Source organism: Pavona decussata, unplaced genomic scaffold (assembly GCF_977016875.1).
Source record: "Pavona decussata unplaced genomic scaffold, jaPavDecu1.1 SCAFFOLD_8, whole genome shotgun sequence".
In the NCBI taxonomy this organism is placed as follows: domain Eukaryota; kingdom Metazoa; phylum Cnidaria; class Anthozoa; order Scleractinia; family Agariciidae; genus Pavona; species Pavona decussata.
In genome coordinates, this window is record NW_028145431.1 from 1,945,500 (window position 1) to 2,085,000 (window position 139,501).

Sequence of the window (139,501 nt, forward strand, 5' to 3'; positions counted from 1 at the left end):
AAAGAAAACAGGAAAAAGTACTGTACAAATAAGAATTAAGTTAAGCCCGACAAAGTAAACAAACAAACTCGAACAGAAGAACTCGCTTATTGGAATACCTTGGTGCTCAAACAGTCGAATGGTCCTTAATTAACTGATGAGCTTAAATCTGTCCAGTTTGAGCCTTGCAGAGTCTTAGCAAGGATCGTTATCTAGGCTATCGACAAAACTGAATGGGCAAACACGATGAAGAAGACCAATAATTTGTCTATTGCTCTGCTCAGCAAGAACCCCGCTGAGGAGAAATCGCTATGCAAAAAGTTGGACGAAATCGATAAGATGAAACATAAGATTCTTCGAGAATCAGCGGAAAAAATGACCAACTTCGCCATCCAGCATTTGTACATTGCGAAATACTACGATGCAAAAAACGGAGAGCAGTGCCGTCCGCGGCTGAAAAGCGCGCAAAGCAGTGTTTGTTCCTTGCCACGTCTGACTGGCGAGCGAAAACAACAGTCGTCCCACGTGTACAAGGAAAGTACTTCCTTGCCGAAGAATTTCGGACGAAGCGATTGCGCAACTGCACGGCCGAACTATCACCGGAGCTTGTCGGACAAGGTACTTATCCTCTCTGAAGAAAATTTAAGTGACGAGAAAGAAAGCGTCGCATCAGCTAGAGCTTCCAAACCAAAGAGAGGCCGCAGCAAATCTGAAAATGCGCCTCCAAAGAGTTTAACGCTGGATGGGAGCGCCAAGCCAGTGAGACCTGCAGGAATCTTCCATGCTTGGGCTGAGAAAGAAGAAGAAGGTAACCGCTCCAAGGCTAGCAACAGCGATCCAGCGGGCAAGCCAAAGTATTCTAGAAGCCTTTCACTGTGTTCCGCGTCCTCGAAGCTAGCGCTTTTCCAGCCACAAGAGAGGAAATTGCTAACACAAGATATAGACGAAGGCAGCGAAAAAGTCAGAGAAGGTACTGATGCTGGGAAATGGAGTGGAATTCATAACGAGGGAGATACAGGAAGAAGGCGCTTGCAAAGAAGGGTCACTGTAGCCGGTGAGGCACCCACTATCACAAGGGAATTTTGTCGGTGGCAAAAAACAGTCAAACTGGTCAAGGATTTGCCAAAAAGCGAACAAGCCGAAATCTTCCGTGGAGCCTGCTTCTTCAGGATGCCGTTGCCATCTCGCAGTGTACCGCCTCACAAACCCGACAAGGCGCCTATTGAGCGACAAAGGAAGGTGTCTACGGTTAGAGAACCGTGCAGGCACGAACTTTCACCAGCCACACTCACAGGCTGTTTCAACCCTATTTATTAGCAAGAACGGTGCAAAGAACTCAGTGGTATAAAGACTTCAGTTTGATCGTTTACTTTATGTGCGTGTTTAGTTGTTTAGCTTCCCTTCGTTTACTTTATATGTGCGTGTTCAGTTGTTTAGCTTCCCTTGATTAATTATTCTGATGAACATTGTTGAATATTGTAATTATAGTCATTAGTAACGTTGTCAAAAATTCGAACACGAAGGAAAGCCTATCACGATAGTTATGCTGCCAAAACAAATGCATGTTTCTGAAACCTAGCAGTGAGTTTTCTGTTGCCTGGCAACACGTTGAATCAAACTCCACTTGAAAAACCGGTTTGGTCGACGGCGGTAAACCACGCTCACGGAAGCTGGAAATTTGTAGAAAGTTCGGATCGTTTTCCAGGCTCGGTGAAAGTTTAACAGATGAGTTAGTGTAAAATATGGTGTCAATAATTAATTAATTCATCGAGTTTTTAAAAGAACCTAAGTGTTTAAGTGCACAAAAAGTAAAGTCATTTCCGTAAACTAATTCATACGCCTCTGACAACCTTAAATTAAACTTTACTAAGAATAGTTACTCAGTTTTTCTTTAAACAAGTGATACTTTTATGATTTAATGTAAATGAGAATGAATCTTGAAGAATCTTTAAAGTAGAGCAAAAGAAAAGAGAGGACTTCAACCTTTTCTGAGAATAGTATACTGTAGATACATATATTTATAAGTCAACTCAGCCTGGAGATACATAATGAAGTACGCCGCATATATGACGTGACTTGAGGGACCGTTCATTTTTTATGAGCATGGGGGGGCTGGTGGGATTTGGTTAATTGCCACTACGAAACTGTATGACCCCCCCCTAGCATGCAATTTTTTTCCACATGGCCCCCCCCCTAGCAGAACTATTTTTTTCTGATGACCCCCCCCCCCCTTCCGCCCAATCAGAAACAAATCATACTCCTAACTTTAACAAAACGCTTATGTACTGTTTATATCAAAGATAAACGTAATTGTTACTGTGATTTCTTTACAGTACTATTAACAAGTAACCGTTCTCTACTTAGGTAAAGATTTCTCTTGTTTAAAAAAACGTTTTATAGATAGCAACACGTTTACGGCAACGACAAACCCTAAATTTCCATTTAGATTCTCAAAGAAACTATAAAAATTAATCAAGCAAATGGTTAACGTGAAATTACTCCCCTTCGAGTAGAAACAATTAATACACGTACGGATCTGACTAACAAAATACGGATCGAAGCATACCAATCAACGATTACGAGTCATATTAAACAGAAAAAAACAGCGGACGCACAGATATCAGTCGCGTAGGTAAGGGTTAGATAGGGGTGTTCGTTGAGCCCCAAATCTTGCTTACTAGGGGGGTCCCTAGTCCCTAATTTTTGAAAATCTAGGTTCCCAGAAACCTCATTTCCTGCATTTTGAGACCCATTTTAGGCAAATCACCAATTTGTTTTACAGCAGCTTTTTGAGCTACATACATCATTCCTACGGCATAATTGTTTCAACTTAAACAAGAAAGTTCAATGTACATTCCGCGCCCTGTCGAGTTCTGATAGCTATTCGATCTACTGATAGTCATACACCAAGCTGGTAAACTGCATCATTCTCGGGTGTAGGCCTTCGAACAAATTGACTATCTCGTCAAAATTGACAGGCATATCATATTTGACATGCATTAGAACCAGGGCAGACATTCTACTCTCTCGCATGGTACACCTCATGTAATTGTTCAACCTCCTCATTAAGTGCTTTCTCTTCCGCCATTACTGATCTGTAAAGGGGGTTCGTTCGAACCCCTCGAACCCCCCCTCCTACGCGCCTAGATAATAAAGTACTGCTATTAAAAATGACAGTTACAAGCTTTTCTGAAGATGGCTTACGGCTCAGATTTACCGTCAACTGAAGTCACCAACAACAGTTCTATTATTAAAACTAATCTGGATGTTCACACTAGGCATACTACTGAGTCTACTGATACTCCTGGGTTCAAATAATTTACTAATCAACAGTCTTTATAAAAGTGAGTACTATTAAAAAGAACATTAAACAATCTATTGATATAGTTCAGAGTACAACCACTTTGTAGAAAACTACTCCCCCAAGGATGATTCAATAGTGAGACTGATACGTTTTTATATTAATTTGAACTTGTACAAACATAGGTGTCTACCTCAGTTTATATTCATCATTGCTTTTCCAACAGATATGCTTCATTTCCTCAGTTGTTGTTAATATAAAATGCAGATTTCGACCTCAGTATGTAAAACAAATTAAAAGTGGTTAGGAAAATCGCATTAAATAAAATTGAAATAATATTCAATTTCTTCATCTGTTTCTGTGTTGAGCCACTTTCAATTTCCCCTACTAGCCAATTATTTCTGGTGACCCCCCCCTCTTTCACTCATTTTTTTTTGGTAGCCCCCCCCTTTAGTGCCATTTTTTTTTTTCGTGGCCCCCCCCTAAATCCCACCAGCCCCCCCATGCTCATAAAAAATGAACGGTCCCTGAATTCTGGCAAAAGTACTTTTTAAACTTAACAAATTAAAAAATTAGGAGACAAGGACTTTAATAGAGCGCGCCTTCGGGAATTCAGCCTTACGGTCAGGTCTGAACACGGCATGCTAATTACGTTATTAAGCTAAGGAAACCTAGAAAAAGAATTTTCACACTATATCGAATACAAATACCAGGCATTGCATGACTGTTTCGAGAAGTTCGCATTGATCTCGTTGGTAATGATTGTACACAAGGAAATGTGTTGATTTATGCAAATAAAACTTGGCAAACGTTCAACTCTGGTTCTGAAGAAATTGCTACTCATTTAATTCCTTCTTTCCATTTATGAGTTCTCTTGTGTCAAGTTGACTGCACGCAATTTTTTTACACCTTTTAAAGAAGAATCAGACTTGTACAGTTTCATCATTTTGTTTTATTCTTTTAAAAGTTTCACAAGAACCGCATTTACAAAGTCCATTTAGCATGGTCGTTTTTTCACGGAATTTAATTCCCCAATAACTTACCAATAAATAAATATTCATTCTTTATTTACATGTGCTCTACACTGAACGTATAAGACATCGTGAAGTCAAGTTTAAATGACTGTAATGAAACCAAAACCGAAGTGGTCACATCTGGCCAATCATATAATAACGCGCTGTCCCAATCAGAACGTGAAGAAAAAAACCTGCATTGTCACGACTGGTACTAAACGCGGGAAAACAAGCACCGGAAAACATGACACCAATGCTAAACGCGGGAAAGCATGCACCGGGTGCCAAACATGAGAAAACTTGCAACCGGTGCAAAGCGCGGGAAAACAAAGCTTACGTAAAGAAGTCACGCTTGATTAGGGGTTTGTTCGCCATATATAGGCAGTAATAATATTATTGCTAGTATTAATTTCCAGTCAAGTAAAACCCGCTTTTAAAATACATAAACTACTATACCAAAGCACATAAAACAACTAATTTTAATAGTGATTTAACAAATAAAACGCGTTGCGTAGCATTTTTCCAAGCCCCACAAGGATGCGGAAAAATGCAAGCAATGCGTAAAATGTCCACAAACATCAGGAAGATTTATCTTCAACACCAAGGAGTATTGTTTCGTAAACGGATTTATTAATCCACTTCGTTTTATCTCTGTACACCAGCGATCTTCTCAACTAAGATTACAGCTGCATCCAGCTAGCTTTGTTTGTGCTCATTTGCTGGTCGCAAAAATGAAAACCCGTTTAGTGAAACCCCAGTGTTATGTTACAGGAGGCCATTGCAACAGCTCTGCCAATAACTGGTATAATTACATTTAACAATTATTCCGCGAGCGCGCAGTGGATATGAGTTGCCGTGAAAGGGGGTGTTTACATGGAGGGAGGAAGATCCTAGCACTAGGAAGGTCCTAGAGGAGGGATCATCCTAGCGCCATATGTTTTCTCTATTCAGTTTACATGCAAAAAGTTGAACTTGGCCCTAGCGCTAGGATCTTCCTAGAGATAGGAACTTCCTAGCTGAGAGATAAGATCCTAGCCCTATGTAAACTACTTTCGCTCGGAAGATCCTAGTACTAGGGACAGAAAGAACAAACATGGCGGCAGCTGGGCGTTCAGCTGCTCAAGGCCGACAGTTATTCTTCTTTTCCTTCTCCACTTGGTAACCACTTTAGCCGAAATTTCTGCATGTAAAACAAACGAAAAGTTTTTCCCCCTTCTCTTCTTCTTCTAACGAGGCGCATAGCGCCGAGTTGGCTATAATCATCTCATATCCAACAAGCGCTCGTGGAATAATTATTTCATTAAAAACAATCAAGAAATATTGCTAGATCTTGCTGATTTCGTTTTGCAAGAAAAAGCGAAAGACAATTTCATGGTCGCTATTTCTTGGCCATGGTATAATGGCTAATATACCATGGTCACTAGGCCAATCAAATCCGGCCCTGGAATATTGCATTATACAATGATCCAGTTTTTAATAATAGTCACCATAATATTACACAACGCATTGTAACACTGTCCAAATGTCGTCATGGTTTGCTCAATATTCGCCACCTGTACACAACAGATATTCTGCGGTATACATAGTTTTGTGTTCAGGGAGACGAATTTAACAAATAAAGACCATCTCCAGCTTTTCTACAATAAAACTTGCTTTGCTATCAATGTGTTGAATACAACAGTATCATTGTCCTGCCTAATCTTGTGGAATATCACATGATTTTAGCCAGCTCGGCCATAAGTACCAGGCCATATTCCACATTTCGCCGGATAATAATTATTTTATACCACTATGAATAAATTATATTGATCAGAGTCAATTAAATAGCTACTTTTAAAATAATAAAAAGTATTAAATATATCTATAAATTATATAATCTTATATTATTTTTTATCAAGATTGATTTTGAGAAACATTTTAAAAGAAAAATTAACGAAAAAACGTTACATGACGTTTCAATGACTTCATGTCATCATTATCAAATGCTGTACAGCATTTTGATAATGATGACATGAAGTCATCAAAACGTCATGTAATGTTTTTTCGTTAATTTTTCTTTTAAAATGTTTATATTATTTAAATAGTAAATTATACTATCTCAATACTTCCTTTATCATACTATATGCGGCATTTGTATGCACGATGTAGTCCTATCATTGCTTCGTTCCTCTTGGTTGGATCTCTGTGGCGCTAACTGGCCAGGGCCGAGCACAATGGACCAATCCTGGTTTAAGGCACACCATTTGCGCCAGTAAAATAAACATTTTGTCCACCAAAAATAGAGAAATGCGGAATCCAGAATTACCCCAAATCCATTTACTACATAAAAAATCACACATGCTGTGCTACTGCAAAGTTCCGAAGCATTTATGCCGATGGAGAACACATTGAGGAAGAGACCAAGAAGAAAAACTGTAAACCAGATCAGTGGTATAGGCTTGTCCTCTGGCTTACGCCACTAAAAGGCAACAATAAAATGTTGTAAGTTAGAGAAGCATTTAAAATAAAACATATTTCTAAGTTGTCTTTCACCGCTGTGTAAAACTGAGATCTGGGGTGCTAATTACCATTTATGCAAACCACCTGGATGGAAATTTTTGGCATAAATACGAAATGATTGAGCTTGTCTTAACAGAAGATGGATAACATGCAAAATGTAAGAACATCAACTGTAAATCCCAAAATGAGTAATTAAAATGCATCACTTTGACCAGTAGCCCATAATAATTATTTCAGAAGTACTCCAAATGGAATGATGCATACCATTTGATTTTCCCACTGGAATTTCTGGGTATCTATGTAAATGGTAAGCACCCCTAGTGTCAAAACTTTCCTTTCCTAATAATTTTGTTGGCGAAGATTTAATGCTTGGATGCACCAGCACCTTCTGCTATAAACACTGACTGAGAGTAAATAGAGATCATTATTATTGAATAAAATCATAGCAGGCTGAACCTTTAATCCAAGCTTTTCCTCCTCTAAAAAGAGATGTATGCACTGATCTTGCCAAGCAGACATGCCACAATTTTTCAACCACGCGCGAAACTTAAATCCCTTTCAGACAGTTGATAATAAACTAGTCTGAAACAATAATTATTTAACCTACCTAGGTGGAAAGATTCTTTAACAGTTACTGTTGAAACACAATGTAAAGTTGATCCAATTTTGACAGCTAAAAATTGTCCCTTAGAGGGTAGAGCAAGTCATTTGGCCATAGTTAATTAACATTTTTCTCTAGAAACTCTTGGGCTATCTTTTGTGATCTTTGGCAATCTGATGAATTTGACTCAAGAAAAGTACTGTGTGGGATTACTAGCTGAACTGAATGTTCGTACCTCTGAATATGGCTTCCCCTTTTTCTTGATAGCAACCTTGTGTCGACAGAGCTCACAGGTGTTCTTCACAGCTTTCTTAAACCATGTTAACAGGCATGTTGCATGCACATGCTTAGCAGAGCCAGAACAATGGCACGGTGTTATAAGAGGTTCGTCACCCAATGAATGGCATATGCGGCAAATGTTCTGAGACTCCTGCATATCGGTACTCTCGCGTTCACTTATTTCACCCTGCATCATTGTGGCTAAGTGCTTCTGCTGAAGATCTTTCATCATGTTGTAGACTCGCTGTTGTCGCTGTTGCCTACTGGCAGAACTGGTCTGTGGACCCTGGCAATAAAACAAATTCAACCAAATGTTATACTGTTGTTTATTTAAGAAGAAATGTTTTCGGTGCTTAGTTATCAATGAATGGTTGTTATCAACTGGCGACGTGGTCGAGTGGTTATTTTTCCTAAGATAGATTCATGTAATTATTCGTTATATTCAAATATGTTTCGTTAGTATTGGTAGTTATAGTCTTATTGTGATGCGCATTTGATAATGTATTAGTGTGTTAATTTGCGCAATATCAGGTAATAAAATTAATATTATTATTTGTACCCTGTTCAAATCCTCGGCCACGCTTTGTAAGCCTTCCTGCCAGTTGGGATTTTTAAAGAGTTTCTGTTCTGTTTAAAAAATTTGTTTGATTACATGGCCCCACAGGCTTCTAGCTTTAAATCTAATTGTGTATATTTAAAAGTTTACTTTACTGTAGCAATATTACATAGTAAGATTAGGAATGACAAAATGGTCTTAAATAATGACCCTGTAAGCACTAATATCAACACTTGTTCAACCCCTGAGGTCATGAAAATTAAGGATATGATCACCCAAGGTGAATTGTCTTGATATTTTAATAACTTCTCCACAGTAAATACTTTTATAAGAAAAGTATGGGGACAAGATAGGAGAATTTGGTCTTTGATATTACGGGTTAAAGGGTTAAATTGGAGCTACTGTCAGTACCAAATGAGTATTTGCCCTTAAACTCCTGACAACTTTCAATCAAAAAATGTTGGGTGAGTTAACCCCTATGGGACTACATGTACTACAGTTTACATCAAAGGAAAAAAAGACACCAACACTAAGAATTCATTGCAATTTGAGTCCACAAAATCCTCTCATAGCAGATGGCAACTTGTGAGTTGAGCAGATGGTATCACTGACATTTCTTTTTTTTTTTTTTGTATTTTATTTATTTATTTATTTTTTTAGTTTTTTAAAGACGTTTATAATACAAGACCATACAGAAAAATACGGACAGACATTACGATGCTTACACAAATCACCTTTAATTACAAACTACAGGGAAGCTACACTGTATTTCACAACACAACAACCAAGAATTATATAACTAATTTGAGTATAATGAACAGGAATATGAGAAAAGAAAAGAAGGTTAGGATAATGGCTACTTTTGTATTAAAGGGAGCAAGGGTTTGAATCCATTTTTTTGTCATGGAAATCGAGTTTATTATGTTTTTGTCACAACAAAACGTTCGGTTTGAAACGTTTTTCTAAATTTATAGACCAACAGTCTTAAGGATAGAGAGCCCTTATTTAACTTACAGTGGTAAATAAAGTATTTACTTTCAACGACAATATAGTTGACCAGGATGTTTATATTGCTTGTATCCAAAATCCTAAAAAGAACATCCTTGTTATCAAGGTGTTCCTTATGAATGACAGAAATGACACAGCATTTTACAACATCAATGACACAAAAGTTACTGCAGAGTAAATTTGGAGGCTTGGCAAAAGCAATATTTAACAATATTTAGCCAGGGTGGTACCAAGCTAACTCGCTCAAGAGTGAAATTTGAATTTGGAAGTGTTGGTTTTTTTGGAGGGAGGAAAACTGTAGAACTTGGGGAGAGAACCCTTGAAGCAGGAACTGAAACCAACAATATTATAAACTGAACCAACATATGGTGTCAAGGCTGGGAATCAAACCCAGGTCACACCACTGCACCACCCCTGCTCCCCCCCTGAGGAGGAATTAATGATAGAATGAATTACAACTCTAAGTTAAAAGTTCAATTTACAAATGAAGAACAGACTGGAAAAAACATCCAAAGCAACGTTTTTCATTGATAGTTTTTTTTTATATTTTGCTCAAAACCAGACAAAATTTTGCACGTGGCCTCCAGTTTGTCCACAGAAAATTGTTCTTAGTTTTTTTTCTGCTAGTTTGTGCTTGGCTTTGAGAAAAACAACACCAAAAAATTCTAGGCAACACCTTGAATGCAGTAGACAATTATACAAAAGAAACCAGCCAACCCAAACTTTCTTTGTGTATGACAGAGCAGATGCAGTCAGAGGTTTCTTGGTTGTCCAGTGTGCTGGCATGCAAACAAGAAACCTCTGCCTTTGCAGAAAACACTGTATTCCCAGTGGTTTTAATAGGATAAAAGCTACCACTGACTAGAGCTCGGTCTGATGTCTACAGTTTAATTTCAAGTAGTTTCCCCACCTTCATCAACATGATGGCAAATTGCACACAACAGTACTGATAATTCACCTACAGTATAATGTCCTTTTAGCTACAATGGTTAAGTTTTACAGCTTTACCAAAAGTTATTGATAGACACAGCCCTGCATTTACTAATCTAACCTGTTGCTCTTCCTCATCATGTGATGTTGTTGCCCCAGCATCAGAGATGAACGGCGATACAACTTTAACTTTGTGAATTGCTGCAGAAGATTTTGCAGCGCTCTCCTCCGCAGCTGTCATTTTCAATGATGATACAACAAACCTAAAACCACTAACATAAGAAAAATAAACATTAATTTTATTAACTCTTTCATTCCAAAGCTTGAGATTGATAGTGAACAACATTTTAAACTTGGGGTGCGTTCAATTGACACTATTCCGGAATAAAAATAATAGGAATAAACCCGAACAACCGTTTGATTGAAACGCTATTCCAATTCCGGAGTACATGGAATGTATTCCACACATTCTGCTCCAGAGAGCAGAATATTTGGAATAATCTGGAATAATGACGTCATGCTTCACGGTTTTTTTCAAATCAACAAACAAAATGGCTTCCGCTGCGTGCGAGCAAAACGAAATTTTACTCAAAAAAGGATACTCCTAGAGTCGGGAAGAGACCCTTCTCCGCATTTCTTTGTACGAAGAAAAGAAAGAGGTGTTTCAAAATGTTAACTACAAGAAGAAACAAGTCTGGGAAGTGATTGCGGCGATAATGCAAGCGGAGAGTGTCAAGAGTGGTCGAAATATTTCGCCGCGGGCTGACCAGTGCGAAGGCAAATGGAAAACTCTCACCCTTGCCTTTCGCAGATGCGAAGATCATAACAGTCAAACTGGCAACGAAAGCTGTTCAAATGTGTCCGCCGAAATGCGAAAATGGCTGCGAAACTCTGACAAATTATAATTGGGAACAACAGTTTCCGCATAACCTTTGATGCGAACCGCTTTACGCCACTCTGACAACAAGTTATTTGCATAAAACAGGGGCAGAAACTCTTCTAAGACATCTTCTTCCTCTTGTACAGATTCCTCCTCGAGAAATTCTTCAACAAAAGTTGCAAAACCTGCAACAATGACCTTCAATGTCGCCGCCATGTTGCTGTTCATGATGTTACGGAAATTTGTATTTTCCTTCGGAAAACCGCTGTCTGCGTGTTATGTCGCGGGCATTATTCCAGAAGCGGAATAATCGTTTTATTGACGAAAGGATGGAATGGCTATTCTGGAATAATCCGGAATGTATTCTTATTCCAGAATAAGGTCAATCGAACGCACCCCTGGTTTTATGGGCCAAATTGCATGAGCCAGGCTGGCCCAATTAGCCTGAAACCTCAAATGTTGGCCTAAGATGTTGTTTTAATAAAACATTTCTAATCCAGAGGGAGGGGGAGGGGGAGCGCTTATTAGAATGGGGGTGCTGACAGGAGGACCAGTTGCTAAATTGAATCACAGCATGTACAGTAACTAGGCCTGACCCTGATTCCTGTAATTGGCCCCTTATACATACCTCCTACTAACCGAGTTCAAGGTTGATATTGTAAGTTACAGACCAAGTTTTTTCCCATTGATTTTTGGCCCAAGCGTGAAGGGCATAAATCAATGGGAAAAAGCGAGGATCTATATCTTACCATATGGACTGAGAAAACGAGGTTAGTAAGATATTTATTATATCTCTGCGGTTAATCAGGCACTTGGGAAAGGAACAACTTTGTTAGGATATCAAATGGATGACGTGGCAACCTCTTTGAACATGTCTCTAAGCTTTGATCCAACAAATTGTTAACTGAAACAGCTGTATATGGAATGTAAAAGACAACATTTCTAATGTTCGTAATTTTTGGAAATTAATAGTCGAAATCACTAGAAAGTGGTTTCAAGACTATTTTGTTATCTAATGATGATAAAGATTACAATAAATTGTTTCCAAATGTTTCATTCAGACAAAATCCCTATTGCACTTTTCTAATACCCTCATTGGGCTGCTGGGAACATTTGTATATAGAGTCCTGAGGAGGGTATAATGCGTGGTTCAATTCTACCTGTTACCATCCCCCCCCCGGGCACACCCCCGGGAAAACCCAGCCCGTCTGGCCCGGGGGTCGGGAATTTCCTCAAGCGGTCTTGCCCGCGGGTAGGGGGCGGGGCAAATCGAAATAACTACTCGTGCAAGGACTTATGGGGTGACACAATGGCGGCTACTGGAACCACGCGGAAAAGGCAACGTTTTTCGTTTTTCACATGTCGTAAATTTGCAGTCAGAGAGCTGACGTAGACCTGATGAAAGAAAACAAAAAGTAACTAAGTTCAAAAGATAAAAGAGGAAAGGATTTCCTCCAGAAGAAAAATTAATAACGGTTTTGTTTTAATGGAATTCACCCGCTTCGGCTTGTTTCAGGCGCAGTTTTAATGTTGTAAATATACTGAGTTAAACATTTTGATCTTCTTGTAGAAAAGCAATATAATTTATTTATTTGCACTGAAAATACAAAAGACGTTATTCCATATTGTTTCTAGGAATTTAAGAGTTGTTTTGTAGAGATACATTTCAATTTTCGAGGCAGTTTGTTTGAAACGCCCTCCTGGTGTATTTGTGTGTGTGCGTGTGTGTGTGTGTGTCGAGTTTTATAATATTCGCTTTACTTCGGAAGGGAGTTAATTGTTCTAAAAGTTTAGGATTTTTCAGATTCCTGATTTTGTTTAAATAAAGAAATAAATCATCAAAACGAAGCAGCTTATTTTTAGTCCATGTCATGGGTCCCGGGGGTGGGGAATTGTCTCTTTCTGTGTGCCCGGGGGTGGGGAATAGGACGTCAAGTACACAAATGCCCGGGGGTGTGCCCGGGGGGGTGATGGTAACAGGTAGAATTGAACCACGCATAACTTTGCTAGTGAATAAAAAAACGTAAGCCTGTATATAGGTTAATAAGAACAATAGGAACCTCAAACACAGCGGGGATGAGAACAATAACACCTCGAAACAAAGGATTTAATGAGGAATACAATGGCTCTGCACAATTGTTAAAATTTAGCTCATTTCTTTCACGTCCCTTACGGAACAGCAACATGAAAATTCAAAGTTTTAGCGAGAACGTGCACGAACACATGGTGAATATTTTCGCTTTCTCAACTTGAATGCCGTTGTTAATAATTTGTTCCTTGATAATTTGTCCACATTGTAAATTAAGTTGAACAGGTTGAAACAATCAGAAAATAGATGGGAAACTTGAAGTGAGTATGTATTTCTCAGTAAAATTTTCGTTGGTGTTTTGCAGGTACTGTCCTATCCATAAAATTCCCTTAATCCGAGTCCGGATATTGTCATCAATTTTTTTAGGACATCTGCCACATTTACTGCTAAAATTTCAAACAATCCTTAAAATAATTTGGCCCTCTCAGGTATTAAACAGTGGCGTTTATCAGAGAAGTTTAACCGCTACGTTTTGTTAATATAAATGCTCAAGGACTCCAAGACGATTAATCAAACAAAGTTGTTTCCAAGTTCCATGCGAAATGAATTTAATTCGATCGCTTTCATGGATAATATTAATCCTTAAAAAGGAAATTTAAGTTCTACCTAAAGAGATCTTCGGCTTTTATAGTTAGACCTTGTACCAAATAAATAAAACAAAGATATTGCGAAGTAATGAGTCAAAAACGAAGCAAATTTTCCTTCTATGAAAATTATTACCGACCATGCAGTCGTGAACGTAAACTTTAGTCCGTTATTAATAATTTTTACAACCTTCGCACACAACTTAAAATTAGCTAACCAGCACTGGCCCAAGGTCCAACAAAAGGAGAAATGAGTTAAAAAAATAATATCTGTGCAACTAACCAGGAAAAAACGTTCGCCTCGTATTATCGACAATTTTTTTTTATGAAAAATGGCGAGTTCAGTTTATATATGCTTACGTATGAACGAACAAAGAGGCAACTCGCTCACTATATCAGCGCAGCGACAATGAAAATCATTCCATAGATGGCGCATCTTTTCCTTCTCGTTAAAATGACATTTAAACACCGTAATACTTTCTAAAAGTTCAGGCGATCTTTCCGGGCGTTAGTTCGGTTTTTCGCCGATAAAATGAGGAAGAAACTCATTGAAAAGGCTATGAAAAAGTAAATAAGACCTGTGCTGGTGAACGAGAACTTTGTTGACAGCTGCACTGGCCAGAACGGATGGAAATAGCCCACCTTAAGCAACCCGGAATATATTTCTCACCTTTTGGTTATAGCATCGAACGCGGATCTGCTAAAACTCTTACCGGGGAAACACAGTTCCTATCCAGAAACATTCTTGCTGCCGACAGCAAAGATGAATGAAAGAATCGATGGGCCGTCTCGTTATTTACATAGTCTTCGTACCCAGATCCAAACGGTGAGCGGGAGAGGGTGGTAATTAGGGATGAGCCCGGGCGGGGTATAGGGGGGGTCCTTTATTAAGCGGGGAAGTATCACGCGAATTTGATGTCATTTCAAAGCTCAAAAGTGTTTGTCTGTCAACAGGAACATAAAATATTTGTCTAGTTTTGTTATAAATTATCACCCTAGTAAAATAGCTCTGTCGATTAGTGCCTCTGGTTAGGCTAACGTTTTTCAAGTTCTCGCATTTTTGTTTTCAAAATGCGCTAGAACAGATCACGAGTTGTCCTTTTCAAGAATTGAGTTGATCTCTTTCCTCTCGTTGTTCTAAAATTGTTTTGTAGATATGTGAAGGTCTTATTTCACCATTTTTAACCAAACAGGTCAAAAACCCCATGAGACTTCCCCTTTAACAAACGTTTGATAAAATTTATACTAGAGAAAAACTTATAACAAAAAAAATTCATTTTGTCCATGCTTTTGTTGTGTCAGTAAGATTAGCTACTTTCAAAAAAATCGACCGATTCCCAGTCAAACCTTCTGGCCCACCCCCCCCCCCCCCCCCCCAATACCGTGTTAAAACCGGAAGGGAACAAACAGCTGTCCAGTCACGGACGTACGGCAAGAGCCCATAAGCTCCTGCGTAAGGCCAGTCACCTGTATGCCACGTGACGACTCCAGGTCATGACAGATTGACGGCAGGCCCGGGTTGACAGTATGCGCGTATACGTATGCCCGTGCAGCAGTCAAATAAAACCCTTGGTCGACAGTTCATTGGATGACGCAAAGCCCGTTTTTATACTAGACCCATACTAGAGGACGCATTATCCGTCTGGACGAACTTGGGCAAACATTTGTTGTTCGTCTGGTTATTCGTCTCCAGTATAAAGACGGGCACAAGACGCATTATCCGTCTGGACAAACTATTTTCCGTTGTGCGTCGTTCAAGACGAATAACGGAAGATAATTCGTCCAGACGGATAATGCGTCTTGTGCCCGTCTTTATACTAGGAACGAATAACCAGACGAACAACAAATGTTTGCCCAAGTTCGTCCAGACGGATAATGCGTCCTCTAGTATAAAAACGGCCATTTGATTGGCTTAGCGGCTATGAGATATCAGTCATTATTAAAACCTGGATCATTGTATAATGCAATTCGAGCGATTTGATTGGCTTAGCGGCCATGGTATAAGAGGCATTATACCATGCCCGAGAAACAGAGACCATTAAATTGTCTTCTAATTGTTCTTGCAAAGTGAAATCGGCAAAATCTAGCAATATTTCTTGATTGTTTTAATAAAACGACTATTCCACTCACGCTTGTCGGTTTTCACAAACTCAGAAATCATCGTCCTGTTGCCTTGCCTCGTGTAAAAACAAACAGAGCAAATAACTCGTTTGTTTACGCTATGACCCGCCAATACTCTAGAATAGATTTGTCAAGAGATCGATTGCTATTTTTTTTGTTGTTGTTTTTTTAATATACCTATGAATTTATAAGAAAAATGAAAAGTAACGCTGTTCGATGTTTCGATGTTCCAAACATCATTATCAAGAATGAAGAAAACGTTTGATGTCGGGGTTGCTAAAAGAGTTGAGTTTGAATAAATGAAACCTCATTCGATGGCATTCCTGCGTGCTTGATTTTTATGCAAATAAGTTAGCAGAACACCTTCGCACGAATAGACCCATTCGGCTAACGCAATGTTGTACCCAATTCAGATCCCCCGGGTTAAGATTCTTTGTTTATTGCATTTGCATTACAATGTAGCATTCACATTTAAATGATATGGAAATACTTAGAACAAAACATTTTATGCCCGAAGGATTTGAATTGGGTACAACATTAAGTTAGCCGAATGGGTCTATCGAATCTGATTGAACGTTTAACGATGGTTTGAGCTCTTGTATAAATAACATTTCATAAATAAGGTAGTCAAATTTATTCGGGCACTTTTTGAGGACCGAAAAATTGTCTGCGATGGTTGATTTCTCGACCCCATGTTGTTTCATGTGTTTCCCAATCGAAGATCTTGAGCTTGTATGTTCGTTAATGCCTTGATAGAGGTGTCGATTTGTAAAACCGACATAGTCCTTCTCAAAATCATTAATAATCCATCAAGAGAAAACAAAGAAAATCACTACCTTGACCGTGGTTTGGATATGTGATCCTAATTACCATAAAATTTTGCCAACTTTGGCCTTGAATTTCTCCAAGAATTATTGATCATTTGAGAAGCCATATCAAACACTCAAAAGTGTGTTTCATCAGATATCCAAACACCTCGAAGTTGTTTAAAAAAACTCGGCTGCGCCTCGTTTTTTCAACCTACTTCTCAGTGTAAATAAATAAATAACTTTAATAGTAACATCCTCGTGAGGTTTTTCAGGAACTATTTACAAACTATTTCCAATTTATAAAAGCAAAAATGACAATAAAAACTCGAAATCACAATTTATGCTGGTATTTTACTAAAATTTAAAGCTTATGAAGGAAATGTCTGCCTCAATAGTGTGTCTTTCAGGGTGCGTTTGAAAGATGCCAATGAGGCACTTTGCCTAAGTTCATTATGCAAGTTATTCCATATGTAGGCCCCTCTATAGGAAAATGTGCGCTGGCCTATAGCCGTTCTGTATAGCGGAATCTGCAAAGAGTTCCGTGTACGAGTGTTACGAGTATGTATATTTGAGCGCTTGGTAAACTTGCTCGTTAAGTATTGAGGCGCAAGATCGTTCTGACATTTAAAGGTCAAAACGGAGTCTCTATAGAATAATTGTTCTTTAACAGGAAGCCAGTTTAGCTCTCGAAGCAAAGGTGTTACGTGGTCAAACTTCCTAGAGTTTTTAGTGTTTGGATATCTGATGAAACACTCTTCCTCGTGTATGATATATTACATCTCACATAGACCACATTTGTAATGATATACCACGCATTGTTCGTCAACAATCTTCGGTTTTGACTCTCTAGTCTTGAGAATGTTGCAGACTTTCATCCGGAGTACTGAAAAGGGGTTGCAGGGCGACACCGATTTTGGAGCTAAGACTTTGTAACAGTCTCCTTGTGCTCTAGTTTTCTGGTCAACGAAAGGAAGGGAGACGGCATGACCTAAGAAAGGCTGTCGTTACTTTTGTGCATTGTCAATTTGTACATTGTCCGCTACACAACTGGTAACAAATTTGTTGATAGTGGCGTCAATTAACTTAGGAGGGGAACGAAGGTTTGAGAACGTCATCTTCAAGGCCTCGCATTCGTCAGTGAAAAAATTCCAGTTCGATGATAGCCTATAGGCCCTATTCAGCACAGTTTTTAGTAGGCCTTTTTTGTAGCATTGGTCGGCGGACATGAAGGCTGTCAAAATGAAGAAGAAACCCGGTATTAGTTGGCTTTTTTGTAGACGCTGGTTTCCTGTTTGATGATGTTCATGCCAAGGAAGGGTAGCTTGTTCTTAGTAGCCAATTGCCACAGTGAAGTTTAGGGCGGGATGTTTTGAGTTGAGAACATCAAGGAGAGCATACACCTGTGCGGTGCTTGGCATAATCGCGAAAGTGTCGTCGACGTAGCGTTTGTAGAAACTGGGAATTTCACCTTCCGCTTGGAGTTTTTCTTCTAGGGGTATCGAATGGTCTTTGCGAGCATTTGCGGGGAGTGTGTTTATTTTTGCGAGCACGAGCAGTTGACAAATTTTTCTTGCGAGCAGCGAGCACTTTAGAAAATACAGATGGCGAGCAGCGAACACTTCGAGTACTTCGTAAATTTTCCGCCAGCAGGAATCTCTTTTATTTAAAATAGTTTTATTTAAAATATTTTGCGCCAAGTAATAGCTAATAATCTGGCTGACACCTCTAAAACGGAACAATAGTTACAGGCAACTCAGTTGAAGAAAGACTGAAGCCAGAGGTAAGGATGTTTCAACCTTTTTGTTTTAACCCTATCATAACTGATTTATCGCTTATATATGTATAAAAAATAACCACAAAGGAGGATAAACGAAATTTCGAGCAATCGAGCACATGTTAACGAGAATTCAAGCATGCAAGCAGTTGCAAAAATTTTGCGAGCACGAGCAAGCGAGCACCCGTGTAATTTTGTGCGAGCAATTCGAGCAGAGGCCAAATTTTGCGAGCACTTTTAAATTGAATGAGACCATTCGATACCCCAGTTCTTCTAGTGAACACATAAAAGTGTTTGCAAGTAGAGGCCCGAGAGGGGAGCCCATGGCGACGCCATCGATTTGTTCGTATAATTCGCCGTCGAACTGAAAAAGTTGGCGTTTTACAGACACTTCTACTAGAGTAGCTTAACAAGGTCTTCTTTCTCGAGTTGGAGATCGTAAGTGTTGCTAAACCAATTGTTGTTGAAAGCTTTGTCGGCCAAGATCTGAATGGCGTCATCGACAGGGATATTTGAAAGTCTTAGCTCCAAAAAAAAAATCTCAACTCTAAACTCAAACTAAACTCAACTCTTTTAGCAACCCCGACATCAAACGTTTTCTTCATTCTTGATAATGACGTTCGAAACATCGAAAAGTCGAACAGCGTTACTTTTAATTTCTCTTATAAAATGCTTTAACAAGCAACTGACCATCCGATCACTTGTGAATTTGAAAACTTTTATTGTAAAATTGCTTAATTTAGCCCTTGGGCTGCAATGTGATTTTGAAATAAACCATCTACCCCCCTACCTATCTACCTGGATATGAGATGATTATAGCCAACTTGGCGCTACGCGCCTCGTTGGCTATTTATCATCTCATATCCAACGCGCGTTCGTGGAATAATTGTTAATTATACCCCCGGTATACCACGCCCGAGAAACAGTGGCCATTGCATCATCTTCTGGTCTTTCTCGCAAAATAGAAATTAGAAAATCTATCAATTTGTCCGTGTTGTTTTTTTTGGATGTGAGATAGCCAACTCTGTGCTTACTCGCCTCGTTGGCTATCCATCGCGCACTCGAGCAATGACTGTTTAAAAATAGCTCTTGCATCGTCATACCACAGGAAACTATGTTCCCTTGAAGGCAAAATAAGGTTTTGTATGGCATTTTATCGTGAGTTCAATAAATTCGTAAACATGCAAAAAAAAAAAAAAAAAAAAAACAGGCATTTAAATTTTACATACCTTATGAATGATGTCTTGGCGATGCTTTTTGACTGTTTTCTGCCATGCAAATCCTCTTATTTTATGTTTTGACTCCCTGAGTTTCCCTACAGGGACAGTACCTTCTAACAGTTATAATTAAGTATGACAAAAAGAACATAAACAGAGTCGTTTACTATGGAAAAACTCCCTTGCAGACGTCAACGCTTTTCATATGGTGACTAGGCAAAAATGTTCAATCAAAAGATGAACTCGTGACAGATGAGAGAATTGATATTTTGGGCAATCTGGCGGCCATCTTGAATTGCAATGCATTGTGGGCGCCCAGGCTGAAAATATCCAAAAACAAGGAATTTTTTTGGGGTGAGAAAGTGGAAACAACTCTAGCCTTTTCTGATAAGAAGTCAATAATAAACGTGTCGGGGAATCCGATAGTTCTAAAAATTCTTTCCTCGGGCCATTTCCGCGCTTTCACTCTCGCAGTTCAAGTAAAAATGTTCTGTAACTTTTCAGGAACGCAATCGAATTAAAAAAATCCCCAACACGTTTTTTTTTTTAGACTTTGGGACTCCATGACCTCGTGAAAACAAGCAAACAAACAAATTTCCAAAATATAAAAATCGCATTGATTTGGACCGCCGCTTTAGCTCGACGATCTGGACCTTGAAGTTTCGACTGTGCGGAAAATTCAGGAATTCATTTTCTTAAAAAAAAAAAAACGAAAAAAAAAATTAAATCTTTGAATAGCCAGTTCTATAAGCTTTAATCCGATATGGATTTTGGTTATCTGTGATATAACCGAGAGGCACTACATCTGTTAAACTGGAGGCACCCCTGAAGGTACGCGGTAACCTTAATTGTTTCTTTCAGTTCCGATGATAATGAGGTTGATACCGGTTACAAACGTAGTGCTTTCAAGCTGTGTGTCTCACTGTCTGAATTTGTAAATTCTTATGAATGGTTATAAGACGTCTTGACTCACTGCAAGACTATACACTCACATTCAGGACTGGAAGTAATTTTCGAGATGTCTAAACCGTTGTAAAAATTTAGAAAAAACTTCAAGAGGCTTGGTCTTGTAGAAACAGCTCATAAACCTCGTCTGAACTGAACTGAATTTATTACATGTTTATATACATGTACAATTTTCTGGCGCCCCACGTAGCAAAGCTAATCTGGGCGGTCCATGCAGGATAACAAAAAAGAAAGAATGACTTTTACTGCTAAGTAAGAAGGCAGAGCTATAATATCAAAGGTACAAGAACAAGGAAAGATTTTTGGGAGGACTAAAATAATGAAGAAGAACTTTTTTGAACTTCTTTAAAGGCAACACTACTGTACTGACGGGAGAAAAGATATAAGGAAAACATGAATAGGGTAGAAAGGAAAGGAGTGACATAACGGTAATATACTGACAGCTGCGTTGAAAAAATCACAAAGAAACGATAACGTAGGGAAAATTAAAGATTTGGCCAAATAGTGCTTTAGTCGATTTGGGGTGTCAAAGTTGATCTGTTTTATTTCAAATGCTACCCTAATTTTGTGATAATAGGTTCGCAAATAGGGAAATTAACCGGATCACTTCCCGGCACATCTTCCAGATTTTAAAATTTCATGATTTCATTTCGCAGTCCAAGATTATTTTCTGACACTGAATTTTCCTGTTAACAGCAAACTGAAAATGGGACAGTTGGCTGAAACTCTAAGGTTTAACAGGACCGAAAGTACACGAAACTCAAGTACAGTGATAGCAAAGAAACTCAAAGTTTTTATCAACCTTCACCTTACATCTAAGAACTAAGCAAATAATTAAAGTGATGAAACTATAGCTGTTCGTTACAGTTTTAGTAAGGCAGTCGTATATTAATGTCCTTAAAAAGAAAGCGCTATTGACACTTGTATGGTACAAATGAATGTTGTGCCGCTAACACTAAGGACACAAATGATTGATCAGAGAATTAACTCTGCGCGCAGTGTATGTTTAAGCCGGCTAAACTTCGACACAATATTCATTTGCACCCTTCAAATTCACATTGCCGCAATTACCACAATCACCCATGACTTGCTCCCATCTGACCTCATAGCTCAGCCGGTATGACAACGGACGATCAAATCCAGAGATCGTGGGTTGGATTCCCGCCGAGGTCGGAGTTTCTTTCTTTGCCTCGCGCAATCTCCCATTTCCTTATACCCTGTGAACAGGCCTTCAAGTGGGGTATAGGTGAATTGGTGAGATGAGCAAGCGGAGCACGGAGGTGGGGGCGAGAGCAGCGGCCTTAATTTTCCGACTCTTGTTTCACTCGCCGCTCCTTTCGCTCTTATAAAGTAGATCCTTCAGTTAATTAATCAATCAATCAATCAATCAATCAATCAATCAATCAACCAACCAACCAATCAAACTTTATTACAGAAGGTAGCACTAAGTAGTTTGTAGTGCTGATAAACTTATGGCCCACAAAATACGAACTAAAAGTTAAAAGATTAAAACTGCCCAACAGAAATATCGAGACTATTACAATTCAATCAATCATCCTTTATTTGAATACTATTGGTAATTATAAATTATAAAATTACGCTTGAGTGCTTGAGTATAGCAAATACTAACTAAAATTACTTAAAGGTACAAGACTGATGAGAACAAACTATTAAAAGAAAATTTTATTCTGGAAACAGAGATCATTAATAACATTTTGAAAAGAACAAATGGTAGACAAGATCGGTCTACTTTGAATTCAGGTAACTATGTGAAGCTTGTTTGATTGCGAGTACTTACAGCGCGACGCGCCTTTCCGTGGCAACCCAACAAACTTTTTTTTACAAGTTAGCCAATCAGGATACGCAAATCTGATTACCGGTCACGCCTCCTTGCAAAGTCCAACAGGCAAGTGACGCAACAACGAATTATTGAAAACATGTCGTTTTGTATTTTATGGCTAACTTGCAAAAACTGAAGAGGTTGCTTCAGGGGTGGCCACGGTAAGGCGCGTCGCACTGTAAAGCGGCACTGTCGCGGCGATTTTGCTGTATTTTGGTCAAACCTGCTCAATATTTGACGAAAAACATTTTGCTAACATGAAATTGCTCTTAGAATACTGGGCAGAAAATATTAAGGGATTCAGTCTCCAGGAAAAAACTAACTATAATCAGTTTTTATAATTAGCGACGTTTCTAAAATACGCGAGAAGAATTTGAAAAAAATGGCAAGTTTTTCAAGTTGCAATCCATTTTCATCCTAGCCATCCGCAGCCAAACATAATTAATACTAGTTTCTGTGCACTTGTAAGGTTGTTGTTAACAAAACTGAGCTATTATTTTAACGATTCCACCGATTCATTTTGTTATTACCGTTACCATGATTAACATTTTTGTCTACTTATTATAGATTCAAATATGTCTTTTGGGGTATTCAAAGAGACACTGCCCCTTTAACATATCGGGCGCCACTAAACGGCATTAACTGTGCGCATGAGAGTTTTAGTCACGATTCAATTTAAAAACTCCAATTATTACAGAACACCATAACGACATGAAATATGACCTGCTGTCAACCCTGTCCGCTATCTCATGTGAAACCCAAAAAGCCCAAACCAACCAATTAAATGCAGGCGCACCAACTGAAATGAACGGAAAAATCCGATAATAAAATAAAAGTTGAAAATTTTGGGAGCTAATTATACCCCATTCACACCAAGGCTTAAACACGTTTAAAGACTGTTTAGTAAAACACAGTTTAAAATCGTTTCCTTCTTAAAAGCCGCTTTCGGATTTTTGTCGACGACAGATTTAGCACAAATGAAAGCATAAGTTAAAATTTACTTGAATCCTATATATATGTCAAACCCAATGGCTCAACTTTCTGTTACCAATTTTTATTTTGTTAAACCTGGTTAATTAAACATGTTTTGTTGGTGTGAATGGGGCTTAAGATAGATAAATGGATTACGACTGTCTGGTTTACAACAAAGAGTCCATTTACTCCATACCGAGCTTCTGAGGGGTAAATTATTTAAGGTCTGTCATTACCATTACATTTTAGTTCCGCCAAGACAAAATACATTTATTATTTATTATTTATACAATGCGTTTACAAGCAGTGGTAGCCTGCGAGCAGTTGCCATTTTTTCCCGAAAGATCCTACAAGCGAACCGAAATGTATTAAGGACGGTGCCTACTATTGTTACTGCGCATACGTTCTGCGCATCTCGAGATACTCGGGTTTCCTACGGGTGGTGCCTGCTAATACAGGAATATTTTTGCGCGGTTTAAAACTATGCGGAGAAAGCAGAACTTAGCAAACGCTTTTGGTATCTCGAAAGAAAATTGGGGGTAACCATGAATTTTTCAGAGATAATTAAGCTTCAATTTAGGAACAAAATCCCATACATTGCTTCATATTTTGGTGCTTTTTAGAGATATTATTGCTTAATTATCTCTGAAAAATGCGTGGCTACACCCAATTTTCGTTTTGGATTCCAATAGGCCTTCCTAAGATCTGCTTTTCCCTCATAGTCATAAACCGCACAAAAATACTTCGATATTAGTAGGCACCGTCCTTAATTGTGAAATTCCGCAAAGAAAGAAGGGGGGATTTGAGCGATCTCCCCCCACCCGGTTTCTTCAGGCTCGGCGTGGTCTCACCACTCTCTCCCAAATCCAGTGCGTTCTAAGTAAATTAGGAAAAGAAGACGACTTGGTCACATTCTAAGACCAGTGAAACAGAAATTATTTTAATGAAGGATATCAAAAATTTCTTAAAAGAACTTTGGCTAATTATAACAGATGATGAAGGCAGTATGTCAGGTTATATAAACATGAAACTCAGAATTTTCTCCCCGTGTCTGTTTAATTAATATTGTATCTTTTAATTTGTTTCATACAATGTAAATTTTCATGAAAGGTTTTAGTGCTAGCAATTCTGTTGATTTTTTAGCTCCAGATTTAGCTAATACTTCGGTGTAAATTAAAGCCTCAAAAAATCACTACAAGAATTCTTAACTGAATTTGATCGATTACCAAGGTCGTTTCTTCAATTAATGTTCTAAGCAATTCAAGGAACACAGTACGAGATCAAAGCACACTGTGCTGCCTGCTATCTAAACCTAGCAACACTATCTTCATACCATGACAACTAGTAAACTCGTATTCTAACCCTAAATCCTGACATAATTCCTAGCCCTAACCCTAACTCTAAGACTAACCTTTAAGTCCTACCCTACTGTCAATAACTATCAATCCTGATCTTATCTTCTTACACCAACCTCACAGTGTACATTTGTCTGCACTGAAGCTCCATGTAAATCTTTTAGCTACCAAAAATGGAAAGCTCGGTTTGTGAATATTCCAAATTGGCTTGGAACACCTAGAACCCTTCCTGGATTAGTTTACTGTTGCTTTGTTAAGGTTATTTGTTTATTTTAGTATCAGCTCAGGTTAAAAGCAAATTAAGAAGAATTTAGGTGTTCCAAGGTCACTAAACATCTATCCAAAACTGTATTTCACTCGTACTTCAAATCAGAGTTTGAGTTTCAATTTAAAGGTGGGAAAAATCCGAAAACTGTGAGTTCTTGGAAGTCTTTTTCTATCAGTAGATTGAGTCAACAACAATTAAAGAAACCTAGTTTGGATATGCGCTATTTTATACAGCTGTTTCGACAAAGGTTGTCCAAAAAAAGCGTAAAAGCGTACGCGACAATGCCGAAAGGTAGTCTGGGAAAAACCCAATAAATTTCAATAAAAGCTCAGAATCCACATTGCCCGCCATCTCAAGTCTTCTCTGTACGGTCGAGGCATTATGGATTCTGAGCTTTTTTTGGACAAAACAGCCGTATACACAAATGTTCCCTTCCTAGCTCTTCGAAGAATATTTAATAAGCAAAAAAACATATTGCCTTCCCATGCCTTGGTCTTCATCGTGGAAACAATAAAAATTTATTTAATACATTACAAGAAATCATACGACGAACACCATTACGTATTTCTGGTCAAAACAATGGCAACAATCATACCTTAACACGACGATTTGTTTTAGTGATACCTTAATGCTGTTTTAAAGAGTAAAGGAAAATGTTTTCTGAACTTGTAAAAATGTTCGAGGGTGTCATAGGTACAAGATCAATTGTGCGATTATTAGAATGAGGAAATAAACGGGTTTTTAGGTATCACTAAAACACTACATCAACAAACAGCTAAGCTCTAACTCTTTGTTCTTAGCAGCAATCCTTCAATTCCATCAATATCAAGCATTTTGTTGAAAACCTATTTCTCATTAAATTCTGCTGCACAAGAAAAGTCATAAACTGAATACCAATGTGTGGTTGCGTAAATTAATTAACCTCATGTTTTTAGTCTATTACACAGCGTGTTGTATCTTGACTACAGGGATGTTAGTTCATCCAAAACCGATTCACTATAAATTAAATGACTATACTCTTCACAATAACAAAATGTTTTTCAAAATAATCTGCTGCTTATGCCAATAAAGAAATACATGAACAAAATGTATCGTTTTTACAGTAAAATAACTACGAGCTGCAGAGTAGAACTGAGGTAAAAATTTCGTACCTTGGCAGAAAAAAAAAATGTTGCACGATTGTACTTTGTTTAAAATTCTATCTCCATCCTCTCTTATGATTTCTGTCCGGTTTATTCTCGCCCCTTTCTGGCCTCCATGTATCTTTATCGCTTTTAATTTGCTCTTTTTCGGTCACACTTAGCCTTTATATAATACTCTCTTTGAACAACGGTCGTGCTTCCATATCAGCTGCTGACTTGACCTTTTAACTCCCGAGAGTCGAATTGAAAACCCAAAAATATCCAAACCCGAACTTCAATTTGACAACTATTGAGTAAACTTAATCGCTATCAGCAAGAAGAAATGAGCTTTGACTCTGAGAGGTTCAGTGTAAAACCTTTGTTAGCGACCACACCTTAACGGTAATAAAACAAATTACAACCGGCTGCTGACAAAACAATTTGGTCCAATTTGATATTCAGAAAATATTTGATAGTCAAGGTAACCTATGCATACAAAGCCAGTCTAATTAATCAACGAGTTACAAGTATAAAATTACTGACTTCGCCAAATTAAATTCTCCAAGTTCTGAAGCTCTTTGATTGCTAGTACCTCAAGAAAATGCCAAGGGAGGAGGCTATGAACATCTTCCTGTTTTGAGCGCGTTTATGAGGGACTAAAACTCATGAATTAAAAATGAATAATGCCAACTCTAATGAAGTCTGTTTTGAGGAACATCTCAGTAGTTGCTAGTTTACCTGTGTTTATACAGGTTATGCGAGTGAAAGGCTGTTAGAGCAAAATGTCCTTGTGAAGTACATGAACACATGAATATGATGCTGGTAAGGCCTTTCAGCGCTACGCCCTTCACTCACAAGATCTAGAAGCCCCCATATTTTCCTCATAACTCAACATGTAAAAGCGGTTGGTCAAATCGTTCAAATATTAACGACAACTGTAGAATTGTCCGACCCATGAAAGAGCGGCATCATCCATTTGAAGTAATCCACTGGTAATATGAAGGTGAGGGATTATGACCTCATGATTGGGAGAAAATGAAAATAAAATAATGATCTCATGTACATAAGCTTATGATGGAACTTGAAGTAGCAGCTAATGATGGTTAAGTGACCTCAATGATTTCATGTTTATAAACGGTCTAGGATATGGGTGGGGGAGGGGTGAGTAGGTAAACCGGCATCTCTTTGAAGCACACGCAATCTGATGCACAAATTTAAATTCTCTTTTTTGAAATGACTTATAATAATTAAACACCCAATATTTTGTCTTCTTTGGTAGAAGAGACAAGCATTGAATGCATTTGGCTATCGATCATATCTTTAATTTTCTAAATATTTTGTATCTCTGAATAGTAACTGGAGTACAGATAGTTAGGACTTGTTGTCTGTAATAATCTTGGCAAAGATGGTCGCTAACAAAGGTTGCTTATAGAATACAAGTTATTTTGCTTTGATGTGCTAGAATTCCGTCTTCCTACTTTTACAATTCATTTCAAAATACAAAAACTTCCATCCCTATTCATCACTTGGAAATTGTTTACCTCTTTACTACCCAAAATGCGTCGTTTCGAAAGTAAGGAAACATTACCGCGCCGTTCACTTATTGAAAAATCTTAACAGACAAATTACAACTTTTATTGTAGCTCATAGTAGAACGATAATATTTATCCAAGGACTTCTCATGTTCATGCTTGAGATTTAATGTAATTGTTTTGAGGGAGTAAAAGGGTTATAATTAAGCTAGATATAATTTGACTATAAAAAATTGCGATAAAACATTTCGTAAAAACATTATAAAAAGGTTAAAAAACACGACGTTTCGATGTACATTACATCATTATCAAGTGAAATTAAAAATGCAAGATTGCGGCTATAAATACAAAAATGGACAATAGATATTAATTAAAATAGTAGCATTGAGGAATGCTACCGGTTAAACAAAAAGTTTCGCACGTATAGAGTCCGTTTGAGTGTTCACTCAAACGGACTCTATACGTGCGAAACTTTTTGTTTAACCGGTAGCATTCCTCAATGCTACTATTTTAATTAATATCTATTGTCCATTTTTGTATTTATAGCCGCAATCTTGCATTTTTAATTTCACTTGATAATGATGTAATGTACATCGAAACGTCGTGTTTTTTAACCTTTTTATAATGTTTTTACGAAATGTTTTATCGCAATTTTTTATAGTCAAATGTTTTTCTAAGTCTTTGCTTCTTCCTAGATATAATTACAATAATTATCAGTAAACATCGAGACATGTTATTGGAGACATCTTATTGGCCAGTCCCATTCTTTGTCCTCGGCGATGTAACAGTAAGTAAGTAAGTGAACTTTATTTAGACAGGGTGGCCCAATCAGCTACAGGGCTGTTATCCTGAGGGGCCCTATCCAATCGTGACGGTGGAAACAGCTTCTTGCTATACTGCAGTCTTGAGTGCAAAGTCCTTAACAAGCCTTACACATGAAAACAAAATTAACATAAAGGGAGAGAGTATATGTAGGGTGTTTTGTCAAATTTAAATTTCTATGTTAGGAGGTGAAATGTGAAACGACTCCTGGGATTTCTAGATCTTGATTTCCTAGCACGTATAAGAATTTAATTGAAATTTTAAGTTGCGTAGGATGCTTACCTTTTCGATTCGGAACAGGCGCCAACATTAAACTGGGATGAAAGCTGCTTCGTCGGTCAATACAATCTTGACTTTTGTGGGAGCTGATTGGAACGTTCTCCCATGCTGAATGCAGCAGCTGATAGACTTCCGTACACTGGAAGCAAATGAGAAAAAATGCGAAAATTAGTTGCAAGTTCATGTGTCCACATCATATTATTCTGAACAATTCCTTTTTTCAAGAGTGCAAAGGAGAAGATTCCACCCCTTGTTGCTATGGAATCATTGTCAAATCAAGACTTGTGTCATGTTTCGAATCCGTGGATGTACTATCAACTTAACGTGTATAAGTAATGAAAGCCAGAAACAAAAATGCAAAGTCAATAATTGCACTTCATTCTTACTTGTATAAAGAACCCAATCATGCATTTTAAAGCCGCCTGGGGTTACTGTTTTGGAAGCTCCAATGGCACGTACGTACGCTGATCCTCGTCCAGTGTTTCGCCAGGGCCACCTTATAAATTTTACTAAACGACGACGGTGTTGATTAAGCTAATCCTGGATTAATCTAATCTAATTAATCCAAAAGATTTTGACCCTCAGTTCTGACTTAGACTTTTCTTTAACATTAGCTTAAAATTAGCTTTCAAAACCACTTTAAATGAGCGAGATGAAAACCTCGGTTAACTTTTAATCGTGGATTAGTATTAATCGGCTTTCGAAAAACCGGCACCGGCAATAGCTTACCAGCAGGGTAGGCGCTGTGAACCTGAAGAAAACAAAACTGATTTGGGTATTCAATGAAGAAAACTCGTAACTACATCTCGAATCGATTTCGAGTTTGGTGGCCCGTATGCCACTATTCCTAGCAAAATTATCAGCAGCACTATTAATATCTGGGAGACAATACTGAGCATTTCTTCATTTCATCCACCCAGCCTGGGTTCTGCAATTAATTTTTTGTCAGTTCTTGGGCAGGCTATTGGGTAAATCTACTGAAAAAAAATTGCAAACGTGTCTTCAGCATTTTTATCAACTAAAATGTTTTATAGTATGAACGTTGGGTAGGGGACAACATTAACTGGTATGAACCCCACCCAGTTCATAAATACACGTTTTAAATACAGAACCGATCAACAATTCCTAACCTTCTGTCAGCGGACTCCAGACTCTTATTCAGACGAAGAGTATGCTGATTGGTTACTGCAAACGAGGTCCTTTTCCTTTGCTCTTTAAATCCCCAGAAGCAGATCCTAAGCGAGTCACCGGTGCATTTCGCGCTTGTTGCACATTCCTTACACACAGTGAGGAAGCAACACCTGAAGAGGCTAAGACAGGGCAGTAGGTCAAGTGTTCTGTTGATAAGACTGAGCTGCGCTACCGTCACAAGACCACCGTTGGATGATTTCTACAGCAAAAAGTCGTCTTCATACCACTGATGGTAATGGTGAGGAATCCGGGGGGTGCATCAACAGCTTAAGGACAAGCAATCCACTGAAAAAATATCGCTTAACATGGAATAATGTTAGTAACTTTGAGAGGGAAAATAAAACAAGCCTGACAAAATTATTTTTCGAATACAAAATCAACTGCTCTTAAGATCATTCGATTTACAACTGAGCATCTTCGCTGTTCAGATCTTATATAAAGACTTTGTTCAAGAAAGCCGACAAGAAAGGTACTACCTGAATGTTTCAGTCTCTGACCAATCAATCACCTTCGTAATTCAACTATACGGGCTAAGGCTTCAGCACAACTCTAACTACCAAAATCGATTCTTTCATCATTTCGCTAGAGGTAGCTTACTGATCATACCAAAAAAAGGAAGAATAGTAACATCAACACTGTTTGAAATGGTACCACCGTTTTCTATGGCCTTGTTATTCCATTAAACATCAAGTCTTTTTAAGAACGTTTACACCACGATCTCTTTCCATTAGAGCTGTGGATGTTATGTCACATGTTGGCGTGCCGAACATGGTGTATCTAAAAAGGTTAACTTGTAGGACCCAATTAGCAGTGAAACCTAACTTAACCTAGTCACTGGTGACTTCCTTCGCGCAGGATACCGAAGATAAATTGCTTAAGGTTAACCCTGAAGTCATTGGGTTTGAATCCCGTTCATGGAGCATATTTTACTCTGGGCTCTGTTGACTTTCTCTGCGCAGATTACCTAAAGTAAGATAAATAACGTACACTTAATTCTTAAGTCATTGGGTTTGAATCTCATTCATGGCGCAGATTTCACTCTGGGCTCTGTTGACTTCTTCTACGCAGATTTCCTTAAATAAGATAAATTACGTGCGCTGAATTTAAAGTCATTGGGTTTGAATCCCATTCATGGCGCAGAGTTTACTCTGGACTCTGCTGACTTCCTTTGCGCAGATTTTCTTAAGTAAGATAAATTAGGTAAACTTAAATTTGAAGTCATTGGGTTTGCATCCCATTCATGGCGCAGATTTTACTCTGGGCTCTGTTGACTTCCTCTGCGCAGATTACAGTAAGCTATATTACCTAAGCTTAGTTTTGCAGTCATTGGGTTTGAATCTCATTCATGGCGCAGATTTAACTCTGGGCTCTGTTGACTTCCTCTGCGCAGATTACTTAAAGTAAGCTATATTACGTAAGCTTAAATTTGAAGTCATTGGGTTTGAATCCCATTCATGGCGCAGATTTTACTCTGGGCTCTGTTGGCTTTCTCTGCGCAGATTAACTAAAGTAAGATAAATTTCTTAAGCTTAATTCTGACGTCATTAGGTTTGGATCCCATTCATGGAGTAGATTTTACTCTGGGCTCTGTTGACTTCCTTTGTGCAGATTAGCTAAAGTAAGCTATATTACGTAAACTTAAATTTGAAGTCATTGGGTTTGAATCCCATTCATGGCGCAGAGTTTACTTTGGGCTCTGTTGACGTCCTCTTCGTAGATTACCTAAACTAAGATAAATTACGTAAGCATAATTTTGAAGTCACTGGGTTTACGTAAGCTTACTTTTGACGTCATTGGGTTTGGATCCCATTCATGGCGCAGATTTAACTCTGGGCGCTGTTGACTTCTTCTGTGCAGATTACCTAAAGTAAGCTGTATTACGTAAACTTAAATTTGAAGTCATTCTGTTTGAATCCCATTCATGGGGCAGATTTTACCCTGGGCTCTGTTGGCTTTCTCTGCGCAGATTAACTAAAGTAAGATAAATTTCTTAAGCTTAATTCTGACGTCATTGGGTTAGGATCCCATTCATGGAGTAGATTTTACTCTGGGCTCTTTTGACTTTCTTGGTACAGATTACCTAAAATAAGCTATATTACGTAAACTTAAATTTGAAGTCATTGGGTTTGAATCCCATTCATGGCGCAGAGTTTACTTTGGGCTCTGGTGACTTCCACCGTACAGATTACCTAAAGTAAGATAAATTACGTAAGCTTAATTTTGAAGTCACTGGGTTTGAATCCTATTCATGGCGCAGATTTAACTCTTGGCTCTGCTCTGTTGACTTCCTCTGCGCAGATTACCTCAAGTAAGATGAATTACGTAAGCTTAAATTTTAAGTGTATCGGGTTTGAATCCCATCTATGGCGCAGATTTTACTCGTTGCTGATCATCTCCAGATTGGTGACCTAAATGTAAGTGAAATAAAATTGACGTGAGTCATTAAGTATTGAGATTTCAGTTGGTTTGAATCCCGATTAATGCACAGATTTTACTCTAAGTTTTGTTGAATTCCACGATTTATTTTGTAGTAGACAATTATAGTAAATAAAAGGAAATTTTAACTAGAGCAAACAGTGATAGGCCTTTTGGTTTAAATCCCACTGAAGTGCGCACATTGTACATCGCTGGTATTTTCTTATGGTTTTTGTGTATTTTCGAATTTGACTATTATGAAATCGACAGTCCGGCATCGTAAACGTAGAAGATTTTTAATTTATTGTACTTACGGTTTTCCCGTGAGGTGCAACGCTGTTCCTGAATTGCTTTTCTGTGGATTTCCCTGGTGCCTTGGCTGTTCAGCATTGGAGCCCTGCACTCACTGTGAACTAAAAAGTGAACGTATGCCAAACACTGTTAGAATGGAGAACAAAATAAAAGAACAAGGCTAACTTGACCTCAACTCTGAAGCTGTTCTTGGTAAACGATATACGGTAATATGCTTCTATTTTCTTCACTGATTTCTTCGTTTTTAGAGATGTTATCTTCCTTTCTTCCTTGACCTGCAATGGGGCTATGCGGTGTGTCAATGAGCGTCGATTCCTTGGATAAAAAAATGCGTCTTTTCCGTGAAAATTGTCGCCACCTCTTTGCATTTCGACTTCACATGTGCTGATGTAGTCTTGTTGAGAGATCTCTTCGAGATTCGATGAAGGTTAAAAGAGAAAAATAAGTTGCATCCTTCGAAGAATGCGAAAAAATAAAGAGCTGAAACAAAAACGTTAGTTGTGGAAAAACAACGCTAGACGCGAATAAAAAACTCAGGTAGCTTCCATTTCTGAAGGTTTAATTTTATTGTTGGTATATTTTCATAACAATGTGTTGCTTTTTAGATAATTTATGATTTTACGTTAACAATTAAAGTTCTTCAATGCAAAATAGACGTGAATAAGACGCAGGCAGCTTTTTTTGTATATTTTATTATTAATATAGTTGAGCCATTACATGCGTTTATAACACCTTTGTGCAATATTCTTGATATGCGCGCGACAGATAGCGATGGAAGTCGTCTGAGGTTTCCAGGAAGGGGCGAGGAAAAAAGGAAGAGGATTCCAAGCCATCGTTGTCGTCGAAGAAAGGTTTTATCAGAGAAAAAAATTGTGTGTCCAAGAAGAGGCGACGGCTGAGAAAAAGAGAAGAGCATTCCAAGCCATCGTTGTCGTCGTAAAAAGGTTTTATCGGAGAAAAAAAATTTTGTCCAAGAACAGGCAACGGAAAAAAAGAGAAGATCCCCATTCCAAGCCATCATTGTAGTCGAAAAAAGGTTTTATCGGACAAAAAAATTGCGCGTCCAAGAAGACTCGAGGAAAAAAAAAAGAGGATTCCAAGCCATCGTTGTCGTCGTAAAAAGGTTTTATCGGAGAAAAAAAAATTGTGTGTCCAAGAAGAGGCAACGGAAAAAAAGAGAAGATCCCCATTCCAAACCATCATTGTAGTCGAAAAAAGGTTTTATCGGACAAAAAAAATTGTGCGTCCATGAAGACTCGAGGAAAAAAAAAGAGAACAGGATTCCAAGACATCGTTGTCGTCGAAAAAAGGTTTATCGGAGAAAAAATAGTGTACTTCTTTTCTGAAACAGAATCACTGGGTTAGTATTTTCCCTGAAATAAAATATTGCCGTTAGTATTTTTCGCTTAGTTTAAGTTAAAATAAAGACACAAGACACAGTTTTGTTTGTGTAGATTTATTTTTAAAATCTACTTAGTTTAAAGCTAAGTTTAAGCTAAAATAAAGACACAAGACACAGTTTTCCTTATGCTGATTTATTTTTTAAAATATCTTAAGTTACATCTTAATATAGCTCCATATCGAAGGAAATTGCCGAAGGGAGCGCTCCTACATGAAAAATTTGGCGCCAAGGGAAACCGAAGAGAGCTCCTGTGTCCATAAAACCTGACACTTACGAAAGGAACTCCCCAGGGTCCCGCGGGCGTTGCGCTGAGGTGTTTACAGCTTGTTATCGAGACCTTGTCGATATCAAGCTTTCACCCGAGTTCTCGGAAGTGTGCAGCGGAACGAAAGCCGAATTCGATTGCCGCAAAAATATCGAGAAGCCGAATCGAAGCGAAAATATCGAAGTTGGGACCGAACCTTTTTATATTTAACTTTAGAAGATAACACCTACCCCAGACCTTTGCTTTCTCTTACGAAAACCTTACGATGTACGAGACGTTGATCAAAAGTGTACGACCAGAGAATCATGGTGCGGTTTAAGCAACGATCCGGGGTTGCTGTTATCTTCCAGCGTGATACAACTTCGTGGTTGTATCACGCGGTAAACCCACGTACCTGTTGCCAGTGGCAACGTACCTGCTCGGCTGTCACGCGTCTGGGCGTTGCTCCATGCTCGTGCAGGCTCGGAATTCACGGGTAATTCGAACGGACGGGCAATCAGCGTTGACATCTTAGCCATTCGATTAGGTCTTACCTGGAATTTGGTGCGGGCCGGCTAATTGCACGCTTTCACAACAGTGTGATTGGAATGCAACCACCAAAGTTCTTTATGCTTTCGATTGGTATGCCGCTACGTTTGGCTAAATTTATTTTTCAAAATATGCTGAACTGATGAAGTGAAGTTCAAGTTTTAGACGGATTGCAGTAGTTGTAGCCAACTTTCACCATTGCGGAAACGTACATTATAGTATTATTTATATATAGCTGTTCCAACAATTGTTGCTGGGCGTTGCCTTCAATAGGGCTACAAATACAGGTGTGAAATAATGATATATATTGCGAGAAAAGTGCGAAAGATAAGTGCTCCTTATGTTTGAGAAAACGTTTTACTCCTTCCTTCATGAAGCTTGTCCATTAACACCTGTTAGATCAGCTGAAATTAAAATTATTGCTATCTGCCATCTTCTTTGACTACTCTCCTTCCTAATCCCAGCAACAGGTCATTTGCAATAAGACGCTAGTTGGACTTCAGCTGCCGCATGATAACTCGTCTGCAATTTGTTTTTTAGTTTACTGTTTTTTTTGTGGCACTAGTTGCACCAATAACCATTTTTTCTTCCATTAAACGCCGAAATAAAATAACCAATAACATCCAAACACAAACGACCTGTTCTATGTCGCATCCAGGTCCAGGTCCTTGGTTCGTCGTCTTCGTTCGTTCATCGCCGCCATGGCAGCTTACTCGCCTACTTACACTGACTAATCAAGATACCTATGGCGCGGGCTCGAGTCTTTGTTCTTCTTTCTTCGGCCGGCCAGCACCAAGGTTAATCCACTGACCAGTAGACAGTGAAGGATTCTCCATATGCATCACTATGGCTCTGCCGACCAGTGTGCGGCAAGCTTCCTACTTCACCAGTCTCCATAGGTTGCGAAGACTTCCTACGCCTACGATTTGTAGACGATCTAAGCTCTCTCGCCGCGAAGTGCAATGCAGGCCTCTCTTGTAGAGGAGGTTCCTCCCACAAGGCAAGATCAACGAAGAGACAAATCCACTCAAGCTCGACCATCCCTAGAATCCTTCGCAACGGACTGGATCATCGCGCAAAGCGTGACAATCCGAATTTCGCCTGCGAAGGAGACTAGTTGGCCTGAGTATCAACTCGAGGACATCTCAGTGTCAACTCTGCCACAGCAAGAAAATCCTCCCAAATGCCTGTCACTTTAATAACGATACTCTTAGACTATCTTCGCTGACTCTTTGGCTGTCTATGGTCCGACCTCCAGGTTTGTCCAATGATTCTGCGCCGTAGATTGGTCTCGAAGACTACGTACGCTTACGATTTGTAAACGATCTAAGCTGGCGTGTGTGCGTTGTCCCAGTATATCCCGGCTAACTACTGAGTCATGATTCTCCTGTCACTAAGCTACACTCTCAGATTTGGTGGTAGACTACAACCTCTTTAACTAATTTTTCGAATTTTAGTGCCTCTTTTACATTTTACGGAATCATGCGTCGGAAGGATCTGCTTTCGATTTTTTGCACACCAGTGGTGCGGCTGACCTAAAGAGGTTATTACCCACCAAACTTGCGAGCCTGAGTAACTATATGCCTGTAACAAGAGAGACCACTTAACCTGTGAGGAGTGGCCAAATAAGGTCTCCTTCCAATGGTTGAATGGCCTATAGCCTCTAGTTTTCCAGCATTGTTTTAAATAAATGTCTGGTTGAACCTTACGGAGGAAAGCTTCACTTAAAAACAGCGCCCACGCTGTCAAGTGAAGTGTGTCATATCAAATTTGCTTTTGCGCAACTAAGCGGATGATCGCCACCGAACTGATGACCACAACGACGACGAAGGAGAAGGCGGTAAAGACAGCTTCGAAGTGCCCCGAAATGCTCCGAAAAAAGTCGAAGAGAACCCGAAGAAACCGAAAATAATTTGGCCTAATTTCCACAATTCAACTGACCGAATAACCTGCAAAGCAACCCACGGGAGCCTAAAGGGGAGCTTTTGGGGGAAAAAACCGTCCAACCCAAGGGGACCCATTAACTAATAGTTAGTACATACAGTTAAGTTAAGCCGAATATGAAGTCCGCTGACTTCTGGCCGAACGTGTGTGTATAAAGTGTGCTTTGTAAGGTTCATCCAGAGCTGTTATTTACCCCCCTATTCCCAACCCACAAGGAAAAGACTGACCAATGGGCTCCTGCCCATACTGAAGATGTTTTCTTTGTCTTGAGTGGTCGAGGCGAAGCTGAGAGTGGGTGGGTGCTGGCAGGAAGGCGGTAGAAACCAACTGAACGGGATCAGTTGCGGTGGTCTGACCTGACTGGGTACTTCGAAGTTTGAGGTAAGCTGTGGTTCTGTTGTTGATTTGCGCATGGGTTCACTCTGATCTGAGGCTGAACACTGCGAACTGTGGTTCTAAAGCTATTCGTTGGGGATTCTGTGGTGGTACTGGCCGTTTCCATTGGATTGGAGATACTGTGATGGAAAGCTGGTTGAAGTGAGTCATCAGGAAGTCAAGGAAAGCTAAAAATAAAAATACAAAGAACTTCAAGACTTGATACTTGATGTATCTTGGGAAGATCACCGTTTCTGTAGAAGTTGAACGAGTGGAAAGACTTGAAATAATCGTGAAGTAGCACAAATGAAACGAAAGTTATATTTTGAAGTTGCGTTTTCTTTGGCGTTGCCGTCGTCGCAGATTTTTTTTAAATTTTTGTTTAATTTATATGCGATATACCACAGTTCATGATTTTGATATAAGGTTTTGTTATTCAAATCTGGAACACACAAAAACACAAAATATACGATTTCCTGATTGCGAGATTTTCATCATGGTAATTAAATATCGATTTTATTAAAATATTAATTCTGATAAATTTTAACCCAAAACCAATCAGTGTGAAAATTTCACGTCGATTGGTATCGGAGAATACTGCCAAATAGCCAGTTGGAAAAGCGAGGTATGGCCCCCCAAAAAACTGCATCGAAATACCTCTAAAGAAAATATTACAAAAGTTATTCTGATAGCAAAAAAAAAAAAAAAAAACGGAAGGCTGATTCACTCGTTCCTCCAAAATTAAAATAATTAGTTCAAAAAACGAAAATAAATAAGGTTGAGTTAAAATATTTTGTTCTTTTTTTCAAGGAATACTGAGGCTATCCTCACCAAACTGTATGATGTAAAATTTGAAAAAAAAAATGGTTTTCTTTCTCAGCACCTTGCATGCATCTTTCCCGCGGTAGAACTGACACAAAAAAATTCAGAAGATGATACAGTTGTTGAAGTTGAAGAGGAAATTTAAATCGAGTTGAAACTTTAGGAAAAAGGAAAGACTTTTACGAGTTTTATGGCAATTTTCAAAAGTTAAGGGATTACTTATTGGAGAATTTCAAATGACCTTCTGCGAAGGCAAACGTGCGAATTTTCAACAACAAATGTCAGTTTAATAATTGTCGTTTATATTCCCTTCCCCTGCTTCTTATTTCGAAAAGGTACAAGAATGAAATGACGTTTTTTTTTATTGAAGTGAGCAAGGCTTAGAAAAAGAAGTGGAATATTTCATTTTGGTCGCGTCGATACAAACTGTAACCGATTTCATGGCTTAAGAAAAACTGGAGAAAAATTGCAGTAAATATTTCAGAGCAATACCCACACACAATTCGTAAACTATATTGTCGTCCTTTAAATGGTGAATGCCATAAACGTTCAACAGAGCAATGAGTCATTTCTTACCTGGAACCTGAATTGAAATATGGCGTTTAAATTTGGTCTAAACTGGATGATACATCCACCGCCATACTCTCCACCGCGTGCTCGTGTTTTGTCAAACATATTTCGAATTAAAGGAAAAAATCTTGATTCTGAGTACTCTACCCTACACTCGTCTGGTATTTTCGAAAGCAAAATGTATATCATTACGTAAAGAAAACTAATGCTCCCGAGAGATATCTCACCAAAAGCAAGTTCACGGAACATTCGCATGATGCAAATATGTTTTAACTTACATGACCGACTGAACAAATGAAAGATAGCAGATACTATACATGTAGGAACTTTACCTTCCTTTCCTTCGAACTTTCCTCCTCCATAATTGTCTTAGGTTGCCTAGAACAGTACACTTCGCCATTAATACTTTTGATGAAGAAGGAACATTGGCTCTCCACATTTTCCCTTGCTAAAGCGCTGAGTTGTTTGTCGAATTGTAATTAAAAGCGAGGAGTTTGAAAACCGCGCTTCGACGCACGTGAATCTTGATACAGTTTTCTGATTGGCTGGTGGATAGAATGCTCGCGTTGATTCATGCAAATAAAAATGTGGCGACAATTTGTTTGTTAATTTTTGTTACGTGCATTTTCACGTTGGCCATGTATTCATTAGTATGCATTTTATCAGTGGTGCAATTATTTGCGCCACTTGCATGTAAACAACGCATTACGTTGTCAAAATTATCTTTTAAAAAGTTCGGTAGCTTGGTTTTTCAGTGTTGAACACTACTTTCCAATCAAGCAGATGCAGTTGGCCGCTGGAGATTAAAATTTGCTTTTAAAAAGTACTATACCTTTGGTCAAACGTTTGCAACACGTGCTTTTGGTTATCGCATGTTGGAATTACTTTACTATGCAATTATAAAAAAAAAAAAAAAAAAATCGCTCAAATGATTTTAACATTATTTTTGGCAAATGTTAAACCATAGGATCAGATTTTGTTAAATATACCAATTCACAGTAAAATACTCTATTACCGGAAATAGGCAATCGATGGCAAATAATTTCTATAAACTGATTTGATATCTTTATTGATTTCAAGGCCTTAATTTTAATACTGAGGAATTAACATGACCCTTTGAAGACGAATTCTTAAGGAAACTGTTTTCAGTGGACAACATGTATTAAGCGGACACTTGGAAGGGTCCAGAGGGTGTCCGCTTTTTAGTGCTAAAGATACACCAGCTCATCCCGCGTGAATGCGCATAGGGGTCTTGTCTATGTACTGAACGATCGATTCCGATCGAGTTTCGATAAAATATAATCCTTATCGATCTTTGTCGAGAGGAACTCTGTAACCCCGCCGCTTCCTTTGGCGCCATTCGCACCCAGTCTACTCGCTGACTTTGTTCGCCCTGTCCATGTTAGGTTCGAATGGTGTAGGAAACACACCATGAAAAAGCGTTGTCTGAGCTTCACAAACATCGCAAAACTCTAGAGAAGCTCTCATTAGTTGCCGTCAACAGGTTGTTTTATTGGGTGCAATGGAAACGGGACAAAGAATCGATCACTCGCAGGAATTGGTGAGTTGTGAATTTCTGCCATGCTAGCAGCGGTTTCGATTCCCTTTGTGGTTTTTGTTTTCTTCCTGTGAGCTGAGCTTCCCCTAAGCGCAGTTTCGTCGCTCCCGTTTTGCTTCTCTCGGGGTGAAGGAAACGGCAGCCACGAAAATATAAGAAGAAAAGAAAGCTTTTGACGTAAGATCGCTTCTGTGATACAAATTGTGAATTTTTGTGGAAGGAAACCGATGAGGGGAACTCCACGTAATTTTTGGTGGGGTCCAAACCCTGACCCTTTTTCAGACCAAAAAAGTACTCCTTTTCAGATCTAGCCTTTAATTAAAATTCATAGGCATTTTCAGACCTGATCTCTAGAATCCACACCCATTTTCAGACTAACATCTGGACTAAAATCTATAATATATATCCATTTTCGACCAAAATGGCTCCAAAATTAACCATTTGGGGCTGCACATACTGTACTGGTATAGCTTATATTGATGGTTTGCATGTGATGTCACGGTGGCCATGTTGGTGGACAGGAACAATAAGATTTTTCTCCTCTGGGAGTTAACTTCCATTTTTATGCAAACTACGTGAGCAAATTGTCTTTTGTTTTGTACACCAACATGGCGGCAATGCAAACCACCTATAAAGGAGTACATTCCCACGGGGGGGGGGGGGGGGGGGGTCACTAGCTTGTCATACCCAAGTTAAAATGAACCTTGAACCATTTACTTAATAAGCCTTTGCCATGCGGGACCATGTCGAGTCTCAGAAGAATAAAAAGCTTTAGTTTTGCATGGCAAGCCTCGTCCAGACGTGAATTCAGTGCGAGGCTTGCCGTGCAAAAACAAAGCTTTTTAATCTCCTGAGACTCAACATGGCTGCCAAGTGACAAAGGTCTATTTGAGGTTTGAGGTTGATACAACAACAGAGATCCCAACCTCTGAAGATTTGAAATCTGCAGATTTCAGATTTCAGATGATTATAGAGGAGATCTGAAATCTGATTTGAGATGATGATGATGATGATGATGATGGTGATATTTAATGAGGGAACCCAACCAATGGTTTTCGGTGAAAAGGATGTATTTCAGTTTTAGTAATAATGGTTTCAGTTTTTTTTTTCAAACAGCCACACTATTATATATATAGATAAATGAATTTATTGGAATTCAGGGCAGTTCCCAAAAATTCACTTTCTATTCAGCAGATAGACCTCAATAGTGATGGACACGCAAAGTCTAAACTTCCAAGCAAAGACTATGAGGTATGATATCTGCATTAATTTGCATATAGTGGAAACTATAACCTGCATTGGATCATATTATTGCCGCTGTAGTGTCTTATATTGCGTTACGGGCATGCGCACTGGGTTGTTATCACGAAGCAGGATTAGAGTAGTGGAAGTTTCCATTAAAAGAGTTCAGAATTATAATCGAGGATTCCATAACTGGCGACGAGGATATCCCAAACGAGCTCATCTACAACTACAACTCAATTTACAGTCATTTCAAAACAACTACATCGGATAAGCAATGGGAAAAACAACATTCTTCTCACCACCACGTGCGCTGGCCGCCATCTTGAAACTGTTTTGAGGTGAAAATCCAGACTTCTCGACTCAGTTGAACGATAATATACACTCGCCACGGAAGATTCCCCGGAAAATTGCATCACAAGATTACACCGAACGATTACACAACTGCCGAAGAGAAATGGCGAATATTTTACCTCCATTTCCTCCATTCTCCGTACATGAAGACGACGCGTCAGTCGGTCCGCGTTGGAAAAAATGGTTGAAGCGTTTTGAAATGTATCTCGCTGCTCATGAGGTGAAAGATCCGACACGTAAGAGAGCGCTGCTACTATACTCTGCTGGTGAGGAAGTCGCCGACATTTTCGAAACACTTCCAGACCAGGGCGAAGAGAAAGAATACGACAAAGCCGTAACCGCTTTGAATGCTTACTTCCAGCCCAAAGTAAACAAGACGTACGAAATTTACATGTTCAGAAATGCTACCCAGAATCCTGGCGAATTGCTAGATTCCTACTGCACACGGCTCAGACGCCTGGCTCAAACCTGTGAGTTTGCCAATGAAGACGAAGAAATCAAATCACACATAGTCGTCTCTTGTTCATCTTCACGACTACGGCGAAGAGCTCTACGAGAAGATATGAATCTCAAAGACTTACTTGCCTATGGCCGGGGTCTAGAAATGTCTGACAAGCAAGCGAAAGGTATCGAGGAGCACGAAAAGTTAGCCAAAGTATCGCCAGTCACGACAGAAAAGCGAACGTCCGAAAACAAGAAATGCTACAGATGTGGCGAACACTACCCTCATAAAGGGCGACCTTGTCCAGCCCTTAAAGAAACGTGCAAGCACTGTCACAAAAAGGGTCATTTCGCTACGGTGTGCAGAAGTAGATTAACTGGCAAGAAAGTCAACACAGTGGGTGAAGGAGATAGTGATGAGTCCACTGATGAAGAATACACCTACCGTATCACTCTCCACTCCGTGCGTGACAAGGCACAACCATTAACTGAAGTTATCATTGGAGAAAAGACAGTGAAATGTCTAATCGACTCAGGAGCGGGAGTGAATGTTATTGACACGAATACTTTCAATCAGATGGAGAATATTCACATTTCACCTACTTTAAAGAAGATCTATGGCTACAGATCTTCCGAGCCTTTGCCAGTCGTTGGAACATTCGAAGCCAACATCAAGTCGGGAGTGACCAACAAATTCAAGGTCGCACAATTCTGTGTCGTTGACGGACAGGATGGAAACCTGATAGGCTATGAGACGGCAACCGATCTTGGACTGCTGCGCATAGTAAACAGTGTATCAGCACCCCAGGTGGATGACATCTTGGAAGAATACAAAGATTGCTTTGAGGGGCTGGGGAAGATGAAAGATAAAGCTGCGAAATTACATGTCAATAGTAGTGCAAGACCACTTGCTCAGAGGTTCCGTAGACTACCATTTCACGTTCGCGAACAAGTCGAGACCGAGCTCAAGAATCTAGAGGAACTTGACATAATAGAACGAGCTGAAGGACCGACTCCTTGGGTGTCCCCGATAGTGGTAGTTCCAAAGAAGACAGGAATACGCATATGCGTCGATATGAGAGCGGCCAATCAGGCTATAGAACGGGAACGACACCCAGTACCTACTGTAGAAGACCTAATCGTTGATCTGAATGGATCCACTGTGTTCAGCAAGATAGACTTAAACCAAGGCTATCACCAACTTGAGCTGGAAGAAAATGCTCGAGGCATTACTACTTTTGCCACGCACATTGGTTTATTTCGATACAAGCGACTCACCTTTGGAGTCAACTCAGCAGCTGAAATATTTCAGAAGTCTATAGAAGAGGTATTGCAGGGAGTCGAAGGTGCAAGAAACATATCTGACGACATAATAGTGTTTGGCAAGAACCAAGTTGATCATGACAAGGCTCTACGAGCTGTTCTTCAGAGAATGAGAGAAAACAATCTAACTGCGAACCCTAACAAGTGTCTGTTCAACCAATCATCCATTGACTTCTTTGGCCATCACTTCTCTGCAGACGGCATCAGTGCAGACGACAAGAAAATTTCATCCCTCATCAATGCCAGTGCTCCCAAGAATGCAACTGAGGCACGCAGTTTTCTTGGTTTGGCTCAGTACCTTGCACGCTTCATCAAGGACTTTGCATCCATTTCCGCTCCAATCCGTCAACTCACACACAAAAATGCCAAATGGGTGTGGGGCCCAGAAGAACAACATGCATTTGTTTGTCTTAAGTCTCGCATGGCAACTCCAGAAGTCATGAAGTACTTCAACCCCTCGTTGGAAACAGAGCTGATCGTTGATGCCAGCCCTGTTGGACTGGGAGCAATTCTCACACAATTAACAGCAGATGGAGGAATGAACATTATAGCTTATGCAAGTCGCTCACTCACTGATTGCGAAAGCCGTTACAGTCAAACCGAAAGAGAGGCCCTGGCAGTGATCTGGGGAGTTGAACACTTTCACCTGTACCTGTATGGATCATCCTTTCGCGTCATCACAGATCACAAGCCATTAGAAACAATTTTCAACAACCCCACCTGCAAGGCAACTGCAAGACTTGAAAGACTACAGCTGCGCCTACAGCCATATGAAACTGCAGTTGTTTACAAGCCAGGAGCAGACAACCCAGCCGATTACATGAGTCGTCATCCTGATCCCAAGCAGTCACAGACCCCCCGTCATGTATCGAGAGTTGATACCTATGTCAACTTTGTGATCACTAATGCTATGGCATCTGCCGTTACCCTTCAAGAAATCAAAGATGCGACAGCAACAGATGAAACATTGCAGAACCTGGCAAGGGTGATTACAACTCAAAAGTGGCACGAAGTCGGAAAGGATGTCGGTCAGTACCAACAGATCAAACAGGAGCTGTCAGTGTCAAATGGTGTAATTCTGAGAGGAACCCGCATAGTAGTTCCTGGAAGATTACGACAGCGAGTGATTATGTTAGCCCACAGTGGACATCAAGGCATCGTCAAGACGAAGCGTTTTCTGCGAGATTCAGTCTGGTTTCCAGGGATAGATAAAATGGTAGAAGAAATGGTGAGAGAGTGTCTACCATGTCAAGCTGCAAACCATAATACAAAGCCGGTTTCTGAGCCTCTACAAATGTCCCCACTACCACAAGGTCCGTGGCAAGAGCTATCCATGGATTTCTGTGGTCCTTTTCCAAATGGAGACTACTTGCTAGTCGTGACTGATGACTTCAGCAGATATCCAGAAGTTGAGATCCTGAGGTCAACATCGGCAAAAGCAGTAATTCCACACCTTGACAGTATCTTTGCTAGACAAGGAATTCCCAACGTAGTAAGAACTGACAATGGTCCACCTTTCAACAGCGAAGATTTCCAAAAGTTTGCCACTCACCTTGGTTTCACTCATCGCAGAATAACTCCTATGTGGCCCAGAGCAAATGGGGAGGCAGAGAGACTGATGAGAACACTAGAGAAGGCAATTAGGACAGCCGTCATAGAAGGCAAGAACTGGAGGCAAGAGCTGTTCACCTTTCTTCGACAGTACAGGGCAACCCCCCACAGCACCACAGGAAAGTCTCCATCTGAATTGTTGAATGGACGAAAACTCAAGTCCACACTACCTCAGATACAACACAATCTGGCACCTCAAGAGGTTAGACAAACCGATGCCAAAAGAAAGACAGAGATGAAAGAATATGCGGATAGATGCAGCCATGCCAAAAACACAGACCTAAGTGTTGGTGACAAAGTATTGCTAAAACAGCCCAAGCAGAACAAGATGTCCACACCATTTAAACCTGAGCCACTTGAGATAAAAGACAAGAAAGGAAGCATGATTACGGCCCAAAACGCAGAACGCACTGTAACCAGAAATGCGTCATTCTTCAAAAAGCTGCCTTCCAGCGTACCAGTACAACTCATTCCAAGTGACGAGGAAGAAATATTTACACCCAGCATTGAGACAGCTGAAGCAGCTGATGTAGCTGAAGGATATCATGAAGCAGATGAAGCAGTTGAGGATGAACCAGAAGCACCCCCTGCACTTCGCAGATCGGAGAGAACAAGAAGAGTGCCTGAACATTTCAAGGACTATGTGACTTGAACATTTGCTTGGAACATTTCAAGAACTATGTAACTTGAACATTTGCCTGAACATTTTCAAGGACTATGCAACTCGGACATTATTTGGACAGATAGTCTAAGGAAACGATATGTTGAGTTTTGTTTTTGTTTTCGTGTGTAGTGACATTTTCATAGTGACATTTACCCTTCTCATTCTTGGAGGAAGGGAGAGATGTAGTGTCTTATATTGCGTTACGGGCATGCGCACTGGGTTGTTATCACGAAGCAGGATTAGAGTAGTGGAAGTTTCCATTAAAAGAGTTCAGAATTATAATCGAGGATTCCATAGCCGCAATACCACCAATTACCGCAATTAGCAAGGGCTATAATTGCACATGATTTGCACCCGTCTGGCCTGGGTCTTGCCCAAATAAAAATGTTTAAAAGAATGTAAATACATGTACTGTATGTTGTGAGTTAAATTTTATTTGGTTTCAAAAATTTTCAAACCAGTTTGATTAAATTTTTGTCATTATTCCAGAATACCATTATGATAAAAGCTCTGTTATGTCTCTCACCTTTCTAATGCATCCCCCTTTTGGAAGTCAGGTGATAAGCCCCATCTCTAACCTCTAATACCCAGCCCTCCCCCCCTGTAATAACAGAGTTTGTTCTTAGACTTCTTATTCTCTATCAAGCCACCCTTGTCTTGTCTTAAAAAGAAAAAATGACAGAACTTGACATTGCTCTGTTTGAAAATCCTTAACAGCTAGATGAAAATAACAGTAATTTGAAAAAATTCAAAATAATCAAAATGAAATTTACACTTCAATAGTAATAATATCCTACTTACCTTAGGCAGCCTTAGATTTTTTATGAGAAAATCATATTAAATATAAAAATATGTTTTATTTCTTCAACAGAGCCTTGATTATGATGTCTGCTACAACAAACCATTTTCAAAAATGCTTGCATCAAGAGATAAGAGGGTAAAAGTTTCAAAAATACATGTAATGCATTATCACTGATTGAAATATTTGATTATAATGAGATCCTAATGGGATTTAAAGGATCCTTGCCTACAACAGCATAGGATCCTTTAATATCCTGTTTAGTTAAGATCTGTAACATCGTTCAGGATCGTTAAGGAGTATATTAATGCCTATTTAGCTTGAGGCTATTTGGCAAAGGACTAGCACTCAAGACATCAGTACTAGAATCTCTTTACAGTGGTCAAATTAGTTTTGAACTCAGTTGACAAGCCAAATATTCTTTTCCACTCCCCCACCAATATAGCACCACAGTTTAGAAACTAACCTCCTTAAAATTTTTTAGTTCGTGAGTCCTGAGCCCGTGTGAAGGGGGTAGGGGAGGTGGCATTCCCAGGCTCTGGACTGTCCCCATTGGAACTTGGATGTTATATGATTGTTTTAATGGTACATCCCAAACTGTTTCCTTCAAGGTATGCAAAATGATATGATGCACATGTAATATAATGTGGGAATTACCATAATTCTGCTCAGCACTTCCTCCGCTCACATTTCAACATTGGTTCTGAATGACAAAATTACCCTCTGGCAACTATGTACATTTTTCAATTAACAGATGGACAATACATGTAACTATGTAATTTATGTAAAGACTCTTCATCTTTAATTTTTTTCTGTTCTCTGTTACTAGTCACTATGGGGGCAGGAAGTTGTACGATGGGTGGTTACTGGTGCCATTGGGATCTTGACAGGACTGGTAAGTAACATTTTTATCATTAACTAAGCTTAACACAGCCAATGATTATTATGAGCCAATTGAAGAGTTGCTCCAAACTTTTACTTTTAACAATGTTATTGGTTTTATCAGTTGGGTTGATTTGGCCACCATAGAGAGATTCCAGAGTTAATATTTCAAGTCTTAGCCACTCATCAGAGCAAATCCAAGCAAAGGGCTTACGCTCAAAATGTCAGCTCTTGAATCTCTTTACAGTTGAAGGCCTCCATGAAAAAAGGGCGTAAGTGATGATTCTACCTTTAGAATTCAAATTTATCCAAAAAACGGTCTACTTTGGCCTACTGTTCTGTTATATTGTTAGAAAGTTTTGTATTCAAATATGGAACTCTGTTTCTGACACAATAAAAAGTCTGTATGCACAAATAAGTGTGAATTGACAGAAATTGGGGTTGTTAAGGCCACATGTATGTATGTTAATCGTTGTTTTATTGAATCGTTGCCTTGAAATTGTCAAGTTAATCATTACATGTACCAAATTTATTTCAAGCCTGGCACGCCACAACAAAGGCTTGCAAAACAGCTTACACATGGCGGGATTTGTGTTTGATGCTCCCGCGCGGGTTTTGATAATTGAAATGAATAAATCGCCAATGCACAGTCATCACTATCAAGGAGGGATTCATCGGACAATGTTTCGACCGGTTCCTCTGAAATGCATTTGTCACTTTCATAACTTTTCCAAAGACCCATAGATGTTGTGTGTTTACAAACTTCACTGAACAAAAGCGAAACCAACTGGCCAGTACGATACGTAAGTTGTTTATCACGACCGCCTTGATCTATTTTGGGCTTGTTACAACCCACGAATTACAGTCGAACCAGGTCAAGCGTACCCCCCTAGACTCTATTAATGGATCGATTATTTGAAAATTGAACCCATTAGTCGTTTCAAAGAATGCATTCATTTATTCATTGTTAGCGCGGATCAATGTTCAAATTAAAATTCGTAGAACATAGATCCGCGCTAACAGTAAAAGCAATAGCCTGTAAAATTCCAACTACAGTACATTTGAAACAGCTCGTTCGTTCAAACTGTTCCTGCATGTTGTTGAAACATAATTCGTTATGCAAATTTGGTCATGGCAAGAGCACATGCACAAAGTCAAGCGCTTGCAAATGAGTCGGGTTGAAAAATTCCAATTTATCTTTCATGCATAGCATTACCCACCTTGTAGCATGAAAAAGTTTGGTATATATTATTATTTCACCAGACTGTCCATTATACCGCAACGAATAGCGCAACACATGTGCTTCCATTGTGACTTATTGTGGTCCATTGTCGAAGGTCAACTGAAATGAACATCTTTCACTGTGACTTCGCATACTTTTCGCTAAATTTAATTTGCATATACCTAAAAAAGAGAACTGTTTATTATGATAAAACACTTTCAGTCCTTTTTCATTTTTGTTTTTCAATAACTAACGGGAAAAAACGCAAGTGTACAAACGTAAAATGTCCATTTAGTGATCATTAGTGAGTTTAAACTTACGCGACAGGACCAACTTACACCGTGCCCGGTTTAAAATGGCAAATTTTCTTCCTGACAGTATGCATTGACTGCTGTAAATCACGAGAAATCTGCTTTTTAGAAAATCCACTGTTATATAAATCAAGAATTGCCGCCCTGAATATATTGAGAGGGGTTTTTCCCGTGGGCTTTCTGGTTTTCTGGTTTTCTGGTTTCATGCATTGTTCGTATAATCCAATCAGAAATCTAATTTTGATTTGAATACTTGAAACGACTAACGGGTTCAATTTTAAAATAACAGATTCATTAATAGAATCTAGGGGGGTACGCTTGACCTGGTTCGACTGTAAAACGATGATGTCATTACAAACGTTACTTATGAAACGACGACTGGTGCGACTAAACATGGCCCATGGCAAGTGGAAACATTTAGGTTACCGGAAATTTGGAAAACGACGAGTCTGACGTGGACAAAACCCAGAGAAAATTACCCTTCCAAGCACGTTCACTGGTAAACGTGCAAAAGACCAAATTCCCCCCCCCCCCTCCCCGCACTCAATGTTGTTTTCTGGGTCAAGAACAGTGTACAGTATCCTGGCAAGCAGCAATTCCCACATCAACATTACATAAGGGGGAGGGGGAAGGAGGAAAAAGTAACGGTGGTAGAATAAAAAAGGGAGAAACAAAAAGTGATTGGAGTTTTAGCGGTCTGTGTTCGGTTGTCATTGCTTAGGGGGAGGGGGTGGGTAGGAGAAGTAACTGTGGTAGAATTAAGCAAAAGGTTTTTGTGCTGTTTGTGTTTGGTTTTCTCAAGGAGTTTTGTCCATGATTGTACAACTGTGAAATGTTTTCAAAACGAGCGAGATAGGCCAGCCTGGAAACTCAATCGCATGCCAAGAAACGTCAAGGAATGTTGCCGCTAATAAGATGTGTTTAATACGCAACAAAACTTTCTAACAAGTTAACAGATCAGTAGGCCAAAGTAGAACGTTTTTTAGAGAGATTTGAACTTTTAAGGTGAAATTGTCACTTACGCCCTTTTTCCACCGAGCCCTTCAGTTGCTAAATTACCTTATTGACTCATTTTATAAAAGCAAACATTCGTCCCCCCTCCCCCCCCCCCCCCCCCACTCCAATGCAGCACCACAGTTTCTTCATAAGCTAACTCCCTTACACCTTATGTGTTTGGCTATGTGCAGTTTTGGCCTGTACTGCAGAGTTTGCTCTAAACCCTAGTATTGTTTAAATTTATTTTCCTAGGCTGATTTACTATCCAGGAATTTTGTCTCTGCTTTAATCAGCCTTTAGGAAAAAAACAAAATACTTTTTGATGTACATTTAATGCACAAAATCTTAAAAAAAAGGCCATTTCAACAAACATTTGGGATCAGTACGTACATAAATGTAGCAACCTGCTACTAGGTCTTCTTTTGAAGTGATGTCCCTTAACTCAATAATAATAATTTAAATTGAGTTAAGGGAAATCAAGTTATTGATTTATATTGACCAATAATTATTAATTTTTTGCAGGTTGCTGTTTTTATTGATTACTTTGTGACACAATTAACAAAGTGGAAATTTGATACTGTCAGCAAGTGTATCTTTTAAATTAACGCTTGATACTGTCTAATAATAATAATATATTTTTCTAATCAATATGTGTGATTCTGTTTTGTTCATTGGTTAGCTGTATAATGTTATCCCTGGGGATTTCGTTAGTCTTCACTCCCAGTAATTTATCAGTTCTTAATATTTTTTAAAGTAATGGCAAGAATATCAAATTTATGGCAATGTTAAGTGACTTGAGAAAAAATCTTCAGTTTGATAGCGACGTAATGATTATAACAATATTAATGGAACAGTATTGCACACTGTACATACTTACACTGTACACTTCATTCTTATTTGTCGTCTTGGTGAAGATTTCCTTTACAGTAATTATTTATTTTTGTTAGTTAATTAACCTACTAGGAGAGTATTGTGAATTATTGTAAGTTATAGGTTTTTGATATAATCCTTAACTTGCATCAGCTCTTAAGGAGTGTACCCCCAGTGGCTGTTTAGCTGTAACTCTTTTAATTTTAATGGCATTTAATGGCGCGTTCTGTCTTCTAGCTGGCATCCTGTGTGCTATTGAGGTAAGTTTTCGGACTAGCAATTTATTTTATGACAGTAGTATAATGTTAGTACAGATATCTATTTAAATGAATGTTTTTGTTTTGAGTAGCTGACTACTGAGTGTGGCTCACATAGTTTGTATTAAGTATACGAAACATAACATAAAATTAATAAGGTTATTGTTCATGCTGGCAATAAAATGCTCATTGGATTGTTTTTCTGTAACAGTTAATAGACTCTGCCTCCACTAACTTTCAACTGAAACAAGATGCCTATACTGGCATTTACGCAAGATGCATTTATTCCAACTGTATGCTTCGCAGATTTATAAAACTATCCTTGCTAATGGAATAGTTTGAGTCACGACGATCGCGTTACGTTGTTTCCCTTTGTTACGCGACTCAGGGTTTCACCGGAAATTTCTGAAATTCCATTACGATAACGTAAGCTTCTCAATGACCTCTTTTCAGTCTCGCATCGTGGTCTAAGACTGTCAAACAAAGCACGATTCCTTCGCCAGGAACTCACCAATTTCCACCGTTCTAAATGTTGAGTGCTTCTTAGAAGTTATTCTTTCGATTCACCGCTTCAAAATGGTGAAATTTTCGTTTGAAAATGGCACACTTGAGTCCACAACATGTTAACAATATGGCGCCAAATTTAATCCGGTTTTGATAAATAAATCAAATGATGCTTTGACGCCACACAAGTAGGGGTGAGTGGATCCACTCCCTCATGATATAAGCGACAAAAAAGGATTTTGACTGGCTTGCTTTTGTTGAAGACAATAAGAACAATACATCCCAAGTAGGAGAGGGGAGAGTTTAATCAATAAATTAATGTACAGATTTGTAGCTACTACTGCGAAAAAAAAAATCGACCCGTTTTTAGACATGGTACCATATGCCCCTTCAGGGCATCCCGCGTAACTAACTAAAAGGAAGCCTTGAATATCAAACTTATAGGAACTTAAACCAATCCTTAACCAACAAGTTAAACATGTTAATCTATCATTGTTGTAACATACGCTGTAACACTTCTTTTATTTTGTTAGTAATTTATTTACGCATTTGTAACTGCCATGTAAGTATTTAATGTTAATAATTAATTGACACCTTCATTAGGTAATAAGGGCAGTTTTACAACTGACAACAGGATTTACAAATGCCAAAACATGTTTTATAAACTGAAAAGTGTTGAAAGCTTGTTGCCAGCGTGCTGCTTTTTCGACTGTTTTAAAAATTATTGTTCAATGTATGATGATTTTTCTTCCATTAGCCAATAGCAGCTGGGAGTGGAATTCCTGAAATCAAATGCTACTTAAATGGTGTTAAGGTTGGTGCTAATTAACCTGACTAATGAATATGTAGCAGTTAATTGACATTATCCACCTGTCAATGAATGAAAAGCCCAAAGTGAAGGGGAGGTGGTGGGGGGTGGGCAGGGGGAGTTGTTCCCAAGCAGATGTAGGACAATTTGTTGGACTTGAGGGTGGGCAGGTGTTTTTGTGTCCCAAGGGCAATTTTCCCGGGTGGGGGTAGGGGGCAGGCAGACATACATGAAGGGTAATTCGACTGCTTTGAAGAATTTGTTTTTTAACAAAACTAAATCCCCTTTCTAAAACCAGAAAGTGGATCAAATCAAGTCAAATCCTATCCACTACCCCTCCCCCGCTCCCCACTAATCTTCCAGGTGTACACCAGTTGTTCAAAGAGCAGATCACTTTATCCAGCAGATAAAATGTAAATGGTTGGAGTACATTTTACCCACTAGATAGCGATTTATCCCCAGGATAGAGTTATCTGTTCTTTGAACAATTGGGGCCAGGTTGGCAACTAATTGGTTTTGTTCACAAAGTGAACTTAGGATTAATGCTAACCGTGCTTTGCGCAGCTTGGCCCTGGTATCCTGTGATGATCCTATGTAGGTCATAACAATAAATAACTGTGTAAAGTCCTTGCAGCTGTCGAACATTCTAGCCAAACCATGGGTCAACAAATCATGGGAGCTGATTTAAAGCATGAAAACTAACAAGACATTATGTTTTTAATTTACTTTGTAAGGTACCTCATGTGGTGAGATTCAAAACATTGGCATGCAAAGCAGTTGGTGTGCTTTTTAGTGTTGCTGGAGGTGAGAATTGTGCAGCTGTATAAATTTTATCCTTTTTAATAATAATTATAAAACATATTAAGTATCAGTATACTCGACTGACAATCATAATTGTCAGAAGGCCACTCAACTCACTGGCTTCATAGTTCAGTTGGTAGGGCTATGGTTGACCAAATCTGGTGGTCAATTGGTTTGATTCCCGTTGATCTGCCAGGCATCGGAGCTCAATTGGTAGAGCTATGGTTGATCAAATCCAGAGGTCGTGGGTTTGATTCCCAATGAGGTCCAAGATGTTTTCTTTGCCTCTTGTCATCATTATTTCTACCATTTCTCTACGAGGGCTAACATGTAATCAGAAATTAATGGGTTCACTTTAACATAGTCTCAGCTGAGAGTTAGTTCTCTGATCCATCATTTATGATTACTTTTTTTGCTCCACATCAAGTGCTAATTAAAATATCCTATCTCTTGCTGATTGTAGGAGGGTTTTTTGTTTGAGAGGAGATCAATATTAAATAAATATTCATCACATTTTCTCTTGATCACCTTAGGATTATTTGTTGGTAAAGAAGGTCCAATGATTCACAGTGGTGCAATTATAGGAGCGGGAATACCTCAGGTATTCTATAAACTCAATTCAGTTTTAATAATATTAGTGTTCTCCTACCATTCATATAAAGTGCCCTGCAGAAGTCCCCATTTGAGATCACCATTAAATAAAAATTAACATGGTCAAAAATTGAAGCTATGTGTATATATGAAGGACTACAGTATTCTGAAGTTGTATCAGAGTCTAGGTGTTTTTTTGTTGTTCCTGATATGTAAAAAAGGAATAAATAAGCACCCTATCCCATGCCTATAAATATGCAGTCTGACACCCTCTCTAGAGCTCCCAAAATGCAATTTTCCATCCCTGCCAATAAATGGAATGTTAGATATTAAATTCACATTAGTCAATATATGGAGGCATAGAGGAATAGTTAGCACATCAGATTTTCAATTTTGAGTTCAAATACTGACAGGAAAAATAAATCAAATCTATTAAGATTCAGAATTTTATTTTCATAGTAAGGTTTGACTGTATGAGTTGTGTGTTTTCTTCTTACAGTTTCAAAGTATTGCATTTAAAAAAATCAAGTTTAACTTTCCTTACTTTCGAACTGACAGGTAAAAAACTCCTTTTCTGAAAATCTTTTAAATTAAAATTAATGTTTATAGAATTGAAAATAGCATGTAACTGAGTGTACAATGTCATTGTAAATAACTACACTGTATTTGAAAGAAATGTGATGGTATATTTCCAGCCTGGTGAATGAATGAGAATGATTATTCTAGAAAGTGACGCAGGCATACTCGGAAAAAAGAAATCCGAGTGCTCCTATCAGGAGTCGAACCTAAGACCTTCCGATTACTAGTTCAAATCCTAGCAGTATGCAGGATGTTTGTCCCATGAACCTAGTTTAATGGCCTTAGCTCCCACGAGTCTCCTGTAGCTCAGTGGTAGAGCATCCGAGCTAGTAATCGGAAGGTCTTAGGTTTGACTCCTGATAGGAGCACTTGAATTTCTTTTTTCCAAGTATGCCTGTGTCACTTTCTAGAATAATCATCATTCTCATTCATTCACCAGGCTGGAAATATACCATCACATTTCTTTCATATACCACACGTTCGACATTCAAATCGTAGCAGTATGCAGGATGTTTGTCCCATGAACCTAGTTTAATGGCCTTAGCTCCCACGAGTCTCCCGTAGCTCAGTGGTAGAGCATCCAAACAAGTAATCAGAAGGTCTTAGGTTCGACTCCTGATAGGAGCACTCGGATTTCTTTTTTCCGAGTATGCCTGTGTCACTTTCTAGAATACACTGCATTTATTATAAAAGATTTCCAAGTTCATTATTAGTTATAACTTGGAAATTTTTAAATATTATTTTAATTAATGATAATCATTATCTTACATCTGGACAGTCCAGTTTCACTGCCAGACCTTTTGCTACATTACATTAAGTTCTGCGCATCTTGGGATGATCCAAAGAACCTGACAGGTTTCTTAATATTGGTGACTACTAAATCAAACCAAAGATATAAATTTTTGCTTAGATTATGACAATGTGGGGATCTAGGTCAGTCTTATGGGAATCCAAAAAGAAAATTGGGGGTACCACACATTTTTCAGAAACAAATAAGCTTGAATTTGGAAAAAAAAATGCATTTTTATATTAACGCTTGATTAATTACTGTTGCTTAATGTTTAATTATCTGTGGAAAGTGCTTGGTTACTCCCAATTCTTTTTGGATTTGAATATCCCTTGCTAAGGTCTGACTGCTTTTCCTGCTCAGTCATTAACTGTGTAGCCTCCCTCACAGATGCTCTTTTGGCCGTCACTCAATCTTTCCTCCCCAACAAGACGTCAAGATTGTGTGATGAACCAAAAGGTCGTCTGCAAGGGAGGCCATCAACACTTTAACTGTGCAACAATACCTCAGTCTATATTAGGAGGCACCATCCTTAAATGTTTTTCATTTGTCTTTTAATCAGAGAAAAGAGAGATTTTGTGTCTGGTGGAGCAGCAGCTGGGGTCGCAGGTATGGTAGAAGTCTCTTCTATATTTATTCTTACCAGTAATCACATCCAACTGTTCGTATTTATTTGCTACATCATTCTATTCATTATAATTACTCATTATTTCCATTCTTTTTTTTCCAGCGGCCTTTGGTGCTCCCATTGGAGGAGTGCTGTTTAGTTTGGAGGAGGGAAGTTCCTTCTGGAACCAAGAACTAACTTGGAGAAGTGTGAGCTTTTTTTAAAGTCTTCATTTGTTGTATTCAGTTGGTTTCATTAATTTATGGGAACTTTTGTCATAGGGAAGACACGCAGGTACAACTATTACAATATTTAATGTAGGAATCCAATTTGTATCATGTACTTGCTAGATCCACAAAGGAATATCAAGAGAATGGTATTTACACGATACAAAGACAGGATATTACATGTTACCAATAATTATAAGAATTAAAATTACAGAATTTCATGTTTTATAATTTATTCTGATTTTTTTATAACACAATTGTACACTGACCCTTAATTTTTTTCTTTTATCCAGTTCTTTTGTTCAATGGCGTCCACCTTCACGCTGAACTTTTGTTTGTCTGGTATACTTGGTTATGGATGGGGGTCATTTAATCAGCCGGGCTTGCTCAACTTTGGAGTGTTTAGTGTGAGTAGATTTTCTATCAAAACATTGTACACAGCTCCATTTTTTTCTCTGCTTCAGTCATCATTTGAAGAAAAATTCTATAGGATATATATGGGGAGGTTTGTTTTACAGTATATTAACAAAGTGCTCATTTTTGTGGTAGAACCTGTCAATTATGTTTAATAGGACATGAGCTCTTGTTTTCTCCTTTAAATGAAAGAATTCCACTAAGAATCCATTATTGATAAGTAATTAACAAGGATTAACTGATTCAGAAGAAACTGATGAAGAGGCATGTGTTGTATTTGGCAAAACCTGCAGCTGTAATATGCTAATCAAAGGCATGGGAGTCTCTTCAAAGTGATGGCAGGGGCTGTCTAACTACCAGAAAGTAACTACTTATAAGATGTTGTTATGAATATTTTATTTCCTTATAGTGCAGTGAAGCAACAGAAAAGTGCAATTTATGGAACATACAAGACGTTCTGATCTTCATCGCCATGGGGTTTGTTGGTGGTCTTCTGGGAGCTTGGTTCAATCAACTCAACAAACATCTCACGGTTTATCGTATCTTGCACATCAATGCAAGAGCTAAATATGTGAGGTAAGAGATAGAGCAATGATTGGAATGTTTTATGCAGTACGAATATAAATTTGCTGTAAGTTGTTAAAACTGCAGTTATCAACTAGTATCATAAGGTTGTGTTCTGTTTGCATTTATTTTATAGGGTCCTTGAGGCTCTCCTAGTGGGCTGTATTACAACATCAGTTGCATTCTTTGGTCCAATCTATCTGGCACGTTGTAAGACACTTCCCACGGTAAGGCCAATTATTTTAATTTGTCAGTAGTTACTTATTAATAAATGTTTACTTTTTGCCAAGAATTTTGTATCAAATGTTGTTATAACTTATCCACTAATTTTATTTACAAATACAAATGTTACCGTTGTAGGAAATGTTATTATGGAAATCAAATGATAAAAACTGACTGTAAAATGGCTGCATAGCATCTGAAAACAACTTTTTGCTACTGTCAAAACTGTTACTGATTAGAAATATGTACTGTAAGTTATTACATGATCATTACTGTGCCTTGTAGTAACATGGAAACACTTCAAAAAATAAACTATCGGCTGGTATCAACAGGCAACTGGAGTTCTCTGCTTTCAAACACACAGGTTTAGTTCATTAACAAAATTCAAAGGATTGTGCTCATGGGTAAGGGTTGCATATGATTGGTGGACTTCAATTCATTTTGTTTGTCTCTTAAAGTAATGTAATAAATACTGTGGGTTGATTGCTAACTTCAGACTTAAGACTTTTTCTTGTCAACGGTTCCATTTTCTTGTGCGAAGTGAGTGAAACGCTTAAGCCCCAATAGTGACTCCAGACACCCCAACTTGATCAAACATAAAAGATTAGAAGAATTAAAGGAATTTAATTATGATTACCTACATTTAGATCAAATGTCTTGATGTTCAAACAAATTCTCCTAACTTGTTGGATATAAAACTGTGACTGGAGAACAATATTAGGAGAATATCCATGTTGATCATATTGGGGCTTAAAAGGTTTTCTTTGCAGACCAGTACAAATGGCAATGTCACCAAACCTTACTTTTGTCAAGATGGACAGTACAATGATATGGCAACTCTGTTCTTCACTTCTCAAGAATCAGCTATCAGGCAACTCTTCCACCTGGATGGTAAATTAAATATGTTTTTTGATATTGTAAGTGCATCCAATTAACTACCATTGATAACAACTACTATAGTCTGGAAGGTCTTGGTGTTTTTCCTCACATAATTTAACAAGGCATATGCATTTTAGTAACAACATTTTGTAAACTTTAGATTGACTGTCTTCACCCAAGACAGTGCTGTATGATGTCTATGCTACACTGAAGCCAATAACCAGCTTGGAAGATTTCCAACTTTCATTTTGATCACTGTTCATATCAAATTTAAGATTTTCTAGCATTTAAGTCAGAAATACATGTACCTTTACTTACTTCTTCATCTTCAACTTAGAAGCCATCAAAGTGAAGTTTAGCATCTGGCTTGCACATGGGTACAGGCATTTTGTCGGGGTTGCAAAGTTTAGGGTGCAGATTTTTTGAGGTTATCATACTTTCTAGTTGTTCAAAAGTATCTAGTCATGCTCTTTCCTCTCTGTAAGTGTACCATTTCTTAACTAAATTTCATGGCTTTCTACTGATTGATTGACAGGTGCCTTTAGTCTGACATCACTGGGGATCTTCTTCATCTGTTTTTATTTTCTGGCTTGTTGGACGTATGGTGCCAGTGTACCCAGTGGTCTGTTTGTACCTTGTTTGCTGTGTGGTGCAGCTTATGGAAGGTTTATTGGAGAATTGTGCAGGTAAAGTAAACTGAAGCAATACGTGTAAATAAATACAGTACCTGGTCTACTTAATATATGGTTCAAAGAAAATACCCTTACAGAATTTTAAGTTTGCTTGCTGGCTTGTCAAATTTGTTTTGTTATTCTATGTCAATTCTATATTTAATTTTTATGTTAATAACAGTAACATTTTTTTTCAACACAAAAATTAAAAAGTCACTTGTTGACTGTTGTAACTTGTGACTTGGTCAGGTGACTAGATTGTGTTTGACTTTTTTAGCAATTTGATTGACAGATGGCTTGTGTTTTAGGCAAGTGAGCACAAGAACTTACTTTCTTGACAGTAAAGTCGACTTGTCTTAGAATACACGGGGAGTGCTTGCATAATCTCCTGAGCCAGAGGCTCATAATAAAGTGTTTGACAATAAATAAATCCAGATCGAATTTGAATTTGGAAATGTTGGTTTTTGAGGAGAGGGAAAACCAGTGAGAGTAAATGGTTAAAAACCTCTCGGAGCAAGGACAAGAACCAACAACAAACTGAACCCACTGATGGCACGTCCAGGAATCAAACCCAAGCCGCATTGATGGGAGGCAAGTTCTCTCACCACTGCAACATCCCTGCTCCCCATGGGCTGACTCTGTTGTTACACTAGCCAGTAGTAAAATCACTAAAGCAAGGTTACTACTGCCATTATTTGAACACAGTGTACTATATATGTTTGAATAAAGGCTTTATGCTTAGTAATTGTGTTTAAAATACACATCTCACGGCATATTCAATTTTGTTTTAGGATGCTTGGATACCAACACACATATCATGGAACCTTTGCTCTGATAGGAGCTGCATCGTTCTTAGGTGGAGTTGTGCGGATGACCATCAGCTTGACTGTCATTCTTATAGAATCAACCAATGAAATCAGTTATGGCTTACCAATCATGATCACACTCATGGTTTGTAATGTACTATTAAATACCCTGACTCATATGCTAGAAGTGTTTCCATCAAAAATCAATTATTAATCAGAAACTCTTTCTGATAAGATTCTCAGTTTTACTACCGGTAACTTGATACTAATCATTTTAGCAAAATAAAAACATGCTGTTTTTTTTCACACTATCAGCTTTCACTTGTATCGTTCCAAAGCGTTCAATTACTTCAATCAGTAGTCTGTTACTCAAAAACGTCTGATGATGCTAACTGACCTTCTGATTTGATTTGGTATTATCTTACCAATAACCTAATACTGTTTCCAAAACATCAGAAATTCTACCTTCTGAAATTTGGATATGCTACCTTACACTTAAGAATTCTTTTTTTTTTTACAATAATTTTTTTATTATGTCATCAATCATATGTTGTTCAGCTAGCTAGTGGGACTGCTCTAAAGTCTGAATAATTTTGGCTCGTAATAGGTTATCACCTTTGTCTTTCTTTATGCAGGTTGCCAAGTGGACAGGAGATTTGTTTAATGAAGGACTGTATGACATTCATATCAAATTAAAGAGTGTGCCTCTTCTTGAATGGGCCGTACCACAGGAGATGTACAGGTAAGGTACCATAGAAAGTTGTCATTATTCGGGTGTTCGGTCTTGGAAAAATCCATACATTCAAAATCAATATTAATAAATTATAATAGATAAATAATAAAAAATAAATTTTTCATATTCTACAGTGAAAATCAAACTAAGATGTTTGATATTCTACAAATTCAGGGAAGTTTAGTGTCTTGGAATGTTGCCCTAAAGTTCAAGTTCAGAAGAGCAAATTAAGTTCAACTGGACTTCAATTTACCGGTGAAACAAATTAAAAAAGGAATCTAAATAATGATTAATTTTAATCCTCATAACTTGGACTTTCACGAACTTGAAAAGTTTGAATTTGTTGTTGCCCAACTGATTTTCTTGATTCAATTTAAATTAATTTAATTTGAAACATTACATGACTGTGATCTTTTTCTTGTCTATCACAGATTGAAAGCTTCAGACATTATGGAGTCCTGCCTGTCCTATATTTATCCTCACACCAGAGTTCACTCAGTTGTTGGAATCCTAAAAACCACTGCACACAATGCATTTCCTGTAGTAACTGTCAACAGAAACATCCAACAGGAAGCGTCTGAAAACAACCATCAAAGCAACCTTGATTCCTCTAATGAGCGTTTTGCTCGTACAACCACATTTTCCAATTTAACAAGTGAACAAAAGCTACGGCGGCATTTATCAAGTGGCACAGAAAGCACTTTAGCGCACCGGATTAGAACTAAATCTGATGTTCATTCAAGAAGTGGCCACGTGGATATTAAAAGTAACAGACTTAAAAGTTACAGCGATGAAGACTTGACGTATTCCACCTCCGCTCCTGGGCATTCAAGTTTAATTAATGAAGATCCAGTGGAAGGTAGAGGGCGAGTTGATTATGATAGTGTTAGTGGCAATTTGTTTATAATTTTATTGCATTAAGTTTTGATTTCAGCTTTGACAGGTCTCATTTTATTATCTTGCAGTACATGGAATTCCATACTCAGTCTGATAAAATACTGCTGAGTGTTTAGATTTGAATTCAACTGAAACTCTTGTTAAAGCCTTCAATCTTTCCTCTGCAGTTCAAGTACATGTATGATGAGTACTTAATATAATAAAATACTTCTTGTCACTTCATGCTGGATATCCTGCGATGGACTAGCATTCTATCTAGGGGGAAGTAAGAATATTCATTTCTAGGGGGGGGGGGGAGTAACAATATTTGTTGCTGCTTCATGCTACTGAAACCAGACTATTTTCCAGGAGTTGTGAGCCCCTTGGTTTGTGAAGACTTCTACATACCTAAATTTACTCCAGGCTCAGGGGCCACTGTACATGTACGCCTGTCTCTCTCTCTTAGTCCTTTGAGCCCCCAGTGGGGCATAGGGCCGCAGCAATGACTTCTTTCCACTTGTCCCTGTTCTTAGCGGTTGCCTGCGCCTCTCCCCATGATAAGCCCATCTCCTTCAGCTCATGTTCAACTGTCTTCCTCCATGTGGTCTTGGGCCTTCCCCTCTTTCTTTTGCCTACTGGTGTCCACCTAAGGGCAACCTTGGGTATCCTCTCTGGTGACATACCTAAGACATGCCCCAGCCATCTGAGCCGGCGTTTCTTTATTTCTTGCTCCATACTTGTACACCCGGTCTTCTGATACAAGTCGTTGTTAGAAATTTTGTTGGGCCAGAAGATGTTGCAGATCCTTCGCAGACAGCTGTTGTGTAAGGGATTGACTTTGTTTATGTCTCTTTTGACAATTCTCCAGCATTCAGAGCCATAAAGTAGCACAGATTTGACGCTGCTGCAGTTGTAGATGCGTACTTTGGTACTAAGACTTCCAGATGTTTTTTAGTCTACTAAATGTGCACCTGGCTTTGTTGAGCCTGGCCTTGATATCCTTCTGGGCACTGTTATCTGTACTGATCACACTCCCGAGATAAGTGAACTCTTCAATGTGGTCCAGAGGTTCTCCGTCGATGTTAATTGTCCTTGTGGGACTTGAGTTGACACATAATTTTGGATTTCTTTTTGCTGATATTTAACCCTGTTTTCTTGGAGTTCATATTGAGATCGTCTGACATTTCCTGAAGGTGAGTAGTTGTTGAGGAAAGGATGGCAATGTCATCAGCAAAGTCAAGGTCTTGAAGGTGAGAGAAGATTGTCCATTGTATTCCATGGGTACGTAGGGAAGCAGTTTGTCGCATCACCCAATCGATTGTGACAAGGAAAAGAATAGGGGAGAGTATACAGCCCTGTCGCACTCCGGATTTAACTGGAAATGCTTCAGTCTGTTATTGTGTTTTCGAGGATGATACTGCAGTCGAAGTTAATGTGGAACATCTTAATAAGGGTGATAATCTTAGGTGGTATTCCATATGCTTGGAGGATTCTCCATAAGCTCTCGCGGTGTATGCTGTCGAATGCCTTCTGGAAATCGATAAAGTACATCTACGCCTGTATATTACTTTAATTTGTGATTATCACACTGGTCTGTTAGTTAAAACACTGACGTTGATTGAGTGGTTATTTTTCTTAACAGATGACCTTCATGGCGCATATGTACCAGGTGCTGAAAGAGACTCACAGGAAGAGGAATCCCAAGGATTAACGTTCCACGGGATCATCCTTAGGTCACAGCTGGTGACTTTGCTAAAGAAAAGGGTTTTCTACTCGGAAAGTAACCAGGTAAATACATGTACATTCACAAACTGCACGTCGTGCATAAATAATGTACACACTTGAATGTGTTATTTTTGTCACTCATCCTTCCTCTATTGCCATTCTCTGTAAGTTATACTTGTTTTAATGAATATTGTTAACTTCCATCCACGCAGAGGCTTAACTGTCCAGAGTTGGATTTTGCAAGTATGACAGAAGAGTACCCAAGATTTCCTGACATCCATGATTTGCATGTTGAATTTGAAGACCAGCATAAAATTATGGTAAGATTCCTGATCAATCCATCAGTCGAGAAGGCATTATTTTACAAATAGACAGTTTTTGTTTCCAGTTATTTGAGTGTTCTGCCTGTAAACTAGTGTAAGGATTACTTAGTATTAGTGCACTATAAACAGAGCGCAGTTTTCATTTTTTTTATATTTTACGGCACCGTTGCCTGTATTAGTGCAAATACTCGTGGCTACAATTAACTTGCCATTGTTAGTCATGCATTGAGTCAATCTGTTAGTCAGGCAATCAGATGGTTTGTCAGTTAGTCAGTCAGTCAGACAGTAAGCCAGTCATTAAGACCACCACTCAGCGAAATCTGAGTCAGTTATTATGGCCGTCAGTCAGTCAGTTGACCATTTTTTGTTTTCAATTCTTTTCTTGCACTGTTTTCAGGATGTGACTCCTTACATGAACCCATGCCCATACATGGTGTTTCCTTGGACCCCTGTGCCACTGGTGTTCAACTTGTTCAGGACAATGGGTCTGCGGCATTTGATAGTGATCAACACCAAGGGACAGGTGAGAGGAGGGTTGATTCAAGGGTCCTATCAGATAAAAGCTATTAACAGGGTAACAGGGTTGCCATCAGCCAGCTATTAGCTTTAGATTCTAGTACTACTGCAAATATGAGAATTGACTTCAAGTTTTTAGGGATGTGTCCTAGAACAGATATATCCTAGGAAGCTTTATTTTACTCTTGGTGAGCAGCAAACTTGACGCAGTTGTTTTGAATGATCAGGATAGCTAGGCCCTTTTGTGATCTTAAAAAGAACTCTATCACTTATATTTCAACAACTTTGTTTTTGCCACTTCGCTGTTCTCACAAAACTCGAAGTAAAATGAGAACAGCTTACTCATTTTCCTGCAGAATCACACTGGTTCAATCTCTTTTTGTCTTTTGGAAAACTTGTTGACTGTTGTACTTATAAGTACTAGAAACAAGGTCTCTATTATAGCCACAATAACCAGCCACTTTAAAAACAGTTTGCAAATGACAAATATGACAAGTATAGGAGACTTTCTGTAGGTTTTGACCTACATTTCTCATTCGACAAAACAAGGCAGTTAAATTCTGATCAAACTTTCCTTGTAATCATATCAAGTTAAAATTAAGACTACTGGTACAGTTTACACGAAAGTCAGAGTGCCAGTGGTAACTATTTTCTAATGAAATTTATATCTGGCACTACTGGTGTCAACTGGGACTCAAGAGTATGCGGCTTAACCTAGATTCGTAGCACTCCCTAATAGCTAGATAGTCAATGAGCTAATCATGTGAACAAGTGAAGGCCGGGGTGAAACAAATGAACCAGCAGAAAAACAGTAGTGGGGGGGGGCTCACAGGGACTGCCAGCAGTATAGCAGTAAGTTTGTGTCCACCAGGATCTGATAGTTGTAGACATGTTCTGGTGCACATATTGTTTGAAATAAAAAAAGGCTCCACCTTTCTGTTTTGGAATATTGTGTTGTGGGATTTAAATGGAAGCAAATGGAGAGTAAGCTACAACTGCCTGGTTAAGTGAATCGACTGGGGTTCGTTTCCCGTGCAGGGAATCAGACATTTTTTTGTCATAGGGTTACGAAATGATTAAATCAAACTTTTTCCAAGAATTCTGTATTTAAAATTTGCTACCTGGAAAATTGGCATCTCAATCTTGACTGTTTATAGTATTTAATAATTTTTTCCCATCCTTGTTTTCAGCTTGTAGGAATGATAACAAGATATAATTTAACTCATGAGTACATGGAACATTGTCTGGAGCACCTGAATGAAGAGTAGAAAACAATTCAAGCTGTATTGAATTGAAGCCATAGTTTTCACTAAATCAGTTAATAAAAGACTGAAATACCTTGTAAATAAAAAGGAACTAAATTTTAAGTGCAATTTACTGAACAAAAGTTATAAAAGAAGCTTAAATATGCATACACCATGGTGCAAGATAGTAAAAAATTTACGAAGAAGTTATAAATCTCTATCGCCACATTAATGTTCTTATATTCGTAGTTTTATGATTGTTAAGTATATTTTTAAGCATTTTAAGACCATCCATGGTTGCCACTTTTAAAATTTAGAACGTAAAGGTAATTTCTAGGAAATTTTAATAATATTGTTTGATAATAAAAAAATGTATAGTACACAATCAAAGTAAATAAAAATTTTATTCTTCATCATTGCTGTTTTAACTGATTTTGACTCACACAGGCTGTTTTTATTACACAGAGATTTGACAATAATTTATTGAATGAATGAATACCTTTTGTGTGCATGGTCATATTACACCCCTAACAGTGCTACACTACAAATTTTAACTCTTGTCCATATCTCAAATTATTAATTTTACACCACTAATTTGTTGTTATGTAATATATCAAACACGAGAAGGTGTGTTTCATCAGATATCCAAACACTAAGAAGTAGGTTGAAAAAACGAGGTGCAGCCAATTTTTTTTTAATTACTTTGAGGTGTTTGGATATTTATTCTCAAACTCATTAATAATTCATCAAGAGAAAACAAAGAAAATCACTACCTTGACCGTGGTTTGGATATGTGATCCTAATTACCATAAAATTTTGCCAACTTCAGCCTTGAATTTCTCCAAGAATTATTGATCATTTGAGAAGCCATATCAAACACTCAAAAGCGTGTTTCATCAGATATCCAAACACCTCGAAGTCGTTTAAAAAAACTCGGCTGCGCCTCGTTTTTTCAACCTACTTCTCAGTGTTTGGATATCTGATGAAACACTTCCTCATGTTTGATATATTATATGCAACACACTTTTGAGTGTTTGATATGGCTTCTCAAATGATCAATAATTCTTGGAGAAATTCAAGGCTAAAGTTGGCAAAATTTTATGGTAATTAGGAACACATATCTGTAACGTTTTAGGGTTGTACGTCGGAATGATAGATAGAGAGAGACGCGAGTGCTAGTCAACTCCTAGTTTAATGCAGGCTTCTGTGTTCTGAGAGTTACAATGAATCAATAAAGTACTTTATATAAACACGCGATATGCGTGGGGTAATCAGAGGTGTCGATTACACTACTATAATTATCATATCAAGATCACGCAAGTTAGTGTCACAATACAATGTCACAATCCGGTATCATTACAATATCCAAACCACGGTCACAGTAGTGATTTTCTTTGTTTTCCCTTGATGAATTATTAATGAGTCTGAGTTAAGTAATATTTCAAACACGAGGAAGCTTGTTTCATTGTATTTCAAAACACTGAGATGTTGTTTGGAAAAATGATTAGCTTATGTACATCTACCTCCTCCCCTCAAAAACCGATTTTTTTAAGGGGAGGGTGCAGATGTACACAGGCTAAAAAAGAAGGCGTCAAGTTTTTTGTAACCTACTTCAAAGTGTTTTGGAAATCGAATGAAACACTCTTTTGAGGGTTGGACATAGCTTCTCAAACCATTAATAATTCGTTATTAGTAATGCATTAGAAATTCAATGGAAAAGCACCTTGGTTGATATCAATCCTGAACTAGCTTTATCCAGCCTTTAAACCTGACTGGAGCAGGATGTCTTTCTTCTCTCCAGAAACTATCCTAAAATTAATTGCAACAGCAAGATGGACATTGTCAATTTTAAACATGCCTTCTTGCATTGAGGTACAACAGAATTGTACCACAAACTAAGTTATCTTATAATAGACCCTTTATCTTGAACAAATTAGAATTGGTTTGCCTTAATATTATACAGTAATTTACAATGTGCTATCTTCTATTTTGAATTCTTATATGAACAATACTTCTGGACATTTGTAATTCCTTACACTTAATCTAATACATCCTTAATCTACCCAACTACTGTACACTATTACAAATTTTTGGCCTTTTACTATTCCATCACACAGTATGATTGATTGTCCTTCCATTCTAGGGGAGGGTAGGAGGGGCAAGCTTATCTATAACACACAAAGTTCTTCACTGGACCAGGAAGGGGAAGTTGTTGAACATTTTGGTCAATGTCCCTTGACCGAAGCACCTTAAATGTTGATGCTGTTGTTCCAATAGCACCTCTGATGGTGTGCCTTATATTGCTGCGGCAGATCTCCTGCAGGGTACGAAGTGCTTTGATGTCACACTGCTCACATGTACCACTCTTGGTGATGTTCTCATTTCCTTGGGTTTGGCATTTGGTGCAATAATGTTTTAGACAGGACTTACACTACAAAACCAGAGAAGACATATTAGACGAGTATAAACCTTGGGGGAGGGGTGTGGGGGAGGCTCAAGAAAGTTTTGTATGGGGAGGCTCCACCCGAGGGCCAAACCCTTACTCTTTTATAAAGCATTTTTGACAGAAAAGGTTACCCTTGTAACATATACTTCCCATAGAAAGTAGTACCCCTTTCAGATACCTACAGTAGAAAAACTGGGTTGTTCTCTTAGAGGAATTTTGAACACCCTTTTAAATACTTAAATGGCAGTTTTTCTTTCCCTTTCTATACTTTGGCTCATGAAATCCCTATCCTATTATATACCGTCAGCATGAAAAAGGTACCACTTTTGGGCGGACCCTCCCCGTATTATAAGGAGCATCCCCTCCTCCCCCCCCCCCCCCCTACAGGCAGATGTCTTTTGCGGCTGAACGTTTTCTATTTATATCGGGGAGGGGTGGGTGGAAGGTTCACAGCTTTTTTTTTCTGGCACCTGTTCATGTTATCGCCGAAAAAAGGAGGATTTATTGAAATATTATTTTACAGTAACGTTGTATGGCTTATTCTTGTATAATATTACAGGAATAAACAAATGAAGTATAATCATCTGTACTTTATATTGACGAGCGAAGAAAGACAACATTTTGGCGGTCATTTGTCGTATTCGATCAAGATGGTCCGCAGCTTGCAATGAAGATCGTTGTTTTAAATTATTAATGGCAAATTAATCGCGTCTTATTTTGATAAGTAATCTTCTCTTTTTTCAGCATTTTACCCGAAGCTTGGCGCCCAACTTTAGCTTTCTTTGTTTACATGCAAAACGCCGGCTGGGTAACGAACAATGAACACGATCATTGTACAAATTTCTAAAAATTATCGTGCCACGTCATGAACGTAAAAACTGAAAATAAACATACCTGGGTTACCGTTATTTTGGAGCAGACATCACAAAATTGTTTCTTACATCCATCGCAAGGAGGATACACCGTCAGGGCGTGAGAAGAACAAAGCGAAACAGCGCGGGGTTCATAATCACCGCAATTGCGACAACGAAATCCACATTTTGGGCAGCAGAATTTACCGCAAAAGCCGTATTGACACTGTAGCAGCGACCACTCTGGGACTATCCGACCACAATCTTCACATTCTCCCTGGAAATCGTGGTAAAAATCGGCTGCTTCCGTGAAAAAATAGCGAGCTGGAACTTCAATATTCATGGCGGAAGACATCCCGACGCTAATCGCCAGTGTTTGTAAACAAACCGTTAGATAGATTTCCGGTAACACGCAGTGAATGCGCCAATTTTATGCCGTGTGATTGGCTAATTTTTCACTTTTTCATTGGTTCATATTTTTTAATGTCCTTGCATCTGATTGGATGAACGGGAAATGAATATCCAAGATGGCGGATGGAAAGACTGAAGAAGGTTGCGAGAGAGAACTGACGGCGAAACAGCGTAAAAACAGAAAGAAGAAGGAAGCTGCGAAGCGCAAGAAACAAGAACAAAGCCTAACGGTATTGCTTGTCGAGTGTTAGGCAAATTTGTCGACATAATGCTGAAACTGAGTGTTTTCAATCTGTACATTCCTAGGAGTCAGAAAAGGCTCCTGAGAAAACACGTGAAAAGGATGAAGAGAAATCGCAAGAGTCTAGTGAGGTGATTAATGATTGCCTTAATCTTATTTAGGTATAATCTATTTTTCTCTGTATTTATTCATTCATTCGTTTATTTATTTGTTTATTTCTTAATGACACTCTTTAGACAGCAGAGGACAAATTTCATCGTGAGCTAAACTGGTGCATTGAGCAACTTGAGATGGGACTTGCTTTTCAAAAACCAGACAAGAAACAAGGTAGCTGTAGGTGTTATTTCATCAACTGCAGGCACAATCAACAGATTGATCCCACCCCCCCCCCCCCCCCCGCCCCCAGTGTGCATTCCATGTATATCCTCCGTCAAGGTAATTTTTCGTCATTAGGCTCCTTTGAGGTAAATCTGAAGACGAGCATTACCTCCGTGTTATGCCAATTTATGCCAAAGACCACGATCATGCACCAGAACTACAGCGATTTGGAAACCCACGTTGAAGATCTTTGGCGTAACCTGAGACATAAAATGCAGCCTCCCCCCCCCCTCCAAACCACAGAGTTTTCCAACACTTCATTTCTCTTCATTTCCCTGGCCTATAACTTTTAGGAGATATATTACTAATGAAATAAATATGCCTTCTAAAATATGGAGCCATTTGGAGCCAAGCACAAGCAATAGTGTAGTTAATCTGTGATCATGACATCTTTCTCTTACTTCCCTAGTGGGGACAGCTTTATACAACAATATTCTTCATTATATCTGATACAAAAGAAGTCAGATATTTCTGGTCTTTTCTAGCCTCCTAGTAAGCAGACGCTCTTTGGGGTTTGTTTTGCATTCCTCCCCCTTCATGACCAGCGACCTTGTGCAAAGGCCAATCACAGAGTGCACTCAGATCCTGGTATGCTACGGAAGATCCAGAACAAAGCTTTGGGTGTAGTGCAGCCTGTCACTCTCCCAACCTCACTTCCAGGTCCTTCTAGAGCTCCCTTCTGTGGCTGACAAATAGGGATGAGGGCTATATTAAATCCATAAAAATCTCCTGCATGCTAGATTTCAACAGCCACATTTGTAATTAGCCTTGTGCTGATCTTCTAGTGTGGCCTTAACAAGAACTACAAACATAATTTTTAAGTGTTTTTTTTTCATTTTTCATTGTAGCAAATTAGTGCATATAATTATTCAACTTTTATATTTGTGATCTAATTTTTTGTTCTGTAAAGTGCCCTTAGTAAATTTTGTTTTCCTATTGAAGATTATTGTCATCATCATCATCATCATCATCATTATTATTAGCTATACTCCAGTCCTAAGATCACAATCCCCATTTCTATTTCTTTATTAATAGCTGAAGTTGTTCACCGCCATTTAAGGTCTCTGAAATCTTCTAAAACACCTTTGGTAAGTACCTGAAATAGTTTTCTCATCCAGTAATGTTACAGTGTAATCTAATGTAAACATGATGAAATTTTGGGCAGAAACCACAAAATTTCCTGAAATTGCCTGGCATCTATATTTGTTTGAACTGTTATGCAAATGATGAAATTCATAACACCGGTTTATGATAAATAGATAACCAGTGTCTGCAAAGCAAGGTTTGTCAAATTTAGAAGACAGCTTATTAGTGTGTGCAAAATAACTTTGTATGAGAGTGGCACTGGGGTGACAGAAAAGTGTCCGTTGACCATATCAACCGGTGTCCATGTTAAATGGGCCAATTTAAGAGAAAATATATTGAATGAGCTTTTTGTCCATAATAGGTGGGTGTCCTTAAAATGGAGTTCCACTGTTATTAATTAATTTTGACTGTATTAAAGTTGCTTTTCCTTTAAACAGCCAAGAAAAAGGCAGTTGATGTTTTCACTGTTTGGAGACTACAGAAAAAAGATGCAAGAAGATCAAAGGAAACAAAGACAAGGTGCCTGCATGAGATGTAAATGCCACTTCATTAAAAAATATTTTATATTTACTGTGGAAAACAAAAGCAAGTACATTAATCAGGTGCAGATTCAAGAAAAAATGTGACTGTTTTCCGATATTGGTGAGTGCCAGCGAAGGTGCAATGGGGTAAATTTCCCCTGGGATTTTTTTTAATTTAACCCCTGAAAGTGCAATTTCCTGGGTTTTTAAGTCACTGGCTGACAGGCTTTTTCCATACTTAAAACTTGGGAATTTTCTATTTTGACGGTTTTCCATAAAACAGTGGAAACTGGTCAGTCTGAATTTTTGCCTGTTAATTATTTTAAGGTTATGATGTTTTCCTTTGTTTGTCCTTGATATGTAGAGCCAGCTGTTAATCCAAAACTTGCAGTTGTCAAGCAGGAACAGCAGAAAAGCATATTTGTCAAAGTTTGCCAGACAAGAGCTACAGATATGAATTCACAGGTTGGTTTGAAAATATTTTGAGCAACACAGCTATGAATCTGGGAACATTTTTTACCTGTTTTGACTTGATGAACAATATTTAATATTTATTATTTGGTGGATCTGGGATCTCAAAAATTTATTTGAGAAAGTAAGAGTCTGAAATTAAACAACTACTGTAGTATTTCTGTGACAATAGACTGATCATACCAGGAAAGAAGCTTCTGTTTGAGATAGCAATGTGCAGTTCCAGAAAATATTCATACTCCTCCCACGGAAGGATTTTTGTTTTGTACACCCCGTCCCTCCAGGAAATTCCAGTTTAGCTTCATACTTTACTTCTAAAATTTGACTTTCAACTGACCCCCTCCCCCTAGGAATTTCAAATAACCTTCCATGGGGTGGGTATGGATTTCTTCTGGAACTCCGGATTGGTTCACTGGGTAGAAAGAAATGTCTGTTAACCCTTTAAGCCCTAACAGTGATCAGCATCAAATTTCTCCTTGTAATATCAATACCTATTCAACCCCTGAGGTCATAAGAATTAAGGATATGATCATCCCAAGGTGAATTTCTTGATATTTGAATAACTTCTCCCCAATACTTTTATAAGAAAAGTATAATTACATAGGGTAAGATAAGAGAATTTTGTTTTTTGATATAACAGATTAAAGGGTTAAATGTAAGGTTTGTACTTTCAATAAAACTTATCAAGAGCTCAAAGCTGACAACTTTGTGAGTCAGTGAGTTTACTACGGTAATTTAGTAATTTATGAAATTTGACAATTTGTTTTGCAGAAAGATGCAGGTAACCAAGATGAATCAGGGGAACATAAGTGGCAATTTCAAAAGTCGGACAACAATTTCCGATTTGATTTTGGTGATAATTCAGAGTCTGCATCTTCTTGACGGCATCCTACCTGATGCAACGTGAATGTAGCAGGCCAAGAGGCACCAATTTTGACCCACTGATCCAACTGCTAGAGGAGGGAAAATGCTATTGTGTTACTCTTTATGCCATAGACAATTTCAACTGTATCCGATTAGTAGTGCTGTATGGCAAATCCATTGTAAGACCCTAAAAAAAGGTTTACTACGCAGCTCATAGAATGGCTCACAGGATTGGCTGAAAAACAACATAGCAATCAAAAAACAATGGACCCCTTGTTTGGCTTTCAAAAAATTCATTTTACTAGGTATAGGTAAGTTGTTAGGACTTTGGAGAAACAGCCTCCTGTGGTGCCCAAGATGAACAGAATAATGTACTGCTAACAGTGGAACAGAGCCTGAAAAAACAACGAACCTATCCCAGAAAATAATAGGGCAGTGACATATAGGAACCAATCAATTTAGAAGTTGATATAACACTGTTGCTTTCTTGACAGTCCAGTGAGACTATAGCCTCCCACGCAGTCGTTTTTAGGGGACTTGTATTACCTCCTCCCCACACACGCCTGCTTACCCAAGCGCCACATTCCTTTCCCATTGTTTAACTCCCCAAACACCCTAGCCAATCACCATCGTGGCATTGTCTAAAGATATCAAATCAAATTGCTGGTTATAATGGCCGCTTCCGTTTCCCGCGAGCTTTGTACAGTCTCTGGTACAGTCTTGAGAGATGCGGGAGTTATTAAAGTTAGAATAAATTTTTTTTTTCACTTCATGGCAGAAACGCCAAAACAAATATTGAATGTGAATACAAGCGATTCTTGTGCGACGCTTTGACACCGTTATCTGCTGGGAGAGTCAAAATCTTCGGGAAAATGTAATCGATCTTCCCGATCCCCGCCTGAGCGAGTTGACAGTCGTTGAAGATTTCACCGGTGTGGAAACTCTGGAGCAGATTTGTTTGTTTGTGCGAAGTGCTACGAGAGACTAACTCGATTCGAGAAAGCAAAGAAGAATGTAGAATGTAGGTGTCAAGGGGAGATCTGCAGTATTTATTAGTGGAAAATGTCGCACATGCCCCCAAACAAATTGCAACAACAAAGCGAGTTTCAACTGCAAAATCTTTAAAGTTTACCGACATATCGAGTAATATTTCGGTTTCCTCCACACCGACAAGGTCGACAAGATTGAAGGCAAAGCTTGATAAATATTAAAGCGACTTTGCGTAACCAGTCGGCAAATTGACGAAAATATCGCTATTTCCCGTCAAGAATTCTTTGATTGCAGTCACTTAATAGGATTTTAAATGAGAAGTTCTGAATGTAGGGCACACCGTGCTGAAAGTTCACGTAAGCTCGCCCAAGTTCTGTCTCCACCGCGATGTTTTTCACTGTTCCGGCGAGAGGCGTTCTGAGGTGAAGGTCAACCTTCCAGTTTTTAGAAGGTTCACTGTGATTGGCTCAGCGGCGGAAAAGAATGTGGCGCTTGGGTAAGCAGGCGTTTGTGGGGAGGAGGTAATATGAGTCCCCTAAAAACGACTGCATGGGAGGCTAGTGAAGGAACAAATATCACACCAGGCTTTGCAAGGCACATGTCTTGATAACCATCCTGTGTGCTCTACTGTCTACCGAGAAGACAGAGCAGCATTGAGTCATTCCAGTGTTATTCAGGACAACACAAACAGTTTGACAAAATTTATAAGTTTTAATTATTTACATTAACTAATTACTTGTCTTAGACAAATGAAATCTAGTGTTTAATATCAACTTATAGAATTTTAAAAAACTTTTTACAAATTATAATAATTTTTCACAGTACCTTCAAATAATTACCAAATGCATTGCCCACATTTGAACTCTTGCAGCTCATTCTCAATGCCGGCAAATGGCTGTTATGCTCATGTTATTGTCAATGTTAGATTTATGAAATTTTAACGAACAGGAAATTACAATATTTATCATTAACCGAGGCTATTCATGTTCCATATAAATTGTGATGAAACAATGAATATTTCTATTAAGCTATACTGCAAAGATTTTAACAACTCTTACTCTGAATAAATGGACCTTATGGGCCCTTTGCAGCTAATGATCACATGGTACAAAAAACACCTTGCTGGGAGAAAGCAAGCCACATACTGAGACATCCAAAACGAAGCGACGTCATCCAGTCGAATTTAAGTTTTCTTCGTTTTGGATGTTCCAGTGCGTAGCTTGCTCTCCAGCAAGGTGTTTTTTGTACAATGTGAATGTTACCTGAAAAGGGCCCATATAAGGCTCCAGGTAAAAAGAATTGTAACAAGTGAAATTGCAATATATGTAACAGAACAGAATCTCACTCCTTGTTTTCCAAGTAGCTTACTTAGGTCCACCTAATTTTACTCTTTAGCCACCTGTGTGGCTCCAAGATTAAACAACTGGGGGTAATGCTGACAAGCTTAAGTATAAAACTTTAATGTAAAATCTATTCAGGTTTGTAGCTCAGAAACGTGCAAAAACCACACAGGTCGGTTAGAAGTGTTTGCTTCCGTAAGACACGTTCCTTCTTTTGTCAATTTCTCAGATTGTCAAATTTATAAAATAAAATGAGTCAATTCACATCACTAGTGGTGTTTGAGAATTTTCTTTCCCAGAGTAAAGTCCTTCTTGCAAACTCGATCTCTTTGTTTTTAGTGCCCGGAAAGACAGCTTGTTTCCTTTCTTAACTGCCTCGGTCAAATCAACTGAATTTCTCTGAGCCAGTGGAGATCTGGGGACAGGAGCCACTTTGTCGGAGAACAGCTTCTGAGGGAGGGATTGACGGCGCCCGGAAAGCCTTTGCCTTCTCCTGAAGTCACTTGGGCTCGTTGTTTTCTTCAGCAGTCGCGCTGTGTCTTTCTTCGAAAGCGGAGCTCCAGGTGACACAGGAGAAACGGAGATCTCACTCAGGAGCTTGTTGATTTGTGCGATATTGGGCGAGGGCGGTTCTTGGTAAACGGCTGGATCGATGTCTTTGTCTCCATTTTGAACTTCTTCCTGATCGCTCGAGTCAGCCTTTGTCTCCTGATGATTTTCGACAGTCGATTTAGATTTTTTGGTGTTCTTTCGCGCAGCAACAGTAATAGGAGTTCTGTCGATCAGGAAACTCGGTGATCTTGGATCTACAATGTTCAGTTCTCGATTCTGCGGTGATTCTTCGTAGTCTTCCAGTTGAATCGGAGTTCTTTGTCCTTCTGGACACGGCGAACGAGGATCAGGAATTTGAAGTCTTGTGAGCCGTTTATCTACAGCTTGTGGTGTTTCGGGAGGCAGTTCAGACCATCGTTTGCTTTCTAGAGCGCCCATGTTTGTGTTCTTCAGCAGAAATACACAGAGAACGAGATCTAGAACTTTTTTGAGCAAACGTCGCGTGGTTTTGAATCAAACGATCAAAGATTCGAAATTTAAATCCCCCGGTTCTGCGTGGCTGGTGACCAATCAGATTAATTTAGTTTGAAAGTCCGCAGACCATGAGTACTCGCCGACTCAGCTCTACAAAAATGGCGGCATTTTGATGGCGTTACGAAATTGTTGTTTTTTCTTTTGCCATCCTTCCGCAGCGAAACTCTCAGCTGTGTTCTGTCTTTACTTTTTTATTTCTTTTTTTATCTTTTTTTGTGAACAGAACTCGTTAAAACCGTTGTAAAATGATATGTCTGGTCAATATCGCCTCTATATCTATCGACGCGGAACGAATTCCTTGAGGCCAGATTAATGAAGGCAAGTATGCATAGTTTAGTCCAATCATGTTTTTTATTTCATGGTCTTTCATGAGAATATTTTAATTTTGCATTCAAAGGTGAAAAAACAATACGTTCATTCATGTGTTCATTATCGGCCCGTGTAAGCACAGGAAAAACAAATCTTGCAGTTTGAAAGATTTAAACATTTACCTTGATTCCCAGTATTATGGCATTAAATTGTTCAGATGATATCATGATTTTACCAGTAAAATGATCTGTATTTCGCAAAGTTTTGCATTTGTTGTTGCTCATTTCAACTAAAGTTTATACTGAGTGGGGTAGGGAGAGGCGGTATTTGTAAGCACCCATGGTTACAAGACGCGCTGAAAACAAACCGTCCACTCGACGATCGATCAACTGAAGTCGCTCTGATTTATCATAACATTATAATTGCACTAATTTGTTTGAAGAATCTTCAGCCTGTTAACGCCAGCGTTTTACTATGACGCGATCTCCCTGCAGTGAACTACGAGTCAACAAAATGGAAGACAAGAAAAAGAACGCTAAAGGACGCAAAGTGTTAGAAATTTCGTGCGCTGATGACAAGAGAGCCAAGCAGGGAGAGAGTTTGCAGGAAGCGTTCAAGAAATTCCGCAAGGAAAGACAGGTATGGTTAATCTCTAACATATATCAAGCTTCGGTTTTCGAATATTCCGTAAGATTATTGCAACTATTAAAAAGCTAAAAATTTTCTTATCAGCGACGTTCGTCTTGAGCGTAGGCTTCTTTGATGTGACTTTTATGAAAATCGATGGTCTCGATTCATTCCTTCATAAATCCCTGTCCGTTGTTGAACGACAACAACTGCAAAATGTTTGTTTGTTTTCCTTTCTACAGGTTCTCAAACAAAATTAAGCTTGTTGTGCGTAATTAATTTCAGAATGCACGTTTCTTATTTAATTCACTGCTTTGTGCGGCTTTGTATTTTTAGTACTTTAATTTGGCCTCATATTTTTCGTGGATGTGAATAAGTTTATGCTCCTGTGTGTCCTATGCAGAGATAAACAAAACACCAGTGTGTTTTAGCATTGCTCATCCCCTTCCCCCCCCCCCCCCAACTTCCTGGGCATACCCCCCAGGTATTTGACCATGTACATTTTGTTTTGTCTTACAGAAGGCAATTGGTTTGTCCAAACAAGTCAGTGAGGAGTCCTTACAATGGAGAGCTGATCCAAAAAGAATGAATAATCTAAGAATGAGATTTGTTGAGCAGTGCAAACAGTATTTTGGTGTACCATACGCCAAGAAATACCAGGAACCAGGAAGTAAGAACTTGCTGTTAATTCAGTCAGTAATCTGATTAATGTTGTACTCTAGCTTGATTCTTTCCCCACCCCCCAAATCAGTGTTATGTCAAAGTTTGGGTTTTATAACAGCACTGTTTAAAATTACTGAAAGGGTGTACAAAGAGTGGGGATTCAAAATTGAAGTCAATCAGTTATGTTTCCAAAAGCTAATATTTTTAATGAGATATCTTCACCATTTTGTAACTGTTGAAGGCCAGGCCTGACTGCTGTTTTGTTGTTTCTCTTGACAAGAAACCTTTCTACCTTCCTATAGCTGGGCCCTAGTAATGGTCTGTTGTACAGTCATGTAGGTTCAAAGTTGCCAGATTTGGAAAAGAGGAAAGGACTGGCAATTTAAGACAAGATGATTGTCATCCACTTTTGATGTACTGTACACTGAATGTATCATTTATTTAATATTTATTATCAATGGTTTCATAATCTTCACACAGCTGCCGAGTTCAACTCACCCTTGTTTCTTGATTGCTGTGGATTGGTCAGGAAAGTCCTACGAGACCTCAAGGAGGATTTTGGCTTTCAAATTGGTCCATGGAATCAAGCATACATGGTAAGGTTCGAGGCTCAGATTTAGTGGCTGAAAATTTTGTCATGACATTTTGCCACTACCGGTGGCATTGCCACAAGTTTGATAATTCGTTTATGGAATGTGTTGTATTTCCAGACAATATCAATACCCCCTCTCCATCAGAATTTCCAATGACCTTCCATGGGAGGGAGGGGGTGGTGTGGATATTTTGTGGAAAATTATGCAATATCATGACAGTCAATACCTGAACTGCATAACTCACAATATGACCAGCTCCCAGTTGGCTTGATAGCTCAGTTGGCAGAGCAATGCACTGGCATTGCGCACCGGCATTGCAGAGGTCATGGGTTCAAATCCCGTTCAAGCCAGAATTTTTTTCAGGCTTTCTTTTCGCAACTGCTCAAGTTGCGTACTAACTGAGAGGAGCTTTCTTCTTTCTGATAATTATTATTATTTACGTTATTTATTAATGTTATTATTTTTCTTTTAGTTTGACACACTTCCTTCAGATGTTCAGAGTACAGAAGACTTGAAGCCTGGGGATCTTGTGTTTATTTCAGGAATTTATCACAATCCAAAATGTATGCTTTTGTTTAAATCAAGAATTATGTGTCAGCTTCATTTGCTTCAAATTACTTTGTTAATAATTACAACAACTTGTACCTCGCAGTGTGGTTTTCAAACGGCCTTGTTCTAAAAATAGTGCAAAGTTGAAAAAAAAAATGAAAAAATGTGACTGTCATTTTTGAATGAGCATAAAAAATTGGATAAAAAAGTACCAATTTTACAGTGTGACGTGCCTTACCATGGCCACCCAACAAACTTTTTTTGCAAGTTAGCCAATCAGGATACGTGAATTTGATTAACGGTCGCGCCTCCTTGCAAAGTCCAACAGGCAAGTGACGCAACAACGAATTATTGAAAACATGTCGTTTTATATTTTGTGGCTACCTTGTGAAAAAACGTTTGTTGGGTCAGGCCACGGTAAGGTGCGTTGCACTGTAAAAGTCATATAAAACAAGTTTATATTTACATGAGCTAAAAAAAAAAATGCCTGACCAGTGCACGATGAAACAAAAAAATTACACAAAGTGTGTTGACAATCATGGCATTTTTTCTCATTATTTCAGCCAAAAAGCAGCGTCACAACATTGTCCATGTTGAGGTCTGGGCAGGCGACGGAGACAAGACAATTGGTGCAAGATGGCAACGTGGAAAGTAAGGTTTACTGTAAAACTAGAAATACATGACTTGCAAAATATCTATCCCCATACACTGTACGTACCACAGTGACCATATCTACTCTTTTCTATAAGTTAATAGGTCAAGTTAGTCAATAATAAATAATATAATTTTGTATTCTTCTTGTTATTTGCCAAGTTGAAATGTTTTGATGTACTACCATTTGATAATGATTAGGCAATTATTGTCTGCAACACTATTTTTGTCAATGGAGTAGAAATCAATAATTAATGCAGTAATTATTTTTCATTTTTTCAGTTCTTAGTAAGTAAATTTAATGTTACATGTACAATCATGCATTTCAATGCAATATGGCTCCACTGATGACTATTTTGTAGTAATTATTAAAACTAGTAGTAATATCTTAGATTAGGGATTGTGTTCAGTGATCTCGATCCTAGCCTCTCTCTCCTTTGTGATGTCATCTGCTCCTGCAGAAAAAATCTGCAGGGGATGCCATCCATTCACTGAATCAGCATTGTCCCAATCTCGAATCCAAACCGTATTAGGAGTGCGTTCTTCCTACATGTATGTCGAATGCAATAGACCAAGGTACCATATTTGCTCTGAAAATTAGTTGATAAATAAAAGGGGAAATAAGATATAATCACCAGAATTCAATGGTTCATCAGACAAGAAACTCAGTGAACCCTTAAAGTCATTGCTTTTTTCTGTTTTCTCATCAACCGGGTATTTCACTATTATTTATATAAAACTGAAATAAGAAGTTTATTATTGAATTTATAATATTTAGTGGCACTAAATCAAGGCAAAATCCCCTAGATGGTGATTTTCTCATTATTCTCATCCACCATCTACACATCATTAACTTAAAAATACATTCAGTTGATAAATTTATAACTTCATACAAGCAATGACCCGTACAAAATTTTATGGGCAGACATGCATTAGTGAGAATAATGCCTGATTCTGGCCAATTTTTCATTATCTCGCTGATGTCTCACCCATAATTTTTGTAGGGGCACAAATGGATTACTCTGGTTTGTGATGCACTGCTTTGATGTACTTTGAAATCTCTTAGGGTTCAGTACCATGATTCCTACAAGTTCAATGCCAAGAGTTATCACAGCATGCAGTATCATTTTAAATCGATCGACACCTGGCTCAAGGGAATCTGCAAAAGCCATTGTCCAGAGCATGCTTGGAAAAGGTCAAATTACCAGCCAGGAAAAAAGTCCATCTTTGCCGAGGATCAGGCAAGTGAGACACCCGATGAGGATGCTGAACAAGAAGCAGAAGTTGATGAGCAAGCTCAGAATAATGATGATGACGAGAAGAAGGGTCACCATTGCTGTGCTGATAAAGAGAATGAGAATCAAAATACAGTCAGACATTCCACTCTTTCAAGTACAGTGAAGAAGCCTGTAGATAACGTTGTTTCTTTTCAAGAAGTTTCTAGCCTTGATAACAACGCTATCACCAATCTCACGTCAGTAGCTCAAAGACCCTTCCACAACCTTGATGAATGTGTTGACTGGTTATTGTCAAAGATAACCTTTGATCTTGAGAAGGAACTCAGTGATGAAAGCAATGCTAGTGAGATTCATCAAGCAAGTTCTTCTTACACTAATTTAGTCAAAGAATTCAGACAGGAAACTCAAAGGGTGGCTCAATTGTCTAGTAAATCAACATTTTTAAGAAATACTTGCATCTGTCCTCAGTGTTATCCTATTAAGATAAACTGCATTCATCAAAACATTAGCAATGAAACTCAAATGATAGACGAGGATGGGTTTGGATCCTTAGAAGACTGTAGAGATTTGACGTCATCACTGGAGTGTTTTGATTTTATCTCCAGTGATGCTGCTGGCAGTGAAGTTGTTTCTGTTATTCAATGTCCTAATAACTCCAACGGCAGCAGCAACGGTAACGCAAGACGATCTGTTTCACCCTCAAAGGCTTCAAAAAAAGGAAAAGGTGAGACAGAGAGTGAAATAAAATTTAGGGTACATTATTTATAGCTATAAAAAGTAAGTAAGTAAACGTAACTTTGCCAGACTGCTCACAGTGATCTGTTTTTCTTCATCAAAGATGTTGTCTGTAGCAAATAATGCAGTGCCTTAGTCAATTACTGAATTAGCTGCATGTATGATTACATGCAGTCATTCTCTTTTCTTTCAATGTACATCCCGCTCTCTTAGATATAGCCAGCTAAGAATGGGATAAATTTATGAGGCTAGACTTTATTCTAATCAGGTGTCCAAGAGGCGATTGTCTTGCATGAAATGTTTAAAAGATCCTAGGTGAATATTTGCACTGGATTATTTCAAAAAGTGGGAATCCAAAAGACACCTAGAAACCCTTTTCAGTTTTGGCTTAAGGGCTGATTCTTGTGTTAATTAATTAATTAACCAATTAATTAATTAATTATGTTATCAACTATGAACTTTATTTATTTAAAGGCATTGTTATAACCAGGCAATTTTTCTTGCAACTTGTCTCGCAATTTTATTGCGCCGTTGTGACACAAGTTGCACACTAATAAATTTATTGCTGCTTGGTGTAACAATAGCCCTGAAATGAACATGCCTTGCAACAGTTGTGGCAACAAAAAAAATTGCGTGACATGTTCATTTCAGAGCATGTTACACTTACACTGTAGGGCCCTGAATCGACCTGTTTTAACAAATATGTATGTGTATGTTAGGCAACAATTCTTGCAACTTGTATCGCAACAAAATTGCGAGACAGGTTGCTAGAAAAACTCCCTAGTGTAACAACGCCTTTAACAAATAAATTTCTATTGACTTGGTGCAGACAGTGGAAGTGGCTCATCAAGGGGCAATGGACAGGGAAATGAAAGGAACAACAACAACAACAAGGACACTCCACACAGAAACTCACGTGACAGTGCAAGATCAGTGAGTCATTTGAACAGGAAACAACCAAGCTTCTTCATTGGAGGCGGCAATGGAAACTGGATGTAAGAATTAAGAGATTTGTCACAAAATCAAAAGCACAATAAAAAATTATTAGAACTGTCTCTCACACTTGGGACAACAAGGGGAGTACTCTACACAACTTCTCTAGCAATGACCCTAAGCTGCAGTGTCAAGGAATTAGATGTGGTTGACTACTGAAGGCTATCTAGATCTCGACTACCTAAGTGATTTTCAGTGTAAACCCAATGTAATCTTGAATCAACTAATTAGGATATTTTCAGAGAATCAATGAACCTTATTACAAATGCCTCATCTACAAGAGGGGCTCGCTCTTTCTCAAGTAACAACCAACCCTAGCAACAATGAGGAACTGGAGGTTGTTGAATTGAGGACTTCGGAGTGACTTATTTTCCCTGAAAAGGAAAGTTAACTTACCTTGATTAAAAAAAAATACAGTATTGCGTTTCTTTTTTAGGATTGAATCAACATTGGTTTCTCTTGGATGGTGCAAGATTGAGGACAAGATGGATGAATCATTCAAATTAAAATGGGTGGAATGTAAGAGTCAGATAAACTACAACAGCTTCAGGGATGGTGAGTACAAGAACCCCTGCCCACATGCATGCCTTACAGTTCTTTGTAAAAATTACAATTATTAAATTGTAATTATTAGAATTATTTCCCTGAGTCTTACAGTCAGTCTACGTGAGGCATGACCAGATTTCCGAGAATGAAATGAACATTTGATGCATTAATTGAAAAAAAAAATCAAAATACTTGGGAAACAATAAAATTAATATTGTTAATTTTGAAATTCTTCATGCTGTGATGTAAACAAAAAATTCGTAGCTTTATACCGTCAATAAACTAGGGAAATTTCTACGGGAACTCTGAAATCTATCCTGGCGATGTTCAAAAGTGACATGCTAATTTCAAAAATACTGATCTCCACGAAATTTGAGATTCAATGTTTGTTTCACAGCACAGAAGGTGGTAAACCCTGCACCCTTAGCTTTTCAATTTGATTTCATAGGCTTTCTGAAAATTCCCCAAAATTTTTACATTGCTATTATTTAATGTTCACAAGTGCAGCTACTTACATGCAGATGTTCACAAATTGATGGATGATTTAAGTTTAGTTTCAAATTTTTTTTTTCTGTAGGAGAACAATTAGTGAATCATATTTCCAACATCAACTTGCTTACAACAAAGCTGGGTCTTCTGAGCAGTCTACAGGAATACCAACGAGTTCAAGACAAAATGGCCAAAACTCCATCCAAGTAAGTGACACGCAATGCACTTGTTCTTAAATTTCAAAAGAATTGGATTTATTTCTATTTACTGATTAGAAGTAGCAGTCTCTCTTTTGCTCGCAAATCCGCAGGAAAGAACGCAAAAAAGGGCTTCGATGCTCCCTCGTGACTCGGGGCTCGCCCCTCGAATATCGTGCTCGCTTAGTTGTTTGCGTTCTTCCTCGCGGTTTTTCGAGCAAAAGAGAGACCGCTTGGAGTCTAAACTACGAACATCTGAAAAGCAAACACACAACATTGCCACTATGTGGAAAATTAAAGGCAGGCTCAGAGAAAACGTGAACATATCTCTGACTTTATATCTATGGTGTATTAAATTTTTATCCTTGTGTGTTCGTTACAGCGCAAAAAAGCGGATTTTTCCCCTTTCCCCCCTGAATTCCATGGCGGGAAGCGCGAGCTCTCGAGGCTCCAAGCGCGGAAAAAGTCGATTTTCTCACGCGAGCCTCATGCGTGTGGCAAAGCGAGAAGCATCTGTCTCCAGTTCAGTTTTCAATTTTCTCGCTGGTTCCAAAACGTTTCGTTTGAACAGCGCGTGCTTTCGTCCGGCGAAATAACAGACTGTTTTTCAGTCTATGTGTCAGTGCTGAGACAGCTTTATTTTTCTTCTTCTCGTCTGCTTCCATTCTACGCTCTTAGGTAATTTTGAAAGGATGTCTTGTTTTGCTTTTCTCTCAACTATCTGGCTCTGTCTCTGTCTTCTGTAAATCACTTTTTGTGTCTTTGACATCCTCAGTAAAGATTGCTATAATTTGTTGGATGGAGGGTTGCGGTTTGTAGTGTGAAGCGTAGTTCCTCTGCCATACCTCTCAAGCGCTGTACATATATCTTATTCGATGGTTTTACATATAATACGCGTGGATATTTTGCGAGTTGCGTAGTATTTTTCCGAGCCCCGGAGGGGCGAGGAAAAATACGAGCAATGACTGAGCAAAATGTCTGCGAGTATTATATGTAAAACCATCGAATAAGAGATTTATTATTCCACTACAAAAAGATTTTGTTATTTTGGCTTCTCTGTTTTGGTAACAGTTTTGAAATACACCCGGCATTATCTGTCCATCGGTATATGGCGCGTACGAATGATGTAAACAACTCAGAAAGCCAGTTAAATGTCTTTAATTTTATTGGATAAAATGAAAAGATAAATGACAAGTGATTGGCATGCTTAAAACTTGTTTTCGAGCTTCCATCGTTTCAAAAACTTTTCTTCGTCCAGTCCGGCCATTGTTGCTCCTTTTTTCTGCCTTTTCCGTCCGTATTCGCTCTGTTGTAAACCAGTCAAACCGGGACATTACAGTGTATTACGGTCTCATATTTTGCGTGTTCTCTTGACCTTATTTGGTGAAATGACATAATAGTGGAATAATAATAAGTGGTACACATGCAGTTAAAGCTGGCGTCTAAATCACGTTTTGTACGGCAGAGCAGAGCGTGCGACGTAATACAACATAGGACTGGGCAAAAAAGAAATAATTAGGTTTGGAAAAAACGTGACCATTGGATAATGCAATTCCAGGGCTTTGATTGGCTTAGCGCCCATAGTATATCAGCCATTATTAAAAACTGAATCATTGTATAATGCAATTTGAGGGATATGATTGGCTTAGCGGCCATGGTATATCAGCCATTATACCATGGCCGAGAAGTGGTGACCGTTAAATTTTCTGCTGGTTATTCTTGCACTGCGAAATCAGTAAGATCTAGCAATATTTCTTAATTGTTTTTAATAAAACAATTATTCCACTTGCGCTTGTTGGATACGAGATGATTATAGCCAACTTGGCGCTACGCGCCTCGTTGGCTATCGATCATCTCATATCCAACGCGCGCTCGTGGAATAATTGTTAATTATACCATTCCCTCGGCGCTTTGCGCTCGTTAGCTATCTGTAATCTCATATCCAACGGGCGCTCGTGGAATAAGTGTTTAAGACAGCATGAGCGGTGTGGTGTCTGAGCCTAACCTACCTGTAATTGAGATCTGTTGTTGTTGACTTGTAAATCATACGTTGCCTTACTCACTGTTCCAGGCTTCAGATTCCTATTAGTGAATTTGTTCCCGAGACTTACAAACTGATGAGCGCAGGGGAGAAGGTCAAGTTTGTGAATGATGTTTATAAAGGTGAGTTTTGATACAAAAGTTTGCTTTAAATGATGGTGCCTCCTCGTTTCTGCGTATAAGCTCTGCGGGTCTCTAGATGTTCCAAGAAACTCGGGTAGGACGGTGCCTAATTCTAATACAAAAGCAGTTTTGCGTGGTTTATGACTACGCGGGAAAAGCAAATGTTACCAAGGGCTGTTGCGTGGAAGGCAAAAAGAAAATTGGGGGTAACCACGTTTAGAGATAATTGAGGAGTTGGACAGAAAACGATAACACCATGCATTGTTCTATATTTATAAACTTTTAAGAATTATTATTGCTTGATTATCTCTGCAAAATGCGTGGCTATCTCCAATTTTCGTTTTGGATTCCAATTGCTCTTGCTAAGAGCTGCTTTCCCCGCACAGGCATAAACTTCGCAAAAAATACCTCTGTATCAGGCACCATCCTAAAGCCAAATAATTTTTCGAAATCTCTTCCTTCATGGAACAGGCGAGTGCATAGTAATTGTTTCTCTGTTGCCTACATTTACAATATATTCACATTCATTTCTTTTGTAGAAATTTCATGCCATACTGATATACTGTACAGTGCAAACTAATAGGCCATTTCCGAGTTGCTTTGAACCTCGTTATGAAAGCGAGGCTAAGTGCAAAGCTTTATCATATGAAAATTAGTTCTGTTTGCCTATGAATGACAACTATTTTTCATAATAAAAACTTTGCACTTAGCCTCACTTTCCTAATGAGGTTCAAAGCAACTCGGAAATCCTCATAAGTTGACTTCTATTTTGTTGTTTCTCCCAGATGGTGAAACTTGGATCTGCAAGCCAACGGGCATGAATCAAGGGAAAGGCATTTATCTCATTAGCAGTAAAGAACAACTGCTGGAAAAACTAAACATGAATGGAGGCGATGATTCAAGCGCCAGACGAAGCCATGTGCGGCCACCGCAAGGACGAGTCATACAGAGGTACACAGTAAAACCCCAGTCACTTGGCTTTGATGCATGCCGTTTGATATTTTACACGAAAATAGAGGAAAACCAATTTAGCCTGGTTCTCGTATGCCGCCAAGATACCCGCAACAAAGCCGGCGATGAGCGAAGTAAAGCTCTGGGCCAGATTGTTCGAAGGCTGATTAGCGCTAATTCCTGGTTAAAAGTTAACCTAGGTTTTTAAAATCTAATTGTAAGCTAATAGTAAAGTCTACGCTAAAACTGAGGGACACAAATCTTTTGGAAAAATCTTGACTGATTAGTAATTAAACTTGAATCAAGGTTGACGTTAACCCAGGATTAGCTCAATCAGGCTTTGGACAACTGGGCCCTGAGTGTTTAAGTGTCGTTTTCTGGTTTTCCCAACAAAGTGCTGTCTTTTTTTGTTAGAAATAAAACTCGCGAAGAAGCTGCTTTTCATGAATTACACATCTAACCAATACTGCGTAATATTTTGCTAGGTATGTGATGAATCCGCTGCTGTTGAATGGCTACAAGTTCGACATTCGTACTTACATGTTAATCGCCAGTACCACGCCTTATATTGTTTTCTATCATCCGGGATATGTACGACTTTCGTGTGTCCCGTATACACCGTACACTCAAGATGCCGCTGGACTGCATGCTCATCTCACTAACCAGGTATGAGCCGCTTGTTTTTGTTTGTTCGTTTGTTGGTTTTCAATTGTATGGGCGCGTTCCGTTCAGCGAAAAAAGAAGAGGATATTCTTGGCGCGTAACTACTGTAAAGGTTACTGAGAGTTCTAAACAGTGGAGTCTTCTTTAATAGACCATTTCCGAGTTGAGTTCAATCATATGCAAACAAAACTAATTTTCATATGAAAAGCTTTGCACTTAGCCTCGCTTTCATAATGAGGCTCACTCGGAAAATCTCCTATTCCCGATGATTCAAATTCGTTGTCCTTGCCATATATGGAGCGTATTGTTTGAGTTTCTGTTGTAGCGAGAAACTTGTGAATGGAACAAAACAACTGTCATGAAATCAGCAGCAAAAATTTACGAGCCATTACAAACGTCAGATTCAATTTAACTAGAAGTACACAACAAAAATGGCGTCAAGTGTAAGCACATATGAATGGCTGAATGGCATTTCCCCGTGATAGGTGTCACTACATTAATTTTCTGGAAACTTGAGAATTAAGAATCTAATTTGCCAGGTGAGGAAGGATTTGCAAAAACTCAAATGTGATCCGTGTTCTTTTTCACAGTACGTTCAAAAGAAGCATCCGATGTACTCTGCCATGAAGGAAGAAACGGTTTGGAGTTTTGATCGCCTACAGTCGTACATCGATGAGAAATATGCAAAGGAGAAAGGCCTGCCTGATAACTGGGTTTACACAGCGTTCACGGTCAGTTACAATTATTTATCCATCGACTTGTGTCTAGGAAATTTTCGTTGCAGTTGTCCTTTCGCTTTTTTTTTTTTTTGACGTACTAATTATTTGTGTTTTCACATTTCAGAAACGCATGCATCAGATAATGACGACCTGTTTTCACAGCGTTCGCCAAAAGCTTCATAGAAGATCAGGAACATTTGATTTGCTAGGATTCGACTTCCTCATCGATGATGATTTTAAGGTAAGAAAAGCGCACCGCTTGGATAAGGTTTTGCAAATTACAACAAGCACAATCAACACAATGTAACAGGCACTAAACCAACCTCGTCCCCAAGTGCCCCACCCCACCTCAGAGGGTTCCTCGTTTCCTTTGGGGGTGGGGAGATAGAGATCCTTGCGATCGAGGTTGGCGTCAAGCTCATGAAAGCCGGGCACGATTGGTTCAGTTGTAAGCCGCTCAAACTTTTTTTGTTGTTGCCCTTTTCAGGTTTGGCTACTGGAAGTGAATATAAATCCCGCGCTTCACACCAATTGCCAGGTGCTCATGAATCTCCTGCCAGGAGTGGTCGACGAGACGCTAAGTAAGTAAACGAGTTGTCAGTGATTCTTGCGCGTCTCATGCGTGTTCGGGAATCGTCGTATTTACGACAATCTACCGGAAGAAACCGACCAGAATCAGTTCTACCAGTTAACGTTTGTTTGGTTGGCGAAAAACAGCTACCAAGTTGGACATAATTAGTTGGGGCGAAACGCTAACTTCTTGTAGCTGTTCTTTGTTTTCATTACCAACGTGTTGTCATTACCGTAGTTAGCTTTCAAACCAACACTGATAAGGGAAGGTAGATCACATCTGCTCAAATTGAAGCTTCCCAGAATGTGTGAAAAGGATTTTTAAACGACTTTGAGTTTGGATTTAGTCTTTATTGGTAGTTTTATTCTCTTAAGGAAGCAATTATTGCTTCATAACCATGTTTTTTCTTACTTTATACTAACAATTTGCGATTAGAGTTTTTTTTATTGGGAATAAAGTAAGAGAATCGAGATTTTTAAAAGCAGAACGACTTTCTTTAAGTTTGATGAATCTTCCATTATTATAAGTTAGTGTAAGTTTACCATATTCAAATGGAAGAAGATCTATCGAAACATTTCAAAATCTGGAAAAAAGTAGCTTTAAGTTTTTAAATTTTAATTTTTTTTGCTGCAATCAAAGGAGAAATTGCTAGAAAAGAAAGTTACTGAATACAAAAAACTGACTGTTCGTCACTAGAGAGTTCTGTCAATGCGCCCAAAAGCATTAAATTGTTGTTGTTAAGTGAGGATTGTTTTCTTCTAGAACTTGTAATTGAAATCGCGGAAAAGACCAAGAAGAGGTGCCCGCTCTTCCCACTGGAAAACCAGAAAGGATTCCAGTTACTGTACAACGGAGAAGGCAAATGAAATAACAAGTCTTGTGTCCCGTGAAGGAAGCGCTCAGAGACAGCTCAAGTCATACGAACTTATCCAGCGAACGTGGAGTCGATTTGCACGAAAAAGAGTCAATGCGGGCTTTACGCAAAGGGAGGGCGACGGCAACAAGAACGCCAAACAAAATGTTTAATGAGCAAAACAATGGCTCTGCAAGTGTGTTAACAATTCAGTACATTTCTTGGACGTTCCCTGAAAAACAACGATATGAAATCACCAAATTCAAGAAAGATACACGACGCCGGTGAATTTTGTCTTTTTCTGAACTTGATCCCAGTCGCTATCCATTATAGTCCCAAATTACTCGGCCATGTTGTACAAGTTGAACGGGTTGGAATAAGCACAAACAAGATCCAATATCGATTCTCAAGGAGAGAACAATCCATAATCTGATAGATGTATGTTTTCAGTGAATGGCACAGGCGCACTCCGAAAAAAAATACTATGGAGCTTATAAAGCAACGACGACAGCAACGACAACGCCGCAAAACAATAGGTTTAATGAGCAAAAACAATCGCTATGCACGTGCGTTTTACATTTTCTTACATTTCTTTGCCGTCCTCTGCAAAACAACAACGTGAAATGACCACATTTAAGGTTTTGTGGAGAACGTGAACGCGTACGACGGTCAATTTTTCATTTTCTTTTTTAACTTGTAAGCCACTCTTACCAATTTGGCTCCTGGATAGTTCGCCATTTTTGTTAAAGTTGAGCGAGTTGAAATAATCGCGAAGTAGCACAAATGAAATAAAGATATATTTTTAGATGGCGTTTTCGTTGCCGTTGCCGTTGCCGTCGTCGTTGCTTAAGCTCCCTAAATAATGGCTAAGTTCCCACGAGTCTCCTGTAGTTCAGTGGTAGGGCATCCAAACTAGTAATCGGAAAGGTATAGGTTCGTCTCCTGTTGCGAGCACTCGGATCATGTTTCTTTTCCCAAGTATGCCTGTGTCATTGACTGATAAATACATCTATTATTTATTCACCAGGCTTAAAACATAACATCACATTTCTTTCACAAATCCATAATATGTGTTTTCAAGTTGCAATCCAATTCTTTTATTCCATCCTGGCCATCGGTGACCAAAGAAACCTACTTTTTAAATTCTAAGAAATGTGAAAAGAAAAATGTGAACGAAACTGAACTGAAACTGAATGATTTAATACTAATGTGTCTTTTCGCTTTTTACAGTAATATTAAGAATGGATGACCTTGCCTGTTTAAACGATTCAAATTTGTGTTTTCTCGGTTAAGGTTATGTGCTGGGTTTATGCTAGGAATAAGCTTCTGAGATCACCTTCAGAGATTCTAGATGGTCGTTTTTTCACTTAATGGACTCCGATATAATTTAGCTTAACATGTGGTGTAAAATTGATATTTTGGGATATGATCGGGAACGTCTTATAAGTTGCTTTGATAGCGGGTTAGATTTGAAATGTAGCGTTTTCAGGTGTGTTCTACAACGATTTGAGTGTGATTAATAGAATTAATGGAATTTAGGCGCCATGTTTGATGCTCCTCTAGAATAAACCCCGCTGTTGACATCAATCGAGGTTGGACTATTAGAAACGAAAACGACTTTGACGGAAAGCTCCTGTGATGTAAATCCGGTAAAATTTCACATTTATTCGTCTATTTTTCTCTTCGTGTAGACGGAAAGTCAGACAAAACAACTCGTCTGAATTGGCATTAGATGGCTAAACCAGGAGACAAATTATTTGTTATGACGTTTTTTTCTTTCAGACAGGTGTCCTTCTTAGAAAAATTTACCTTGATTAAGAAGAATTCGGTTAATGACAGCAAGGAATGAAAAGAAGTGAATTTTCACTGACTGATTGCATGGTAGTTTTTATAGTGTTTAGTGTTTTTAAAAAAAACTTTATGAGAATAATTCTTAATTAGGATTGAATAAGCTACTGACAGATTGTAAATATTCTATGTTTGCGTATGTAGAGTATTGGATAGTGTATTATTAAAAACTGACTCATTGGATAACGCAGTTCGAGAGTTTTGATTGGTTTGGCCGCCATGGTTTATGAGCCATTATACCATGCCCCACAAACATTGCAAGATTAGGGAGTGCGCTCGATGATCTCGATCCCAGGCTCTCTCTCCTTTGCCAAGTTGGTGATGATGTCATCCACCCCTGCAAAATCTGCGGGGGATGCCAGACACGCGTCCCAAGATCCTTTCATTCACGGCAATCAACGTTGTCCCATACAATCTCGACTCCAATCTGTATTAGGAGTGCGTTCTTTTTACGTCGAAAGCAATGACACGTCAGGGGGAAAAGAAAATATCAATAAATCAGCAAGATTAAGCGATTTTTTTGTGGTTGGTTTTAATAAAATAAAAAAGTTATTCCACGCGCGCTTGTTGGATACGAGATAATTATAGCCAACTCGACGCTGTACGCGTAATCTTAAAAAAATAAACAAATGTTTTTAGTTGGTTAGTTAGTATGTTAGCGTGGTTTATATCAGTTTACTTGTTCTGTTACTTGTATTATGCTGAAGATTATACCGTGTTTCAGTAAAGTTATCTAAGCCCTGAGAAGGGAGGAGGGGGTTGGGATTTTTAAATCAAGGAGTTTTTTTAAATAAAAGTTGAACTAAATTTTCAAAAATTCTGCCTCACGACTGACTGAAACATAGCAGAAATGCGTCGCGTATCAATGACATCCTTACATTGGCACGTGCACAGAAATACTTTCTGCAGATTAAAGACAAAGAGGGCTTTCCTTTTCCCAGTCTGTAACTCAAATGCTTCAATTTGAAGGGATGGTGCTGCAAAATCTTGAAACACAATCACTCCGAAAATTGTACGCGTGCGCTATTTTGAAGAAATTCGAAGGACGAGCTTAAAACTTATCCTTCAAATTGGAACATTCCGTTTACGAACTGACGGTGGTCTGGCCGGCCAGTTGTGACAAATGGAAAGCGTTCCAAGTGCTACTATATATGGGCAAACTGGCTGATGTTTTCGGTTGACCATTGGTACAACTGAGTTTGAAACCTTTCTTTCGTGTTTTCTGGCACGAAAGGAGGGGCGTTTTTTGAAACATTTGACCTTCAAACAAGGGCTTATTGGAGAGGAGAGTTACAGAGTTTAAACGGTATTTTTGTGTGTGTTTGGGGAGGGAAGGAGGGGGGGCCTTGGTTTAACATGAATAACAACGGCTTGAAACGTAAGTTAATTTGATGGAATTACTCTTGCCCCACACGGAACGAACTTTCAACAGGAAGAAATTAGAGCTCATTATCAACGGGAGAGGAACTACAATCCGTTTTTAGGGATATTTCTTGCTAACCTTTTAAGGGAAAAACCATTTTCATACTAGTTTCGTAATTTTTAACACTGGAAACTGTACAAAGTTTCTAGAGAATTTATTGACGTATTTAATAAAGTGAAATGGTTGTTCAAAGCGTGGCCAAAAATATCGCCCAAGGCTCCTTTTATTTCCCCTTCAGCTGTTCACATACTATAGTTTTGAATATGACTTGTAATTGGCGCCTGTGCAATGGCAAACCGTAAATTTAACAAGAAAGCATTGAGTGGTTTAATTATTTAAAACACGAGGTTGAAAGCGAAAAGAAAGACGCTTAACATGTTGCCAAATAAGTTATATGTGACAGAGCACTTAAAATTTAGCGCTTGCACAGGTTGTATGTAATATCATATGCATACTTCATTAATTCGTCTTAAGTTAAAAAAATTCAAGCAGGGCATAAATGATGTAAACAGGAAACGCAAAGGCAACGGTGGGGTTCGTTATTACTGGAAAATTCTGAGTCACGAAAGACCATTAACACCACGCTTTTCCGGCGTTTAAGGAAGGCGAAGAGGCGCCTGAATTAAACTCAAATTGGTAAATGCGTCGATAAACGATAGAAATGCGTGGTATACTGATGGAACAGAAACAGTTTCCTTTTTAGTTGAGTTTCAGTATACCATTAGCACTTGATCAACATCAAACTTCACTCCCACAGGAAAAGAAACAAACTTGCAAATTAATTCATCTTTTCCTTTACAGTGAAAACATTTTGTCGGTGACCTTCTTTTATTATTTAAAAAACAGCGATTAAAAGGAAAGTTTCAAATACTAAGGCCATTTGCAAGATCCATCTGTCCTCGAAGAGGTCTTGGCGTCGTTAATTTTTATTTGCGCATTTTTACGACAAAATGTTTATCAAAGAAACACCTTACTGTAGCCAATACATCAACAAATTAACCCAAAAGACGCGAATAAAACAATAATGAACACCTATTAATTAATAGTATAGTTTAGCCCACTTTAGGAGGAGTCGAGAAATTGCATCGGATCTCACTAATTAAGTGCAGTGCTCTCTATAAAATGAACACACTGACACTGCGAAGTCACAATCCAGGAGAGTTAAGTCAAACTCTATCAAAACGCCACAGAAGGAAGGAAGATGAATTTTCGTGTGTTTTTCGCCTTGTTTTGTGTTTTTATCGTCTCGGCACCGTTGCTTGTGATCTCGCAGGATCCTTGGGGCTGCCCGTATTCATACCTATGCGGACGTAAAAGACAGGTTGGTTAAAACTGTTTATTCGAGTAACGCACGTCCTTTTTTTCATGGTTTTTACTGGTACAAGCTCTCTGAATCTTTTCATGCCACTGAGCGTCGAGGAACAAAATTGAAGAGAAATGTCACCCGAATTTTCATTAGGTCATAACTGAATAATAAAAGAAACAGCACTGTAGATACGTATTGCTTAATAGCGTTCATTTGAATAGTCATACTTTAATTTAAGTTTCATCCACAGACTCAAAAGTTAGAACCACCTTGTACAGCATAGTAAACAGCACCACAGGAAAGTACTGTTCAGTAGCTTTCATTTGAATGGTCACACTTTAAGATTTCACCAACAAGGTCCACTTCATTTTGTAGAAGTGCTGCTCAGTAGCTTTCATTTGAATTCAAAACAGTTTAGGCTTTGTTCCACATAATCAAGCCTCTTGTATAGCACAATCGACATTGCCACGCTTTGTAATATTTCATTTAAATGGTGACCCTTTAGAATTTCCTCAAAAACTGTTAAGCACCTTTTTTATGCTTTGAAGCATCGAAAATGGCAAAAACAACTACTTGGATTGGAGGCCCACCTAAATTCATTCAGAATGCAATGTAATTCACAAGTCCAAATATTACCTTTTGAAACAAGGCTATTGAGACCTGTTGAAGTTTGCCTTGGTGCAGAAGTCAGAAGAAGACAATACTTAGTGCCACAATGTGAAAAGGAATTCATCCGGTTTCCTTGCCGAGTTCACAGCTTACCCTACGGTCGCTTTCCAAAGCTCTCAACTTAATGCGGTATTAATGATGAAGGGGTTGGTTTCTAAAGAAACTGCGGTGCTACGTCGGTGGGGAGTGGAAACGAATGTTTGGTTTTATCAACAGAGGTGATAAGGGAATTTGGCCATTGTAAAAGGACTAAAACAGATTCGAGTGCAGACGTTTCGAGAGTCAGCACTTTGTTGGAGCGTCAGAGCGAATGGATTCGCTCTAACTCTAACCGATCTCGAAACGTTAGTACTCGAATCTCTTTACGGTGGTCACTGATTACCAGCTCTGCTGATAAAACGAAACATTTAGTTATGCGGTAATGTCAAGTTACGCGACCTGCAAAAAACACCATTATCTCAAAATCCCAAATATTCGTTTCCTTATAAAATCGCTAAAACAAATAATCAACTGGAAAGTTGAAACTCCCGCAAGAAAAGTTTAGACCTCAACTATCCCGCACAAGCACAGGCATAAGAGCTTTATGTAAAGTGAAAACGAACGCGACGCAAGCACAAGAACAAGAAAAGGCACTGATCCTTGTGCTTGTGCTTGCGCTTGTTCTTATGCTTGTGTCGAGGCCATTTTCAAGGTGAAATAAGCATTCTTATGCTTGTGTCTGTGCTTGCGCTGCTAATGAGAACCAGGCTTAATTATACGACGTATTTTTTTTATTTAGGAAAGCGACGAGCCCACCGCACCACTAGCCCGAATCATGGATCGTCTTCGCTCTCTTAGGGAGCCTCGCCCCAAGGCTTTCAGAGAGGAGGATGGACAATAGAGCTGTAACAATGGTTAAAGTCCCATGGAGAGGATAAACTAAGAAGAATGGCTACCTTCATACGATCCTAGTTGTGGCTTTATGCTTAAGGAGATTTTGTAAAAAAAAAACTTGTTAAAGATATTGCCATGCTTCTTATCATGATAGAAACATATTGAACAACTCAGTATATTTGGTTAATTTTCCTGATGTGAGGATCGCTTCCTTGGTCACGTTGCATTAATATTAAATGAGTTTGTAACTTTGAAACAAGAAAAATAAAATCTGATAATTAATAAATAATATATCCGAGGCGTCTTTGTCTCCTTGACCAGCAAGAGCCAGTGTCAATAAAGACTCAGAAAACCATCGCATTTATATACCCAACTTGAGCGGGAGTGTAAAGAAAACCTGAAGTGATAAATTAAGGCTTGAACGGGATTCGAGCCCATGACCTCTGCGATTCCGGTACTCTGTTTTATAAAAAAAGTTTGATCCTTTGTTTAACGTTTGCCAAAAATGATTTTAAAATAATTTGAGCCATTTTATTTATAATTGCATAGTAAAGTAATTCCAACATGCGATAACCAAAAAGCGCGTGTTAAAAATGTTTGAGCAAAGGTATAGTACTTTTAAAAATGCCAATTTTTACCTCCAGCGGCCAGCTGCTTGATTGGAAAGTGTTCAACACTGAAAAAAAATCAGGGAGTGAAATTTGTCCCAAGCACAAGCTACCAAACTTTTAAAAAATAATTTTGACAACGTAATGCCTTGTTTTTTTTATTATCCTCGACCGTTAACGACGAGTAAGCTAAGCAAGTGACACAAATAATTACACCACTGACGAAATGCATACTAATGAACGCTAATGAATACATTGCCAGCGTGAAAATGCACAAGTTACAAACAATCAGTTATCGCACGTTTTTATTTGCATGAATCAAAGCGAGCGATTTTAAACACCAGCCAATCAGAGACCTGTATTCACGTGATGCGACGAAGCGCGGTTTTCAAACTCCTCGCTTTTAATTACAATTTGACAAACAACTCAGCGCTTTAGCAAGGGAAAATGGCTGGAGCCAATGTTCTTTCTTCATCAAAAGTATTAATAGAGAACTGTACTGTTTTTTGCAACCTGAAGACAATTATGGAAGAGGGAAAGTTCGAAAGAAAGGAAGGTAAAGTTCCTAAATGTAGTATCTGCTATCTTTCATGTAAGTCGGTCATGTCGGTCATGTAAGCTTAAGTTAAATCATATTTGCATCATAAGAGTGTTGCGTGAACTTGCTTTTTATTTCTCGGGAGCATTGATTTTCTTTACGTTTACGATATACATTTTTCTTTCGAAAATACCAGACGAGTAGAGGGTAGCTAGAGTACTCAGAATCAAGATTTTTTCTTTAATTCGAAAATGTTTCACAAAACGCGAGCACGCGGTGAAGAGTATGGCTGTGGATGTATCATCTAGTTTAGGTAATTCAAACGCCATATTCAAATTCAGGTTCCAGATAAGAAATGAATCATTGCTCTGTTGAACGTTTATGACATTCACCTTTAAAAGGACGTCAATATAGTTTACGAATTGTGTGTGGTATTAACTGCAATTTTTCTCCGGTTTTTCTGGGGTTGAATCCAGTTACAGTTTGGATCGACGAGACCAAAATGAACTATCAACTTCTTGTTCTAAGCCTTGCTCACTTCAATAAAAAGTTCATTTCATTCTTTCAGCTTTAATTTGTGTCTTAAAAAGCAGGCGAAGGGAATATAAACGGCAATTATTGGACATGTGTTATTGAAAATTCGCGCGTCTTCCTTCGCAGAAGTTCACTTTAAAATCTTTACCGCCGAACCATGACCTTCGAAAATTGACATAAAAACTCGTTAAACCTTTTCTTTTATAGAGTTTTAATTCGATTTAAATTTCCTCTTCAACTTCAACAACTGTATCATCTTCTGACATTTTTTGCGTCAGTTTTACCGCAAGAAAGTTGCAAGGTGCTGAGAAAGGTAAGCATTTTTTTTTCAAATCCTACATCATACAGTTTGATGCAGATTGCCTCAGTTTTCCTTGAAAAAAAAAACAACAACAACAACTAAATATTTCAACTTAACCTTATATATTTTTTGTTTGCTGAACTAATTATTTTAATTTTGGAGAAACGAGTGAGCCAGCTCGCCATTTTTTTTTCTGTCAGAATAAACTTTGTAATATTTTAAACATATATCGATACAGTTTTTGAGGGACCATACGTCGGTGGCTATTTGATAGTATTCTCCGATACCAAAACTAATATCAAAACCTTGAACTGTGGTATATGGCAAATAAATCTGAAACAAAAATGAAAGAATTCTGTATGTTTCATTTCAAAAGAATTGTAAATCACAGAAGTGTTTCAAACGGCGTACTGCATGCTTGTATGGCAAAAGTAAATAGAACGGAAAATAAACGGCTGCTTTAAAAGATGTCTAGAAAATATTGCCAAAATGTGCCCTGAAGGTATCAGGGAACTTAAACAGTGAGGACGGCAACGCCAACGAAAACGCCACTTAAAAATATAACTTTAGTTTCATTTGTGCCACTTCACGATTATTTCAACTCGTTCAACTTCTACAGAAATGGCGAACTACCCAAGATAGATCAAGTATCAAGTTTTGATATTCCTTTGTATTTTTATTTTAGCTTTCCTTGCCTTCCTGATGACTTATCACCTCAACCAGAATTCCATCACACAGCATCCGCCACAGCATCCCCAATGAATATCCTCAGGTACGCAGTGTTCAGCCTCAGACCACAGTGATCCCATGCACAAATCAACAACAGAACCACAGCTTACCTCAAGTTTCAATTTACCCAGTCAGATCAGACCACTGCAACTGATCCCGTTCAGTTAGTTTCTACAGCCTTCCTGCCAGCACCGACCCACTCTCAGCTTCGCCTCGACCACTCAAGACAAAGAAAACATCTTCAGTATGGGCAGGAGCCCATTGGTCAGTCTTTTCCTTGTGGGTTGGGAATAGGGGGGTAAATAACAGCTCTGGATGAACCTTACAAAGCACACTTTATACACACACGTTCGGCCAGAAGTCAGCGGACTTCATATTCGGCTTAACTTAACTGTATGTAGTAACTATTAGTTAATGGGTCCCCTTGGGTTGGACGAATTTTCCCCCAAAAAGCTCCCCTTTAGGCTCCCGTGGGTTCCTTTGCAGGTTATGCGGTCAGTTGTCGAAATTAGGCCAAATTTTCCTCGATATTTTCGGATTCGATTCGACTTTTTTCGGAGTATTTCGGAGCACGTCGTCGCTGTCTTTACCCTCGTCTCCTTCGTCGTCGTCGTGGTCATCAGTTCGGTGGCGATCACTCGCTTAGTTGCGCAAAAGCAAATTTGATATGACACACTTCACTTGACAGCGTGAGCGCTGTTTTTAGTGAAGCTTTCTTCCGTAAGGTTCAACCAGACATTCATTTAAAAGAATGCTAGACAACTAGAGGCTATAGGCCATTCCTCACAGGTTTAGTGGTCTCTCTTGTTACAGGCATATAGTTACTCAGGCTCGCAAGTTTGGTGGATAAAAACCTCTTTTGGTTAAGGGTAACAATGGCATGTAAAAAAATTCAAAGCAGATCCTTCCCACGCATATTTCCGTAAAATGGAAAAGAGGCACTAAAATTCGAGAAATTAGTTAAAGAGGTTATAATCCACCATCAAAGCTGAGAGCGTAGCTTAGTGTCAGGAAAATCATGACTCAGTAGTTAGCCGGGAAATATAATGGGACAACGCACACACGCCAGCTTAGATCGTTTACAAATCGTAAGCGTACGTAGGCTTCGAGACCAATCTACGGCGCAGAATCATTGGACAAGCCTGCAGGTCGGACCATAGAGAGCCAAAGAGTCAGCGAAGCTAGTCCAAGAGTATCGTTATTAAAGTGACAGGCATTTGGGAGGATTTTCTTGCTGTGGCAGCGTTAACATTGAGATGTCCTCGAGTTGATACTCAGGCCAACTAGTCTCCTTCGAAGGCGAAATTCGGATTGTCACGCTTTGCGCGGTGATCCAGTCGGTTGCGAAGGATTCTAGGGATGGTCGAGCTTGAGTAGATTTGTCCCTTTGTTGATCTCGCCTTGTGGGAGGAACCTCCTCTATAAGAGAGGCCTGCATTGCACTTCGCGGCGAGAGAGCTTAGATCGTCTACAAATCGTAGGCGTAGGAAGTCTTCGTCGCAACCTATGGAGACTGGTGAAGTACGAAGCTTGCTGCTCACTGGTCGGCAGAGCCACAGTGGTGCATATGGAGCAGCCTTCGCAGTCTACTGGTCAGTGGATTATCACTGTTGCTGGCCGGCCGAAGAAAGAAGAACAAAGACTCGAGCGCCATAGGTGTCTTGATTAGTCAGTGTAAGTAGGCGAGTAAGCTGCCATAGCGGCGATGAACGAGACGACGAACCAAGGACCTGGACCTGGATGCGACATAGAACAGGTCGTTTGTGCTTAGATGCTATTGGTTGCCACTGCCGAAATATTGTTTTTGCGTTTAATTGAAGAAAAAAAATTGGTTATAGGTGCAACTGGTACCACAAAAAACAGTAAACTAAACAACAAATTGCAGACGAGTTATCATGCGGCAGCTGAAGTCCAACTAGCGTCTTATTGCAAATGACCTGTTGCTGGGATTAGGAAGAAGAGTAGTCAAAGAAGATAGTAGATAGCAATAATTTTAATTTCAGCTGATCTAACTGATGTTAATGGACAAGCTTCATGAAGGGCGGATTAAAACGTTTTCTCAAACATTAAGCATCTTATTTTTTGACAATTTCGCACTTTTATATCATTATTTTACACTTGTATTTGTAGCCGTGTTTTAGTTCCTTCATTGAAGGCAACGCCCAGCAACAACTGTTAGAACAGCTATTTATAAATAATACTATAATGTACGTTTTCGCAATGGTGAAAGTTGGCTTCAACTATACGACAATTCGTCTAGAACCTGAACTCCACTTCATCAGTTGAGTATATATATTAAAAATAAATTTAGCCAAACGTAGCGGCATACCGACCGAAAGCATAAAGAACTTCTGGTGGTTGTATTTCAATCACACTGTTGTGAAAACGTACAACTGGCCGGCTAGCACCTAATTCTAGGTAAGACCTCATCGACTGGTCAAGATGTCAACCCTGATTGCACGTCCGTTCGAATCGCCTGTAACTTCCGAGCCTGCACCAGCATGGAGCAACGTCCAGACGTGTGGCAGCCAAGCAGGTAGGTTGCCACTGGCAACAGGTATGTGGGTTCACTGCGTGATACAACCACGAAGTTGTATCACGCTGGAAGATAACAGCAATCCCGGATCGTTGGTTAAACCGCATCTTGATTCTCTCATCGTACACCTTTGATCAACGTCGGGTACATCGTAAGTTTTTAGTAAGAGAAAGCAAAGGTCTGGGGTAGGTGTTATCTTCTAAAGTTAAATATAAACAGTTCGGTTCCAACTTCGATATTTTCGCTTCGATTCGGCTTCTCGATATTTTTTCGGCTATCGAATTCGGCTTTCGTTCCGCTGCACACTTCCGAGAACTCGGGTGAAGGCTTAATATCGGCAAGGTATCGATAACAAGCTGTTAAACACCTCAGCGCAACGCCCGGGGGACCCTAGGGAGTTCCTCTCTCGTAAGTGTCCAGTTTTATGGACACAGGAGCTCTCTTCGGTTTCTCTTGGCGATAAATTTTTCATGTAGGAGCGCATCCCTTCGGCAATTTCCTTCGATATGGAGCTATATTAAGATGTAACTTAAGAGATTTTAAAAATAAATCTACACAAATTAAAGAAAACTGTGTCTTGTGTCTTTATTTTAACTTAAACTTAGCTTAAACTAAGTAAATTTTAAAAATAAATCTTCTCAAACGAAACTGTGTCTTGTGTCTTTATTTTAACTTAAACTAAGCAAAAAGTACCAACGGCAATATTTTATTTCAGGGAAAATAGTAACCCAGTGATTCTGTTTCAGCAAATAATGTACACTTTTTTTTTCTCGGATGAAACCTTTTTTCGACTACAATGATGGCTTGGAATCCTCTTCTCTTTTTTTCTGTCGCCTCTTCTTGGACACAGAATTTTTTTCTCCAATAAAACCTTTTTTCGAAGACAACGAAGGCTTGGAATCGGCCTATTTTCTATTTTCCTCGCCTCTTCTTGGATACACTATTTTTTGTCCGATAAAACCTTTTGTCGACGACAACGATGGCTTGGAATACTCTTCTCGTTTTTTTCGTCGCCTCTTCTTGGACACATTATTTTTTCTCCGATGAAACCTTTTTCGACAACAACGATGGCTCGGAATCCTCTTCTCTTTTTTCCTCGCGTCTTCTTGGACACCTCAGACGACTTCCGTCGCTATTTGTACTGCAAGCATATCAATAATATTGCACGAAGGTGTTATATACGCTTGTAATGGCTCAAGTACAGTATATTAATAATAAAATATACAAAAAAGGCTGCCTGTGTCTTAATCATGTCTGCATTCAAGAAACTTCAATTGTTTCAAGTGAGAACATAAATTAGCTAAAAAGCAACACATTGTTATGAAAATATACCAACAATAAAAATAAACTTTCAGAAATGGGAGCTACCAGAGTTTATTTATTTGCGTCTGGCGTTGTTTTTCCACAACTAACGTTTTAGTTTCAGCTCTTCATTTTTTCACATTCTTCTAAGGATGCACCTTTTTTTTTCTCTTTTAACCATCATCGAATCTCGAAGAGAACTCTAAACAAGATTACATCAGCACATGTGAAGTCGAATAGCAAAGAGTTGGCGAAAAATTTCACGGAAAAGAGGCACTTTTTTCCAAGCAATCGACGCTCATTAGCACACTGCATAGATAACCATGTCGGAGGTCAAGAAAGAGAGGAAGATAACAGCTCTAAAGACGAAGAAATCAGTGAAGAAAAAAGAAGCATATGTATATCGTTTACCAAGAACAGTTTCAGAGTTGAGGTCAGGTGAGCCTTGTTCTTTTATTTTGTTCTTCATTCTAACAGTGTATGGTATACGTTCACTTTTTAGTTCAGAGTGAGTGCGAGACTCCAATGGTGAACAAAAATGGCACCAGGAAAATCCACAGGCAATTCAGAAACGGCGTTGGAACTCAAGGAAAAACGGTAAGTACAACAAATTAAAAATCTTTTACGTTTATGACGTATGACGAATAGTCAAATTCGAAAAATACACGAAAACCATAAGAAAATACCAGCGATGTACAATGTGCGCACTTCAGTGGGATTTAAACCCAAAGGCCTATCAATGTTTGCTCTAGTTAAAGTTTCCTTTCACCTTACCTACTACAAACTACATCAAGGCGGAGGTCAACAAAGCTTAGAGTAAAATCTGCGCATTAACTTAAATTCAAACCAACTGAAATGTCAACACTTACTGACTCAAGTCAACTTATAAATTTTATCTCACCTACATTTAGGTCACCAATCTGGAGATGATCAGCTTAAGTCCAGAGTAAAGTCTGCGCCTTGAAAAGGATTCAAACCCAGCGGATTTAGAATATTTATTTTATTCTCCGCGGTTGAAGTCAACAGAGCCCAGAGTAAAATCGGAGCTATGAAAAGGATTCAAACCCAATGACTTGAGAATTCCACTTAAGAAATTGATCTTACTTTTGGTAATCAGCGCGCAGGAAGTCAACAGAGCCCAGAGTAAAATCTGCGCCATGAATGGGATTTAATCATAGTTACCAAAACTGATCGGTCGAAAACCTAGAAAGTACGTTTATGCATCGATCTTGTGATATTTATTTTTTTAGATTTGATCATTCTCTTTGTGAAAATAAAGTGAAAACTAAACATTGACGGTTTACCGAACTACCACATTTAGGAATCAACCGATGTAGAGGAAACCGAATTTTTATCACGAAACCCGCGTGTCTCTACTGAAACGGGACCCGAAGCTCTGCGTGACGTCGCACTGGTTTGCTGACGAGATTGACGGGAGATAAAATGATAACTGCTAATGTGGGATAAATTGGCCACAAAGTGACGCTTTTATTTCACCCGACATCAAGAATATCGATATAATAAACATCACGCAATCTCTTAAGCAAAGGTGGGGTTTAATATCGGCAAAGAGCCAAGTCATATTAAAAGGCAACAAACGCCTACAAAGAAAGGCCGGAGCATGGGGAGGGGGCGGGAAAAATAATTCTTCTACAGTACCGGAGATCTGCGTTCGGATGTTAACACGATGGGAATGAAGGCGAGAAGGACCACGAGATAAATTGATCTTGCCTATAACCTCGGTGTTATTAGATATGACCTCATTTCATTGGCTTAAGTTCTATGATTGACAACGCTCCTTGCCCCATGCAACGGCACACCTAAATTAACTATCACGGGCCTCGAGATAAAATCACATTATGCTTATGTCATAATGTTGGCCTTTTATCACGAAACCCGCGTATCTCTACTGAAACGGGACCCGAAGCTCTGCGTGACGTCGCACTGGTTTGCTGACGAGATTGACAGGAGATAAAATGATAACTGCTAATGTGGGATAAATTGGCCACAAAGTGACGCTTTTATTTCACCCGACATCAAGAATATCGATATAATAAACATCACGCAATCTCTTAAGCAAAGGTGGGGTTAAATATCGGCCACCGCCACAAAAATGTGGCACATCTGTTGGCCATCGAAGGCCCCCAGATGCGCAGAGCGATAACAATCGGGAAGAATTCTAAAAAGGTGATATTAAAATGCTTCCATGTTTCCGGCCACGCGCCGAAGAACCAATGCTTACCAAAGATAGCGCCATAGCCCTTCGAGCCGGCGGCGTCAGTAAATAACTCGAAAGGATTCGAGACCTCCCATAACTCAGTATAGAAAAAGGTCTTACCATTAAAGTTTTGTAGGAAAGAAAGCCAAACCTGAATGTCAAATTTCGTTTCCTTAGTCAAGCGAATACGGTGATGAGGGCGCTGGATGCCCCTGGTAAGATTGATCATTCGGCGAAGAAAAGCGCGGCCGGGGATGACAACCGAGCAGGTAAAATTCAAAAGGCCTAGTAAAGACTGAAGCTCTCGAAGCGTTACTTTACGCCTCGTATAAAAATGATGTAGTAGCAGCTGGCATTTTTGAAGCTTATCTTCCGGTAACCTAGCTTCCTGTCGCACCGAATCGAGAGTGATACCAGCAAACTGTAGCGTGTTGAATGGCCCGACGGTTTTCTCCTGTGCTATTGGAACCCCGAGATAGCTACACATGCGAAGGAAATTGTCAAGATCGGTGTAGTAACCGAAGGGTTCTTTATATAATTGAAGACACGAGTGAAGACACAGACATCCGTTTAACTCACTGTATTATATCATGTGCTTTATGCTTACAGTAATCATGTGATACGTATCATGTATTGCATAATCATGCACTATCATATTACTACATTCCTCCCTTTTCAGTACATTCCTGTACAAATCGTGAATGTAAAAATAATCGACCAAGATCTCTTATTACTAAAATATAATCATAAATGATTCGTGCGATTACATAACAGTAACAGTTTATGTCCAATGTCCGATCGGTGTCCTAATTCTTAGCTATTCTCTCACGTGTTTCTCAAATTCTACTTGTCATTGTTCAAAATCTCTTAAGTGTCCTTCGAAGACTGATCTAGGCCTTCTGTTGGATCGCCTGAGTGGTTCCGGTGCGGCCTGGTTATGTTCTGCATCGTTGCTAGCTGCATCCACCCTCTGTGCTGCTATTGCTGGTGGTTGTGGGAGATATGCAGGTGGTATCTGTGTTTGAGGTTGCGTTCCTGTTTCCCTTTCGTTGGAATCGGTGTTGCTGGTATTGCTTTTGAGACGTCTGAATTTTGATTTGTCTCGGCAGATACTTTTGCCATCAGTTAACCTCTTGGCGATGATGGTTGATCCCTTCACCTGGGTCACGACATATATGTGCGGTTCGTACGGCGTCTCAGCTTTTCGTTTCTTGTCTCGCTTTACGATGACTGCTTGCCCGATGTCTAGGTGCAGTTCCGTCGCTCGGTATCGCTTGTCGTGGTATTGCTTGATTCGTTCTTTGTAGTTTCGGTCGTTGACTCTGACTTCTTGATCCTGTGTTGGTATGGATGATGGGAAGTGTTCAAGTTTCGTCCGGATCTCTCTGTTCATCATTAGCTCATAGGGTGTCTTCCTGGTTGCTGGGTGTGGTGTATCCCTGTATGTTTGGAGCATGTCGTAGGTTGCTTCGCGTACATCTATCCCTTCCTGTTTTGCGATTGTCGCTATCTTGTTTACGAGCTTGTTAAAACCTTCGACTTGGCCTTGAGCTTTCGGATGTTTGGGTGTGATCTTCTTGTGACTGAATCCCATTTCTGTTGCAAGTGTCTGGAACTCTTTTGAGTTAAATGGCGGTCCATTATCGGTTTGCACTGTCTGTGGTACCCCATGTGTGGCGAACATCTTCTTCAGTTTTCTTCGGACTGGTTTGATAGATGTTGAGCTGATGAACTCTGCTTCTGGGTATCTTGAGTACTGGTCGGTTACAACGAGTACATATTCGCCATTAGGAAATGGGCCACAGAAGTCTGCCTCGACGGTGTTCCACGGTCGTTCTGGCAGTTCCGTCATCTTGGCGGGTTCAGTGTGCTGAGTGTTGGTGGTCACTTGGCAGCTGAAGCATGTGCTAACAATATCGTCGATGCGTTTGTTCATGTTGGGAAACCAATACTTCCGTCTGAGAAGTTCTTTTGTTTTGGAAATGCCTAAGTGTCCCTGTTTGTGAGCAATGCTGACAATCTTGTCTCGCAGTGATACTGGTGGGATAATCCTGTTGAGCCTCAGCAGGACTCCTTCGGATTCGTAAATGTCTGCTCTTACGTCGTAGTATGGTATCAGGTCTGGATCGTTTCTATTCCATTTCCCTGTTTCAAGTGCTATCTTCAACTTCTGCAGCACTTTGTCTTCTTTACTTGCTGATCGGATAGTGTCCATGACTATCGCGTGGTCTGCGTCAATGACTGCTTTGACGTAGCCTTCATGTTTTGTTTGCTGGACCTCTGGTAATGGGTGTCGGGAAAGGTAGTCAGTCATATTGGATTTCCCCGGTATATGTACTGCAGTGAAGTCTAGGTTCTGCATCTTCATCACTATTCGCTCTATTCTTGGTGGTAGCTTTGCAGTTGGATTATTGAAGAGTGGGAGGAGCGGTTTGTGGTCAGTTGCTAACTGAAAGTGCTGTGCTCCAAGTAGATACATGTGTAGCCTGGTGGTGGTAAACTCTGCAGCCAGTGCTTCTCGTTCTATTTGAGAGTACCGTTTCTCGGTGTCTGTTAATGATCTGCTAACAAAGTGGACTGGTTGGTAACCATGTTCAGTCTTTTGGAACAAGCCACCTCCAAGGCCAGTTGGGCTGCCATCGCATATGGCCATGGTTTCTCGACCTGGCTTGTATGGGATGAGAACTGGTGCTGAAGTAATTGCAGTCTTCAGATCTTCGAAAGCAGTTTGCTGAGCTTCGGTCCATTCAAAGCTGTGTTCCTTCTTTGTGAGTCTTCTCAACGGTTCGCAGCGGTTGGAAAAGTTGCTGATGTAACGTGATAGATAGGCCATCATTTGCAAGAATGACACAAGCTCTTCTTTAGATTTCGGTGGGTTGCATTCGCTGACAGCTTTGACTTTACTGGGACTGGGCTTCAATCCTTCGGCAGTGAACAGGTGCCCATGAAAGTCGATGGTTGATTTTCCAAATTCACACTTCTCCTTACGTAGGGTAAGGTTGTGGAGCTTCAGTCGTTGAAGTAAAGCTGCTAAGTTGGCATTGTGGTCATCCCAGTTGGTTCCGCCAATCATGATATCGTCTCGGTTGTTAAGGACTCTTGCTATTCCCGAGATAATCTTGCTCATTTCAGCATCAAATAAATCTTGGCTGTTGACACCTCCAAACGCGAGTCGCTTGTAACGATAGTTACCCCATGGACTTGAGAATGTCATGAGTTTTCTTGATTCTTCGTCTAGTGAGAACTGGTGGTATCCGTGGTTCATGTCAAGTTTACTGAAGACTTTGCAATCTTTGAAAGTGGTGATGAAGTCCTCTGTGATAGGCGCTTGTACTTGTCTTGTGCGCTCCATGGACTTATTCAGTACTCTTAAGTCAAGGCTGACACGGATGTCGTTGGGTTTTTTTGGTTTCGGTTGGACAACCAGTGGTGAGCACCATGTGATGGAGTCATGTTCTGGCACCTTTTCCATGATGTCTCTCTCGACAAATTCTTCCATTCGGTGACGTAGAGGTTCCATCAGGTGGTATGGTACTCGGCGGGGCTTTTGTGCGATCGGTTTCGTATCTTCTTTAAGTGGTAAATGGATTTCGATGTCTTGTCCATCTCTTCTTGCTTTGCCAATGCCTCTAAATCTCTCTTCGTGCTGAAAGAGAATCTTGTTAAGATCTTCATTTCCGGTTTGGATCTTGTGGATCTTCTGTAATTCTTCTCGATTTGGTTCTTTCAGTCCTCCTGTCGCGTCAAATTGGATCATTCCCAGCTCTTCCAGTGTTTGTCTTCCGAGTAACGGTAGGGAATCGATTGTTCCTTGAATAACGGCGATTGTCGCTTGTGTTTTTCGCGTTTTGTTTTCTAAGGTGACGTCGCATTCTCCAATAACTGGTAGATCTTCGGTGAGTGTTTTCAGCTTGATCTTCGTGTTGCGTAATTTAACCTCCGGCGTTACTCGTAGCAATTCATTGAACTGGTGTTCGTCCATGACGTTTGCATCGGCGCCTGTATCCGGTTCAACTTCTATTTTGGTTCCATTGATCCAAATCTCGCATTTGTTTTTCTCGATGGTGTCCTGTGCTGTACGGTGTACGTGCATGTGCTGTACGAGTCTGGCGATGTCCTCATCGAAAGAGTCTTCGCTTTCTGAAATGTCGCGTGCATCTTGTGCATCTTGTTCAACGTGTCGAACTCGTCTTCGGCGGTGTTGATGATCTGTCGGCGGTCTTGGCTGTCGCGGCGCGTGCTGAAAATCTTCTTTCTTGTCATTTCGGCGACCCGATCTGCCACCTTGTTTATCATCTGAGCGGTATCTTTGATCCGTGTTACGGCACATTTTGGTGTAGTGGTTACGTTTACCACATTTGTAGCATTTAGCTCCGTATGCTGGGCAATTTCCTTTTCCATGTTTTGAACCACAGCGGGGACACATACCATTGTTGTCACGCTTGTAACTTTTGACTTGTTTAACTTTGTGTGATTCCGTTGTGTCCTGGAGTTTCTGGTCGATTTCGTTTGCTTGAGTAGTGGACTCTTCTTCTATGGCTGCTTCATCCAAGATCTGGGACAACGTCCAGTTATTGCGAATTGTTTTTACTCGTAAGCGGCTGTTTGTCATCGTCTTGATAAAATGGTCTCGGATTGCATCATCTTCGTCGGTGAATTCGCATTTCTTTGCTATCTCTCGTAGTCTAGCGTAATATTTCGCCATGCTCTCATCGATCTGCTGAGAAAGGTTTCCAAACTGGAATCGTGCATAGTCCTTGTTTTTTCTTGGTAGGAAATTCTTGTCTAGTTTCCGGATAAAGCGCGAGTAGACATCTTCGCCCTCCTGTTGTGCGGGTAGATCCGGGAGGGAATCTTCTAAATCGGCAATCTGCGATCCACCATAGATAATTAAGCCATCTTTCTTAACTTCTGGGTCTGTTAATCCGAAGAACCTGAATTGTCTCTCTATATCCTTTTTCCATTTCGCCCATCGCACGGCTGTGTCGTTAGCATCATTTGAGATGGTGAACGGACGGATGTTTAATTGACGATTCACGACTGTGATGTTTTGTTGCGGATTTGTGCTCGGACCAGGATTATCGGTTTCTTCTGGTGGAGCCATTGGCTGATGTTCTTCTACTCCTTTCTTCTTTGTGGGATCCTCGTCGCCAATGTAGTAACCGAAGGGTTCTTTATATAATTGAAGACACGAGTGAAGACACAGACATCCGTTTAACTCACTGTATTATATCATGTGCTTTCTGCTTACAGTAATCATGTGATACGTATCATGTATTGCATAATCATGCACTATCATATTACTACAATCGGATTGACATTTTTCCTTCGTAGGGGCAATGAAGAGAAAGTCATCCAAAATGTGCACAACACCTGAGGCATTGAACAAATCTTTAGATAGCCACTCGAGAGCTGAGCTAAAAGCTTCGAAAATCGCACAGCTGGAACTACATCCCATTGGCAGAGCGCGATCAAAATAATACTGGTTAGCCCATTTCATGCCTAATAGAGCATGATCCTTAGGGTGAACCGGGATGATGCGAAATGCAGATTTAATATCGGTCTCAGCCATAAAACAGCCAGCTCCTAACTTCTTGATGACAGATATGGCATCTCTAATAGACGCATAGTGAACTGATGAGAATTCTTCAGGAATGTAATCGTTAACAGATGAACCCTTAGGATACGACAAATGATGAATTAAGCGAAATTCAGAGGGATCCTTTTTGGGAACGATGCCTAAGGGAGAACAGCGTAAATTCGGAAAAGGAGGTGAAGAAAACGGGCCGGCTATTCTGCCCGCTTCGAGCTCCTTTTCTAGTTTAGCGGTAACAACGTGGGGTTGCTCTTGTGCACTCTTCAAATTAGGGGATTCGAAAGGGCGCCTTTCCCCCATAAACTTAATTCGAAAACCAAAAGAACTGAGCCATCAATCAAATATTGTTTTAAAGCTGGAGCATAACCCTGCAAAAGAAAATCAAGCCTTTCCACCCTTACGGGGGTAACCGGACTGCTGAGTAGGGGGATGGGCTTGTTCTGGCAGGGGGGGCGCGTTGTGAACTAGGGGATGAACATTGACTTGAGGGGTGGGGTGAACCACATTTGAAACAAACGTGGTTGTAGCGGCACCCACCACAGAATCGCCCGGCGTGAAATGCCCAACAAGTTCCCTTCGGAAACGACTGGCGGTTCCGAGAGCGCGTGGAGACCTTATCAGAGGGAACCTGCGGTCGAGCACGAAAATTTGTCACTGCCCTTAGCCATAGTTCCCAATGAATAGTATCCCAAGGGTATTGGTCGGGAGCTGACTGTCTTATGTAACGAAACTGTTCGTCATAAAATGACCAGTCACCTGGTTTGGACGCAATGTCCCTCACGACCTCGCAGTATTTCATTAACTTAGGAGCCTCAGTAGGAAATTTCTCGACATAAATAGCGACAAAAGTATTAAAAGCTGACAACCACTGACTGAGGTTATGAATCTTCTTAGGTGGCTGGCTAGGTTCTAGTGTCAACTGGGGCTGAGTAGACGACGTACTTGAGGGAGTTAGGGACAGGGAATAACGATCGGTATTTGGGGACAACGAAAGCAACCCGCCAAAATCAACATATTCGTTACCCCAAATTTTTGCTTTGAGTTTTGGGTTGACTCTAGAGCCGAGAGCTATGGCTATGCTTGAAAATGGCTGCCGAGGGGAACTCTGAGGCTGAGTACCTTGTGTTATAGCTGTGATATCCCCTTGAATGGCCTCACTGGCGGAACGTTCCCCATCATTTTCAACAGGAGGAATTGAAGATGCTCTGAGGTCTTGAGTCAAGCTGCGGGTGCCCCTGGGTCCCAACGCCTGTTGTATCGCCTGGGAAATGGTCGTCGAGATGGAGGTGGATAGCGTTTGCAGATCAACTGAGATCAAGTTCTGGTTGTGATGGTTGCTCTGGTTTTGAGAAGCAACAGCGTCGTCTGGAGAAACTTCAGAAAGGTCGGAGCCTCGCGTGCGTTTCGTTCTCCTTTGCGTGTTGGACTGATCGGAATGCGCACGCTTCTTGGGTGGCATGGCTTATCAATAAAATTTCTTAGATAAGAAACTAGATTACGATAAAATAAAAATAATAACGTAAACCGCAGAGGGACAGCGCTGGAAATAATGCGCTTCATAGCGACGGAAATGAACGAAAAAATTATCAGATCATTTAGCGCCAGAAGTACTACAGTGCCTAAGGCAAAGGCAGAATACCGAGCGCAAAGGACACACCCAAAAACTGAGCGGTCGGAAAGGATTGTACACTCATGCGGTAACTGCCAGTACCTAACATTGAGCCAGAGCCAGTAAAATAATTATACGTGTACAGCCAAAAAGGAGTACATACGTACATACATACGACTGTATAACAAGTCGTGCAATCAAACAGCTTTGTAGCTGAGTCAAACGTAGCCGCGCCCAAAAAGGGGCGATGGCTGACAGCAAATATATAAGGCCGACACAAACAATAGGTGAACGTGTCAATAAAACATCAAAGGCTCGGCATAGGGCACAACTGAGAGCTGGCAAAACATGTAAAGATCTGTATCAGAATGAAGCAAACTTAACAAACTCCTTCCGAGGAGGGAGAACTTGGCAAAAGGCGCAAAGATCGCAGGACTGCCCCTCTGAGACTACGATATAGCTTACGCTGTCCCCTAGAGTTCAAATGAACGCCATCGGGTGTATAAAAATTGTCTTTCGCCTGCCAAAACCCTCTATGGCCCCAAAACATGGCATATGGTATAGGATCTAACACAACCCTTAGGTATCGTGTTAACATGCCGACCTTTGTGTTAAAAGCCTCAGCTGAGAATCGGCGAATAGTCTGGCACACGCACACCAACTGCACCCCGCATGAATCGTGTAGGAAATGGACAAACTCATCGATTGCTGAACCAACACGTAAGGGCGAAAGAGTAACGAGGTCATTACTGCCTAGTTGGAGAATGACGACATCAGGGCGAAAGGAATGAAGGACATGTGTGTCAAATTTTAACGTCTTTTCGACTGTTCTACCCCCAACTCCATGCCAACGTATTAGGACAGGCAAAGAGATTTGAAAGTCAAGATCAAAATCGTTGGAATTATTCCGGACGAACTGCTTTAAGCGCTTAAGAGCAATTCTCCAGGAAAGTGAAGCAAAGTTGGAAATGAAAATTTTTAACCCCCCTTCATTTTTTGTGTGGAGGTAGGTTACCTGGAGGAATGAACAAAAACAGCCATATTTGGATCGGCAGGTGCGTCGTTGCCATGGAAACCGCACTTGATCACGTCGGCCTGAGGTCTATGTTTTGACCGAGAAATTCACTCTCAAATATTAAAAATAAACGAGTCTGGTTCTCGAGTACATGAGAGCCAATTCAAATGAAATTCATACAGATGGTAGAACCACTCTCCCAGTTTATAAAATTCGCCGTTACAATAATTTGGGTTTATAAACAAGAAGAAAATGCTCGTCCTGCTATGTTCCCTGTTAGCCATTTAGACAAGCAGGAAAAACAAGCACAACGATATTCGTTATTTCTCCGAAAGTACTCTTTCCACATAAACCAAATTAGCAGCAGAGATTACATAAATATTAACGTTTCTAAATATCATAAAATCAATTTGGGGAAAACTATGCTCTGGCCATGGGTGCTGAAGACATCCGAGGCAAGTTGCAAAAAATTGCAAAATTGGAAATGTTGAGGTCTCCAGTATTTGGTTCAAACAGGCTTTAGATAGAGAATATCAGCTTCAGAGGTTTTTTCATTCATCTTATCTGTTATCTACATTTGATTGATTAGGTTTTGGCCAACAAATTTGATAAAATATAAATTAAAACAAAGCCTACCTTGCAACTTTTGGGAATTTCTTCAGGATGCTTTTGTCGTATAGGATGGGTCTGTCCTCAGTTCGCTCGCTCCATTTTCTTGACCAAGTCTTGCACAGACTCTAGCGGAAAGGACAAAGCTAACTGCCAAGCCTCGCCGAACATCTAGTTTTAGACCAAAGATGATGATGCGTTAACCCGAATAAAGAACAGTCGAACAGGTCAAACACAGTCTTGTGTCGAGTATCGAAATAATTCATCAATACAATCCACCCAGGAAGTTAAATAGATGCATCAAGATCACAGCTGAGCAAATGCATGTCTGCGACGATTCTGAATAACGTCTTTGGCTAAATCGAGCCGTACATTCCGTGGCGCATGGTTGAGAAGCGAAGAAATCGTTGTTTACGACCTGTTTACAACCAAACGTATGTAGACCGGAAATGCGAGTAGCAAAACTGCTGACCGGATGTAGTTTTAAATGCGATATATGCGCTTTTTGTTTGTTTGTTTTTGTAGCTTCGGCTAATTGTCGCAATGGCATTATCTCTTCTTTAGATATTTTTGGTACAATATATCATTGATAGGGGGATAAAGGGTCGACTTTTGATCCGCTTTTATGACTGTTTTACAGTGGTGAATAAAGAGGACAAAATAAAAGCGCTTCACTAGTCGTTTTACGCAACCACATAAGCCGCCCATGTTTCCTGGGTTTGTTTGTTTGTTTGTTTGTTTGTTTTTTAATTCATTGCTTATTGGATGTTAAGGATGGCCTGCATGTAAGATACGTCGCTGATCTGGGGCATTAGCGTACACATTAGAAGTTATGAAGTTGGATTTTTTTGACCCATCTCTCCTCCAGAAATAAGTAAGTCCTCTTCAAGCCGATAAATTTTCACATTCAGTACCTAATACCTGCCCAAATTTTGGCATTCTTTCTGTTTATTTATTTATTTATTTATTTATTTATTTTTTGCTGGTTTTTTTTTTTTGGTGGGGGGAGGGGTGACCGGACGTAAATTTGTGCCGTCGATCAAAAACACTGTGAGGGAAATTTGCATATCGTCGTGCGAAGGGAAATATCCTGGTCGGGACAATGGAAAGTTGGTCTCTTTTAAATCCCAAAAGGGACGTTTCGGTTTGTGAGTGCAGTGGAAACAATATAAAAAGCAGTCAATGTCAAAGGGATATTTCCACGCACGTATAAGCCTACGGACAGGGGCGGGGGAGAACACTCCATAACGCCTGGCACTTTTTTTTGTATCTGAATCATCCAACAAAAGTTGACGTCACATCCGGTCAAATTGGCGCCCAGAGGCCTCTCTCGGCGAAGTCGAATGATGGCGTCTGGGTGAGGCATGATTTCTTTGGATTTTTGAGCCATCATTATCAGGAATTGTGAACTGTGGATATGAAAGATGTTGTAAAGATATTGCTTCGACTTCATGAGCAAGGTTTTTCCAAAGGAGTGATTTTTTTCTATTGTTTTTACGGAAAATACGAGACAGCTAAGCGTCGTGTCATGGCGAAAATTTCACACTCTCAAAACGAGTGGCGTTCAGACTTTTGGCTCTTGTGGCTTTTGATCGTTCGAAAGCTGAAATTTTAATAGCCTATCCCGTGTGCAACATAATGGAGGAGACATCGTCAGTCATAGTTTGCAGTGTTAACATCGGGAACCTAATTATCACTCGACGTGAAGTGTTGGAAGCCTGTATCATTGAAGTGTTCCAATTGTCTTCGTTGTAAGGGACTCGTAATATTCGAGGTGAGTAAATGTAGTTATCTTCATTTCCAGTTCTTTTCTGCCGACGTGAGTACCTTTACATGTGGGCTTTAGAGTAATAAGTCGGTTTTGTGCTTCGTACTTCTTTAATAAAGACGCAAGTGACGTTTCATTAATAAATAGTTCATATCATGTTGTCCTGGAAGTGCAGGCTTGAGGACGGGCTTGAGTCAGAAAATGTATCTGCCTGGCCTGGTTCATATTGCTACAGCTAGTGTGAGACAGTTGTTAAAGTTATTGATGTCAAGCCATCTTAAGCAATAAATTAAATAGCATTATTGCGAATGACATTATTTCTCAAGTATTGAAAGAAACAACCCCTTCACCCTTTACTTCATCTACACTCTCACCACGTGGGTGCTCATGGGTTAAGGCTTTTTATACATTTGTACTATAATTATGCACATGTGACATCAAACTATGGTAGGAACCAACAGTATGCCACAAGCCACAGACAAGTGGTATGACCGATGATCTTACCTTGTTTTGATGTCCTCTTTGGGTTATCAAAGGACACATGGAAGGCCAAATGGACTCTGAAAACTCTTTATGGCTGACAATGTCATTTGTACATCATATAATTATTTACCAGTTATTTCAATTATGTTAGTTGGTGCCCAATATTAAAGGGTGGGGAATTGTCTTTTTCTCTGTGTCCAAGGTTGGGGAAGAGAACAGTGGTTGTGTTTTCACTAGGACAATTTTAGCTAGATAAAGCCGGAAAAGTCCGGAAATACGGTGAAAACAGTTTGTCTTTTGTTTAGCGAGTTAAAAATGCAAGCTGTTATCACGAGAGAAAACAGGAGATCATCTCACCTTTAAGACCCAAAAATCACGCAGAGTTATACTACCTCGCGAGATGGTATAACTTGCCCTGGTAAATACTGCAGCCAATCACATTGCACATAGTGACAGCGGCCTGTCAAGTAATTTGGCAATATTATTTACTAGACGCTAGTCTCGCGTTTCAGTTTGACTCGTGGTTCACTTTGCGAAACAGAAAAACGACAGATAACTTCAACAATACCTCAAAACCAAAACTGTGGTCTTGCCGGATAAGCCCACACGGCCTTGCACTTACGGCGATGAATGTTGTCTTGCCGTTGGATAACATTTTGTCGCATCTTCCTCACCTGTAGAGACGTTAACCATATCCTCTGAGAGAAACTCCTTCTCTTTGGCATAAATATAGTGAGAATCAACATAATTCGCCTGCTGCCATTTTTGAAAGTTGCACGCTTTTGTAAGTTGAATATTTAATTAAGCGGCTCAAATTCCGGGTTAAATTGCACAATGAAAACAGATACCATGTTTAACTAGTTAATGTCAGTCTGTAAACAACCACCAAGACGGAAAGGTTCGGCTAGTAAATTGGCCTAGTGAAAACACAACCATTAAGTAAAAATATGTTGCAAATTCCTGGAGGTTATCTAGCAGCAGAAATTGACCCATACATTAAGTTCTAATAATATGGTCTCCTTTGAACCAATGAAATTTTTTATCATTTTTTTTTTTATTTTTTATCAATTTGAAGTTTTTAACCCCATCGATGATGTCTTTGTAGTTTCAGCTTCTAGTTTGAATTGCTCTGTTTATCATTTTGTAATTTTGTCTTATATACACGTATTGTATTTTTTTAACCTTTTGTATATTTAATCTTTATAGGACCTTTCTGAAAACCATGTTTAGTGAACGGAAGCTTCCTAATAAAAGATTATTATTATTATTATTATTATTATTATTATTATTATTATTATTATTATTATTATTATTGATTCAAAGTTCATTTTGACAAGGAATTTTGAGTTTTCTGTTCAATTTAATGAAAAATCAAAAGTTCAATAACCACACAATCAGTTCAAAAACCACACATCAGTTCAGTGACAGTAGACCTCAATACAGTAAAAACCCACGTATAGGAACCTAGTGATTTAAGAACCTACAGGCTGAAATTGGGCATTTTAATACCCAAGTATATAAGAACCTATTTAGCCTGGCAAAGAAAAATAGGTTCTTATACAAAAAAAAAATATTGTAAGGCCAAAATACTGGATAATTTGTTAGAAATTGTGAAATTTCTGAGAAATATACCATGAAAATTATTTGTTTAATACAGTATGTAGTACAATGAAGAAAATTGAAAATCTTTTAAATACAGAGTATAAAATATGTAGTACTGTATAAAATTATACTGGTGTAGTCTTGGGACTTGAATCTGTATAGTGCCCTGACTTTTTGTATCACTATGACAAATCCTACAAATAAGAACCTACTAAGAACCTAATCAGCCTGACTTTGGAAAAACTACCCCAAAATATAAGAACCCATTCAGCCTGAACCCAAAAATTCTAGGTTTTTATATGTGGGTTTTTACTGTATTGTAAGAATAACTATAGGTGAAAGGTTTTTTTATTCCAATGGGGCAGATAAGAGGAAAGGGGAGGGGAGAGGGTTTTGCGGGAGCGTGGTCCATACAATTCAATAAAAAAACAAAAATTCAATAACCACACAATCAATTCAAAAACCCACATTCGTTCAGTGACAGTAGACAATTGTAAGAATAACTGTATAGGTGAAATGTTTTTTTATTTCAATGGGACAGGTAAGAGGAGAGGGTTTTACGGGAGCGTGGTCCATATTTAGAGTAGGCAGAAAGTACAAGTGAAACTATAAGTATTTATGTATTACAAATAATGGAAACAGGCTTACACTGTACATGCATTTAAAAATCTATTGCCTGCTTATCCATAACCCATTGTTTGTCTTTGTAATCATATTTGGCAACAGCTGCCCAATAATGTAGCTTTTTCTTGTACATAGTTCACTTCCTTCTTGTCAATAATGCAGATTAGTGGCCCATTGGTAAATAATTTTGTAAAAATCTAGAAGTCCTATGGTTCATTGAAAATCAAAAAATTAAAATAACCATAGCAACAGTTCAAAAAACACATATCAGTTTAGTGACAGTAGACCTTAAATGTAAGAAAAACTATAGGTGATGTGTTTTCAACTTTCTCTCCCTCATGCTTTTCAAGGATGCAAATGAGAGGCCTGCTTGTAAATTTCATATTAGTTCAATTCAAAGAAGGCTTAAAAATTCAATCTCCACACCAATACAAACAAACCTCCCACCCCTCTCCCCAAAAAAGGGGATTATATAAATGTATATTATTTATTTATTAACCACCTGGGTGATAGCAGACCTCAAACTTAAGAAAATTTGCTGGTGTGGGTGTTTTTAGTTCAGTGGGTCTTGCAGGTAGGGAAAGGGAAGGAAGTGGACAAATATGTTTGCATTATATTAATAGGGTTTAAATGTTATATTACCATGGTTTAGAATTTTCCTCACCTAGATGAAATTTTTAGGGATTTAATGTTTTTAATTTTTCGTTTTAATTATTTTAGTTTTAGAGATTTAAACAAACACTACAAAGGAAAGAGACCGGCAAATCCCCCTGAGACGGCAAGAAAGGAAACAGAGAGCGAAAGGAAGAATGCGACAAGACCAGGAGTAACTGCAATGGCCGCTTAGCTATATGACTTATCATAATTTACTATGTGTCAAAGTCTAATAAATGTCTGCTGACAATAATTTTCACATTGGTGTACAGCATCGTGTTTGATTACATTGACGTATTCGTATGATCCAAAATTTGGTCAGCCAAGCTGACCAGCCATTAATGATAAGCCTTAGCTGGGCAGCCACCCGCTTGGCCTCCATTACTTTTTTTTTTTTTTTTCAATTTTTTCGGTTTACTTTTTAACTGACTCTTCTTGTCTCTTGACTCTTCTCGCAAGTGCCACAATCCCTGTTTCCCTTTTTGCAAGGCCCTCATTGTCTTCTGCTAACTGCATGCAATCGCAGTTTCTTCCGGTCTTGGATTTTTTTAAAAATTTTTTGTTGTTGCAAATTTCATTAAAGGGTTATTTTATTTCAACAACGTAACAAGCGCTAACAGTACATTTTATACTACAATATTATAATTACTAAAAAACAGGCTGAATGTTACGGTATTTTAACACACCCAATTTTTTTTAGGTGTTTGTGTGGGTGTGTGTGTGTGTGTGTGTGAGGGGAGGGGAACAGGGAGAGCAAGGTACGAAGGATAAGAATGGGGTGTGTTAAAATAATGTAACTTCCGGTCTTGTTGCTTTCTTCCTTTCGCTGTCTGTTTCCTTTTTTGCCATGTCTGGGGGGATTTGCTGGTCTCTTTCCTTTTGAGTTTTTGTTTAAATCTCTAAAAATAAAAGAAGTGAAATGAAAAATTAAAAACATTAAATCCCTAAAACTTTCATCTAGGTAAGGAAAATTATCAACCATGGTAATATAATGAACAAACCTATTAATATAATGAGAACATATTTGTCCACTTCCCTTCCCTTTCCCCCTGCAAGACCCATTGAAATAAAAACACCCACACCAGTAAATTTTCTTAATTTGGAGGTCTGCTTTCACTCAGGTCACAGTTGTTCAAAGGGCGGATAATTTTATCCACTGGATAGTTTGCTATCCAGAAGATAAAATGTGTGCAAGATTTTTATGATAGTCCTATAATTTGTGAATAGAGTAGAAGCATATGTCAGATTTAAGAATGGGATTGTGTGAAAAACTTGCCAAAAGCATTGACTGGAGTACATGTACTCTGCTGGATAGTGACTTATCCAGTGGATAAAGTTATCCATTCTTTGAACAACTGGGGCCAGGTGGTTAATAAATATATACACATTTATATAATTCCCCTTTCTGAATTTTTAAGCCTTCTTTGAATTGAACTAATATGAAATTTACAAGCAGGCCTCTCATTTGCATCCTTGACAACCATGAAGGAGAGAAAGTTGAAAACACATCACCTATACTTTTTCTTACATTTAAGGTCTACTGTCACTGAACTGATGTGTGTTTTTTGAACTGTTGCTATGGTTATTCGACTTTTTGATTTTCAATGAACCATAGGACTTCTAGATTTTTACAAATTTACCAACGGGCCACTAATCTGCATCATTGACAAGAAGGAAGTAGAACTATGTACAAGGAAAAGCTACATTATTGGGCAGCTGTTGCCAAATATAATTACAAAGACAAACAATGGGTGATGGATAAGTGGGCAATAGATTTTTAAATGCGTGTGAGCCTGTTACCATTATTTGATACATAGATACTTGTTAGTTTCACTTGTACTTTTTGCCTACTTTCAAATATGGACCACGCTACCGTAAAACCCTCTCCTCTTAACTGTCCCATTGAAATAAAAAACATTTCACCTATATAGTTATTCTTACAAATTTTTTGTCTACTGTCACTGAACGAATGTGGGTTTTTGAATTGATTGTGTGGTTATTGAATTTTTGTTTTTTTATTGAATTGTATGGACCACACTCCTGTAAAACCCTCTCCCCTCCCCTTTTCTTCTTATCTGCCCCATTGGAATAAAAAAGACCATTCACCTATAGTTATTCTTATAATATTGAGGTCTACTGTCACTGAACTGATGTGTGGTTTTTGAACTGATTGTGTGGTTATTGAACTTTTGATTTTTCATTGAATTGAACAGAACTCAAAATTCCTTGTCAAAATGAACTTTGAATTTCATTGGTTCAAAGGAGACAATATTATTAGAACTTAATCAATTTCTGCTGCTAGATAACCTCCAGGAATTTACAATATTTTTTTACTTTATGTTCTCTTCCCCAACCTTTGACACAGAGAAAAAGACAATTCCCCACCCTTAAATATTTGGCACCAACTAACATAAGTGAAATAACTGGTAAATAATTATATGATGTACAAATGACATTGTCAGCTATAAAGAGTTTTCAAAGTCCATTTGGCCTTCCATGTGTCCTTTGACAACCCAAAGAGGACATCAAAACAAGGTAAGATCATCGGTCATGCCACTTGTCTAGCAATATGAACCAGGCCAGGCAGATACATTTTCTGACTCAAGCCCCTCCTCAAGCCCGCACTTACAGGGCAACATGATATGAACTATTTATTAATTAAACGTCACTTGTGTCTTTATTAAAGAAGTACGAAGCACAACACCGACTTATTACTCTAAAGCCCACATGTACAGGTACTCACGTCGGCAGAAAAGAAATGGAAATGAAGATAACTACATTTACTCACCTCGAAGATTACGAGTCCCTTACAACGAAGACAATTGGAACACTTCAATGATACAGGCTTCCAACACTTCACGTCGAGTGATAATTAGGTTCCCGATGTTAACACTGCAAACTATGACTGACGATGTCTCCTCCATTATGTTGCACACGGGATAGGCTATTAAAATTTCAGCTTTCGAACGATCAGAAGCCACAAGAACTAAAAGTCTGAACGCCACTCGTTTTGAGAGTGTGAAATTTTCGCCATGACACGACGCTTAGCTGTCTCGTATTTTCCGTCAAAACAATAGAAAAAATCACTTCTTTGGAAAACCCTTGCTCATGAAGTCGAAGCAATATCTTTACAACATCTTTCATATCCACAGTTCACAATTCCTGATACGGATGGCTCAAAAATCCAAAGAAATCATGCCTGGCCCGGACGCCATCATTCGACTTCGCTGAGACAAGCTGCTGAGCGCCAATTTGACCGGATGTGACGTCAACTTTTGTTGGATGATTCAGATACAAAAATTTGACGAGTCTTCTGCCCCGCCCCTGCCTACGGACTATAAACAGTGATGAAATCAGCGACGAAATGGATGTTATTCTTTGCCGTGCAGGTAAATAATTATGAGATTTCACGCGCAAATTTTTCATTCTCTTGTCACGAATAGTTTATCATAACTGAATTTGTAATTGCATTTTCACAGTCTAAAGAGCAATCTTTTTGGGGGGGAGGGGGGGGGGGGTGCGGCTATTATGATCATGCGTTCAATTTTCACCCAAGCTTCAGTTCAGCTTCATTTCCTTTGTTTTTGTTTTATTCGGTTATTCTGTTTTTTTGTTTTTTTTTTTTTTGGCTTTCTTCACCATTGCCATTGTGAAACAGCCCCATTAGAAGAGGATATCATTACACATACATCCGGTGCTACATCCATTACATTGTGTTACATCCGGTCAGCAGTCGTGCTTCTCGGACTTCCAGCCTATGCGTTCAGTTTATTTACCATTCTTCGCTTGTCGACTATCGCAATATCTGACCCGATTTTAGCCAAAGACGTTACTTTGGATTGTTCAAAGGCATGCATTTGCTTTGTGCATCGATCTCGACACATTTACCTTACTTCCTGGCTGAATAATATTGATGAATTTAGGTGCTCGACGGCAGAAATCGCAAGCATTACGACCATGTTTTGGACTTTGTCAACTATTCTTTGTCAAATGTATGCGGGCTACTTGTATCATCATCCCTGGTCTGAAACACTGCAAACTGGATAATCGATGGAAGTAACTGTTAGTCTGCGCTAGATTTGGTCAAAAAGACGGAACGTGCGAAGGAGAGATACTGGAGAGAACTACGCGACGAAAGCATCCTGAAGAAATTCCCAAAACCCTCAAGGTAGGTTTTGTATCAATTTATATTTCATCAAATTAGTTGGCCAAAACCTTATTTACTAAATGTAGGTAGCAGACAAGATGATAAAAGATACTTTTGAAGCTGATTTTCTCTCTCTAAAGCCTGTTTGAGCTAAATACTAGAGCTCTCAAAATTACCAATTTTGCAATTTTTTGCAATTTGTCCCAGGTGTCTTCAGCACCCACGGCCAGAGTATAGTTTTCCCCAAATTGATTTTATGATATTTAGAAACGTCAATATTTATGTAATCTCTGCTGCTAATTTGGTTTATGTGGAAAGAGTACTTTCGGAGAAATAACGAATATCGTTGTGCTTGTTTTTCCTGCTTGTCTAAATGGCTAACAGGGAACATAGCAGGACGAGCATTTTCTTCTTGTTTATAAACCCAAATTATTGTAACGGCGAATTTTATAAACTGGGAGAGTGGTTCTACCATCTGTATGAATTTCATTTGAATTGGCTCACATGCACCAGAGAACCAGACTCGTTTACTTTTACTTTTTGAGAGTGGAACTTTTGCTCAAAACATGGTCCCAAGGCCGACGTCATACAGTGCGGTTACCATGGCAACGATACATCTGCCGATCAAAATATGGTTGTTTTTGTCTATCCCCCAAGGTAACCTACCTACACACAAAAATTGAAGAGGGGTTAAAATTTTTCATTTCCAACTTTGCTTCACTTTCCTGGAGAATTGCTCTTAATAAAGGAATGTCCGAGAATCAATACACGGGGGGTGGAGTTAGACATGTCCCAACTATTGCCCGAAAAAACCTGCGCAGCTGAGGTCAAACGGTACAAAAGAAACCCAAAGTAGAAAAGAAAAACGAAGAAAAAGAAAAATGTTTAACTTGCCTGAAAAAATAATTCTTCTACAGTACCGGAGATCTGCGTTCGGATGTTAACACGATGGGAATGAAGGCGAGAAGGACCACGAGATAAATTGATCTTGCCTATAACCTCGGTGTTATTAGATATGACCTCATTTCATTGGCTTAAGTTCTATGATTGACAACGCTCCTTGCCCCATGCAACGGCACACCTAAATTAACTATCACGGGCCTCGAGATAAAATCACATTATGCTTATGTCATAATGTTGGCCTTTTCTCCGATTCAGACTCAGAGCAACATAGCTGCTAGCCTCCCTCGCCTCGTCACGCAATCTTTCCTCCTCAACGTTGGGGAGGAATGCTACAGATCTCCCGTAAACTATTTTACTCCGTGATGCACTGCTAAGTTAGTCTGCTGAATCAATGGAAATTTCGATTTTTGATTGCATTCGATCTTAATCCATGAATTGAGCAGACACGAGACATGAGCGGGGTAAATTAACGAGAAACGCGGTTGACCTATGAATAACATGGCGCTAGACTAGCATCGAAGTGAACAAGTTTGTGTACATCATTTTCACATTTTTAACCCGTTATTAGGTAGTCTTCCTTGATGTCACCTCTTATCTTTAGAAATGGCTATTTTCCGCAAACTGGATTCTGGATTCCATTGTTTGGATTCCGCCTTCCAGGGGCAAAAATTACCTGGATTCCAGCAACCGGATTACCTTACAAGAAGGGATTTCATTTTCTTGTAAAATCACGAGCCAGCTTAAATATCCAGCGACTATTCTTCGACCAAAATTCTAAGCACGATGCCTCCTAATCCTGTCCTCGCCATGTTTATTACTGACTTTACAGCTATAGCTTAGGTTTTGTGGGCTCATTTACTTTCGCCCAAACTCAAAAACTCAAACTAATCGCTTTTTTACTGAGTAAGTTCACTTGTACGTACACTGATATACTTCACAGCAACAACAAAAATAAAATCATCGGCTTGTAAATATATAAGAGTATAAGCAACTGCAATGTAAACATATATTGGCGAATTTATTTTGAAAGCATTTGACAAATAGATAGCAATCTTATTATTATACAGTCTCTTTAAGGACGGTGCCTACTATTGTTACTGCGCATACGTTCTGTGCATCTCCAGATACCCGGGCCAGTTCCTACGGGTGGTGCCTACTAATAAAGGGATATTTTTGCGCGGTTTATAACTATGCGGAGAAAGCAGAACTTGGCAAGTGGTTTTGGTATCCAAAAAGAAAATTGGGGGTAACCATGCATTTTTCAGAGATAATAAAGCGTCAATTTGGAAAAAAAGCGACATACATTGCTTTGTATTTTGCTGCTTTTTAGAATAATTGTTGCTTAGTTATCTCTAAAAATGCGTGGCTACCCCCAATTTTCTTCTCGGATTTTAAAGGCCGCTACTAAGAACTGCTTTTCCCGCATAGTGATAAACTGCGCAAAAATATTTCGCTATTAGTAGGCACCGTCCTTAATTTATTTCTTTATAATATAGATTTATCAGCAAAGTCTTGATTCTCGATGTTCTCTTCATTCGTCCATGGCCATGAGCCTTTGGGATCCGCAGTCTCTGTTCTGTTGCCCAGTCTCCGCGCTGCCTTCACTGGCTTTCCTCCCTCAGGACTGGCACGAAAGCTCCTCAGCAAACGAAGTCGATCCATGAGGTTTTTGGAAATCGCATCGTCATTAGCCTTAGCATCGGATAACTGCGGAAAAACCACTCTCACTCTTAAATTTCTTTCTCTTTTAATTTAACAACAAATATCTTTCTTCATTCCCTGAAGGGGCCAACTGGTTGTCAATGGCCTCGAATTAATACATTTCATTGCGCAGTTTAAATTAGCTGTTTCTTCACAGCTATAGAAATTAAATGGAAAACGAAGGAATTTAAATCTATTTCTTTCTAACGCTGAGAAAAGTAAAACTTCCGATTAAAATTCTTCAGTTTGATTTTTTGGTCTAGTTCTATAATTCGTTTCGCGTGGATAGAGTCCGCCTTGATCCGTGTTAGCATGAAAGCTTAGTGTCCTTAGTCGATAAGCTATCAATGCGTATTCAGCCAAAATGATGATTTTTATACCTCTCCTGCCATTTTGAGTATATTTTAATTTACAATAAGATTATTATCCCTCTTAGCTTTGAAATAGTCGCTTGGGAAAAAATCATCTGGTGACTTTTGTTTATTGTGTACTTTTAAAAGGTAGTTTACACAGCTTCTTAACTTTTGCCCTATCAATTTTTTTGTTCTCTGTTTCGTCAACAGCGGTTACTTTTTTCCTGCCAAACTGCTTTTTTACAGTGGACATAATGAGCCATTTTATTAAAGAAAGTTAACAAAAAGTTTTATATGACTCAGCACCTGAACTATCGAAGATGTGGCCTCCATAACACATACGCGAATTTCTTCGGATTTTTGGATAAAAAAGGCTAATAAAAATTTTGAATGTGTTTTCATACACATGGCGATTTTTGCGACTACAAAAAATTGAGCAAAAGTCTTCATCTTTTTTGCCTCAAAAGTTTCTTAAACGACATTCGAGTATTTCAAAACACAACTGGAAAAGGTTTTGTACTTTCGTTGAGTTTTCAGATCACGTTTTACATTTTACTTTTTCAGAACATTGTGCAGGACATTTACAGTCACAGTTCAGCTGAGTTCACCTTGAGAAACCTTACAGAGATGATAAAATTGTTACAACAGAGAAATTAGTGGGTCATACCTCTCTTTTTCCACAGCGGTAGTCGTAAGGGCAATTCCACTGGGCCAAAACTGTGCAGGAGGCAATCATAACACAGAGATAAAAGAAAGCAACGATCTTTGGAGAGTTCATCTCGAACATCTAACTCAGTTGTTGTTTAGTGATACTAGAGTTGCTGTAGGATGATTGAGGATCGAAGCTAGCAGCTCTCCTTTTATGTTACGAAGAGCACACCACAAATGAGTGATCCATTTCCTAATCCAGGAAAAATACAATCTGCTTTTAGAAAAACGAAATGCATTCTTAACAAAGCTTTTTTGAGTTTTCAGCTACAGAAAGCCAAATTAGGACCACGCGCTTGTTTTCAAATTATAATTTTAAAAATGTTTTATCCGAACGCCTTTGGCAAAACTGGTTTTGTTCAACTGTTATGGATGTTCTCAGTAATTAAATGAACCGTTTACTAAAGGATGATTTGCTGTAGACAATTCTCAAACAACACTTTCTACCTGTTTAAGTTTGGTCATGAATACCTTAATGAAAAGTGATTGTCTGAAGTTTCAAAAGCATTTTTGTATTCAAACTTCTCTTAATAACATGGGTTTTATATATTACTATAGATCGTACTTATTTTTTCCGATTACTTCATTTGTAATACGATATGCGTACTTCATTACATCGTCTTAAATTAAAAAATTCAAGCAGGGAATAAATATTGTAAACAGGAAACGCAAAGGCTTTGGTGGGGTTAGTTATTTCTGCATAATTCTGGTCACTGAAGACCATTAACACCACGTTTTTCCGGCGTTTAAGAAAGGTGAAGAGGCGCCTGAATTCAACTCAAATTGGTTAATGCGCCGATAAAGGAGAGAAATGCGTGGTATACTGATGGAACAGAACCAACGTCCTTTTTAGTTGCATTTTTCAGTATACCATTTGCAATTAATCAACATCGACCTTCACTCCCACAGGAAAAAAAAAACCTTCCAAATTAATCCACCTTTTCTTTACAGTGAAAACATTTTGTCGTCGACCTTGTTTTATTATAAAAAAAAAAGCGATTAAAAGGAACGTTTCAAATTCTAAGGCCATTTTCAAAATCAATTTGTCTTCGAGGAGGTCTTGGCGTCCGTTAATTTCTATTTTGCGCATTTTTACGACAAAATGTTTATCAAAGAAAAGGCTGATTAGAACACCTTACTGTAGCCAATACATCAATAAATTAATCCAAAAGACGCGAATACATAAACACTTATTAATTAATAGTAGAGTTTAGCCCACTTAAGGAGGTGTCAAGAAATTGCATAAGATCTCGCTAATTGAGTGTACGGCTCTCTATAAAATGAACACGTTGGTACTGCTAAGGGACCGTTCATTTTTTATGAGCATGGGGGGGCTGGTGGGATTTGGTTAATTGCCACTACGAAACTGTATGACCCCCCCCCTAGCATGCAATTTTTTTCCACATGCCCCCCCCCCAAGCAGAAACTATTTTTTCTGATGACCCCCCCCCCCTCCTGCCCAACCAGAAACAAATCATACTCCTAACTTTAACAAAACGCTTATGTACTGTTTATGTCAAAGATAAATTTAATTGTTACTGTGATTTCTTTACAGTACTATTAAAAAGGTACCGTTCTCTGCTTAGGTACAGATTTCTCTTGTTTAAAAAAACGTGTTATAGATAGCAACACGTTTACGGCTACGGCAAACCCTAAATTAGATTCTCAAAGGAACTATAAAAATTAATCAAGCAAATGGTTAACGTGAAATTACTCCCCTTCGAGTAGAAACAATTAATACTCGTACAGATCTGACTAACAAAATACGGACCGAAGCATACCAATCAACGATTACAAGTCATATTAAACAGAAAAAAACAGCGGACACACAGATATCAGGCGCGTAGGTAAGGGTTAGATAGGGGTGTTTGTTGGGCCCCAAATCTTGCTGAGCGCCGGAGGCGCTCTTACTAGGGGGGTCGGGGGGCATGCTCCCCCGGAAATTTTTGAAAATCTAGGTTCCTAGAAACCTCATTTCCTACATTTTGAGACCTATTTTAGGCAAATCACAAATTTGTTTTACAGCAGCTTTTTAAGCTATATACATCATTTCTACGGCATAATTGTTTCAACTTAAACAAGAAAGTTCAATGTACATTCCGCGCCCTGTCAAGTTCTGATAACTATTCGATCTGCTGATAGTCATACACCAAGCTGGTAAACTGCATCATTCACGGGTGTAGGCCTTCGAACAAATTGGCTATCTCGTCAAGATTGACAGGCATATCATATTTGATATGCATTAGAATCAGGGCGGACATTCTACTCTCTCGCATGGTACACCTCATGTAGTTGTTCAACCTCCTCATTGTGCTTTTTCTTCCGCCATTATTGATCTTCAAAGGGGGTTCGTTCGAACCCCTCAACCCCCCCCCCCCCCTCCTACGCGCCTGGATATTAAAGTACTGCTATTAAAAATGACAGTTACAAGCTTTTCTGAAGATAGCCTGCGGCTCAGATTTACCGTCAACTGAAGTCACCAACAACAGTTCTATTATTAAAAACTAATCTGGATGTTCACACTAGGCATACTACCGAGTCTACTGATACTCCTGGGTTCAAAAAATTTACTAATCAACAGCCTTTATAAAAGTGAGTACTATTAAACAGAACATTAAACAATCTATTGTTATAGTTCTGAGTACAACCACTTTGTAGAAAACTACTCCCCCACGGATGATTCAATAGTGAGACTGTTACGTTTTTATATTAATTTGAACTTGTACAAACATAGGTGTCTACTTCAGTTTATATTCATTATTGCTTTTCCAACAGATATGCTTCATTTCCTCAGTTGTTGTTAATATAAAATGCAGATTTCGACCTCAGTATGTACAAATTATAACAAATTAAAAGTGGTTAGGAAAATCGTATTAAATAAAATTGAAATAATATTCAATTTCTTCATCTGTTTCTGTGTTGAGCCACTTTCAATTTCCTCTACTAGCCAATTATTGCTGGTGACCCCCCCCCCCCTCTTTCACTAATTTTTTTTTGGTAGCCCCCCCCCCTTTAGTGCCATTTTTTTTCTCGTGGTCCCCCCCCCAAATCCCACCAGCCCCCCCATGCTCATAAAAAATGAACGGTCCCTAAGGCCCAGTTCAGACGCCGAACTTTTCATGAGCCGAACTTAATTCAAATTAAGGTCGGCCCAAATCACGAAAATCCCGCCTTTTGATTCAGACGCCGAACTTAATTAGCCGAACTTAATTTACTTGAAGCAAAACCAATCGAAATGTTAGAGTTTTTTTAATTACTTTTTTATTTGAAATACGTTATAATAATTTATGCATTAGGTTCGGCTCATGAAAAGTTTGACGTCTGAATCAAAGCCGTTCCAAAGCCGAAATTCCCAGCTGAGCCAGGCGGGAAGAACGGCTGAGCCATTCCAAATTGAAACAGCATTTCTCAACTGATTCAGACGCCGAACTTTTCATGTACTTAATTCGAGGTATTAGGTTCGGCTCATGAAAAGTTCGGCGTCTGAACCGGGCCTTAGTCACAATCTATGACAGTTACAAGTTTAGTAAGTCAAACTCTATCAAAACGCCACAGAAGGAAGGAAGATAAATTTCCGTGTGTTTTTCGCCTTGTTTTGTGTTTTTATCGTCTCGGCACCGTTGCTTGTGATCTCGCAGGATCCTTGGGGCTGCCCGTATTCATACCTATGCGGACGTAAAAGACAGGTTGGTTTGAACTGTTTATTTCGGTGACGCACTTTTTTTCATGTTCTTTACTGGTACCAGCATGCACTTGAGCGTCGAGCGAGGAACAAATTTGAGGACTGAAACCGTCACCTGGAATTTCGTTCGTAAAATACTAAAATAAACAGCACCGTAGATATGTATTGCTTAATAGCGTTCATTTGAATAGTCATACCTTGGGTTTCATCCACAAACTTAAAAGTTAGAACCAACTTGTACAGCATAATAAACAGCTCCACAGGAAAGTACTGTTCAGTAGCTTTCATTTGAATGGTCACAATTTAAGATTTCACCTACAAACTTAAAGGCAAGGTCCACTTCATTTTATAGAAGTGCTGCTCAGTAGCTTTCATTTGAATGACAACAGTTTAGGCTTTGTTCCACAGAATCAAGCCTCTTGTATAGCATAATCGACAATGCAACGCTTTATAATATTGGCCAATATCCAGCTGGGATTTCATTTAAATGGTGACCCTTTAGAATTTCCTCAAAAAAAAAAAAAATAAGCACCTTTTTTATGCTTTAAACCATCAAAAATTGCAAAACAACTATACTTGGATTGAAGCCCCACCTAAATTTATTTTAAATGAAATGTAATTCACAAGTCCAAATATTACCTTTTGAAACAAGTTTATTGAGACTTGTTATAGTTTGGTGAAAACGAATCAATAGAATTTTCGATTTTTGATTGCATTGGATCTCAAACAATTAATTGAGCAGACACGAGATATAAGCAGGGTAAGTTAACGAGCATCAAGGTTTGTTTGGATTTCAGCTTCCAGGGGCAAAAATTTCCTGGATTCCGGCAGCCGGATTACCTTACAAGAAGGGATTTACATTTACTTGTAAAATCATGAGCCTGCTTAAATATCTAACGACTACCATATTTACTCGAATAAGCGCCGCCCCGGAATAAGCGCCGCCCTCGATTAAGCGCCGCGCATGGAGCGGAATGGTTAAATAAGCGCCGCCCTCGAATAAGCGCCGCAGCTCTGGTGCGGCGCTTGTTTGAGTGTTTCCATAAGATGATAAAAGTACACTGTAATCGTTGCAATGCGGTTCTAAGCCAGCAATGGGAATTTATTTCCATCAACAGTGATATTTTTCAGTTCGAAGTGAGTATATCTTGATGCTCTTTCATTCCGTTCTCTCTTCCAAATGTTCGCGTTCTTAAGTTCTTGCGTGAAGACTGTAAACTTCGCCGGTACGACAAGCCCAACCCCCCTCTTTCTCTTCCCTGTAACTGTTGCAGTAAGGAGATTGTCAGCGTTTGCTTGTACAATCAAAATGTTTTGGCTTTGTGGTACGAGCCTTTTAATAAGCGCCGCCCTCGAATAAGCGCCGCACAGGAAACACGAAAAATTAAATAAGCGCCGCGGCGCTTATTCGAGTAAATACGGTATTCTTCGACCAAAATTCTAAGCACGATGCTCCCTAACCCTTGCCATGTTTATTGCTTCACAGCTATAGGTTCGGTTTTGTGGGCTCTTTTACTTTCGCCCAAACTCAAAAACTCAAACTAATCGCTTTTTAACTGAGTAAGTTCACATGTACGTACATTAATATACTACACGGCAACAACAAAAATAAAATCATCGGCTTCTAAATATATAAGAGTATAAGCAACTGCAATGTAAATATATATATATATATAGGCAAATTTATTTTCAAAGCGCTTGAGAAATTGATAGCAATCTTATTATTATTAGTAGTAGTATTACAGTATTCAAATATTTTAACAAGAAAATTAACGATAGTAAAACAGCATGACGTTTCAACGACTTCAACTGAATGCTTTCATGCTAATTTATTTTCTCACTTTCAATACCTATAAATATGCCTTTCCGTTATTTCCATTTTACTCATTTGACAATGACGACATGAAGTCGTCGAAACGTCATGCTGTTTTACTATCGTTAATTTTCTTGTTGAAATGTTTCTCTAAATCGTTTTTTATCAGTATTCAAATAGTCTCTTTAATTTATTTCTTTATAATTTAGATTTATCAGCAAAGTCTTGATTCTCGACGTCATCTTCATTCTTCCCATGGCCATGAGCCTTTGAGGTCTGCAGTGTCTGCTCTGTTGTCCAGTCTCCGCTCTGCCTTCACTGGCTTTCCTCCGTCAGGACTGGGACGAAAGCTTCTCAGCAAGCGAAGTCGATCCATGAGGTTTTTGGAAATCGCATCGTCATTCATCTTAGCATCGGATAACTGCGGGGAAAAACACTCTCAATCTTTAATTTCCATCTCTTTTAACAACGAATATTTTTTCTTCATTAACGCGGACGGCGGAGGGGCCAACTGGCTGTCTGTAACCTCGAATTTATACATTTCATTGCGCAGTTTATATTAGCTATTTCTTCACAGCTATAGAAATTAAATGTAAAACGAATGAATTTAAATCTATCTCTTTCTAACGCCGAAAAAAGTAAAACTTTCTTTTAAAATTCTTCAGTTTGAATTTTTTGTTTAGTTCTATAATTCTTTTCGCGCTGATAGAGTCCACCTTAATTTGTGTCAGTATGAAAGTTTAGTGTCCTTAGTCGATAAGCTATCAAGACATATTCAGCCAAAATGATGATTTTCATTCTTCTCCTGATGTTTTGAGTATGTTTTAATTCATAAGAAGATAATTATCCTTCTTAGCTTTGAAATAGTCGCTTGTAAAAAAAATCATCTGGTGACTTTTGTTTATTGTGTACTTTTAAAAGGTAGCTTACACAGCTACTTAACGTTTGCCCTATCAATTTTTTTGTTCTCTGTTTCGTCAACAGCGGTAACCTTTTTCCTGTCAAGATGCTTTTTATAGTGGAATTAATAAGCCATTTTGTCAAATGAAGTTAACGAAAGGTTTTATAAGACTCAACAACTGAACTATCAAAAATGTGAACTTCATAACGTACATGTGCGAATTTCTTCGGAGTTTTAGATCGAATAAGCCTATTTTGGCGACTACCGTTGCCTTAACCGTTTCTTAAACGACACTCGAGTGGCTTAAAACATAACAGGAAAAGATCTTCTACTTTCGTTGAGTTCAAGTTCAGATCGCCTTTTACATTTAGCTTGCTCAGAGCATTGTGCAGAACAGTTGCAGTTAATGTTCAGCTAGCTTCACCATGGGAAACCTTACAGAGGTGTTAAAAATGTTACAACGGAGACATTAGTGGGTCATACCTCTCGTTTTCCACAGCGGTAGTCGAAAGGGCAATTCCACTGAGCCAAAACTGTGCAGGAGGCAATCATAACACAGAGATAAAAGAAAGCAACGATCTTTGGAGAGTTCATCTTGGACATCTAGTTCAGTGATACTAGTGGCTGTAACATATATAATTGAGGATCGAAGCTAGCAGTTCTCCTTTTATATTACGAAGAGCACACCATGCACAGTAATTTTCAAGGAGTTGTTTTAACTCCAAAAATGGAGTTAAAATTTTAGGTCCAAAATAACTCCTTTTTTGGAGTACTTTTAACTCCTAAATTTAACTCCCAAATTGGAGTTAAATTTACTATAATTTGGGGGTTAAAGTAACTCTTGTGGAGTAGTTTTTACTCCTAGTGGAGCTATTATAACTCTAAAATGGAGTTAACATTTTAGGTCCAAAATAACTCCTTTTTTGGAGTACTTTTAACTCCTAAATTTAACTCCCAAATTGGAGTTAAATTGACTCTAATTTGGGGGTTAAAGTAACTCTTGTAGTGGAGTATTTTTTGACTCCTAGTAGAGTTGTTATAACTCTGAAATGGAGTTAAAATTTTAGGTCCAAAATAACTCCTTTTTTGGAGTACTTTTAACTCCTAAATTTAACTCCCAAATTGGAGTTAAATTTACTCTTATTGTCACTCTTATTATTGAGTAATTTTTAATCCTAGTTTACTTCTAGTGGAGTTACTATAACTCTAAAATGGAGTTAATTGATAGGTCCCAAATAAGTCCTCTTTGGAGTAACTCTCACCTCAATCCATTTGGGTAATACATGTATGCAGCATCAATTTTTCCTGTCAAAATAGCTGGTACTAAATGAGCAGCAAAAACAATATCACTAACCCTCGTGTATTCAATAATTTATTAGCAGAATATTTCCAGTAAGAAATTTATATTGCTTATTGGTATAAAAATATATATTAATTTCTCTTTAATTATTTAGCTTTAATTGTAATAACTGCACGGTCGACATGCAAAAATGATTCAAGTCTCTAGAAAACGCTAATACGATAGGTACTATTGGTTTAATTTTAAAACAGTAGAAGCTCAGAAGCTCAATCACAAGCAACCCTATTTGACATGGGAAAAATGCAAATTATGTGAACTTGTATGAAGTAAGTACTTAGCTCTTATTAACCGAGCAGGAGGTCTGTATGGAAGAATCTTGACCAAGGTCGTAAGTACAAACCGAATGCAGTGAGGTCTGCAGGTCAAGATTCTCCCATACAGACTGACTTGGCTCAGTTAATGAGTTGTTTATTATATGGCAAAAACAAGAACAATTCATTTCACTTAATGCAACTAGGTTGCAATCACTGACATTTTGCTTGTGAACAGCGTTGGATGAGCCGAATTTCAATTCTTCCAAAGTTTGCTCATAATGTTTACTTTTTTTCTCATCAGCGTTTTGGCACTTACAGAAATAAATATTGTTAGATGAAAACAGTCAATGATTTTGCATTTTAGTTTGCAACTTTTTCACTTCAAAACATTACTGGTCCAGATGCCGGTCTAGATGGGAAAATCTAGACCGCGGCCAATATCCATTTCAGCCAATTAAATTTGTGAATTTGGTAGTTCCCAGTCCTTGTGAGACAGAGCCATATAATAAACAGAAATAATATGTAGCATGTACACAAATATAGAAAACAAAAAATTAACACTTAACTTGTATATCTAAATTACACTTCCACAAAACCATTTGATAATTTCACAATTTTCTGTTTACATTCTTAAATAATTTTCTCCAATATAAATAATTAATTTCCTCCCTAACAAAACCTGCATATGCAACTTGGGCTGTTTACTTACAGTGCAACATATCTACTTTTTTCCATTAACAAAACAACAAAAATACATTTAAATAACTACATGTATAATCTCGACCTGTTTAAAAATCTTAATAAAACCCTGATTTTCTGAAACCAATAATTTGTGCAAATGTCTTTCAAAACAAGTAATACGCACTTCTCCTTCTGAGATACAGTGTAAACACGTATCAATCTGCAAGTGACCAACAAAGAAACAGCATTGTGGAAATACATGTATAAGATTTTGGTGTACAAAGAGATTGTAAACATTGTAACTCTTGAAAAGTGGAAGTTTTGAAGATTACTAATTTAGGAGTGGCACAGCTTCCAACAGCCACTAATGTTACTGTCACTAAGGCCAAAGAAGCTTTTTACAAGATAAAGGTTAAAAAATAAAACTATGGTGGTCACTTGCATTATAAAATTGACTTTAAGGAGGCTGGCAACAGTTTCTAGCACTTTCCTATCAGCTAAACTTTGAAGGATGAATACTGCCACTGTTTATCAAGTTATGCTACAATAATGGTATCATAAAAATTCCCAATCGTTGGTAACAAGTTGCAATCATCCTTTATATATAACAGGTTGCCATAAGCTAAAATTGAGTGTTCTTAGAATGTCATATTCTTGTTATGGTACCACAAAATTCACAGCAACATGTTTCCCAATAATTAGGCAGTTTTTTAATTGATACCATGATTTTTGCATCAACTGATAAAGAGTAGTTATAACCACCCAACAAAATTCACATCATCAAAAGAGCTTGAAACAGTTTTGAGCCACCTCAGAGGGCTGAAATGAACTTGTTTATAGCTATTCTTTTTTTGGCATCTTGTTCAATGCCGATCAACGTTTCACAAAAAAAGTAAACATTACTGGCCTTGGCTGGATAGGCAATGTCAAATACATAATACACAGCAAGAAGAAGTCCCAGAGCATTAGCCACGGACGATCCAGCACCCAGCATGACAAGTTCTTCTCCCTCTGCAGCTATGCAGAGAGGATCCAGGGACCAAAAATCCCCAGAACCAATAATTCTTGGGAATGTAGTCTCGTCGACACACTTGTCAAATGACTCTTCCTCCTGAAAGGCAAACAAACAAACAAAATTCAATATACAATCATTTACAGTGAAATAATATCCCGATGGGCCCTCAGCAGCCAAGTACATGTAATAGCCCTGCTATAATTTACTAATAATTTTAGCTACTACCATGTTGTTTGAAAATACAGTTCTGAGTTGTTTATGGCAGGACTAAGTCAAGAATTTATCATTGAAGTGAATGCATGTTATTAAGGTACAAACTAGGTTGCTGGCAGCCACAGTTCCTTTTTGTTTGTACAAGAAAAGTACCTAAATAAATATTATGTACAGTGGAATCCTGATTTCTCAAACCTTCAAGCAAAAAAAAAAAGATTTGAGCTATCAGGAGGTTTGAGAAATTGGGTTCACTAATCTAGTCTCCTGGCCCCAGTTGTTTAGCCAATTATAGCCACTACCGGATTCAACAAAAGTGTTAACTAATGCTATGTACAGGTATCAGACCATTTAAAAGCTGCCAGAAATACAAATTAAGAGCTGAACAAGACATGACTTTGTACCAATGTGATGTGGCAGGAAATTGTCATAATAGCCTAAAAAGCGGCAAGCAAAGCTTACATGTTCTTGCAAGATGAATGGTCTACAAGCGGACAGAATGCACAACAGTGTATCGGTTACAATAAACATAACACATGTACTCAAGCATACAGTGATGCTAGGACTCTAAAATGGATGAACCAGAGAGGATATACAGTGTATAACATCCGCCTATGTTTATAATGTGTCTAAACAAATATATTGTTTGTGTTATGACATCACCCCTTAGCAACCCGAATTGGTGAATATTCCCACATCTGGTTGCCTCTGGCTCGTGATGGATGGATAAAAAGTTAAGGCTGAATTGCTGTATTAGCATTTTTTATGTTACTATGGTGGCCCACTGTTCTCATAAGGAAAAACAGTCAAAATGTTATAACAAACCGTAAATTTTAGAAATAATGTCAAAATTAAATAAAAACAAAATATAATTTCTTATTGTTTTAAAAATAAATAGATAAAAAAAAAACAGCTTGAAAAGAAACTAAAAAATTTATGAATTAAAAAAAAATGTGATAAAAATAAATGGGAAAAACATACATGTACATTGAATCCAAATAGAAAATATCATTTCAAATGGACATTGAAAACAACAGTAAAATCTCAACCCCAAAAATCAAAATAAAGAAAGGATATCCTTGTGAAATAACTATGAGAACAGTGCTCCACACACTGGCCCATCGTTCTCATAGCGTTTCAAAACTCAATTTAAGTTTTGTTCGACTGGCCCAGTGTTCTCGTAGCCCGTGACGTTTCCGGGCAGCGGATAGGACCCAGTACATGAAGTACCTGACGTTGTAGGCCAGCGGATAGCTGTTTCCCGCGCAAAAAGAGCGCGACTCGCTGCGTTTAGTTAAATTACTTGTGTTGGTCTGATAACGCTGCAGTTCGGACGTAGTCTATATTACCAACGAGTTTAATATGGCCAGTCGCATAAGAAACCCAGATTGGCAAGAGGACGCTGAATTAAAACAAGATTTAAAGCGATACATACTTCAGAATTTGTCTAGAAGGGAAATTTTAGACTTTGTGTCCCGAGATTATGCCCAGTATGCTTGGAGCTTAGGAACTTTAAGCAGGAGATTGGCATATTTTGATATCAAGTACATTGAATACAATACCGACCTGAAGGAGGTAGAAGCAGCATTGCAGAGTGAACTACAAGGGCCAGGCCAGCTTCTGGGTTACCGCTCTATGCAACGCAAGATACGGGAACAGCACCAACTAGCAGTGCCTCGAAATTTGGTCTACGATTTAATGACTGAATTAGATCCGGATGGTCTTGAACGGAGGGGAGGTGTGGGGAAAAGAAAGCACAAGAGAGGAGCTGCCGGTACTTTCACATCAATGGTAAGTGTCTTCTTTATAACAGCAGACAGCAGTGCTCATAATTTATGCTCTGAAATACCTATTTTCTTTTACCTTGAAGTAAAGCCACTTGATTATTCTTTACACATTGTACCTGTGGGGTGTTACGTTGTCGATTTCTCTTTTGTATATTCATTGTTGTACTCACTGAAAATGTTATAAGGGATCTTTGTTGTAATGTACTGCAGGGGCCAAATCATACTCATTCTGGTGATGGTCACGATAAACTAATGGGATTCATGAATTCTACATTCCCCTTGGCTGTATATGGACTCCAAGATGCATATAGTGGATATGTACTGTACTTAAAGCTCTGGACCTCAAACTCCGACCCCAAAATTATTGGAAGGTGGTATTTACAACACTTGTATGAGTCAAAAGGTGAGATATGTACACCAGTCAATTTTAATCTCGGTCTTCTTTACCCCAACCCTTTCCTTTCCTCTCCTGTACACACACACGTTTTTTCTCCCCAACCTGACTTGTGGGCTCAGTGAAATTTAGAAGTAATTCTTCCAAATTCTCATTTATCTAAAGGGATATTTACAACTAAGAAGAAACATTTTCCTTGCTGAATTCTAAGAATTTTCCAGTTTGTAGGAGGGAGTAACATTGACTGATTTATTAAGTAAAGAAGCATAGTATATAGTAGTTTTCTGAGCACAATAATTTAACAGGAATTGAAATGAGAGGTACTGTACTAAATAATACGAATAATAAATAACATAGTTATGATTTGACATGCATTGTGATTGTATACAGGCTGAGTCAGATTAAGTTCACACAGGAAAAGAATAATGATAACCATGAAGGAAAAGAATAACAATTTTTCTTCATATATATGTAACTCATTATGCTTGGTAACCAGGTTTACTGCATTATTACAAGCAAAGAGATGTACATCTTATGATGAAAAGTGTCTCTGTGTTCTGAATCTACTTTTTTCTCCAAGTCATTAGTAATAATCTCAGGCTTGACAAGAGAACAGAAACTGGTTATATGGCCACCATTCATTCTTACTTGAGGCAACAACGAGATGCTGCTAGTAATGGAACTGATGCTGTTCATTATGGCCCATCCACAAGTAATAAGGTATTATTGTGTAGTTTATTGTTAAGTTCAAGTTAAATCATACAAGTAAAGGGTAGTTTCTGACCAAGTCCTCTATTCTGTCTTAAACACAGATTGAAAGATGGTGGCGGGAACTTCACAACCGATTGGAAAGGTTTTTCAAAAGGCAGTTAATGATGTTGCTGGAGCGAGGACATTATGATCCTAACAATCAAAATGACAGGTACATTCATTTTTTAACACCTTTTTCTTTCAAAGGATAGTGACTGTTGTTATCTATTTTATATTTTATAAGGTTGATTACTGTAAGTTGTCAGTGTTGTTGGTTGTTTTACAGTTTGGTTTTATCTTGTAGAAACCTGTTGGCCTTCATATATATCCCTGTGATCCAGAAAGAAATGAACATATTCAGAGAGACAGTGTGGAATTCACACAGAGTAAGACACCAAAGAGATGCCCAGATGCCTAAAGGAATACCAAGTCACTTATATTCATTTCCAGAACAGTATGGAGCAGAGGACTGTGGTACATAATATGATTACCTGTTTCACATATTATTTTAGTACTTTACTCACAGAGGTCACCTGGTTTGAACTACAGTATTGTAGTATTGTAAGTCTCCTTCAGCGCCCTGGGTGCTTTTGGCACATAAGATAGTGTGAACATCTGAAAAATGAGACCTGGCTACACTTGTGGACTGAGACAGTTATGTACTAAAAATGGGGGCACATCCAGGACTAAACGACTGAAACAAAGTAATTGTTATGTTTCTACCCCCCCCCCCCTCCCACCCCCAAGTGATTGCTTATGGTTTGACTATAATATGT

The 139,501-nt window shown here is 38.8% G+C and overlaps 11 protein-coding genes and 4 long non-coding RNA genes across 21 annotated transcripts in view; 6 read left to right on the forward strand and 9 right to left on the reverse strand.

Moving 5' to 3' along the window:
• Positions 1-4,209: 4,209 nt before the first annotated feature.
• LOC146488849 (uncharacterized) lies at positions 4,210-19,799 on the reverse strand. Of its 2 annotated transcripts, none has more exons than XM_085114259.1 (4): positions 19,653-19,799; positions 10,288-10,438; positions 7,629-7,958; positions 4,210-6,751 (listed from the first exon to the last, which is right to left on the reverse strand). In XM_085114259.1, the coding sequence occupies exons 2-4, from the start codon at positions 10,405-10,407 to the stop codon at positions 6,407-6,409; spliced, it is 795 nt and encodes a 264-aa protein (XP_084970385.1). In that variant the 5' UTR covers positions 10,408-10,438; positions 19,653-19,799; the 3' UTR covers positions 4,210-6,406. The 2 variants fall into 2 exon arrangements, with proteins under 2 accessions (XP_084970385.1, XP_084970380.1); XM_085114254.1 differs by lacking the exon at positions 19,653-19,799 and adding an exon at positions 14,390-14,542.
• A 20,237-nt stretch (positions 19,800-40,036) lies between these two features.
• LOC146488850 (H(+)/Cl(-) exchange transporter 6-like) lies at positions 40,037-65,442 on the forward strand. 4 transcript variants are annotated; one of them, XM_085114198.1, is made up of 24 exons: positions 40,037-40,180; positions 41,369-41,428; positions 46,684-46,749; positions 47,441-47,506; positions 50,545-50,611; positions 51,046-51,152; positions 52,411-52,467; positions 53,196-53,265; positions 53,796-53,863; positions 54,353-54,411; positions 55,782-55,828; positions 55,950-56,035; positions 56,347-56,460; positions 56,877-57,043; positions 57,168-57,258; positions 58,024-58,144; positions 58,668-58,818; positions 59,595-59,754; positions 60,245-60,351; positions 60,774-61,225; positions 62,861-63,006; positions 63,156-63,263; positions 63,664-63,789; positions 64,973-65,442. In XM_085114198.1, exons 1-24 carry the CDS (start codon positions 40,142-40,144, stop codon positions 65,048-65,050), a joined length of 2,613 nt encoding a protein of 870 aa, XP_084970324.1. In that variant the 5' UTR covers positions 40,037-40,141; the 3' UTR covers positions 65,051-65,442. The 4 variants fall into 4 exon arrangements, with proteins under 4 accessions (XP_084970324.1, XP_084970342.1, XP_084970333.1 ...); XM_085114216.1 differs by having other exon boundaries at positions 60,774-61,201; XM_085114207.1 differs by having other exon boundaries at positions 41,372-41,428.
• Positions 65,443-65,580: 138 nt separating this feature from the next.
• On the reverse strand, positions 65,581-68,734 carry LOC146488851 (uncharacterized). Of its 2 annotated transcripts, XR_014865563.1 has the most exons (3): positions 68,367-68,734; positions 66,049-67,457; positions 65,581-65,678 (listed from the first exon to the last, which is right to left on the reverse strand). XR_014865563.1 is itself a non-coding variant. In XM_085114300.1 (2 exons), the coding sequence occupies exons 1-2, from the start codon at positions 68,676-68,678 to the stop codon at positions 67,191-67,193; spliced, it is 579 nt and encodes a 192-aa protein (XP_084970426.1). In that variant the 5' UTR covers positions 68,679-68,734; the 3' UTR covers positions 65,581-67,190. The 2 variants fall into 2 exon arrangements, 1 of the variants encoding a protein (XP_084970426.1); XM_085114300.1 differs by having other exon boundaries at positions 65,581-67,457.
• Positions 68,735-68,813: 79 nt separating this feature from the next.
• LOC146488852 (uncharacterized) lies at positions 68,814-74,894 on the forward strand. Its single transcript, XM_085114291.1, has 7 exons — positions 68,814-68,964; positions 69,041-69,106; positions 69,212-69,302; positions 70,389-70,441; positions 70,877-70,958; positions 71,325-71,425; positions 72,203-74,894. The coding sequence occupies exons 1-7, from the start codon at positions 68,851-68,853 to the stop codon at positions 72,311-72,313; spliced, it is 618 nt and encodes a 205-aa protein (XP_084970417.1). The 5' UTR covers positions 68,814-68,850; the 3' UTR covers positions 72,314-74,894.
• Positions 73,977-75,740, reverse strand: LOC146488853 (uncharacterized). The gene has a single exon (XM_085114270.1). The coding sequence runs from the start codon at positions 75,613-75,615 to the stop codon at positions 74,887-74,889; it is 729 nt and encodes a 242-aa protein (XP_084970396.1). The 5' UTR covers positions 75,616-75,740; the 3' UTR covers positions 73,977-74,886.
• Positions 75,741-75,826: 86 nt separating this feature from the next.
• On the forward strand, positions 75,827-89,329 carry LOC146488854 (uncharacterized). Of its 2 annotated transcripts, XM_085114185.1 has the most exons (17): positions 75,827-76,029; positions 76,515-76,659; positions 77,167-77,317; positions 77,791-77,906; positions 78,376-78,466; positions 79,016-79,103; positions 80,170-81,065; positions 81,906-82,071; positions 82,506-82,624; positions 83,193-83,310; positions 85,373-85,464; positions 86,250-86,415; positions 86,901-87,081; positions 87,669-87,809; positions 87,922-88,038; positions 88,285-88,378; positions 89,131-89,329. In XM_085114185.1, the coding sequence occupies exons 2-17, from the start codon at positions 76,534-76,536 to the stop codon at positions 89,232-89,234; spliced, it is 2,766 nt and encodes a 921-aa protein (XP_084970311.1). In that variant the 5' UTR covers positions 75,827-76,029; positions 76,515-76,533; the 3' UTR covers positions 89,235-89,329. The 2 variants fall into 2 exon arrangements, with proteins under 2 accessions (XP_084970311.1, XP_084970303.1); XM_085114177.1 differs by lacking the exon at positions 75,827-76,029 and having other exon boundaries at positions 76,070-76,659.
• A 4,325-nt stretch (positions 89,330-93,654) lies between these two features.
• On the forward strand, positions 93,655-95,631 carry LOC146488855 (uncharacterized). Its single transcript, XR_014865179.1, has 2 exons — positions 93,655-93,813; positions 95,246-95,631. It is a non-coding gene; the product is annotated as an uncharacterized LOC146488855 (long non-coding RNA).
• Positions 95,632-104,706: 9,075 nt separating this feature from the next.
• Positions 104,707-109,343, reverse strand: LOC146488856 (uncharacterized). The gene is made up of 2 exons (XM_085114126.1): positions 107,452-109,343; positions 104,707-107,208 (listed from the first exon to the last, which is right to left on the reverse strand). Exons 1-2 carry the CDS (start codon positions 109,208-109,210, stop codon positions 104,957-104,959), a joined length of 4,011 nt encoding a protein of 1,336 aa, XP_084970252.1. The 5' UTR covers positions 109,211-109,343; the 3' UTR covers positions 104,707-104,956.
• LOC146488857 (uncharacterized) lies at positions 109,334-110,002 on the reverse strand. The gene has a single exon (XM_085112105.1). It carries the CDS (start codon positions 110,000-110,002, stop codon positions 109,334-109,336), a length of 669 nt encoding a protein of 222 aa, XP_084968231.1.
• A 97-nt stretch (positions 110,003-110,099) lies between these two features.
• Positions 110,100-111,571, reverse strand: LOC146488858 (uncharacterized). Its single transcript, XM_085112115.1, has one exon. The coding sequence runs from the start codon at positions 111,159-111,161 to the stop codon at positions 110,100-110,102; it is 1,062 nt and encodes a 353-aa protein (XP_084968241.1). The 5' UTR covers positions 111,162-111,571.
• A 2,620-nt stretch (positions 111,572-114,191) lies between these two features.
• On the forward strand, positions 114,192-118,325 carry LOC146488859 (uncharacterized). The gene is made up of 2 exons (XR_014865181.1): positions 114,192-114,709; positions 118,139-118,325. It is a non-coding gene; the product is annotated as an uncharacterized LOC146488859 (long non-coding RNA).
• A 5,929-nt stretch (positions 118,326-124,254) lies between these two features.
• Positions 124,255-126,062, reverse strand: LOC146488860 (uncharacterized). Its single transcript, XM_085112497.1, has 2 exons — positions 125,838-126,062; positions 124,255-124,823 (listed from the first exon to the last, which is right to left on the reverse strand). The coding sequence occupies exons 1-2, from the start codon at positions 125,955-125,957 to the stop codon at positions 124,602-124,604; spliced, it is 342 nt and encodes a 113-aa protein (XP_084968623.1). The 5' UTR covers positions 125,958-126,062; the 3' UTR covers positions 124,255-124,601.
• A 5,136-nt stretch (positions 126,063-131,198) lies between these two features.
• LOC146488861 (uncharacterized) lies at positions 131,199-132,918 on the reverse strand. The gene is made up of 2 exons (XR_014865182.1): positions 132,758-132,918; positions 131,199-131,794 (listed from the first exon to the last, which is right to left on the reverse strand). It is a non-coding gene; the product is annotated as an uncharacterized LOC146488861 (long non-coding RNA).
• An 873-nt stretch (positions 132,919-133,791) lies between these two features.
• LOC146488862 (uncharacterized) overlaps positions 133,792-139,501 on the reverse strand; it is a 9,760-nt gene continuing 4,050 nt past the window's right edge. Inside the window, exon 2 of the long non-coding RNA XR_014865522.1 lies at positions 133,792-135,680. This is a non-coding gene — a long non-coding RNA (uncharacterized LOC146488862). The remainder of the gene's footprint in view (positions 135,681-139,501) is intronic.
• LOC146488863 (uncharacterized) overlaps positions 136,907-139,501 on the forward strand; it is a 3,428-nt gene continuing 833 nt past the window's right edge. Inside the window, exons 1-5 of the mRNA XM_085114141.1 lie at positions 136,907-137,585; positions 137,792-137,984; positions 138,556-138,695; positions 138,788-138,897; positions 139,030-139,199. Coding sequence (XP_084970267.1) covers positions 137,157-137,585; positions 137,792-137,984; positions 138,556-138,695; positions 138,788-138,897; positions 139,030-139,199 — 1,042 coding nt within the window. The 5' untranslated portion in view covers positions 136,907-137,156. The remainder of the gene's footprint in view (positions 137,586-137,791; positions 137,985-138,555; positions 138,696-138,787; positions 138,898-139,029; positions 139,200-139,501) is intronic.

Coding starts and splice junctions, on each gene's coding strand:
- LOC146488849 (XM_085114259.1), bottom strand. CDS start 10,407: ATGACAGCTGCGGAGGAGAGCGCTGCAAAATCTTCTGCAGCAATTCAC. Junction 7,959..10,287: donor ATGATGAGGAAGAGCAACAG/GTTAGATTAGTA, acceptor TTTTATTGCCAG/GGTCCACAGACCAGTTCTGC. Junction 6,752..7,628: donor AGGGGAAGCCATATTCAGAG/GTACGAACATTC, acceptor GTTGCCTTTTAG/TGGCGTAAGCCAGAGGACAA.
- LOC146488850 (XM_085114198.1), top strand. CDS start 40,142: ATGGAAACGGGACAAAGAATCGATCACTCGCAGGAATTG. Junction 41,429..46,683: donor TTCCAAGCAAAGACTATGAG/GTATGATATCTG, acceptor TTTCTTCAACAG/AGCCTTGATTATGATGTCTG. Junction 46,750..47,440: donor TTGCATCAAGAGATAAGAGG/GTAAAAGTTTCA, acceptor CTCTGTTACTAG/TCACTATGGGGGCAGGAAGT.
- LOC146488851 (XM_085114300.1), bottom strand. CDS start 68,678: ATGTCTTCCGCCATGAATATTGAAGTTCCAGCTCGCTATTTTTTCACG. Junction 67,458..68,366: donor CCAAAATAACGGTAACCCAG/GTATGTTTATTT, acceptor CTGGTTTTGTAG/TGTAAGTCCTGTCTAAAACA.
- LOC146488852 (XM_085114291.1), top strand. CDS start 68,851: ATGGCGGATGGAAAGACTGAAGAAGGTTGCGAGAGAGAACTGACGGCG. Junction 68,965..69,040: donor AACAAGAACAAAGCCTAACG/GTATTGCTTGTC, acceptor GTACATTCCTAG/GAGTCAGAAAAGGCTCCTGA. Junction 70,442..70,876: donor AATCTTCTAAAACACCTTTG/GTAAGTACCTGA, acceptor TCCTTTAAACAG/CCAAGAAAAAGGCAGTTGAT.
- LOC146488853 (XM_085114270.1), bottom strand. CDS start 75,615: ATGGGCGCTCTAGAAAGCAAACGATGGTCTGAACTGCCTCCCGAAACA.
- LOC146488854 (XM_085114177.1), top strand. CDS start 76,495: ATGACGCGATCTCCCTGCAGTGAACTACGAGTCAACAAAATGGAAGAC. Junction 77,907..78,375: donor CATGGAATCAAGCATACATG/GTAAGGTTCGAG, acceptor TTTTTCTTTTAG/TTTGACACACTTCCTTCAGA. Junction 85,465..86,249: donor TGTGAATGATGTTTATAAAG/GTGAGTTTTGAT, acceptor TGTTTCTCCCAG/ATGGTGAAACTTGGATCTGC.
- LOC146488856 (XM_085114126.1), bottom strand. CDS start 109,210: ATGGCTCCACCAGAAGAAACCGATAATCCTGGTCCGAGCACAAATCCG. Junction 107,209..107,451: donor ACTGAATAAGTCCATGGAGC/GCACAAGACAAG, acceptor TCTCGGGAATAG/CAAGAGTCCTTAACAACCGA.
- LOC146488857 (XM_085112105.1), bottom strand. CDS start 110,002: ATGGGGGAAAGGCGCCCTTTCGAATCCCCTAATTTGAAGAGTGCACAA.
- LOC146488858 (XM_085112115.1), bottom strand. CDS start 111,161: ATGCCACCCAAGAAGCGTGCGCATTCCGATCAGTCCAACACGCAAAGG.
- LOC146488860 (XM_085112497.1), bottom strand. CDS start 125,957: ATGTTCGAGATGAACTCTCCAAAGATCGTTGCTTTCTTTTATCTCTGT. Junction 124,824..125,837: donor ACCGCTGTGGAAAAAGAGAG/GTATGACCCACT, acceptor GTTTTTCCGCAG/TTATCCGATGCTAAGGCTAA.